The sequence below is a fragment of the Rissa tridactyla genome, chromosome 1 (genome assembly GCF_028500815.1).
Source record: "Rissa tridactyla isolate bRisTri1 chromosome 1, bRisTri1.patW.cur.20221130, whole genome shotgun sequence".
NCBI classification, from domain to species: domain Eukaryota; kingdom Metazoa; phylum Chordata; class Aves; order Charadriiformes; family Laridae; genus Rissa; species Rissa tridactyla.
The window spans coordinates 133,093,529-133,209,358 of record NC_071466.1 but is presented as its reverse complement, the minus strand read 5'-3'; the positions used below and the strand labels follow the sequence as shown (position 1 = coordinate 133,209,358).

Here is a 115,830-nt window from a genome sequence, read left to right as displayed (position 1 = left end):
TGGGCAGTTACACCATCATCAGTCAGGTCCTTCATCTAACTAGGAGGTATTTACCAGTTTAACCATAGGATGTAATTGAGGTAGCAAACTCTGGGGTGGTGGGTTGGTGGTGTGGTGTATGAGAACCATTGGGGTTAGCATATGTGGCTTTGTTACTACAGTAGTTACCGGAGTATCAATATACGAGGCTGGGTGGGGGTAGACATGAATAGTCAGATACCTCTAGAGCATATTCCAGTTGGAGAAGCATCTTCCTGTAAAATCGTCTGTGCGCATGTTAGGGCTTTCACTTGCAGAAGTGTTTACTCCAAAAAAAAAAAAATTACACCTCTCACCAAATAACTACTGTGGTAACGCTCTGTCTGTGGGTGAGGATGCTTCTGGAACGCCTCTCCATGAACCTCTGCCTCAGCTTTCTAAAGAAAGCAAAAATAGAGAGATGGCAAACTTTGAGATTCAGAGCTCAGGAACTAGTTTTTGCTGTATTGGAAGAGTTTCTACTGCCATGAGACCACCCAGGTACACAAAACTGCCTCTCCCCTTTGTTTTCCAACTTCACAGTGGTGGTTAGTGAAGTTAAACATACTTTTTTACACTTTACTAAGGTTTACCATTTAGATTTTAGGCAAGTGTCTCCTCTTTTCCCTATCTTTTGTATCAGCAGTGACAACAAGCCCAGGGGGAGCTTGTCTTTCCATTTCAGTGGTCTATTATTTTAACATCTCCCTAGCCTTGGCATGGAGGATAAGGTGGGATTCCCAGCTGGTCTCTTAAACAAATTGGCAATGTCTAAGAATACCTGTTTCTTAACACCAGCTCCATTCAGCCTGGTAGCTCCAAGCAGGTTGCATTTGGGAGATTCTGGTTTAGTACTATGACAGGGTATAGCGAGCAGATTGGTGTTTTTTTAATGCAACAAACACATCCTCCGTAATTAAGAGCGTAAGGCAATTTAGACAAGAATTTTGAAGTACTTTAAAAACAAAGTGAGGCAATAATGTTCAGCTAACTGAAGCCAGCTGCTTCACAGGGGAACTGAAGAGAATAAGAAATGTGTTTTGAATAATTAAAAATATGTCATAAATAAATGACTATAGGAACAGGACTGGAAAACACTGCATCTTCAGAACACAGTGGATCTCTGAATTAACCAAATAGTGTAACAGCAAGATGGTTGATAGTTCAAACAGCTGCAGTTCATTTTTGTTGCAGTCCCTCAGTCTTCATCACAGGCTGCTGGAAGACTTAATCCTGGTATATTCATATCGATAAAGGTACAGTGCCTTGAAAAATCTTTGGGAGGAAAGAGAAGAAACATGTCTGGTCAATTCTCCTCAGGGGGCCAGGATCTAGCTGCAAGCAGTCTTAAGCCACAACCATCACTATACAGTCTGTGGGGGAAAAAAACTAACAATGTAGGTCAGTGGGCAGGAGAAATGCAAATGAAATGTTAGCATTTGCCCAACAAACCCAGTGCCTCCTAAACAGTATAGGATACTGATAACACTGACCTCTTGAAACAGCAATCCTGAACACTAGAATCGTGAAGCTCAAAGATAATTTTGTCTCGGTTCCTTCACCCTCTTGACCTAGCACAATTCCGTACCATGTCATGTGCAACCATGAGCAAAGGATCACCAGGGGAAGGGCTCCTGCGCTCTGCAGAAACAGGATCTCTAACCTAGGAACGACTCGTATATTGTCAAGAAAGTGGGTCTGGCAAGATGGGGAAAAGGCAGCATGCTCACATGTTTAACTTCCACGTCATGGCTTGTTTGGTTTCTTAGGTATGTTAAGTTTGTACCACAATCATTTTACAGCAAAGACAGTCTCTGTTTATAACATAGCAGCAGCTGCTCGTCGCTGGGGAACTGTATGATGACTAGGAAGATTCAGTGCTGTAACAAACAGCCCGGATTACCCAGCCAGGCTGCTGAAAATTATCTGAAGCCAAGAGAGCCCTCCGTAGCCTCCAAAACACGAAACCTGGTTCTTCTGGCGCGGGGATGAAGCAGCAGCAGGTATTTACCCTCCCGCAGCTCAGGGGAGTCAGACCAAGGCAGCCCCGGGCCTGCTCCCCCCGTCTCCCTGCGGAGGGGCCCGGGTTGATCCCGCAGAGTACCCTCCCTCCCTCAGCCCCGGCGGGTACTGGGGCTGCCGGGGCCCTGAGGCGGCGGGCGGGCGGCAGATACCCGGCCGGGCGAAGATGAGGCCTCCCTAGTCCCAAAATGGCGGCAGGAGCGGAGCGGAAGCGCCAGGGAAGGCGGGCGGAAGCGGGTTCCGCAGCCCGTCAGCGCTGCTTCCGGGTAGGGGAGGGTGGGAGGGGGGGTGCCGGCGTCTGGCTGCCGCCGGAAGCGCCCGTGTGTGCGGGGCCCAAGATGGCGGCGGGGATGTACCTGGAGCACTACCTGGACAGTAAGGGCCGACGGGGGCGGGGCCGAGGGCCGCGGCTGGCGGCCCCCCTGGCGGGGGCACGGAGGGAGCGCGGCTCGGGGCGGGGCCCCGCGGGGGGTCGAGCTCTGCCCTGAGGGCTGACCGGTCGCCGGGGCGCCCGCGGCCTGCTCGGAGCCTCTCGGCTGTCCCCGGCCCGGGCGTAAGGGCCCCGTCCGCCGCGGAGAGGACCCGGCTTGGAAACGGCGGCTCCGGCGGACGGCCCCGAGCGTCGGTACGGGCTGCCCCTTCGCCTCCGGGAACTGTCTGTGGGCGCCGCGCCGGCACCGGCGGCAGGCACCGGGTTTGTCCCCGGTGGAAGGAGCCCGGCGTCGCTCCGGCCGCCTTTCGGGAGCGGCGGCTTGGCTGTGGGTGGCTTTGCTGGGTTGAACTGCAAGGGCTGGTGAAGCGAAGGCGAGGATAAGTTTTGTATCTGTAGGGAGGTAGTTTCCACGGCTTCCTTCGCTGTAGGAGCGCGGTCCCGTTTCTCTGCTCGCAGAAGCGCTCCGTAAGTACTAACGGAGTTGGTGGCGTTATCGGAGTCCTCGTGCCATACCGTCCTGCTTTAAGGTGCTTATAACGTTGTCAAACTCTGCCCTTTTTGGGGGATAAGACTTCCAATGCGTGTTTTCTCCCCCTCTGTTCTTAAAATAGTTAAGTAGGCTAATTGGAGGAATTGTTTTTGAAGTAACCTTTGATGAAAGCTCTTTCCACGTTTTTTTTCTGATCTGGTGTCAATACTAAAAACAGGGGGGTGTGGTGGTGGGGTAGTATGTTTAAAGCGCAGTTGTACTAATAACGTGTCTGTTTACTTCACTATACCTGGCCAAGATAAACCTCTTGCTCTTTGCATGTGCTTGGAAACATTGGAGCTTGGTTCTTCAGAAGTTTTGCTACACTAAGTTTCCTCCAGCAGCACGGAGCTAATAATACGTTGATATGGAGACAAAGGGTCTCATTCCTTATGTCTGCAGTGCTTCTCTCGTCATTAGGAAACCTAATTAAATTAAGAACGTTCAAGAACCGTAATACATTTCAGTGAAAGCTGAAAAGAAACTGGAAGTGGACAGGAAAGGATCTAGGAGCTCTGAGGAAGGAGAATGCAAAAGCCAGGGAGAAGAGTTGGATGAGGGGGCAGATTGTTAGAGAGGAGCAAGGAATGCTGAGCGAAGATGTATGTTCTTCTGCTTTTCTCATTCCATTATGGAAGACTGCAGTTGGCTGAGGCTTCTCAGCAAAGATGTCCAGGAGTTGGGAGGACACGGGCTACGTAAGAGATGGACAACGAGTAAGCCCCTAGGGAGGATGCAGGGGTTTCCTGCTGGGAGTAAGAGCTGCAGTGTGAAGATAAAGGAGTGAAAGACTGGGATTTGCAGATGGTAGGCAGAGATCGGAAAGAGGCAGCACTGAGTGTGGAGAGGTATGTATGGTAGATACCAAATCATAGAGAAAGCAAGCTGTGGGTGAGCTTAGGGGCTAGACAGTGCTCCCACCAAAGCCAGACACTTCTGGCTCCCACTGTCAGCTGAAATCGATGAACCCCCTGGAAACTCCTGTATTCACCGCTAGTACAGGCGTGCAGAGAAAATTACAAACTCTTACTTTCTCTCTCAGCTGAGATCTGTGGTGCTGCAATTGAATTAGAGATTCTCATCCTGTTGAAGGTGGATGTTACTGTGGTGGTGTAGCCTGTCATTTTTAAGGTGTCTTGCTAAAAAACAAAACAAAAACCAGTAATCTGCACAATGTAAAAGTACAAAAAAAAAAATCTGGCTACAGAGATGCTAGGAAGAACAAAGCAATCTTCGCTGTGATAGTTTAGCCATTTTTGCATGCTCCCAGCGCTCTTAAGGCCTTTTTCAATTTTGTCTGGTGTCCTTTATAGTATATGCAACATTTTTTCCCTTTGCTAGCTAATTGCAAGACAGTTGCTGTTGCTTAATCTAGAGTTCCTTTCAGAAAAGCGCACCACATGAATTGTAATACTTCCAGTCAAAAAGCATCTGTCTCAGTCTTCAGTAAGTTAGTTTGCTGATAGGATTTCCTGTCATGGTTTTGTGACTTTTGTCTGTAGTTAATTGTCACAGTTCCAATATTTAGTCAGTGCACTTATAACACCTTTTATCTGACATGTTGAAGTGTCCCCTTATTAAAAGCTTTTTCTCTATGTAGGTTGTAAATGACTAAATCTCAACCTTCTTTCTGGTAACTTAGGGGAAAAAAAAAAGAAAAGAAAATAGCCTGTGATAATATATTTTTCAGTTTTCTAATTTGTCATCTTGTTCTTCTCCAAGCCTGGTCTAATCTTTTGATATCCTACTTGAACTTCTGACTCTCTGCATTCGGTCCTTTAGTAACGGGTCTTCTTCATAGTACTAACTAAAGAAGGCAGGTTATTGTTCTTCTGTTGGGTATGCCCTTATGCCTGTTTGCCATTGCCTTTCAGCTGGGAGCTCGTATTCAGGTAACTATCTGCCGTGATATTGAAATGATACAGTCTTCCTGTTTCTTAGAAATATGGTCCAGCATCCTTTATCCATCACTTATATTGCCTGTTCCTAAATGTACTACCCTCTGTAAGACTTGATGGAAAGTATCTGTTTGCAGTCGGGCTGTCTCTTGCTGTCCCAGTGGTCCGTTCCTTCCGTTCTCGTTCTTCCAGTCTGTATCTCACTTCCAACTGACAAACTTTTCTTCCGTTGGGTCAAGAACTGCTTTGTGTGGGATTTGCATGAGGGGTGCAGCCACTGCTGATAGTTCTCTATAATGCATTCTAAAGCCTTACGTAGCCATTTGAAGTACTTTTAATATATCTTATGTTTGGGGTTTTTTTCATATTATAACTTGTTATGCCAGATACTTTCTGATACTGAATCGAGTACTTGATGCAAATTGTAGTTTAATCACTACAAAAAATTTAGATTAATTGATGAAATGTATGTTCTTACCAAAAAAGGTCCCGTCAGGCGAGTTTGTTTTAACACTTAACCTGTATTTTCACTCTCATTTAGTTTTTTGAAATTATCTCAGATCAGCTATTCTACTTCTTTTCATGCCTGCCTGCCAGCACTCAGTTTTTCCCCTCCTCCTTCTTTCTCTTTTTATTATTTTTTTTACATTATTTCAGTATTTTAAAATCATTTGGTTCAGTTAATGTTCCAAAACTTCCTGAAAATTGATACAAATAAATAGTCCAGAACCTTTGGTCAGCTCTCATAGAAATGTCTAATATTTACCTTTGCTTCTTGGAATGGAATTCTTTCAGTATTATAGTGCTAATGCAGACACAGTTTTCAGTTGATTTTTTTTTTCTCCTCCAACAGAGATTCTCTTTCATATGGTTTACTGGCTGGATCTGCTCAGGGAATGAATGAGGAGTGTGTGATGAAAGAGGGCAGTTGTTTGTAGGACCTCTTCAAATCCTTGAAGAAAGGAAGGTGTATAATGAATTAAGTGAAGATTGTAGGAAGAAAAAAGGTGGCCTTATGTTTGAGGCAATTGAATACCACTCTGGCAAAGTGAGTTTGATGTTTGTGTTTGTTTTGGGGGTCATGCTTTTCACAGGTTCTCCTTGCATAGATTGTGCTTCCCTCAAATTATGAGTGACAATTTGTAGCCAGAGAAAAGCAGATGTGCAGAATGCGCGTAGCTGCAGCTGAAGTCTGTTTTGAACAGATAATTCCAAAGAGTCAGGCCAAGTAGCATGTTTAGACATTTCAAGAGGTGCGTTTGTAATTAGCTGGCCTTCTTGGCTTTAATCTCTTTGCCTCAGTAAATCTCTTGTCCTTCATTTTATTGGTAAGGGAAGTGGGCTACTCCACAGCAGCATTGTGGCAAAGCATTCACATGTCACAATAATGAACGCCTTGAAAAAGCAATTTTCAGGTTGAGGTTTGGGTCGTGTGTGTGTGACTCAGAGAGTATGAATTTTATTTTATTCTCTTTGTATGTGTGCAAAGAGAATAAAAACGTTGAATCACTGCTCAGTCACTGGGAATGAGAAACACCTTGTATGAAAATCTCATGTGGTTAGGTAATTAGAAACTATACATTAAAATGCACAAGCGGTCTGACAAAGCTGTGCATACAGCCTCCTTTGTTTCAACTTACGAATTTTTAGTCCTGTACTTTGGACATCTAAAGTTCTTTTCCAGAAGATTTTTGTGGAATAGCCAAGTTAACAACAGTTCTCTTAAGAAACTGCCAGACGCCTTTTACTAGGTCTGGTATTTCAGTAGCTTTCAAGAACTTGCTGTAATTTGAGACTGGGTTTAGACCTAGGAAAAGACATGCCCTTGTCTTTGCTCTAAGTTGTTAATTGCAAAGCGTATCTGTCTGAAATGTGTTAAAACTCCTAGCAGGTGTTTTTGCAGCACAAAAATACGCACGTTCCTTCTCTGCTGAACATCCTGACAGAGGAACTCCTTATCTTGTTAACTCTGATCACCCTCCTTCCTTCATCCCACTGAAGCTGCCCCTTCGATGACTATGCTGAGCCAAGGGATTCAGGGAAGGGGAAGAAGAAGAAGAATGGTTCTTCTTCCGTTTCTCTTCCCAAGTGTTTTATTTTGAGCACGGTTCTTTCTCAGTTCTCTTCAATTTATTCAAATATTATCCTCCTTCTGGTCTCTAAGCCATTTTGTGCCTGCTTCTGAGGGGAGAAAGCAAGAAGCTGAAGTGCTTTCCCTCACACCAAGAAAGCAGTGCAACTTTAGTAGGGGAGAAACCATGGGTGCAACAGAGTTAGAGATGTAGAAAGGAATGGAGGAAGAATTAGACGGAAGAAAAAAATCGTGTTTTGTGATGAGAGGATTGAATTTGCATGAAGATGCATTAGAGGAGTTAATGCTTGCTCAAACTTGAGTTACTGTGCTTGGCTCAGTATTTGCTCTTGTACTGGGTTAGAAATACTGTAGAAGAAGTGAAGGCTTTGAGGGGGAGAAAGAAAGGGTGACTAATACAGATTTTCCAGAAGATGAGATGCAAATGCTGAGTTTTCTTCATGTTTGCAATTTTCGAGAGGATCACAAAGCTTCTTTATACTAGACATCCCTGAAGTACATTTAGAAAACAGTCCCAAATAGTTTTCTGTAAGTCTCTATTTGTATGAGAATGTGCCATGAGTTTAGGGATTATCTTCGTAGTAGAGGGAACTGCTGTACAACGAGATGTATTTTCTACCCTCAGTGCTTCCCTGTTTACTAAGTAGGTGTACTTGGTGACAACACACAAGTTTTATCTTCTATGGCAACGGAACCAAGGCACATACCTCTCCTCAGCTCTCTGGTGCCGGAATTTATTACGAGGTGATCTCTGTGCTCACCTACCTATTCTCTGCTGCTGAGGATGTGTCTGCCCAGTTGCTCAAGTAGCAGAGGTGAATGGAAGGGTCGTGTTTGTGGACATGCTTTCTGAAGCGAGCAAAGGCACCTTCTCTGATGGTTCCGGCCATCACTGTCCACCACGTATATTCCTGCCTAGGCTGATGAGGCTGTTGCTTTATTTGCCTTACTGAATGGGGAGCACATGTTGTTCCAGTTGGGAAGTGTGTGCCACACTGGAAGGAAGTTTAAATTTCCTTATGGTTGAACTGGTCTGCTGCTGAATAAATGTCAGTATAAAACATTGGTAAGGAATAGTAACAAAACAATAAAAAATGTTTCCATCTTCTCCCACCACAAACCTTTGAGGAACTAGATTTGGCCACCATTTGGTCTAAATTGGATGTAAATGCTTAGGAGAGTCAGCAGCAGTGGGCTAGTAATCTTGGTGAGCTCAAGAGGTAGAAAGATGTTGCTGGCCTGTCTACTCAGATGGCTGCTTGGTATTCATTCCATTGTCCTGGAGGCCACCAGTCAGGACGTGTTCCAGGAGCAGACACTAGGAAATATCTGCCTCAGCGAAGAGGATGATGGAGACAGCAGACTTAGATGAGGAGTCCTCAGCTGGTAAGTTAACACGGTACTGTGTAGTCATTTTCTTTGGGGTTTTCCCCTCTTTTTATATTGATTAGGGAGGCACCAAGTTTCCTTTGCTCCTTCTATTTGCATGTGTCAATAGACACATAGAGTTACACGGGTTCAGGGCTTGTCAATACTAGAAAACTTATGCCAGCATAAGCACAGAGCAACAGAAGCAGCATACAGCCTTTTGAAAGTCATCGTCTTTCTCCTACAGCTGACATGGGAATGTCCTTTCATTCCTTGATAACATTAGCTAACCCAGTAAAATAGGATTATTCTTTCAGAATAGCTCCATTTGTCTGGATAGCTTCATCAAATGAGGGTATAATGTGTATTGTCATCTTAATGCTCTTAGAGGGCATGGGTGTGATGTCAGAACTTGCTGTAGGCTAGTCATTGATTCCTTCCCGGTCCTGGCTGCGTTCCAGATTCCCCAGTAGTTCTTTTATCTCTCACTTTACCTTTCATCATTACTCTTATCCCCTCCCCAGTGTAGCATGTAGCCATACCTTCCCGTTCTTGTCTCTGAAGTTTCTCACATCATACTTCAGATATGCAAATCTCTTAATAAATTGTTTCTATATTCAGCATCGGTTTAGTGTAATGAAAGATGCCTTTCACCTTACTGAGACTCTGGATTAGCATCTGTGATGCAGCACACATGATCTGTGGAAAATTACAAAAGATCACATGCAGGGAAGAGGATTTGGTGATTCATAGGCATCATTTGTTTCTGTGTGAAAGCTACTGGCACGGCCCACACTAAGCTAATACATTTATTATTGTTAATGACCAGTTTATTTAGAATTGATTTTGGGTTTGACTGGTATTTTCAACAGACCTGACACAAGATGCCTTTACAAGACAAAGGATGCTGCATTTTCTCTGCATTACTTCACTTGCCCAACAGCGAATCTGATGTGACCATTTTGGCAAAAGGCCCTGTGATCTCTTTGGTGGTGGTCCCTGTCCTTGGAGATCCATGACAGGCTGGGAATGCCTGGAGTGGTGCAAATTTCATTTGACGTGTCAGTCTTCCAAGTCCTCCAAGCTTCTGAAATCAAGGTTGATCTTTAACATAGCAATAAAGATCCTCTTTTCTGAAACTTAACAACATTGCCTACTATCTTGGCTGTGGATGCTGTAGTAGTGAACTAACGTAATAAGAAAAAGACAAAAAGAGCCCTCCCTCCCCCAGAAAAGGGTCCACTCTTTGGGGGGGAGTATTAGGTTTCTGTGGCTTTTACGTTGACTGTTGTTGCTGACTGATGCCTGTTTCTTTGGACAGTGCCTGAAGTAGACGCGCCTGCGTGGACTAGTCTGCAGTGCACTGGCCCAGAGCTCGGGTTATATGACATGGCTGCAGAATTCCTGGGTGTCCGTGGGCAAGTCAGTCTACTGCGCACCCCAGTACCCAGTTTGTGAAAAATGTAGGTAGTACTATCCCTTACAGAGGTGTTGTGAGGATAACGTTACAGTTTAGGCTGCATATATTGCAATGGGACTGAGCCATATATGAACAGAGAGAAAGGTATATATTATGGTCATGCTCCAATTTCAATAAATGATGTAGTAAGATTAACAATTCGCTTAGAACACAGGACAGTAGAAACAGCGCTTTGAAAGGGTTATACCCTCTAAAAGGAGGGATGCAGGGATATACAAGACATCCTTCCCCCTAATGAGGAAGCAAGGAAGCTCCTGAAGATTGCTGTAAGTCAGTTGTCCTGCAGTATCCTTCAAATGCTACAAAATTATGAGAATCACAGAGTACCGAAAAGTCCTATGTGCTTCCCCCGCAAGATCCCAATCAGTTTCCTGTCTCAGGGGGCAAAGAATTTACCCTCTCATTGTGGCAATCCCTGGCACAAGCAGGACGGGTTTAATTACCTTCAGCAATGTGGTGTTTGAAGTGTTTGCTGAAATCTGTACTATTCAATAAAACAACTGTGGTTGTGTTTCGAGATGTATTTTCACATTTTTTAATAAATTTAAGCATGCATCTGAATGTGGTAGGTGAACAGATGGGAAAGACACCATGTATTTGTATAGTGCTTGGTGCAGTGGGTCTCTCTTTCGGAATTTGGACACTGTGACAGTACAAACCCATTGTTTGGCACAGTTAAAAGACGTGCTATGGGAGAATGAAGCATAGTGAAAGTTAGTGGGTTGTGTAGGCTTGCTCTCTGTGTGTGTATGTCAGAGTTAACATCGGAGTTAAGTAGCTGAATATCAGTTGCCTACGCTTGATACGCCACGTGTTTCTAAAAAGACATAAATAAAATAATTGGAAGGGAAGGAGGGTGGTGGTGGATTCTGACTTGGAGAGTGGGAGTGCATGGTTCTTAAGGGACAAGACTGCATGGTTATGGAAGTCTGCAGAAGAATGAATGGGGGAAGGAATGGCAAGGAAAGAGGAGAATAAAACAGATGAAAGAATGAGGGTAATGAATGGATAAGAAGTGAGGAAAGGAAAGACAAAGGTAGGTAGAGCGACTTTTAACTTGTGATAAGAAATGAAAACAAGGTAAGAAGAGGAAGGGGTGGGAAAAATTCAATGGGCAGCCGGTGCTGATGCTGTACAGGGTAATCGTACTGCAACAGGAACGAGTGGGGCACAGTGAGGCTGCGCGTGGCTCTGTGCGGATCTGTGCAGGTATGGACGTAATTGTGCTAATGCCAGCCCATGCTTCGGGCCAAGCTGCTGTCCTTGCTAGCACTGTCTTTGCTGTACATCTTCCCCATCCTCCTCTTCCTCTCTTGCTGCTATGCCATTTGTGTTGAAAGATGCTTTTCTTTATTTTTCTGTCAGATTGTTGCCTATCTGGCAACACCACCACTGCCCTTCACTGCCCCCTTCTCTAGTGATCAAGGATGCCTGTAGGCTGTGTTTTCTTTACTATGATCCATCTCAGAATCAGAATCATTTGGGTAGTATTTAGTCGTGTATTTAGTCATGACAAGTTTAGGCGCAGCAAGGAAGAGCAAACAAATTGTAAAGGAAAAAGGAGAAATTCAGGAGGAAACAAAATTACATACATAACATGAATGTTTTTAGATAGTCTGAGGGAAAGTGTGTTGTGTTAGTAGGAATGAGGAAATGGAAACTTAAATGTTAGGCTTGTTTTTATGGAACTGTTAGGGTGATGTTGATAGCCAGCGCAGCACAGACCAAGCAATTTCAGTGAGTGTTCTGATCACTGTGATAGTCTGTGATGAAGAGCATCGGGGTTTTTTTAAGGGTACGCAGGAGCTTTTGAGTTAAGCTGCAGACAGTAGAAGACTTCCCCATAGTTAGGTTAAACTACATACCGTACAAACAGTTTGTTGCTCAGTTAAAATTTGCGTAGCTGCAGCTTCATCTTGTTATGCTTTTTGTTCTTGCCAAACTCTTGCTGGATGATAATTTGTAGTGGCGTACGCAGCTTCTTTCCACTTTTGATTGCAAAGATAAAGCATCTTAATAACAGTTCTGATTATAAAGTCACTGTACTGTCAATTGTTTCCTTTTCTCCCCATTTATTGTCGAAGCAATTGCGGAACAGTGGTCCAATAATAGATTTGCAGAGTGAAAGATTTTGCTGGGGTTTTACGAAGTCATTTTGCCAGTTTTAGCAGGGAAGGAATTCAAATGGCAGGGGTTTGTCTCCCCAGACCTTGTGGAAACCTGCCCAGCTAATGAGCCTCTGGAAGATCATTGCTCGTGGGTACTTGACTGGTAAGTGATCCATCAATTGGGTCTGTGCTGAGCGTCTGCTAGGCCAGAGACAGAGCTGGATGATGTCTCTCTCGACACTGCATGGAGGCAGGAAACGAGGCAGGGGAGGCACTGTCCTGGCCGTGGGGCTGGCAGTGAGGGGAGGAGGCGCTGGGAAGCAGCGTCTCCGAAGGATGGATGGCAGGGGCTGAAAAGATGAGGCCAGGCACGTAGAGGCAAAGGGAAGACAGAGGCTTTCCAGACAAGGGTGTGCGCTGGCGTTAGTGGTGGTGGTAGATTTCTACAGTAACGGCTGTAAAAACTAGAGCACGGTCCCTGTCAGGTTCTGTAGGAGAAGCAAACTCTTTCCTGAGTTTCTCCTGCTGCGAGAACATCACTGTGAAACGTGGCCGCAACCTCGTGTGGGGTTGTTCTGCCTGGAGAATAGCATCCTACTGTTTTTTGTACTAGCTCAGGTGGTCGCTCTATCTAAAGGTTTCTAGCCCTGCTGAGAAAAAACTGACTGTATCCAGTGGAACTTGTGCCTTTACCGACTTTCCTTTTTGGAAGGGAAAAAGAAAATACATTATTCTTTTTGTTAAAACTACAAAGTCAAGAATGTAGAAGTCATGATCTTCCAGGATTAATAAACTCGGTGTAAATTTGACACATTGTGTGCAGTGCAAGAACAGATACTCTTTTCCTCTAGAGGATACCTGTCTTGTCTTCTGCAGGGGATGCTTTGGAGAGAAATGAAAAGTAGCGTGCTGCAGCGTGACCCATGTTTCATTTGCTGTACAAATTGAAAGGTTTGGAGTTGACGAGGCTGGCGATGGCAGGAAGGAAAAAAGGCATGGTCTTGAGATTTACAAGCCGGATTCCGTCCCTGACATAAGTTCCCTTTGTCAGCAATGATAATTTTCAGCATTGTGTCCCCGTTGTCTTCTGATATGCTTTTTTGAGCCATAGGGATGTAATCTGGTAGTCAGCTGCTTGAACCTTGTGTGAAGTCTGTCATGCCGGACAAACATGGAAGTATCAAATTTAGGAACGTGGAGACAGCCTTAATTTTTCTGCCTACTAATTTTTTGAGAATTTAATTTTGCACTTTTAACTGTGCTTGAATGCAAGGGGGCAATGTGTATGTGCTGTGTGATTACGTATCTGAGTACCTAAGGACAGGAGCATTTCTCGGATATTTAAAATAGAAATGGCAACAGAAATTTATTGAAGCAGTAGCTTGATTACTTATAAACATTCTTTATGTAACTTTCATATTCTGTTTGTGTGAAAAAATAAGTTCAAGAAACAACTTCTGAGCACAGTGAGGCCCACGGTTCTTATAGGAATTAATTTCATGGTCCGTGTGTAGTACTTGTTAAAACCTGCCCCTTGCATACAGACCTTCCCTGCCGGCTGATTGCTTTTCAGGGAAATGTCTCTGCTGTAGGAACATGTGGCAGTGAAAATAGAGACTGCTGCCGGGATTAATGTATTAGGCAATTCTGATGATTTTTGATTCCACTTACACTATCTCTGTGTTGGAGAGCGGGTTCCGGAAGGAGGCATGCTTATGTTGTGTTTCTGAAGAGCTTTTCCCCACACCTTTTTTTTTTTTTTTTAAAAAAAAAAAAAAAAAAACCTGCAAGAGAGATTTATCTTTTTTTATTAGGTATAAAGGTGACAACAATCAAGCTTGGACGTCAGGTTAATACAGTGGCACTAGATCTCAGTTTGATTAGACAGGCATGGAAAAATGAGTTATTTTTTTTTACCAGCTTTGTCAGTTGAGCATCTGGTGATGCCTTAGGGGGTGAGTAGCATAGTGCATTGAAAATTAATTGACTATCAACTTCACATTGCTCATTCAGAGCCCTACATACATTTATTATTCACAATGTATAGCATCATTTCAGGTGTAGGACAGACTACACTGAGATTATGGTGCAGAAGGCAGAAGAAGGAACGCGTGGCAGGGGGTTAGGACTGCTGTTCACTGCTCCCCGTCTTGTCTCAAACTTGCTCTTTGGCTCTGCACAAAGTGTCTCCGGTCCCCAATATGTAAAATTGATGCAGTCATTTTTTAGTGCATTAGTGAGATCAACTTTAATTTTGACATCCTTGTGTAGAAATAACTAAATGGCGTTATTTACCAGCTGTTGTACTATTTTTTTCAAATGTAGTTCTTGGATGGATGCATTGTATTATAACAACTGACTTCACTACAAATGTTGGTGTTCTGCTTTCGTGACGTAGGCCTTTCTTGCGTGGCAGCGGTTTCCTGTTAATTAGTGTGTATTATAGAACTATGCTCCTGCATTAAATATATGATATTTCTATAGTCTGTCTCCTTTGGAGTTGACAACAAATGGAAGGATGCCGATGTGCACCAGGAAAGGGCATTGGGAGTCGCTGGAGTGGTGTATGTGTTGTTACCAGTTAGCTTTGTTCCTGCCTTGGCATTGTGGACAGGAACCTGACTTCTCCATGTATCCTCCTTTCCCTGCAGGTATTGAGAACCTCCCATTTGAATTGCAAAGAAACTTCCAGCTTATGCGAGATCTGGATCAGAGAACGGAAGGTAAGAATATTAGGGATGGTTTCATTGACAAGACAGGAAGTATGCAGCTTGACCAGCTTTTCTTTCCTTTGCCTTTATCACGGGGATCTCGGGGCAGGGAAGTAAGCCTACGGATGCTCTGATCCTTCAGTCTTTCTTAATGGAGGGCACTGTAGTGTGTGTGTATGTGTGTATTTATGTATTTAATGGTAAACTTGTTTCAGACCTCAAGTCAGAGATTGATAAGTTGGCCACGGAGTATATCAGCAATGCACGGACTTTGTCTTCGGAGGAAAAACTGGGTCTTCTCAAGCAAATCCAGGAGGCCTATGGGAAATGCAAGGAGTTTGGGGACGACAAAGTTCAGCTGGCTATGCAGACCTACGAGATGGTATGAAGGGAAGTGTCTAGTGCTTATCACATGAAAGGCTGTACTAAAGCCCCCAAGCCTGGAAGGCCCTGGTCTCTCTTTTTGGGTCCTAACCACTCTTGCTTCTCAGCTCTTAGTGCAAGCCCTGTGCCCTCTTCTCTTTGCTCTCTTGGGCTCTCTTCTTTGGTAACTCCTGTTCACTGTCATCTTTGCAGGTTGATAAGCACATCCGGCGGCTGGACACAGACCTCGCTCGCTTTGAGGCAGACCTGAAGGAGAAGCAGATAGAGTCGAGTGACTATGACAGTTCTTCCAGCAAGGGCAAGAAGAGTGAGTACCACCACTGGGCTGCAGATTGATACAGGAGGCAGCCAAGTGACTATGGAAGTGGTGGGGATGAAGGCAGGCACTGGAGTGGTACAGATCAAAGACTGTTACGCTGGAATCTGAAGGACAGGTAAAAAGATGGTGACCTGGGCTCTTCTTGTGTGAGCATATTCAAGGCCGCTAGATAAAATTAAGATGGGGGTGCATGGCCTAAAGCCAACATACACTCCAAAGTATTTTAGTGCTGGAGAGCTTGTTACTGTCAGGTGTCTGTTTTGATGAGGTGGCAGATGCAACACCTTTTTCTCTTCTTACCAGAGGGCCGAGCCCAAAAAGAAAAGAAAGCTGCCCGTGCTCGCTCTAAAGGGAAGAACTCTGATGAGGAAGCGCCAAAAACTGCCCAAAAGAAACTGAAGCTTGTCCGCACGTAAGTGTTTAAAAGACTTGTGGGAATAAGGAGCAGCACTAAAAATCAGACCAAGGGAGGCCTAGACAGACTTCCCTGTGAAGGATCTGATAACTCAACCAGACCTGATGGTGTGTCCCCTGTCCCTCCTTGGGAAGCAGGAGGAAGGAGGCCTTTTAATTTTTTCAGGAGAGTCTAGCATGATGGGGAAAGCAAGTCACTTCAGTAAAGGTTGGTGTATGTGATTAAAAAAAAAAAAGGAAGTGGCTGTGTCTGGCAAACAAGGGCATTGTCTTGGGAGACATGAAGGGACTCTAAGCCAGTTATTTTGTTGACCTACTTTACTCCTGTCCTACAGTAGCACAGAGTATGGGATGCCTTCAGTCACCTTTGGAAATGTGCACCCTTCGGATGTATTGGATATGCCCGTGGACCCCAATGAGCCTACTTACTGCCTCTGCCACCAGGTCTCCTATGGGGAGATGATTGGCTGTGACAACCCAGATGTAAGAGCCTGTGCTTGATGGAAGTAGGGGAGAAGGGAGTGGGGAGAGCCTTGCACAGAAAGTCTTGTCCTGCTTGGGTGGGGCCTGATACAGCAAGCAGTGATGAGAAGAGGGCTTATCTCAGGTAGTTTGTAAGGGTAGAGGGGTGGCTTGCTAGGACCTGTTAAGTGCTTCTTTCTTCGGGGTTTTCCTTAAAATCACAAGTTGTTTTCTTGCCCCCGCAGTTAGCAAGGGAGGAGGGGAGTTCTCCTTGCTAGCAATGTATAGGTTGGGTGTGAGTCTTCGTTCCCTGGTCGCTGCTAGGGATTTGGGAATTTGCAATCGACTGTTGGGAAGCTTCAGTAGCCCAGAAGCAATGATTTCAAAGGAAAACTGCTCTTTAACTGACTGCTCTCCATCCCAACAGTGTTCCATTGAATGGTTTCATTTTGCCTGTGTGGGTCTGACAACAAAACCAAGAGGAAAATGGTGAGTGAACAAGCAACCTGGAGGGCCCATTAGTCTTTGGAAAAGGGGTGTCCTGGGTAGCAGAAGCACTGTATATGCACACTTAGAAGACCTCTTGAAAAGGAAAATTGGAATTAAGGCTTTGTCTGGAACCTTGGAAAAGGTCCTTTGGGCTGTATGTTCAAGGTTCATATCATGCCATAAATGCTGGCTTTTTACTTCCCTTTCTGCCAGGTTCTGCCCTCGCTGTTCCCAGGAGAGGAAGAAGAAGTAAAATCCCGTGAGCCCTCAGTACTGCTGCAGGAGCTCTCCTCCCCCTGCCAGGGCCTCGTCCCAGCTCCCCCAGCCCCTGGGGCCTTGGCTGGGGGGCAGTCTTGCCCTGTTTGTGGTTTGGGCCATCCCTGGAATGGTGTGTACCCTCACGGCGGTTTCTGTGTGTTCTGTATCCCTGGTTGCTTCCGAATCCCTAAGAGAGGCCCTCTCTGTGTACTATTCCAAACAGGTCTCTGAACCTCAAAGGGCATGAATGAGGGCACCAGGGTAGCCACCAGATTCCCAGGGATTCAGGTAGCCCCTGATTTTCCTTGGCTTTCCTTCAGCCTCCTCAGAGCTCATTGCCTACTCTCTGCTTAGAGAACAAGGCTATGGGATGGGGGAAGGAAAGGAGGTAAGTCTTTGGCATTTTAGGTCTTTGATTTTCCTGGATCTTTTTCAGGAGAGAGGGAGTAACCAGGCCACTTCTTAATCTAGTGGGCTGGTTGAGAGACTGAAAACCTAATGTACTCCCTATCTTTAACCATTCCACTACTGGCATTGAGCAGCCTCCTTTGTTGGGGAGAGGAGGAGGGAGTGTTTAGAGCTAGCACTGTCCCTCTTATTCCTGGGGTAAACCTGCTGGTCTGGGAAGCGCATTGTGTGAAGGAGGAAGAATTTCTGACCATATGGGGAGAAATGGCTTGATCTAGCCCGTCTTCCGGCTCCAAAATTCTGCCTTCCTTTTGTGCAGTGGTGCTTCTCCATTATGTTGATGATGGGAAGTTTGGGGATTCAGTTCCCACTTGTATAATATGGAATTAAATAAAGCTCATTGAAACAAATACTCTGTTTGCCTTGCTGTCACCTCCAAAGTAAAGTGCAGCAATTGGTCTCTTTAGTTATTCTTTCTCTCTCAGCTCTGCTTTTATTCTAAATGAAGAATGTGGTACAGCTTTTTCGTGTAACAATCCTGAACAGTGTTAATAAGTGACATTCTGACTAAGTCAGGCTTGAAAAAAGTACCTAATATACTTGCAAAAGGTTACTAAGATTTCTAGTCAGTCATGCCCTCACAAGACAGTGGAGATTTATTCACCTTTTTTTTTTTTTTTTTTTTTTGGATCATTTACTTCATCAGTTGTCTTCTCTTAAATGAGGAGCGGTGGAGGTTATAGAAGGCCAGCCTTCACTGTGGCTGTTGGGCAGCGCAGCTGAGAAAATAAGCCGTCAGGACAAACCATGGGCATCCAAGAATGTGGGTAGGTTTTACAGATAACTGATAACTTGCTCCCTGGTGGGTCACTTTCACCTTGGATCACCTTGTTGCCAGAAACTCCATCTGCTGTTGCTAAGATAATGTTAGGCTCCAAAACAAGGACTGAAGACACATTTCTCTTTGTAGTGTCTGCAGGTGCCTGTGAGGAGATGGTACATACTGAAGCTGCCCTTTATCTGTTCCATTGGCACGGCCTGGAGATGGATGAGCTTGAGTCTCTTCCTGCTTGTTCTCTGCTATTCAGGAGGGTTTAAGCTTATCACCTGAAAGATTAAATGTTTTCCTCACAGAGATAACTTGCGTGAGGATCAATGGAGCATTTTTGTTCTTGTAGTCATGAAGCCAAAGCTCTTCTAGGGGTTCATCATTAAAACCATTCAGAGGACTGTGTAGGTGGAGAGCGATGCTACTCTCGCCTTGTAATTGTACGGGACTTTGTCAAAGCCGTCAGCTCAGAAGCTGACGTTAAGTCTTCTGTGAGTTAGCATTGAGTCAGTCTTTGCTTTTGCTTCGAGAAAGGGTGCTCGGGTTCCTATTTGTCACAGGAAAAAAACAGAGGTAAGTTATTATCCAGACTATGGCTCACACGGTTTGTGGTGCCACTGCCACAGTCTGGATCTCAGTCCCCATATTGTCTTCAACCATTTTCCTGGGGCTTCCCGCTTTAAACAGAGAGGAAGGAAATCCTGGAAGGTGTCGCTTCTGTGTGTGCTACAGTCTTTGTAACAGGAGCTGTGCCGTCATCCAGTGGGTGAGAAGGCTGTCGCAGGAGAACAAATTTCTTCAGCTGGGGTTTATCCAGATACCAGCTGGGTGCTCCACTGGCAGAACAAAGGGAGGATGTGCTCTGAACTTGAAAACGGGCTTTGGGCAAAGTGCAAGGGTGACAAAGGATGCCAGCACTCCTCTGAGTCGTTTGGTTTTGATGGGATGGGGCATAGCAGCAAGCTTTCTAGGAACTGTGGGCCAGAGAGGTGGTTGAAGTGGTGGCCCTGTAATGGAGCCGCTGCTGCTGAAGGTTAATGAGTAGTTTATAAATGCAGGTGGTGTAATGTGAAAGCGGTGTGAGTGGGCAGGGGTGTGCTGCACACCAAACCGGGAAAGAAGGGGGCCCCTTGCCTAAGTGCTGCTTACCGCCCAGGAACAATTCTCTTCAGGGCAGCTCTGGTTTAGGAAACACAAGTGTCAGGTCTTCTGCAGTCGATGTACGATGCCGAGAGGGGGAGGTAGACCAGAATTGGGCCCTTTTCAGGCCAAAGGGTTACCATTGTGCTTCTTGGGACACAGAATTGAAACATCCTTATGACTTTTAATGCAAAACACATGAGAAACACCTAGGCCGGGTTCCAATTCAGTGCCAGAAAACGGGAGGGAGTGCCAGGCGGGAATTCCACTTACCCACCCTGGTCCTGTCATTGCCCACTGCTTCTGTCAGCCAGCAGCGTGGAGCGTTCGGGGGCTGTCGGTGGCAGCTAAGGGAATGCTTTGAAGAAGACTTAGAGGAAGAGGGAATTTATACGAAAATATGGATGAAAACCGAGAATTTTTAAGTGGCTTACAAGCATAAATGCAAATGAAAGGACATTAAAAACTAACCTTGGAAGAGAGGGAATAAGGGCAGTAACTGTGCAATATTTAATCCCCAAAGGAGGGAAATAATCAAATCAATAGAAGCTGGAAATTACAAAGTACAAAAATGAAGCCAGTGGGAACAAAGCCTGTAAGCGACAAGGCTAGAAACATAAGCAGCTTTTTTTAGAATGCCTTTTGTTTTTGATATAATTGAACATGGCACATGTCCATTACCAACTGCAGATAGCAGAATTGTTTGTAATGAGAGGAGGGGGAAGTGTTCTGTAAATATTTATTCTGTGTTGGTGCTGGTGTCATATGGGGATGATGTACTTCCTAGGCAAACAGTAAGGAGGGTTTTAAATAGCATCTATTGGGGCGACGGCTTTTTTGATCAGCAGTCTTCAGTAAATGGCGTTTGTCGGCCTGCGAAAGCCGCCCGAAGGCATCTGTGGTCTGTCAGGCTCTGGACTGCCAGGGAAAGCCTACGAGGCTGGAAAAGAGCCAGCTCTGCGCTGCTCCTTAACAATGTCAAGAAGGCTGCCAGAGCAGTCCAGATGTGAAATACCGAAACAGCAGAGAAGTAAATTGCTTCCCTTTAAAACAAGCAAGAAATCCAGGTCAACAAAATAAAACCAGTTTGACTGGAAGTAGCAAAAAAAAAAAGGTCAGTCAAAAATTACTTGATTTTTTTAAAGTGTTTTTTTTTTTTAAAGATCACCTCCATCCCTGTAGTGGTAATAGGATCCAAAAAGTTTACTTCACGTAGAATTGAAGTGCTTAAAAAGGGGATACACTAAGTTAAAGTCATCGTGAACTCCTTTAAAGAACTGCCTAGCTTGCAGATTTCCTGGAACAGCTGTCGGTGCACCATAAACACTTTCTAAAATGGAGCTGGAGAAATTGCCCTTTCAGAGGGATTGGAAATAACCAAGTTGATGAGTAAAGTCAAAAGTCTGAGTTTCAGGAAGCTGGAGCAGTAAGTACAGCACGACAAGAGGGAAGACTTTTGCCAGCCTCTTTAGGCCCATTTATTAATAATAATTGGTCATGCACCCAAGCGACTGGTTTATCTTGTCCAGCTGTGATTGCCCCAACTGTGGGCATCATTATCTTTTTCAGTGGTGCCCAGCGACAGGACAAGAGGTAACGGGCACAGACTGGAAAACAGGAAATTCCATCTTAACATGAGGAAAAACTTCATTACTTGGAGGGTGGCAGAGCCCTGGAACAGGCTGCCCATGGAGGTGGTGGAGTCTGCATCTCTGGAGACATTCAAAACCCGCCTGGACGCGTTCCTGTGCAACCTGCTCTGGGTGACCCTGCTCTGACAAGGGGGGTTGGACTAGATGGTCTCCAGAGGTCCCTTCCAACCCCTGCCATTCTATGATTCCTAGGCAGCTGGGCAAGCCTGGGTGATGAGGTTGTTCAGCAAAGCATTCCCCTTTCCAGGGAGCTCAGCAAGCTCCATCCCCTGGGCTCTGCCACTGCCGTGTCCTCTGCGTGATGTGCACAGAAACCGTACCAGCCATGACCATCGCTTTCCAGTGGGACCACGTTCTTCATCTGTTGCAAACATAGCAAGAAATTAAACTAGCCCCATAGCTCAGCAACATTCAGCCTTTCATTGAGCGCACTTGAGGTATCATTTCCCCAGCTATACGCTCCGAGCTGTGCGGTGGGCAGTCTCTTACTCTCTGTCCGAAAAGTTGTGTAAGGCTTCTGGGCTTAAGCAGAGTATTTAAGGCTCAATTGTAGAGTGTGTTTCGGTGGTATTTGCTTAGGTTATTGGGGATGAATTCTTATGAGACAATTACTGCATATAAACATATATATATATATCTTAGAAACACTGATTGGTGGGTACCCCTGGAGGTCATCTGGTCCAGCTTCCCTTTCAAAGCAGGGCTGATGTCGGTCCTAAATCAGGTCAGATATATGCTGGGTAGCAAGAAGCTCTGCAGGAGGAAAAACTAGGATAAGAAGCAGCAATGTGGCTCCTGGTGAAAGGTTTTCCTATATATATTTATATTTATATATATAAAGCGCCTATCACCATATTGATAAACATTCTTTGGAGCCACTCTGTTGGTGAAGATCTTAAGGCTCGATGCAAATGCTGGCCAGATCAGTCCAGAGATCTCAAGTTGTCAGCAGAGAAGAAAAACATTCCCAAGAGATCACTTGCTTATACTGGCTGAAAATAAGACCAAGTCCTCCTGGGATGTTTCTCACTGCAGACAATGCAGATACACATTGTCGGGAAGTGGTAGTTACAGGTGACAGCAGGATTCCTCCCCTCCGACACCTACAGAGGGATGGGTGACACCTCCTCCAAGTCCCAGAAAGGAGGGATATGAAGAGTATCTAGTCGTTCACTTGGCTAAGTGAAGCTTCAGCCAAAGCACAGCAGGACCTTGAGGTGGTGGAGCCCAGGCCGCGATGCAACCACGGTGAACAGCCTTGTGCAAGCTGGCAACGGGAGCGCTGATGTTTCATTTCTCCTCGGGCAGGGCAAGGCACACTGGTGGTTTACCAAGCGCTCGTTGGTAGCTCGTTTAACGTCGTGTGATTACCCAAACTTCTGAACGAGCTTAGAGTGAGGGCCCCACAGGAAGCAGACTTGGCTGCTTTGACAGTTTCTGAGCTGTTTTCCTTTGTATAATCAACCACGGCTCTACTTTTTCCCTGCCACGTGAATCAGGAGGATAAACTGTGGAGACATTTAGAAGGTGAGTGGCAACATGAGCGTGATGAGAGTGCGATCCCTGACTGCTCTCAAGCAGCAGCAGTAGGCAAGGAAGACTGCGGCATTAAAAGAGTTAAAGACTAATCGGAGGAAGCAAAATGTCCTATCTTTCTTTCCAAAGGCAACAGAAAGAAGTTTCTCCGTTACCTAGTAGTTACAGTATCAGAAGAAACATAGCTGTTTTTATCAAATAAAATGCATTTCATTTATAAAAATAGTCAAACACCTTGATTAATTTATGCTAATTTATGTTTATTCTTCTGAATACATAAAAGAAATTCAAGTCTCAGTTTAAAAAAAGACATTTTTGCCCAAGGCTTAAGAACAGGCAAACCTACACTCCTAAAGCCTGGTGTGAAAAATCGCTCAGCAAGTTGCCCGCTTCGGTCTGGTTTTGCAGAGGTACAATTTAATGCCAGTGGTTTGGGTCACTGCTATCGAAGGAACAGCTCATTCAAAGCTGAAAACCAGGCTGGAATTCTTTTTTTTATACATCAACAGCGAGCAAGAAGAAGAAGTGTGAGACCGTGAGATTTCCTCGTTCCGAAAGCCTGAAGGATCCAGTCATTGGAAGAACTCATTTAGTTACCACAGAAAGATCTAGGTGGGAAGAGACCCCTCCGGAGCTCTGTATTCCAAGCCCCTGATCGCACTAGGGCTACCTTTGTGGTTAGATCAGGGTGTTCTTGCACTAAACCAGGCTGCCTAAAAAGACGAGAGCAGTTCCTTCACGCATGCTCTTATGAATCCACTCCATTTTTGGAGGTTGCATTATTAATTCAAGAATCCATTTTTAAATGCTGCTTTTGCAATCAATTAAATATTCCATTTTCTAAATGACAAGTAAAAAAACCCGCTTCATTCACGATTTCCTAACAAAATAAAATGTAAATTAAGTATCTGAATTAATGCATGTTATAACTGTACAGTGCTTGTATAAATGTGAATAGATTAACATATCCACCAAGTTAAAATGAGTGCCAATTTTAATGTAAAGTCTATATTTACCAGCATATTCGCGTAGCTCTCAGCCAGTGACAGTAAACCTACCGGAATAAAGTTCAGCTGCAGAATGAAGATTATTTAACCTGTCATTAAAGTAAGCCGTTCATATCATTTTGGTTTAAGTCGGCACACTCTCTAATGTTTTTGTCTGTGGAGATGGAGATCTCAGCCCTGCTCTGAGTGGGCTGGTACCCACACCCCTTCACACAGGGCCGTCGCTAACAGGATGAAGGTGTTGGGCTCTTGGAGTAGTTTCTTCCTTCTTTGTGGAAGACCTAGAGCTGAAACGGAAGAGGACCTTTACTTGGCTGCTGTGCAATGGCTCTGATGCCTTCTTGGCTGGGCTGTCCACTATTCCGTTAGTACCAGATGGCAGCTGATCTTAGCAGCCCAGGAATGCTCCTGAGATGCACTTCCGCAGCAGTGGAGGACATCTAAGTGCACGTCCTGTAGGCGCTGGGTGTCACGTCCCACTCTCAAGAAAGAGGGGGGGTAAGTGACTTCAGATTCATAAATTCCCAGCAGCACGGACTAAGGGGAGATAAATCTCATGGTCCATATAGAAACATTTATTAGCTTCCCAAAATGGTTAGTGTAAGTCTTAACAAGTCCACGATAATTGGTTAGGTATATAACAAGTGATGGCAAATGGTGAGGTATGCATTGTGTTGCTTAACAACAGGTATAGGACAACTTATGGCAAGCGGTACTTAAGGTCATTACTTAACTCTAGGAGAAGAGAGAAACCAACAGATAGAGAAAGGAAAAGAGAAAAAGACAGAGATAAAGAGATCACCTGGTTCCAGCATCTTTTTCAGGGAATCTTCCCAGGCATAATCTCCTTCTTTCTTGGAAAAATCTTCCCAGGCACGGTCTTCTTTCTTGGGAAGAATCTTCCCAGGCACAATCTTCTTCTATTGTTTCTTCTTTGTTCCCCCTAGGGGCACTTATTTTCCCCTTTTAAGTTTGCTGAATTAGCATGGTCCACCCCCTTGCCGACGACATCCCTGTCTCAGGTTTCTCCCTCCCCGGTGATGTGTAGCATGATTTGGGTGGAGAGAGGAGTGCCACAGTCATACATGTTTAGCATGATCTCTATAGTCTTCATTAGCATATGCAGGGTGTGCACTTTCATATGCATTTCACGGATAATGAAGCAAAGGTCACTTGTCAGACACAATGGCCTCGAGAACTGAGAACTAGCAAGCTCCCCACACGAGTGGCAGAACTATCCTGTCTTCACAAGACAGTTCTCCCACACTTTCAGGTGCCAGAAGCCTTATCGGTTCTTTGAAGGCCAGGCCTGCATTATTTATTTCCTTGCGAGTGTTTGAGGCATTCCATTGAAGGCTTGGAAGGCCTTCTGCCCCTCCTCAGGGCATTTACAGTCCGTCTCTTATGCTGGGGTAGGGGCTGCTGTCTCAGTCAGCGGCTTCATTGTCCCACATGTCAGACTAACACTGCTCCCATCTTCCACCTCTCCTTGAGCATCCCCCACCGGGATGTTTGATTTGTGGGCAGGCGGCTCAGCTCTGAAGCTGGTTTTACTCATGGCTTTATGGTCAGCGGTGGGGCCTGTGCTGTGCAGACAGACGGGGCCACCTGTCTGGGGGAGACCAGACGTGCAACGGGCAGGGGTTGTCGGTGGCCAGGGCTGTTTTAGCAGGGAGGCTCCTCCTTACTGTCTGACGACTCATGTGAAAGGAGAAAATGTGCTCTTCCTTGATGCTGCGCCCTGGCATGAGACCCATCAGTGTCCCCAACTGAGCTGCAGCCAGCGCGCAGCAAGGGCACCTCTGCAAGCCCGGAGTTCCTGGGAGCTGGCAAATGATTCCTGGTTGCTGAGACCGGAGCAAAACCATATGCAGTGAGAACTGGGATCTGGCAAAAGAGTGAGCCCGGTGGGCGAGGAGAGAGAGAGAGGAACGCAAGGAGAGCTGGAGCCATTGCTGTTGGACGTTGTCATCCCTGGAATGGAGAAGGTAGAACTGTGATGGGCTTTGGATGACCTTCTCTACCCATTCACGGGGTTGCTCTTCTCTTAGGTGTGTGTTTTCATAAAAGAAGGCACCACAGTTTTCCCTTTCCTTTGGTGCTCTGGAAGGCATACATAACCTGGTGTGTCTCAGGGACTCTCTTGGCCCCTTCCTTAGTCTGCCCTAACAGCTACATAAGCAGAACTGCTCACAGGCCCCTCCATAAGCAAAGAGCCTAGCATTTATCTTCTAGAAACATACTGATATACAAATGTATTGCAGTTAACAGCACCATTATGGCTGTAGCAGTACTCTGATTTTTTTCACTCCAGCTAACATGAGAAAACAGATTCGGGTATTTTTACCAAGATTTCCTTTCTGAAATCACTTTTTTTCCCCCATAACAGGTGGTTTCTGAAGCATTTTCCTGTCATCTCTGCTTACATTTCAAATTATTTAAGGCATGTGCTTTCTAGGGATCCTGCTTGACAAGGCACTAAGTCAGGAATTCACACCTGATCTTTGTAGCCTTCATCTTCGTGAGTTTCTTCTCAGCTTCAGCAAGGCTTTTGACACAGTCTCCTATAACATCCTCATAGGTAAGCTTAGGAAGTGTGGGTTAGGCGAGTGGACAGGGAGGTGGCTTGAGAACTGTCTGAACGGCAGAGCTCAGTGTGTTGTGATCAGCGGCGCAGAGTCTATTTGGAGGCCTGTAGCTAGCGGTGTTCCTCAGGGGGCCAGTCTTGTTCAACACATTCATCAGTGACCTGGATGAGGGGACAGAGTGCACCCTCAGCAAGTTTGCTGGTGTCACAAAACTGGGAAAAGTGGCTGATAACACCAGAAGGCTGTGCCACCATTCAGTGAGACCTGGACAGGATGGAGAGTAGGGCAGAGAGAAACCTAATGAAGTTCAACAAGCGCAAGTGCAGGGTCCTGCACCTGGGGAGGAATAACCCCATGCACCAGTACAGGTTGGGGGCTGACCTGCTGGAAAGCAGGTCTGCGGAGAAGGACCGGCGAGTCCTGTGGACACCAAGTTGGCCATGAGCCAGCAATGTGCCCTTGTGGCCAAGAAGGCCAATGGTCTCCTGGGATGCATTAAAAAGAGTGTGGCCAGCAGGTCAAGGGAGGTCATCCTCCCCCTCTACTCTGCCCTTGGTGAGGCCACATCTGGAGTACTGTGTCCAGTTCTGGGCTTCCCAGTTCAAGAAAGACAAGGAACTATTGGAGAGAGTCCAGTGGAGGGCTACAAAGATGATCAAGGAACTGGAGCACCTCTCTTATAAGGAAAGGCTGAGACAGCTGGGTCTGTTTAGGCCGGAGAAGAGAAGACTGAGAGGGGACCTCATGAATGCTTATAAATATCTAAAGGGCGGATGTCAAGAGGATGGGGCCAGACTCTTTTCAGTGGTGCCCGGCAACAGGACAAGGGGCAACAGGCACAAACTGGAACACAGGAAATTCTGTCTCAACATGAGGAAAAACTTCTTTACTTTGAGGGTGGCAGAGCCCTGGAACAGGCTGCCCAGAGAGGTGGTGGAGTCTCCGTCTCTGGAGATATTCAAAACCTGCCTGGATGCATTCCTGTCCAGCCTGCTCCAGGTGAACCTGCTTTGTCAGGGGGGTTGGACTAGATGGTCTCCAAAGGTCCCTTCCAAGCCCTACCATTCTGTGATTCTCTGATTCTGTGAAGCGGCAATATAACCCTTGCAGCAGAGGAAGAAGGGTCTGTGAGCCATGGTCCTGGGGTTTTCAAGGGGTTTTCAGACATTTCTGCTGGTGGTGGAGTTTGTGGTGGAACATGCAGATAGGAAAATGCTGAGAAAAAGATGAGTTATTGAAAACAACAGCAAGAGTGACTTGGAAGAGGAGCTTGTCCGCTGAAGGGTGGTCCCTCACAAACCAGACAGGCCCTTCCAAAGCTCAGAATCGACAAGGCGATCGGCTAGCAAGATGGAAAATGCAGCTCCTTTCCTTGTAACAGCAGCGAGTTGTGATCCTGCTGCTACGCATCCCAGCTGCTGGGATCAGGCAGGCTGTAGGCCTGGGGGTTACAGCTGCGGATATCGGCCCGCCGAGCTCCAGCTCATGCAGCAGCACCGTCTGCCGGAAACGCCATTTTGTGGTGGCTCTGAAAACAAGGCTGCAAATCTGCCTCAGTGCACGAATTACACAGCTTGTGCTGCATCATCGGTGGTACAGCCTTACAAGTGCCAAGTTAGCCCTCAGAAATCAGAAAATACCATAATTAACATCACCCCTGTGCTGCGCGTTGCTGACCACTGCAATTGCTTGATGCTACAGTGGGGAGCAGACTCCACGTTGATGTGTCCTGTCAGAACTACCGTTCCTCCTGTCCTCACCCCTCTCCCAAAGATGACTTCTTTTTTTGCAGAACCTTACAGCAGGAGAGCCCCATAGCCACACGGCACAAACCTAACCGAACAGCACAGCAGTTTCTTCTGCACTCGCAGTCTCCCAGCCCTGCCGGGTACACGCCACAGAGTAGCTGGCTCCTCCACATGCTTGTGGTCCTTCCCTGAAGGAATTTGACAACCTGAACCAAATCCAGGGTATGCCACAGTGCATGAGAAGTGCTAAGTAGCCAAGCTGTCCTCACATCACTAACCGCCTTCTTTTCAAATACACAGTAGCATAAAGCATCAACCAAGGATGACTTCTTTGGCAGCTCCTTCATCTTCTGCCTCGTGCTTGAGTTCTCAGTGTACATCCAGGGTCTCTGATCCGTTCGTTCTTGTTTCCTGTTTCCATACACCATAAATCTCTTGCTGGCACATGTAGACACAGGCCATGCAGCCGGCACCTGCCACACATTAATAACGCTGTGTGACACGCCATGTCCATGTGCTTTCCTAGGTCATGCCTTTCCATCAGCCTCTGAGGTCAGCACTGAGTTCCCCTGGGAAGCCGCTCAAGTCAGGACAACAGAAATCAGCCTGGGCTCTCATGTTATGGGGGAGCAGAGGGGATTAAGAGAGCTGGGGAGCTGAAGGCCCTGGAGGTGTCTAAAATCAGCTAATAAGCAACGTGTTTCAAGCCTAAGCGATGGCAGACTAGGAATTGGCCACAATTTGCAAGCCCCAGCAGCGCTGCCTATTTTAATGTGAGTGGCTAGACCTAGCTGGAAAAACGTCCCCTGCTCACCATGTGGCTAAGAAGCTGCAGAAACACCCTAAAATTCATCGCTGCTGTTAAATGGTCAGGCTTCAGGCTTCTCGGAAGCGTTACCTTCCAACAAAGCACCTTAGAGCAGACTACAGCTTGTCTCCTGCGAGGACCTGCAGAGCTACGTGCTGTTGCCAGATGCCTTTTTAACATCCCACACGGCTGCAGGGATTCGAGCTTTCACCTTGATGGGTGAAATTCCAGCTTTCGCCTTGATGGCCACGCAGGCGACAGTGTCAGCCCTGCCACCGCAGCGCACTCTGCAGCCGTGGCATGCAGCGGCGCTGCTGGAATACCCTCCGGGATTTGCTGGAGAAGCTGCTTCTTCGGCAGTCGAAGACTTTGCCCGCTTTTGCCTGCGGCTCCGCAAGGGTGTCCTGTCGCAGGCGGGCCGAGGCCGTGGGGTGTTGGGGCAGGCACGTGGAGCCGCTGTGCCTGCCTGCGTTTTGCTTACGGCTGCGGTTCTTGGAGCGAAGCTGCTGCGCCAAGGGTTTTCTTTCCAACCGCCCCCCCACAGCTGCTTCCCCGTGATGGTTATGGTGAGGAAAGTGCCCAGCCGCGGGAAGCGCTGTGTCGGCTGCTTCTCCACACGTGGGTGCACATGTGGGATGCTGTGTCTGTGCCCCGAGCTTCGGTCTCCACAGTAAGAGCCGGGCACGGGCATGGGCCACGGGGGGTGTGGGTCTCCCTCAACATCAGCCCTGGGGACTTCTGTGCTGGCGGTCCTAAGCCTCTTTTGCTATCACCGTTCCCCCTGCTCGGGGCAGAGGAAGACCTGCAGGTGCTCCTGTGGCTCGCTGGGTGTTCAAAAGGTGGCACGGCTGCCCAGGAGAGATCAAGCCATCTTCCCACCATGTCCTGAAGCAAGGTGGTGCTGGGATGCTCAGGAGGGAGGCACGGGGTGTGTGTCTCAATCCTCCACAAGTGGAGCAGATTTTTGTCCCCTTTCTCCTGCAGAAGAGTAGAAAACACTTTGAGGGGCAAGGTACCCCCAAGGTACCGCTTTTGGGGTACCCTCAGCCCGGGGGTAGCCTGGCCAGGCCTCAAATGCTGTCGCAGGTTGTTGCCAGCCCACCACTGTGTCCCCGAGCAGAGGGGGAAGCTCCCAGCTTGTCTCCCGCTCCTCCCGCATGCCTTGTCCCCATTTCCCTGGCTTCTTCCTTCCTCCTGGGGTGCCCGTCACCCCTCATACCCCCGCAGGCACGAGCCCCCGTGTCCCCGGCACCCAACTGTGATGCCATCCGCTTCTCATTCCGCCACCGCCAGGGCTGCTGTGCTGGGGACTGGGGCAGACATGGCGAGGTTGCCCTGCCTGATGGGTGAGTGACACCTGTCCCCAACACCCTCCCAGGGCCACCGCAGAGGTTGCTGAGCACGGGGCGGGGGCTGGGGGGAAGAGGAGGCAGGAGAGGAGGGAAAGGAGGGGATGGAGGGATGTCACCATGGAGGCGTACAGAGACCCCAGGTGTGGCGGAGGGGGCGGCTTGCAGGGGTGGGCAGCGGGCCCTACCAGGCAGGTGAGGCTGGCATTTTGTGGGGAAACAAACAAACAAACAAACAAACATAAAAAAAAAAAAACCAAACAAAAACCTAAGCAATCCCTCCCCCAAACCAAAACAACTGCCACCCAACCCAGAAAAAAACCCCAGCTTCTAAATTTTTGTTTCTTCCTTATTTTTCTTTTTTTCTTTTTTCTTTTTTCTTTTTTCTTTTTTCTTTTTTCTTTTTTCTTCTTTTCTTTTCTTTTCTTTCTTTTCTTTTCTTTTCTTTTTTCTTTTCTTTTCTTTTTTCTTTTCTTTTCTTTTTTCTTTTCTTTTCTTTTCTTTTCTTTTCTTTTCTTTTCTTTTCTTTTCTTTTCTTTTCTTTTCTTTTTTCTTTTCTTTTCTTTTCTTTTCTTTTCTTTTCTTTTCTTTTCTTTTCTTTTCTTTTCTTTTCTTTTTTCTTTTCTTTTCTTTTCTCTTTTCCTTTTTTATTTTTTATTTATTCTTTTTTATTTATTCTTTTTTATTTTCTTCTTCTTTTCCTGTTTTCTCTTTTCCCTTTTTTCCCACTCTTTTTCTCTTTTTTTCTACCCCCCCCCCTTTTTTTTTTTTCCTGCTTTTTTATTCTTTTTCCCCCTTTTTCCCTGGCATTCCTGATTCCCCCGGGGCCCTGCATGCCCAGGTGATGGAGGGAGACCTCTTCCCAGCACCCTGCTCAGCACCAGCAGACAGGAGTGGGCCGCCCCACCAGCTGCTCTTTCATTTCCACCCACCGCTTGCCTCTGCCTTCTCCACCAGGGCTGCTGACCTTGCTGATGTCCTCCGTTGCTCCGGTGGTGCCCCCCACTCCGGGCAGCCCCCTGTCAGACAGAGAATACCGCTTCTTCTTTGCCAGCCTGCATCCCCCCTGGAAGGCGGACATGGCCTGTCAGGTGCGTCAGGCAAGTGGCTGCCTCAGCCCCAACATCCTGCAGCTGGACCAGGAGGAGAACCACGGCCATGTCCCCGAAGGTAGGGGCATCACCCTACCTCCAAAGGACAGAGGCGGGCATCACTCCAGCTGGAGCAGTGCTGGCTGCTTCTCTGCCCCAAAATGCCCCAGGATGGCGGGAATGGTGGTGGGATGGGTCATTTTGGGGTCTCTAGCCCAAAGTTTGGCTTGGAGTAGGGCACTGCCAGCACTAGAGCGCCGTGTCTTTGTGCAAGGGAGTTTGGTTTTGTGGACTCTCTGGGCACCTCTTCCAGTGCTGCACTGCTTTCCTGGACAAAATAGCTTCTCCTAATCATAGAATCATAGAATGGTTTGGGTTGGAAGGGACCTTAAAGATCATCTAGTTCCAATCCCCTGCCATGGGCAGCAACACCTTTCATTAGACCAGGCTGCTCAAAGCCCCATCCAGCCTGGCCTTAAACACTTCCAGGGATGGGGCATCCACAGCTTCTCTGGGCAACCTGTTCCAGTGCCTCACCACCATCATAGTGAAAAATTTCTTCCTGATATGTAACCTAAATCTACCCTCTTCCAGTTTGAAGCCATCACCCCTCGTCCTATCGCTACAGGCCCTTCTAAAAAATCCATCTCCAGCTGTCTTGTAGAGCCCCTTTAAGCACTGGAAGGCTGCTATAAGGTCTCCCTGGAGCCTTCTCTTCTCCAGGCTGAACAAGCCCAACACTCTCAGCCTGTCCTCATAGCAGAGGTGCTCCAGCCCTCGGATCATTCTTTGTGGCCCTCTTCTGGACCCGCTCTTACAAGTCCATGTCCTTCTTGTGCTGAGGACTCCAAAGCTGGACACAGTACTCCAGGTGGGATCTCACCAGAGCAGAGCAGAGGAGGAGAATCACCTCCCTCAGCCTGCTGGTCGTGCTTTTGATGCAGCCCAGGATACGGTTGACCTTATGGGCTGCAAGCACACATGTCTGGCTCATGTTGATGGCTAGTCCAAGCAGGAATTTGTAGGGTTTTTTCCCTCTTGTGTTGTCTGGCACCACCAAGAAGAGTTTAACAAGTCTTCTTGTTCTTTTCCTTCAGGTCCGTGTGGGCTGCTGTTAACTCACCTCCCCATCTCCTCTTCACCCAAGCTGAAGAAACGCAGCTGCCCCAGGCTCTCTTCAGGGGTCACAGGCTGAAAGCCATGGCCATTTTGATGGCCCTTCGCTGATCTCTTCAGTTTCTCCACATCTCTGTTGGTGGGGTGGCAGAGGAAAAAAAACCAGCCACAGTTTTCTGAAGCTCACTGAAGCTCATCGTCTCTTCCTAACAGTTCATTTTACAACCTCATCAGCTCCTTCCAGCTTGATGTAGGGTTTAACGCAGCAGCTTGGCTCATGGGCTCTCATGGGCCTTTAAGAAAGCTTGAGCTGATAAGCTGCTTTTTTAAGTGTTTAACATTTCAGGAGCCAAGAAACATCCCAGTTCAGAAAGCGCCATAGCAACAGCACCCTTTAAATCTCTGCAATCATACTTTCCCTGCACCCCTGCACCAGAGAATTTAAGTGGCGTAATTATATCTGTGCAGCTGAAAAACTTGGGACTACTTCTGTTGTATTTTTCTTCAGAGGAAAAAAAATAGGAACAATTTTCTCATAAAAAAATATGTCTTTATATTTAGCTATGAACGTCAATGAACTGAATGATCAGCCAAGTGTGCTTATTTGGACTGCAGCTTGAGGGCAACTATTTCTTGCTTGTTTCTGCAGCTGTGTCAGGGGAACGGGTCCTACCCCACATCACCAGACCCAGGGATGGGTCCTGGGCTTCTCCCTCGCTTGTGGGCACCTGCAGTCCACGATGCCGTGGCACTAGGTGCATCCAGGAGCTATCCCTTGTTCCTCTCCTGGTGATGCCCAGCACCCTGGCACTGCTCTTTGGCATATCCAGCCAGGGTCCCACTGCTGCTGCCTCCGGAGGCTCAGCTGCCAAGAGCAGGAGCATCTGGGACTGCTAGGAGATGGGACAAGTTTGCAGGCTGCCCTCTTTGCCTTCTTCTCCTCCATCCCTCCGCCCAACAGACCCATCTGGCAGACTTTATTCCCCTCCATGTTCCCTTTCTTCCAGTTTTGGAGCTATTTGGGCACATGTTGTGGCCAGGCTGAGAGACCGGTTGGACGTGTTGGAGCATGTGCCTTCACATGTTTTGTCTTTACTGTCCTTGGAGCTAAATTGCAGTCCTGTCTACATCCAAATAGTCATGAGTATTAATTGTGCCTCTTCAAGTGTGGTGCTACGGAAAGCAGTTACCTTGTGTTTTAAACAAGGGAAGCCTACACATAACCTTTCAGCCCTCTTTGTTGTGGAAGATGAAAGTCAGGAGAATGTTTCCTGATGAGTATATGCAAATATCTTGGCTGTCTCCATCTTTTAGTGACGACGCAGTTGTTAATTAATTGCCCTCCCCAGGCTGGGAGCTCCTGCAGGTGGAATTGGCCACAAAGCCCAAGGGGGTGGATTCCTGACACCCAGCAGAAGCTGTAGCTGTTTGCAGCAAACACATGGGCAGAAGGAGCAGAGGAAAGGAGCAAAAGATCATATTGATTAAACTAAGCAGCTGGTGCTGGGAAGGGCTCCCCTTGGCAGGAAGGTCAGAGGATTCAAAGAAAGATATTTCCATAGGGCAGATGAGCTGAGAGAAAAGAGGAGATGGGAATCAGTGCTACAGGAGGGAAGCTGCTCATCAGGCCATGCCGTCAGCATTCAGCATGCTGCGGAAGAGCTGAGACACATTGAAAATCAAGAGACCAGCAAAGAGATCCGCTGGGAAACTTTATCTGTGTCAAGTTTGGTTTTTTTTCAACTTCCGAGATGTTGGAACAAAAATGTACATTTCTTCTCCCCCCACCCCAAAATGGAAAGTTTCTGTGTCATCCAAGGCATGGTTTGTGACAGGACCCAAGCCTGGCCTGGTATGCACCACTGGTGATGCAGTCCTGGCCCAGGAGAGCCAGGCTAAGGCTGGGGTTAGCAAACGTTTGGGTTTCCTCCCTTGCCCAATGGCACCAATGCTCCTTTGCAAGCAGTGACTGTGTGGTGGAGTAAAACGCTGTTGCTCCGAGTCCATTGCACTGGCCAAGCCTGTGTCCCTCCCGTCCTGGAAGGATTTCATAGACCATCACCAAAGGACAGGGTGGGGGGTCTGGTGTGTTCCCTACAAGGTGGGGCATTCTTCTGGGCTGGGATCCTGGTGGATATCTGAAATTCTACTTTTGCCGGTGAATCCGTATGCTCAACACAAGAGAAGGAGCGTATACAGTATAAAAGATGGTGTACAAGCAACTAAGAGGAGACCAGTGGAATCCCACCGCTAACCTCCTCTGTCTCAGCCAGCGCTTGACCCATTCAGTGTGTCCAAAGGGCTGGCTGTGCCAGCTGAGCCATGCACCCCCAGCGCAGAGGGAGCACAAGATTACGCCCCCCCCCTCAGATCTCCCAGGGTTTTTGGCTCTCCTGCATGGTCTCATCTACCCTGTGATCACTGCACGAAGAGCTGCAGCTTTTAAACCAGTATCAGGGAAGAGTGGCTGGAAAGCTGCCCGGCAGAAAAGGACCTGGGGGTGATGGTGGATGGCCAGGTTAACATGAGCCAACAGTGTGCCCAGGTGGCCAAGAAGGCCAACAGCATTCTGGCTTGTATCAGGAATAGCGTGGCCAGCAGGAGTAGGGAAGTGATCGTGCCTCTGTACTCGGCACTGGTGAGGCCTCGCCTCGAGTGCTGTGTTCAGTTCTGGGCCCCTCTGTACAAGAGGGACATTGAAGTGCTGGAGTGTGTCCAGAGGAGAGCTACCAGGCTGGTGAGGGGTCTGGAGACCAGGTCATATGAGGAGAGGCTGAGGGAGCTGGGCATGTTTAGCTTGAAGAAGAGGAGGCTGAGGGGAGGCCTCATTGCCCTCTACAACTACCTGAAAGGAGGTTGGAGAGAGGTGGGGGTTGGCCTCTTCTCCCAGGTGAATAATGACAGGACCAGAGGAAATGGTCTGAAGCTGCGGCAGGGGAGGCTTAGGTTAGATATTAGGAAGAATTACTTTACTGAAAGAGTGGTCAGGCACTGGAACAGCCTGCCCAGGGAGGTGGTTGAGTCACCATCCCTAGAGGTATTTAAGAAACGTGTAGATTTGGCACTTCAGGGTATGCTCTAGTGGCAGAGGTTGTAGGGGTTTGTGGGGTTTTTTTGTGTGTGTGTATGGTTGGACTCGATGATCTCAAAGGTCCTTTCCAACCATGAAGATTCTATGATTCTATGATCGTTGTCATTGCTGGTCAAGACTATGGTGCATGTGTGTAGAGGCACAGGCTTTGCCAGCAGCATCTCGGCCCTATGGACTTTCCTCCATCCCCTGCACGGCTGGAATCACTGTCAAACTATGTTGCCCTGAAGAGTTTGTCTACTCTGGTGTTCCCAGGCCCAATCTGGCCATCTTTTTAACCCACCACATCATTACTTGCCTTTTTTTTTTTTTTTTTAAAACCCTTCAAAAGCTAATAACAGAGTCCTTATCAGATCCTGGAAACAGGAGGTTTGGGTCTCTGCAAAGGGGAAGATAACTGTGTGAAAAAAGGGCAGAAGGAAGAACTGAAACCCTGGGTGGTTTGGAGGGAAAGCGCGTGTGACACCTGGGATCGGGAGCTGTAACAGCACAGGGCTGTCATCTCCACCTGGGGGCAGACAGCTTTGACTTTCCCTTCAACTACAAGCTGCTCTGAAAACCGACATCCGAGAGGTCCCCGTCTCTTGTTGTGCCCAGGCCAAGGGGGCAGATGCCTAAACCCGTGGCCTGTCCCCATCCCACGTCTCCCTCTCACCCCTCTCCAGGGCCGGTCTGCTCTGACTTCCCGGAGGCGCCCTGGTTTCAGACCTTCTGCCAGTTCGCCCAGTACCGCTGCTTCAAACGCCAGTTCTACGCCAAGGTGGGGAGCGGGATTCGGGATAGGGGCGGGAATATCTCTTGGGAGATGGAAGGGGTGAGGAGGAAGGGAAGATAACGCAGTGGGACGTGTGTTTCTCCCTCTCTCCTCCATCCAGAGAATCCCATGTCTGAGGTTGTCTCCTCCAAAACACCTTCTCCTCCTGAAGGAGCGACTGCACACTGTGGGGCCCTGGGAAAGGAGCGAAAGCTTCCCTACAGAAGAAGGTATGGTCTCCTGTAGCTACTCCTGCCCCCCAGCAGCTCTCCGGCTGGCCTCAAAAAGGTGCCCTGAGCCCCCCATCCTTCTCTCTCCCCAGCTCCAGGGCAGGCTTCTCTCTCTGCCCTGCTGCATGACAGCGTGGACTCTTTCCTCAAGTACTCCTACGCACTGTCGAGTCAGAAACTGCTTCCGAGGAAGCTCCCCCTGGCCAAGCCAGGGATCCTGAGACCCCCGCAGCACAGGGGACTGCCTGTGCCCCCACCGACTGTGCCGGTCCCGGATCGTCCTGCCCCCTCACCTCCCACTCTGGGATCCCCTGCCCAGGCAGAGAAATCCTGGGAGCAACGCCTGCAGAACAGCATCTGGCAGCTGATCCACTTGGCCCTCTCCTTGGAGAGATCCCTGGACACCAAGAGCTCTTCTCCGGACTCCGGCACCAAGTCAAAGCCAGGGAACACATCAGGCAGTGCCGAGGAGGGGGTGCAGGAAAAAGACCCCCGTGGCAGGTGAGGGGAAGGCTCATCTCCTGACCCATGCAGGGCTGTCCTCATCACACCAGCTGATAGCCCTATGGCATTCATGCCCCTGCCCTGAGCAGCTGGTGAGTGCAGGCAGGTTTTTTGGGGCCAGCTGTCCCATACAGAGCAGGAGCGTACCCAGGGAGCCCATCAGACACCCCCTGCTCCAGCACAGACTGAGCAGGGAGAGGGTGACCCAGCACCGCTAGCTCCTGACAACATTACTGTCGCCACATCCTGAGCAAAGTGCTTTTAGGCTGGATCTTAGCTGCAGGCAGGACCTTCTCCCGTGCATATGTGTCCCCACACTGTGGCCATCTGCAGAATGCAATCACCTCTGAACTCATGCTTCTCCCAACTCACCTCTCCCGAGAGTCCAGATGACCTGCAGAAATAGCTTCCTTGCGAACACGGGCCCTTGGGATGCTGGAGTAAATGTGCTTTTCTCTGTGCTCCTCAACTCTCTGCATGAAATGTGAAGCACAGAATCACAGAATCAAGAGTGGTAGGGATTGGAAGGCACCTTTGGAGATCTTCTAGTCCAACCCCCCTGGCAAGGCAGGTTCACCTGGAGCAGGCTGGACAGGAACGCGTCCAGGCGGGTTTTGAATATCTCCAGAGACGGAGACTCCACCACCTCTCTGGGCAGCCTGTTCCAGGGCTCTGCCACCCTCAAAGTAAAGAAGTTTTTCCTCATGTTGAGACAGAATTTCCTGTGTTCCAGTTTGTGCCCGTTGCCCCTTGTCCTGTCAGCGGGCACCACTGAGAAGAGACTGGCCCCATCCTCCTGACACTCCCCCTTTAGATTTGATGAGGTCCCCTCTCAGTCTTCTCTTCTCCAGCCTAAACAGATCCAGGTCTCAGCCTTTCCTTATAAGAGAGGTGCTCCATTCCCTCGATCACCTGTTAGCCCTCTGCTGGACTCTCTCCAGCAGTTCCCTGTCCTTCTTGAACCGGGAAGCCCAGAACTGGACACAGTGCTCCTGATGTGGCCTCACCAAGGCAGAGTAGAGGGGGAGGGTGACCTCCCTTGACCTGCTGGCCACACTCTGTTTATTGCACTCTGGGATACCATTGGCCTTCTTGGCCACAAGGGCACGTTGCTGGCTCCTGCTCAACTTGTTGTCCACCAGCAGTCCCAGGTCCCTCTCTGCGGAGCTGCTTTCCAGCAGATGTTTCTTAAAACAGTCTGACCTGAGGAGTTCCCTGAGGAGTGCTCCATCCTCACCCAGGCAGAGCAAAAGTAGCCCCAGGCTAGGAAACGGAGCCAGGAGCACAGAGCCTTGCCCCTGGCTGTGCAGAACCACTGCTTCTGCTCGAGCAAATGCACCTCTCTGCACTCTGGATCTGTGCATTGGTCTTCCTGGGGGCTTTCTGGTTCCCCATTCTGGCTTTGAAGTCATTTTACGTGCCCTTCTTAGTTCCTCTGGCCCGGGGATGCAGTGGGAACTTGTCGAGCATCTTGAGCTCTTCTCAGCTGATCTGCCAGGATCCATTTGCCTCTGCGCTCACGCAGCTGGGACTGGTGAGCCCAGACAGAAAAGACCTGCAAAAGGATCGTATGTTTTCACTCAAATTAACTTTCTGATCCTTTGTGGCTGAGGACCGCTTGCTTTGACTGAGATGCAAAGATTATTTTGCTTGCCAAGAGCAAAAAAAAAAAAAAAAAGCTAGCTAGCTAGATGTGGTTTTCATGGAGAAGTAATTTCGGTTTCTCTCTGTTGCTGGCTAGTGATGTTCCTGTAAGCACACAGGTTTTGTGCACGGTTGCACATCTGTGGTTTCTATTAAAGACGCTGCGTACTACTACAGTTGAGCCAGAGATCCCACTTCTGCATGTAAAAAATGAATTGCATCGTGTTGTTAAAGCTGTAAGTGTTCTCTTGCAAGGCTGTAACTTATGTCATCCTCCTTCCTAATATTGTAGGAGGCTTTTACTGCCCAGCAAATTTTTCCTGGTGTTATGTACTCTAAGGCAAAATGATGTTTCGCTGAGGATATGTTCGTTTTCCCTGCCTCTGAAGTTGAGCCTTGCTCTGATTTAGTTATGTTGGGATTATCGAGGGACTGCTGCGATTGCAGATGACACTCACTATTCTGCTGCAGAGTTTCTCAAAGACGCTAATGCTGACTGTGTGCCTGTAACCTGGCAGCCGAGCCCCATCAATCATGCTAAGCAAAGCTTAAACCCCAGCGAGGATAAAAAAAGCGAGATGGGCCGCGCCTGTCGGCTTTGCTGCTCTCCACATCCCACCTCCTCTCAAAGGGACTTCAAAGCATGACCTAAAAAAGGGGCAAAAATGCTTTGAGGCATTTCCGTTCCAGCAAGAGGAGCAGCGCCAGGTGGGACCGGTCGGTGCGCACAGGTGCCATTCAGTGTCTGGTTTAACCCAAGTTGCGCATGGTTGTGACGGAACCCAGGTCTGCGTGTGTTCCCTGGGGTCTTATGTCCAGCGGGACATCCCTCCCTTCTTGCTCACCCATGCTTGTGGCAGCTGGTCTGGTAGTTCTACCACCTTTCATGGTAGCTGGTGAAGGTAGCTGTGACCTGAGAGACACATGGCGATAGTAGCAAAATAACAAGGAGAAGAATTGGCAGCACGCTTTTGCGGCCTTTCTGCTAGCAGTGAATCATCATAGGGCAAAAAAAGCGTCTCTTATTGCATTTGTCTTAAATTTCTAGTCTTTATTGTGCTTTCTGCCCCTTTGATTAAAGAGCTATGTATTTCCCAGTTTTCCTCTCCTCAAAGTTACCTACATGCCATGATTCAGTCTTGCAGCGAGCTGAAGAGAGCTCCGCAGCTCTCTTGTTATGAAGCCTGCACAACTCATTTTCTGTGGCGATTTTCAGTGTCCCTTTAAAAATCCACACACCCCAGCTCTGCCTGCACCATTCAGCGGTGGGTTCCAGCGGTTGGGTATTCAGAAGGAGGTCAACCTCCCTTTCCTTTCCCAGCTCTTCTGTTTGCACACAAGAATTGCGTTTGCCTTTTTTCCCAGGGCTTCCCACTCTTGCGTTGTTTGTCCGCTATGACCCCTCCATCCTTTTAAGCATCACGGCTGTCCCGGATACAGACGCCATCCTGTTGGTATTCGCATGTGGATGCTCGTGGTTCGCGTGAGCCCAGCTTCCCCAGCAAGGCTGAGCCCTCCTGCTCCTGCTTTACCCCTCCAGGTAGTCCTTGGTGTGCTTACATGCTTCACCCCCAGTGGCTTTAATTTTAAGACCAGACCCTTCGTTAAAAATACCGTCAGTAGAAAAAAAAAACCACTCACTTTGAATCATCATCACCCGTTAGCATTTACTTCTCTTTTACCACGTTAGCATTTACTTCTCTTTTACCACGGGTGGTGCAGGGTGGGAACCATCCCCCTGACACTTCTCAGCTGCTTTGAGGAACTAGTGGCCTCTTGGGAATGAGATGTAGAGGTATCTTTTGGCCATTCAGTAAGGCCAGGATGCAATTTAGTGTCTACGTATTGCTACTGTGCATGGCTAGCTGTGAAAGGGGAGTCGTGACAAGGCAGGTTGTCTTCTCACCACCAGGCCAGAAGACTTTCAAGTGCTCTGAGGCTTTTGGGAAACTCAGAGCAGGGGGCTCTCAGTGTCCCAGGGGTGCAGAGGTAAAAGGCTGCAATATCATGCGGGTCACCAGGAGAGATGTATTTACAAAACACAAATTTTCCCATGCTTTGTGCCCGCTGGCTCTTGGGCAGCTGTTACGTTCTGGTTCTCCCAAAGGCTCCGGCGTTGGGTTATCTGCTAGGTTTGATCTGTCAGGTACGGATCAGCCTTCTTGGCATGCAGGACAAGACCTCTTTTTCTTTCTGAAGCTGTTAAGAATAGCTTTTTTCCTTAGTGGTTTTACTTTCCTACAGCAACCCCCCTAAATCAGAAGTTACAAAGTGCTGGAAAGCTGCTGTTTGCTCCTTATCTTCCTTTCTGCTTGCCTCAGGTATTCACCCCACCTCTCACAGCCAGCCAATATCGGGGAGGTTCAGCTGCTGAAAGTTAATGGCCCAAATCCTTGCCATTACGTGGAGAGAGAGGTGGATGTTGTTAACCAGCCCTCTTCAGAGATACCGCTGAAGTAGGCTCTGTATGTGTCACTCCACGTCTTGAGATGCTAAAGCAAGATAGGCTTTTACCTGAAGTTTTCTCTTTTTGCCTTTGGGCTACTGCTGATCTTGGCCCACAGACTCTTCTCAATTATATTTTTTTACATTCCCTTTGAAACATTGCCCGCCGGTACCTCTGGGGCTTTTTCCAGGGCAGCAGTTACAGGACATTAACGTGCAGAGGTACAAAGCCGGGGAGGGATTTGCATTAGGAAATCGCTTTTAGACAGACCTATCAGTTTCCCTGACGCATGGGGAAACTTCTGCACATCCACACATGGCTCGGCAGCGCATCAGCAAGCGCAGGGGACCAGCAGCAGTGCTGTGCTGGCTCTGTACCAGTGGCCCTTAGTGACGCTGTGATGGGACACAAAGCCCCAGTGCTGCCGTGAGGCAGCAGCTGTGGGAGAGTGGTTGGATGGGCCACACAGCGGTGCCAGGTCACTGGGAATCACTGGGAGAGGAACCAGGGAGACCATCGGTGGATTGCAGGTGCCCACAAGAGGGGGAGAAGCCCAGGACCCATCCCTGGGTCTGGTGGTGCAGGATGGGACCCATTCTCCTGACACTTCTGAGCTGCTTTCAGTAGCCAGCTGTCACCTGGGGATGTATCTCGCTCACCCGGAGGTGGTAAACCAAATAATTAACTTGCAACCGTGAGGCCCAAAAGCCTCGTGGCAGAGATGGAGAACAGAGATAGAGGAGGAAATAGATGTGGCAGAGAGCACAACAGAATTTCTTGGTAATCTCAGGCTGGTGGCACAACCCAGTTTCCTGGGTGGGTGAGCGGAAGCTATGTAAGGGACGCGAGGCTTTCTGACCCGCATGGGCCAATCGTATCGAATACGGTCCATAAATCTAAAGTTTGCCGTGCAGCAGAGGCTGCTACCCACATCTGACTTTGCATGTGTTGTGAACAAGTAGGTCATCAACACTCAGCAGATGTTTTAGCACTACTTATGAGCTACTTATGGAAGCGCTCTTTTTAGAAAAGGCTAGAGCCGAGTTCCCTTTTGCTGCCCCTTTTGCCTGTAGTCCTCTATTTGCATCTTGTTTGGGCTGCACTTGTTGGACCAGTACATGTGTTGGAGAAAGCAAAGGCTGTTAAACCCATTTATTAGCAGTTGCTTTCTAAGCTTCAGGTTGTTATTTATTTGCTATTTTTTAAAGAAGTACAGCAAGCTGGACAGTTTTCTTCTTATTTCTACCTCAGTGATGAAAACACCAGAGCTATTCATATAATTTTTAATGATCGTTAATGTGCCTCTCACTTTACTGGCTTGATCCTTCTGGTGCGATGAAGAAGCAACCAAATCACAATGTGCCACTGGAATAACAAACAAGTAGTGGAACAATAGCCAATAATGACATATTTGTGGATAAATTCTTTCAGATAAGTTTGGAGAATAATATCAGGGTCATTAATTGAAATTCGTGAGTCCTATCAAGATGGCCCATCCAGTTTATCAAATCTTGAAGGCGAAGATCCAACTGTGCCTAAGCAGTTAAGCATCTGAGTGGTGGCAGGGACTCCCTTCGGCTGTCACAGATTTATCAGCAAAATGGACCAAACACTTGTTCTCTTGGGCTACAACTGCTTAGGAGAGAAATTGTCAGTGTTAGGTGATCCCCACACAAAGAGCAATCCTGTACGGAAGATAAATGTGAGGTGTGCCTTGGGGGCTGTCACTGGTTTTTCTCTCAGTGATGTCCAGCTCCCAGTCACAGAAAAATGCTGAGAGGGTTGAATTGAACAACCTTAGACAAGGTTTTCAAGTGGGATGAGCACAGATTTTCTGCTCTAAATTTAAAATTTCCTGTTCTTCTTGGTATCCTAAATGGTCTGAATTTTTACAGAGGAAAAAACAAACAAACAAACAAACAAACCAGAAATAAAAAGGATCATGTGGAGCCATGAGATGGAGGAGTGGACATAAAGGGTCTTATGGGCTCTTGAAGTGGTCTCTGCAGGATAGGTGGGCTTTGGGGCTTTGTTTCTCTTTTTTACTGGCACATTTTAATTCATTCCAGCTTTGCCTGAGTTGGCATCTGTCACTGCTGACCTCAGTTTGCATTCTTTTGCCCTCTCTGAACTCAGATCTTCCCTTCACAAACCTCTGACCAGGTTGGTCACACTGTGGTGCATCGCAGTAAGAGATGCACAGGCTTGCAATAAGTGGATTTCCAGGTTTTCAGCTGTCCTCGGTTTTTCAGTGGATGTGGTTGATGTGCTGTGGGTTGGCACCACAGAATTTGTTCACGTGTCTGTGTCTACAGAATACCATTTGCAGCCCGTCCCCAGCGCAGTACAGGATGATGTGTTGAAGGAACATCTTTGCTTGCCTCGATGCAGGCTAGAGCAGCGTCTGCTGCACTGTGATAAAACAAGTTTGACTGTAAAAAAAAAACTGAAAAAAACCCTAGCACTCATTAAATTTTCTGTGACTAAGATTTTCCAGGTTAGAATCATAGAATCACAGAATGGTTAGAGTTGGAAGGGACCTTAAAGATCATCTAGTTCCAAACCCCCTGCCATGGGCAGGGACACCTCCCACTAGACCAGGCTGCTCAAAGCCCCATCCAGCCTGGCCTTGAACACTTCCAGGGATGGGGCATCCACAGCTTCTCTGGGCAACCTCTTCCAGTGTCTCACCACCCTCACAGTGAAGAATTGCTTCTTGATATCTAATCTAAATCTTCCAGTTTGAAGCCATTACCCCTTCTGAGATGCCTTCAGAGATGCTGACATGCTCATTTGCTGCTGGTTAATGTGAACCATTTGGGTAAAGGATCACTTGTTTCTGACCCACTGCAAGTGCAGGGCATGTGCTGCGAGATCCTTCATCCACAGTGTGTGGCAGGGCCCAGGGATCTGTTAAGGAGGTGCACAAAACTTCTTCCTATTCGTAGCCCTAACGCTCACCCACGTTCTGCTATGTGAGTGCACACCCAAACCCAGTGCGAATGCCAAGCATCCGCATGTACCTGCACATACGGTGTATGCCTCTCACATGTCCATGGATCTGTGAACACCAGCCACTCCTTACAGCTTGATTTCTTTACACGCCATACAATTGCAAGAGTTTAACGGCAGGGAGGTTGATCTCTTTGAGCCTTCAGGCCTGGCAATTGCTCTGATCACTCACCCTGGCCTTCCTGCTCAGCACAGGACGTGGAGCCATGCCTAGTGAGCCCTGAAGGAAAAACAGTATCGTGTGGCTGAGCCACAGACCCTTCTCCTAAGAGAAGTTTGAGATGTCTTTTTGAAGTCTCCAAGCTGTGGAGAAACCACCCCATCAACTGCTCCCGTGCTAAATACCCTTCGCATCAGGAACATGCAGCTAATTTCTGGTTTGAATGGATCTCACCCCAAATTCCAACCACCAAAAGTCATTAGTCTTCCATCTGCTGATGAAGAGAGCCTTCCAACTGATCTCCACCTTGGTAAAAGTACAGACCAAGTGAGTGGCTGCCCACTACTGCCTTTGCTCAGCTAAGTAAAGGTTCTTCAGTTTCTTGCTCCAGGTGAAAGTTTTCCAGGCCTTAGAAAATCTCATCTTCATGACCTTCCTCCAGGTTCGCCACCTCCTTTTTAATTTTTTTTAAGGCTAATCTGAAGGTCTCCAAGAAGTTTCAGCTATTCTTAGGAAAACTCCATACAGGTTAGCCCCTGCATGGATTTTAAGAGCACTTTAACATAAGCAATTACTGCTCTTGTCTTTTCTTACTTTCTGCCAGATCAAAGTTTATTTATCATTGATTTTGTTTCTAGATGCAGAAGACAAATACTTAAGGAGCATTTTTACCTCTTCTGCATCATTGCTAATAATTCATACCATCCTGCCTAATAACAATTCTGTACCTTGTGTACAATTTCTTCTGTTCCTAAGAGATGTAAAATATTTTTATTGCCCTTGTCCCACTATCATTAAATTTTCTATCTTTAGCTTCCTGTGTCAGTTTGGATGAACAGTTAATTCATTGTGACCATTTTTTCCCCCTTTCTGTCAAATACATTGGCTCAAGCAGGAGGGAGTTATAAGTTATAGACTCCAGACCCAAATGGGGCTGCCCCATGGTCAAGACTCAGCAGGCCCCTAACAAACACCTCCTTGCTATGCACTCAGGTGGACAAAACTCAGCATCAGCAGCTGCTGCAGAAGCCCCTGGGAAAGTTCCTCAGTCTGTGCTCCTCAACCAGCCCTCTCACATGCTCCCGAATGCACACACACGCACCCCAGTCCATAGCCTCCGTGTTACACAGGCACGTACAGGTTCTGCAGACACTCATGTTCCTCCATGCGGTTTGGCCAAGAGTCCGAGTTTTCTTGGGGAAAGCTTTTTTGCTATGCTTTGGGGTTGTTTTCCCCCCCTTTCATTTTTTAACTAAAGGTCTGTGTCTTCAGCTTGTGACAAGAGACGAGACTTGACTTTCTCCACCCCTTCCTCCGTCAGCCTTTTAGCCCTGAAGAATGGCGAGGCAGTGACTATCCTGTGCTATGCAGTGCTGGAGGGAAACTGTCTCTCATCAGTGGTCACCCAGGCCTGGAAGGAAATGGAAGACAGAGTCCTTGGGTTCGGAGATTCGGTAAAGATGCTGATGTCCGCCTTTGAGCCCTACTGTGTGCGGGGCTCCCTGCAGTGCTGACCACAATGCTCTGGCAGCCGGAGCTCATCAGCACTGTCCTTTCAGGTGCCACCTCCTGGGAGAAGCTGACCTGGGTGACCAGGGAGGCAAGCTCCAAGCCAGGGGTATGGGTGCTCCTCAGTTTCCTTTTCCCCCCCTGACCTCCCCGCTGCATCCACCCTTAGGTGTGTGACAGCCTCGGGCGGCGTCACATGGACCTCTGCCCTAACTGCGCCTTCTGCTCGCTGAAGAGGGAGCAGTGTCGGCACATCAAAAACCTGAAGCGTGTCCACTGCGAGACAGGCAGCTTCACCCCCTACATCAACCCTCAGATCTCAGCCCAGTACCAGGCTGCGGGCAACAAGGTATACCGAGCGCGCTGCATCTCCGGCCGCCCTCTGAGGAGGAGCGTGAGGAGGTGGTGGGGAAGGGGAGGAAGGGAGGAAGAAGCACAGCTTTCCTTAACCCATCCCTTTCCAGACCAGCTCCCCAGAGACCTCGGAGTACTATGGCATGGATTTTTTTAGAGGGCTGAGGGTGGAGTATTGGTGCAGCCGGATAGCCACCCATGGCTGTGAGGACCCTCGTGTGGCCCTCTGGCTGAAGGCAGAGTACACCGCCTTCCAAGATGGAGATGCCCCGAGCCAGGTGGGTGCCCGGTGGGTGCTCCCATCCCTCCTCCTCTTCTTTCTCCAGCCTTCATTCCCATCTCCCCAGATCTGCGACACGGGAGGAGTACAGCACCCCAGCTACTGTGCCTTCAAGAGCCACCAGTGTCTGCTGCAGACCCTCTACAACCAGAAGGTGAGAAGCAGCCTGCGCTGCCCATTACACAGCCTTCTCCTCCATGGCTGGTCCCTCCACAACCAGCCCCAAGTTCCTGCAGGGCTCACTGGCCCACTGCTTGTCTTGCTTCTCTGACAGATTGAATCAAACTCAGCCTTAGCACATTATTGAGACGTTGCCTTCGCAGCCAGTAGGACACACTTGGGTGTGCTTCGGTGGGTGACAAATGGTGACCCGAGCACAGCTGGCATGTGATTGAGGCAGTGGGACTTGCACGGATGCTGTAAGAGAAGGCAGTGGAGACAGCTACTAATGTAGTGACAGAGAAGCCGTGGAGAGCCTCCTACCCGTTGGGGTATCCCTGTATATCCCTGCAGGGAGGGTCTCCACCATCTACTGGGTGCTGCCTAGGCAGTAACAAAAAACAGAAACACCAGAGCAGGACAGAGGACTAGCCCTTATCTTAGGAAACAGGCAGTTCGGCTATTATCCTTTCCCTCCCGCTTCCCAGCTGGTTCTACCTTCTTCCCTCTGGTGCCCCCATCATCCCAGCCTCCAGATGCCACCCATCATGGAGGTCCTTTTTCCCTGGGGGAGGGATGGGCAACGGTATCAGTCCTATGAACTCAGGCTCTCTTTGCAGGTGTCTCGCTACGGCTGCCACAGAAACGAGACGTACCGGGTGCTGAGTGAGAAGGAGGGAGAGGAAGAGGTGCAGCTGTGGCACCAGAGGTTCCTCAGCCTCACCAGGGGGTGATGCAAGGTAGTACAGGTATGCAGGGAAGCGCAGGGCTCTGGAGCAGGCTCTCGGAGGCTGTGGTGGGACAGAGAGCCTGGATAGACTTGGACAGCTCTTCCAAGAGCCCTTGCTGGCCCACTAGCTCATCATGGCCACACGTTCCCCTCCGAGCACTTGCCCTGCACCATCGGCAGTGACACACGAGGAGGGGAACTTCATTCAACAGCACTTCACTGTGGTGCCTGCTGGAACTCCCCCCGAAAACATTTTCTCCAACCAAAGGAGCAGCTGAACATCGGAGAAGGTATCAGACCTGGGAACCTGGATTTAGAGCCACTGGTCCAAGTGACCGTGTCTGAAATCCCCAGCCATCTCTTGCCTCCCTGCCCCTGCTGGCCTATACCAGTCTCTCCCAAGGATGAGTGTTATTTCAAAAAGAGCTTCTTTGACCCACAAACCTAATATGCTTGGCTCCCTCTGATGCTGCCACTCTACTACACCCCTCAGTGACCCCTCTCACGTCTGAGGTGGGTCCACTTTCCCCCCTGGTGTTTCTCGCTCGCTGCAGCCCATGTGTCCCCTGAGCACAAGGACTCTCCCATGGCCTTGTCCCCTCCCAGCCCAGGGGAGGGAGCAGAGCCAGGCACTCCCCAGGTCCCAAACGCGTGTGTGAGGAAGGAGCTGACGTACGCGCTTTGCTTTCCACTGCAGCTGGTTTATTTCTAAAGTTTAAGGGTTTATTGGGCCTATGTCCTCCAACCCTCTGTCCAGAAAAATAATTCAAACCACAAAAAGCCCAGTGAGGCTGGCGAGACGACACTGTGTGGGGAGCACCCAGGAGCTGATGGCACCCCCGGAGCAAGGGGCTGCTCTCCAGCAAGACAGCAAAACCCCACATCTCCTCCACTCCCTCTCCAGCTGTGTGTGTCTCCCCTACACTTTCCCCTTCTTCCCTGTGGCTCTCCTGAGGCTGTCCTCTCCCTGGCCACCTTGCATTCCCCCCGGCAGCCTCCCACCACCCTGGCTCGCTCCCCCTCAGCGGCAGCTGTGCACCTCCACCAGGTGCCGGCACTGCTTGCACTTGACGGAGCAACACCAGCGGAACTTGCAGCTGCATCGCTCCACCACCTCCGCCTGGGCCGTCTGGAAGCCCCTGCCGCAGCACAGGAGCTCGCAGCCGTCCATGGCTGGGGATGTCCGGTTGCACTGGCGGCCGGAGGTGCCGAATACCCCACGCCGGGGGTCCCGCTCGCAGAAGTCTGGGCTGGCCAACAGGTAGACCAGGTCATGAGCCGTGTAGGGCTTGAAGCGAGAGCTCTTGGGCACCAGGAGCTTGCGGGAACCGACCCGCTTGGGGTGAACCTCCGTCGCCCCCTCAAACTTTTCCTTGAGGACGTTGCCCACCTTGCGGAAGGGAGGCATGACCTTCCAGCACGTGCGCACCTCACAGGAGCCCGACACACCGTGGCACTTGCACTCCACCTTCATGTGGGCCAGGAGAGCCTGGAGAGCAGGAGACAGCTGCCAGCCAGACCAGGGACACTCTGCCCTATGCTTCCCATGCCTACGGGGCCCCCATCAGCCACCATTCCCCCATGTACCTCCCATGGGGCTGGAGGGCAGGAACACCCAAAGGGAAGGAAGGGAAAGGGAAAGGGAAAGGGAAAGGGAAAGGGAAAGGGAGCAAAAAAGTCTTTTTAAGACAGGCCAATACAAAACAGAAGGGGATCCGCTCTGTGGGAAACAGGTTGACTTGGGTGTCTAAGAGAAATCCCTGAGGCAGGGGAAAAAATGGGGACCTCCTCTGGCCCATGGGGCTGTGGGGAGGGGAATAGATCTGCCCAGAGCCAGAGGATGTTCTAGGGACCAGGTCTGACAGCGGCCCCTGCAGAAGATGGTGTCTTTGCCCAGGAGGGGCTGGAGGAGCAGGGAAACCCTTCAGAGCAGAATGGAGAAATTAATTTCCTTTGCAGAGAAGGCCAAGGAAGGTAAATCACGGCTGGGGTCTGTGAGGAAAAGGACTCTGCGCAGAAATGGGTAGGGGAGACCGAGACCTCACTCCGTCCAGGCGAGGAGCCAGCTCGGTGGCAGTGCTGGCCTGAGGAAAGGCAGCAGGACGCAGAACCCCTCTGGGAGCTCATGGCTGCCCTGTACTGCTCCTCTGGGTAAGGGAGCTGGACCGAGCTCCACCTAGCCAGGGAGAAGCTCCTGAAGCCGGGCTTGCTTCCCAGCCCTTGTTCCTGCCCTTACCTTCCTCCCAGCCTCATTGTTGTGCAGGTTCATCAGCACCCGGCTGGAGGAGATGCCGCGGCTCCTCTCAGGGTTGTCTACGAAGGCTTGAGAAAAGGCAATCCCGTAAGACAAGTTATCAGAGCAGCCCGACCATTGGAAACCTGCAGAGGGAAAGCATCCTTGAGACGAAGATGGAGAAGCCCTGGGAGGAGCTCCCAGAGAGCTGAGGGCTGTGGAGAAGGGAGATGTCTCCTCCCCTGGTGAAGTTCTCCTCACCCATGGATCTTCTCCTCTGCCACCCCCTCCCTGCCACCGCCCTCCTCCTTCACCTTCGGGGCTGACTCCTCGGATCTTGCGGTCGCAGCCACACTTCTCCAGCTCCCCGCGGCTGCAGGCACGAGTCACGGCAAAGGCAATGCCGGCAGCAGAGATAGCATGGATGAAAGCAGACTCCCGCGTGCCTGCAGCGGGGCGAGAAATGGCACCAGTCGACAGAGCGGGGACGCACTGATGGGACACGGCAGGGGGAAAAGAGTCTGTGACACTGCATGCAAGAAGGATGTATTCAGGCGGAGACTGCTCAGGAGAAATCTCTGTTAGGATGCTGCAGTTCCCAAGGCCTGGAGCCAGCAAAGGAGATGGCTCTGCAGGGTGCTCCTGGCTCAGCGCCCTTGCCTTTGGCACCCCCAGTTCCTGGGCTGGGTGTCCCATTGCGGGAGAGAAGTCAGCAGCTCCCAAGGGATGTGAAAGGGGAGCCATGGTGGGGGAGTGTCAGGGGCTGAGCCTCCCACACAGAGAGGTTTGTCAGGGAGGACCCTGCTGCCTTGTCTCTAGGAGCCAGAGAGACCCTGGTCATAGCTCCCTGTATGGCTCCTTCCGTGCAAACACATGCAAAATCTCTTCCGTGTTGTTCTGGGGGCATAGGCAGATCCTTTTTCCCTGGCCTGCAATGAAAAGGGACTGCAGCTTCAGAGAAAAAGGCTTGATTTGAGCTGCTACTCCAAAGGGCTGGGCTGGTGGCAGGGTGGGGGAGAAGATCTATCAGTCTGCAGAGCTGGTACCCAAAATGCTGGTATCCAGAGGGCACCAAAAAGCCAAGCCTGGCCAAATTAGGAAGAAGTCTGGCCAGAATATTAACATTTGTAGCAGCACATGCATTTGGTTCGGTTTGCTGTGTGTTGACAGCTTGGTTAGCATGCGGAGGAAGGCACTGGCCACTCTGCAGCTTGTCCCAGTGTGACACTTGCACACTGGCCCAGAAAAGGCTGATGTGTCAAGGGGACCCCATGGGTGTACTGAAGGGACCGCACGCCGGCTCTGCCTGCGCTGCCTCCCCCTTGCTGACCTTGGATGGCGACCTTGCCGAAGACCTGCAGCCCCTGCAGGGTGGAGCAGTTCCACCGGCGAGAGTGAAACTGGTGCTGGCACTCCTCCACAGCCAGCTCCGCGCCTCGCTTCACCGCCTCCATGGCTTCCACCTGCCGCCGGCAAACGCGCACCTGCTCTTCCACCAGCCCCATCAGGCCCTCGCAGGCCCTGGGGTCCCGGAGGACTGCCCGCAGAGAAGGCTGCTTGGCCAGGTACCTGCAGGGCGAGGGAGAGATTCAGTCGCACATGGGCTAGAGTCAGGGCCACATCTGTGCGGAACTAGCCCTCTACAGCCTTATTTTAGAGCAGAAACGGGGCATGGAAGGGGATGCGCCTCCTCTTGTCTGTGCCAAATTGGACATTCCTGCTCCCTGTCCTGGTCTGCGCCTCTCAGCTTCATCATCCTTCTCCCTTCATGCTCCCAGACGTGCCCCTCCTGATGTGCTGCCTTTGGGTTGCCCAGATTCCTTCTTCCACCCTTTTCACAGAATCACACAGAATCACAGAATGGTTTGGGTTGGAAGGGACCTTAAAGATCACCCAGTTCCAACCCCCCTGCCATGGGCAGGGACACCTCCCACTAGACCAGGCTGCTCAAAGCCCCATCCAGCCTGGCCTTGAACACCTCCAGGGATGGGGCATCCACAGCTTCCCTGGGCAACCTGTTCCAGTGCCTCACCACCCTCACAGTAAAGAATTTCTTCCTAATATCCAATCTAAATCTACCCTCCTTCAGTTTGAGGCCATTACCCCATGTCCTATCATCACACTCCCTGACAAAGAGTCCCTCCCCATCCTTCCTGTAGGCTCCCTTTAGGTACTGGAAGGCTGCTATAAGGTCTCCCTGGACCCTTCTCCAGGCTGAACAACCCCAGCTCTCTCAGCCTGTCCACATAGGAGAGGTGCTCCAGCCCTCTCATCTGTTCTCACAGATCTGCCCGCTTTCTTGGGAGATATCGCCTCCCCAGGTGTCTTTCCAACCCAGATTGTACAAACACAAACCATACTTACAGCCAGGTCACGGCAAGGGCATGCTGCACGGGGATCAGCACCACATACAGCCACATCATCTCCATCCTCTTCCTGGCAAAACTCCACCTTCAGCCACGGTGCAGCAGGCGCCTGAATTCCCTCCTGCGACCTCCCACTGCCTCTGCCTGACAGTCGCTCTCACAGCAGCTCTGGCCCAACGCTGCAAAGCACAGGTAGCCCCTGCCCTGGGCAACGACCATGGGCTGCCCTGGTGTGGCTGCCAGCATCGGAGACCCAGTGGCCCGCAGGAAACTGCCAGGTTGGCCCTGCGAGGGTGTCCACGCGGGTGCTGTTCCCTACCTACAGCTCGGGTGGCATCGTGGAAGAGCTCTGAACCAAGGCTCTGGGGTGGGCATCCGTCGGAGGGAGCTCACATGGCTGGGGACAGTATCAGTGTCGGACCCCCAGTCTCTGCCGTCCTGTCAGCAGATGATCTGGTTGTCTTCCTCCACAGTCAAGCTGCTTCATCGGCAGGAAGCAGCCTGAGACCCAGTCAGCAGCAGACAGAGCCTTCCACGCAAGAAAAACCTGGCAGCGCCAAGCAGCTGTTGCTAGACCCACCAGCTTGTCATCGCTTTGTCACCAAGCCCTTTGGGGAGCTGGAGAGTTTCCCTGCAGTGGCAGCTCATGGGAGCAGAGAGGAGAAAACCTGCTGCCTCCCTCATCCCCAGCCGCCGTCCTTGAGGACCCTCCCTCATCTGCCTCCTCCAGGCTGGAGATTCTTCTGTTCTACCCTGCAGCCCACATAGCTACGGCAAACAGACACAGCCCGGCTGCTCCCTGGCTCTCTTAACTCTTTCCCTGGCACGTCTCCCTTCACCCCCCCTCCATTTTCTTCCCCACGGCAAGAGGGACAGTCTTTGCCCTTCTCCATAATGGGGTGGCTGCTCCTCTTTTCAGCGGGTAGCCCTTTCCTAAGAGCCCTGGGAGTCCAGGAAAATGTGAGTTGTGTGACCGGGGAGCTAAAACTTTTCTCCTGGGAGAAAAGCCTGCTGTTCCCCCCGCAGGCCTGGAACCGCCCCACCTCCCTGGAAGATGAAACTCCTCATGTGTCCCGGAGGTTTCTGCTTTTCCTGTCTGAATCATTCAGAAAGTGAAACACCGCTGGCTCTGGCCCTGCTTTGGTTCTTCCACCATGGCCCCACATGTGGGTTAACCCCTTTGCTGAGCTCTTCCACGTTTCCCTGCACAAAGAGGTCTGAAGAGTCCTGGGGTTTATGAGTCAACCTTTCAAACCCGAGCAGCCTCTCTCCTCGCCTTCCCAGCTCCCTGTGTCCCTCCTTCTGTTGGGTCCTTGCTCCTGCTTTCTGGAGTCAGCACGGCAGGGTGGCAGGCATGTTGGGATCTGCAGCATCAGGGTGTAGCCTCCAACACCCGCCCCAGTGATCTGGTCTTACCTGCTGCCGACTCAGACTGCGGTGAGGAAATGCCAGGGGTTGCGCTGCTCTTCCCCAGGAGCTGAGCCTCCAAGGGACAGCGAGGGGCAAAGGTGTGAGCCCTCTTGGTTGGGGTCGGGGGGCGGGGGACAACGGCGTTCACGGACTGATGCACCGAGACCCGGTGAGGTGAGTGAGCCTGGCGGGGTGAGGGATGCTGTGGGGCAGGGCGGGCTCGCGGGCTGGGCTAAGTGCCACCGTGTCCTCCTCTCCCGGCACACGCGGCAAAGCCAGGACTGCCAGGCTCAGCCAGGTGTGTGCACATGTGTGCGGGGGGCGAGAGCCTCGGAGTTGGGCGGGGGGGGGGAGAAGTTCCCCTAGAGGGTGTCAGAGACTCCTTTTGCAAAGGGAGAAGGAACCCCCCTGCCCCAGTATATCTGCAGGCTTGTATCGGTACCAGAGTCTTGACAGGAACTGAAGAGACACAAAAAGCTGTGAGAACAAAGATCCCGGCAACTAGGAAGTGAGAAAAGGGGTCTGGTTAAAAAAGAGAGGCACTAAAAAGGCACAGGGTGAGATCAGTGGTTCGGGTGCTATTGTAGCCTCCAAGGATTTATGAGCAGCGGGAACATATATCCCTTGGCGTGTCACCCCCTGAATGAGGAGGCAGTGATGGCAGAACAAGGCAGGCAGGCAGTGAGAAAGTCAAACACCAGCAGCAACAGCCAGAAGGAGGAGGAGCTGGGCAGGGGCTGCAGGGAAAGAGGGAGCCCACAGGCATGGCACCTTCTTCTTGGGGCAGTTGCTGCTGGGGAAGGACGGCGGTAGGATTCGGAGCGTCCCTGTGACCTGTGTCTTCTTCCAGATGTGCTGGGACTGGCAAAACAAATTAGGACTTGAAGCAACAGAGTGACAGATCCCTTCCCAGCTGCACTTGGCGGTGCTAGGTCACGGATGTCCTGCCAAATCAGCCCTTGCACTTTCTTAGCGCCGTGCCTCCTGTAGCCTTAAACAACAGGGACTGACATCTGTGGCAAACACGCCTTTGCCTGCCACAAGCACTGACACCTCTTCAGGGCTCGGTTCTTTTTGGGTCCCTGACACGTCCCAGCAGTGCACAGGGGGGCCCCCGGGGAAGGAGCTCATCCCCAGAGCGCCCAAGCCCATGGGATTGACTGGACCATGAGCCTCTTGTGCTCAAATCAAGTTTGCTCTCACTTCCCGTATTTCACTTCTACCTCTTGTTTGGCAGTATTTTGGGGAGGGGGTTGCTTTAATTTTCCTCTTTCAGTCCTGGGGGTGGCTGAGTTAGCATGGGAGGAAAGACGAGCGAGTATTTGGCACTATGACCCAGGGCAGGTCTCCTCAATTGCAAGGACACCTGGGTGTTTCTTCTTTCACGATTGCGTTTGCTTTCATAAGATGTGTTTTAACTTATCAGCTTTGGATAGCAAAGTTCACGGTTTGTGGCCAGCCAGAAGTGCGTCAGGAAGTGAGAAAGGAGGAGGGATGAACTGCAGCATGACAGACATAGAACCAGCCATGGCACGGCAGGAGACAGCTCTGATTTTGATGTGCAATTAGCCAAAGACCCCAGCTGGCTCTGTTTTGATTCAAGGTGCTCGCAGTTTTGGTGCCCGGGATTGAGACCTCTTCAGCGACAGTGACCGCCAGCCAGCAAGCCTGCGCGTGCCCTTGGCTCTTCACCAGCAGAGAGGTAAGTGAGACGGAAACTTCTGGAGAGCTGGATGTTCTGGGCACTCTGGGCGCTGGTCCCCACCAGCTGCTGCGCATTTGCTGCCGGATCTGACCACAGGGCACTGGGGGAACCTTCTACATATCTTCAATTCACTAGTGAACCTAGAGGTGTAAGGCAAATCTCAGGATTTATTCAAATGGAGGCTTTCTGTGGGATCCTGTGATACTAAAACCACCGGCAGCCTGCAGAGCTCACTTGCCAAGGTGCCCACAATGGAAGTCCTCTTCCACGGTGCCCTCAGGAGATGAAGATGGGGGTGACACCTCTAGGGAGTAGGCAGTAGCAGTGTGATCAGACCTTGTGAGTTAAATACAGATCTCTCGGCTTTTTTGTCACGTATCTCATTAAAACCAAGTCATCCTAAGTCTTGAATGTCTTCACAGTTCTAATTATCACAATAATCTAATTTCTTAGTTAGAAAAAAGGTGAAAAGTGGGACTTAAATATCACCTACAGCAGGTAAAAAGCATCCACATTTATGAAAAAATATATTTTCCATTTCTAAAGCAAAGCTGGGTGGTTTTTTTGAGGTTTGGTGCGCTCTTCATCACTTCCTCTTGGTTTCAGATTTGCTAAGCGAGCATGTGCGGTTTGTGTTTTCAGCTGCACTGCTCGGCACCCCAGTGCTGCGTTCTCCACCGGCATATATGGGGCTGTCCCAAAGCGCTCCAAGGCTTAAATGACAAGTCATTCTTGGAAACACTGACCCTGCGGCATGCTCGGCAAGATTTTTCTAGCTCTCTTTTTCCACCTCATTTCTCAGCCCGATGCATAACCCTGTCTTCTACCACGCTGTGCTCCTTCGTCACTTTTGCAGTGCTAGGAAGGCAGCGGCTATTGGTGAGATAGTGTCAGGAGAGAAGTTGCCCAGGACCAGGCAGCGAGATGCCAGGCATTCATCTCATCTCAGGGCACGCCTGCCTCTTCCAGCCCCTATAGGCAAGCACAGCTAGGGTTCCCCACCTCCCAAAAGAAAAAAAAACTCAAAATCCCCATGGGTTTTGCATGTTCCTGCAGGGACTCCTTGTCTAGCAGCTGTTTTGCTGCCCCTGGCAGGAGGTGCCCGTCCCTGGGGCCAACCTCTGGCTCGTCTCAGTCCTGCACCCCACACCAGCCAGGGCAGCACTTGGGGGAGGCACGTGGCTGTCGTCCCAGTGAGGTGGTCACAGGAGGCGTGTGTGGGAGCTGAGGATGGTGCATTTTTTCAACTGCTTCTTTGGGGTTATCTGCCTATTCTCCAGCATCACGTTCTCCTCTCCCCTCACACAGCAACAGCAGTCAATGTTGCCCCCATCTCACACCTAATACCAGCACCTCTTCCCCCCTCACCGGTGTTTTCCCTTCCTTCTAGTTTCTGCAGCTCCTCCTCCCCTGCAGCCCTCGCTCATTGCGTGTGTGTGTGTACATGTATGCGCATGTGCACATGTGTCACATCTATGTCACCCCCCTGTCCCCCCTCCCAGGGCAAGAATACTGGCAACAAATTCATTTTCCACCTGAAAACAGAAAGAAGTATCTGCCAAGGTAGCATCTGTAGTTTGAATTGCTCTTTTCTGTCCCTGCTGGGGAAAAGGCTGTGGTCTGGGCAGATGGCCTTCAGGGGCTCATATTGATCTTCACTGAGGGGTAAAAAGATGCTTCCTCCCCTTCCTGGGACACTTAATGTCAGTCACCAAACAGAAGGGTCCTTCAAGCTTTCAAGGCAGCATCTCATCATGAGGGAGGACGATACAGCTGTAGGTACCGTTGCCTCCTTACACAGCTGATGACATGAGATCCCCTCAGCAGCTTTCGTGTCGAGCGATGAGTACTTGAGGTTCTTTTAGAGGCAGCCACAAAGAACATGGCCTATGGCTCTCAGACATTAACCAACAAAGATAATACAACCACTTTCAGCTCTTCTGTCTCCCTGCTACCAGCTTGCTCTACCCGTAGCTTTCCTCTTCAGTGAGGAACAGTCAAAACAGTGCCTTCAGAGCTCTGCAGGGAAGCGCTCTGTTCCCACAGCTTCCAGAGACCATGCACGTACGCATCTCATTTCAGGTCTCTGAGGTCTTGATTATAGTATCTGTTATGTCAAATTTGAGACTATCAGCTTAGCTTCAATAACACCACCATTAGCAGCTTCTGTGTTTCCATCCACCCACCAAAAAAAAAAAAAAAAGCCCTCAAAACCTGCAATCTATTTTGATCTATTTTGCACTCTTGGTGATCTTTGCTGCCAGTTTAGAACTCTGCTGTTTGGCATCCCAAAGGCTGAAGGGCTAGTATGTAAGGAAAGACCACTCAGAAAAAAGGAAAAGGTGATGGTGGGTAAAAAAATAAGCAGATTTCTTGCACCGGTGTGCATGGCAGGAAAGCCTGGGAGATTTCCATGGCAGAAACTCTCTTTACAGGGAAATTCATGAAAGGACTGTTTCTGATCAAAACGGTGGTAGGAACAGTTATGGAGCAGCAACAAGAACTAAGCAGTGTCTGAAACCACACGGCTCCTACCCCAGAGGTCCGAAAATAACTGAAGGGCGAGAGACCTGACTAACTGTGATGTCGAAACATTTGCTTAAAACTGCTTTTAAAGGCTCACTAACCAGACACAATTTGAGAGAAGGCTCTTGGGGGATATCAGACCAGGGAGCCTGATGTCAGTGCTGAACAAATTAGTAGAAGCTATAATAAAGGAAAAAATCAATTGGCATGCAGTCACATCTCATTACTGGGGAAGAGTCATCATGGCTTTTACAAAGGGATGCTGTGCCTCACAGTCCTTCTTTGAAGGAGTCAACGAGCATGTGAACGGTGATCCATGTGGATTTCCAAAAGGTTTTCAAAAGGGCTCTCAGCAGTGGCGCTTAATGAAATTTAGAGGAAAGGTTCCTACATGGATAAAAAGTGCCTAAAAGATAGGACAGAGAATGAGGGTAGATGGTTGGTTTTCCTAGTGGAGTTCTAATACACCAGTGCTGGGGCTTGGGCTGTTTGACTTATTCATGAGGGATGAATAATGAAATAACAAATCTGTCGGAGGCATAAAACTATTCAAGTTAGAAAAGACAGCGGTCGGCTGCAAAGAACTGCAGAGATTGAGAGAAGTGTGAGTGACTGGCCTTAAAATAACAGCTGAAATTTCATCTAGCTAAGTGACGAGAAAAACCAATCTGAACTGACCGTTACCCCTTGCAAAGGAGACCTGCACCTACTCAGCTCTGTACATCCACATCATCAACATCATTGTGTATGTTTTGAGCGCCCCACCACAGGGCTCACAAAGGCTGTAGCAGAAGTGGAAATGTCCTGAGAAGGACAGCAAGGACAGAACAGCTCCTCTGCGAGGAACAACTCTGAAAGACAATGACCCTTTAGCCTCAAAAAATAAAAAAGGTTACTGAGGGGGAATATGGTAGACCTTTATAAAGTCATCAGTGATAAGGTGAAGGTGAACAGGGATGTTTTTTCCACTGTCTCTTCCAGCACTAAAACTAAGAGCTGAATCTAGCCGGTGGTGATTCAAAAATGAGTACAAGGAAGTGGTTCTTCACCTGAGATGCGACTGAGCTCTGGAACTCATTGGCATTCCTGGCACTGGATGTTGTAGATGGTAAATTTTACATGGACTCAAAAAGCAACTGGAAAAAATCATGAAAGAAAAGTTCCTCGAGGACTACTGAATACAAATAGGTCACCTCTGGCTCAGGAAACTCCTGGGCTACAATATGCTGGAAGCACGAAGAGAATTTGAGGGAGTATAACTACCTGATTGCACTGTTCCTACATTATCCCGTCACCATCCACGATTTGAGATAGAACAGACCACTGATCTCACATGGTATGGACTGTGCTTACATATTATTCTCTAGAGGCGTTTATTGAATACCTCTTGATAAAAATAGCTTGTCTGTGGAGACAAGTCACCTTCACCTGACTGGTGACTGGTCTAGATACACCTTCACCTGACCTGGCTGCTCTAGGTACACATGTGAGAGCAGGTCATAATGTCTCACAGAGTCTCAGTCTCATTCACTTTGTCTCAGTCAAGATGAAGGTCTCACCAGTCTGTTCAGCCCGCAGTCATTGCAGGGTTTTGGTGCTAGCAAAAGCTGGCATATGGTCCTTGAGATTTTTTGAGGCATTTAATAATTTTACTTGAAACCAACAACATTCTTGCACATTTGTCTTGTCTTGTTGGATTATCTTATACTTTAAACTTATGCAAGTATTCACACAAAGTTTTCATCCACCAAGAAGGGTGAAAGCCACTCAGATAGAGCTTGTGAAAACAGTAGAAGTTCCTCTAAGAAACTTGTCTTGGTGGTAGACCTGCCCAACAACACATAAGGATGGGCAAACTGAATCATAAAATCATAGAATCACAGAATGGGTTGGATTGGAACAGACCTTAAAGATCACCCAGTTCCAACCCCCCTGCCATGGGCAGGGACACCTCCCACTAGACCAGGCTGCTCAAAGCCCCATCCAGCCTGGCCTTGAAAACTTCCAGGGATGGGGCATCCACAGCTTATCTGGGCAACCTCTTCCAGTGCCTCACCACCCTCACAGTAAAGAATTTCTTCCTGATATCTAATCTAAATCTCCCCTCTTTCAGTTTGAAACCATTACCCCTCATCCTATCACTACACTCCTGATAAACAGTCCCTCCCCATCTTTCCTTTAGGCCCCTTTTAGGTACTGGAAGGCTGCTATAAGGTCTCCCTGGAGCCTTCTCTTCTCCAGGCTGAACAAGCGCAACACTCAGCCTGTCTTCATAGGAGAGGTACTTCAGCCCTCGGATCATCTTCATGGCCTCTGGACTCACTCCAACAGGTCCATGTCCTTCTTGTGATGAGGACTCCAGAGCTGGATGCAGTACCCCAGGTGGGGTCTCACAAGAGCGGAGTAGAGGGGGAGAATCACCTCCCTTGACCTGCTGGCCATGCTGCTTTTGATGCAGCCCAGGATGTGGTTAGCTTTCTGGGCTGCAAGTGCACGTTTCTGTGTCAGGTCGAGCTTCTCATCAAGCAACATCACCAAGTCCTTCTCCTCAGGACTGCTCTCCATTCTCCGCCTAGCCTGTATCTGTGTTTGGGATTGCCCTGATCCAGTTGCAGGACCTTGCATTTGGCCTCATTGAACTTCATGAGATTCACACAGGCCCACCTGTCAAGCCTGCCCAGGTCCCTCTGGATGGCATCCCTTCCCTCCAGCATGTCAAGTGCGCCACACAGTTTGGTGTCATCAGCAATCTTGCTGAGGGTGCACTTAATCCCAGTGTCCATGTCACTGACAAAGATGTTAGTGCCAGTCCCAATGCCGACCCCTGAGGAACACAACTCATCACTGGTCTCCATTTGGATATTGAGCCATTGATCACAACTCTTTCAGTGCAACCATCCATCCAATTCCTTATCCACCGAGTGGTCCATCCATCAAATCTTTGTCTCTCAAATTTAGAGACAAGGATGTCGTGCAGGACAGCGACAAATGCTTTGCACGAGTCCAGGGTGATGATGTCAGTTGCTCTTCCCTTATCCACCAATGCTGTAATACCATCATAGAAGGCATTACAAATGTGTCAGACACAATTTTCCCTTAGTAAAGCCCTGTTGGCTGTCACCAATCACCTGCTTATTTTCCATGTGCCTTAGCATAGTTTCCAGGAGGATCTCCTTCATGATGATCTTGCCAGGCACAAAGGTGAGACTAACCAGCCTGTAGTTCCCTGGGTCTTCCTTTTTCCTTTTCTAAAATGGGGGTTATGTTTCCCCTTTTCCGGACAGTGGGAGCTTCACTGGACTAATTGATATCTGTCTTGCCCTCTTGTATTAGACCTCCACTTTCATCGTTTAACATATTGTTGCCAGAACGAATCTTTTCCTACCTATGAAGTCAGCACACGCTTCTTCTGTCTCTAATAGATCCTCCCTCCAGATCTATACATTGCCCCACAATGCCATCCAGAAGGTCTGACGTGCTTGTCACGCCTGTCAAGTTGTTGGGTGGCTTCCTCTTACAGTAATATCAGCCTTATGTAAATATTTCCTCTAGACAGAGAATTTTACTTTCCTTTTGAGGTAAATCACGCTCTACACGGGCTCTGTGAGAAAGTCCCTATCAAAACCTTGCAAACGGCTATGGGGAATTCTGTCATGTTCACCAACCCCTGCTCCACTGTGACAGCTTTGAGAGTGGATGTCTAGTTTTAGGAGCATAGAATTAAGGCTTTCTCTAGCCCAGCCACCTACTCAAAGCAGGATCAAATGAGGTTACCCTGGACTATGTGGAGTCTGGTCTTGAAAAGCTCCAAGGATGGAAACTCCCCAACTTCTCTGTGATACCTTTTGCAATGCCTGACCGTCCTCACAGTGAAAACATTTTTCCCTATATTCAGTATGAATCTCTGTTTCTTCAGTCGATGCCCATTGCCTCTTGTCCCTCTGCCATGCCCCACTGAGAATAGCTAACTCTGTCCTCTTCCAGTAACCACCTTGTAGGTATGGGGAGGCTGCAATTATGTCTCCTGGAGCCTTCTCTTCTCCATCTGAACAAGCCCAGTTCCCTCAGCATCTCCAGCCCCCAGACCTTTTTGTGGCCTTCCGCTGGACTCACTCCAGCTGATCAATGTTTGGCAAGGTAGCATTAGTATCTAGAATTGTTAGCAGTCTCCCACCACTTCGGAGTAACAGGTGTGTTTGTCCACATGTATCCCATGGCCCTTCCCGCTTTACTGTGTGCTCCCTTACCTGGCTGTGCTGCTCTGTGTTTGTGGGACATGGGCTGCTTCATGCTTTCTGGTGTTGTAAGCAGGAAAATGATCTGAGGACACCCAATCCAAAGGAACTGTATGAATGTAAGCAACGTAAGGAACTCCACCTAGCTAGGCCTCAGGTCTGTGTGGGTTGTTTCACCTAAGAAAAGGAGCCAGGGTGGAGTCAAGTCTAACTGTAGTATAATTATTTTTATCTGCAATGGATGTACAAAGTCCTGTTTCTCTGATATAAAACAATACTATGCAGTTTTTATTTTAAGTTCCTTTGAGTCAGCGTTTTCCCCTCAAAATGCTTGCCGTCTTCTTTTTCTGTCTCCCTCTCTCTCTCTCTCTGGTGCTGCCTTGACTACTTTCCCTGTGTGCTCTTGTGCTCTCCCTTTCTTGCATACATGTGCTCTCAGCAGTGATCAAAGCAACGTGCATATTCTGGGGTTGAGAGATAAATAATTCTGTACATCAATTATCTTCTCTGTGCTCTGGCTTCTTCTGCCATCTAATTACTCTCTTTTTGACTATCCATTTTTCTTAGTCTTTTGGTTTCTTTGTGAGTTCGTGCAGCAGAAGCCATCATGGTGGGATTTTGACCTTTCAAGAGATTTCCCCCTCTAACTTAAACTCTCCTGTCTTGGTCTTCCACTCTGACCAGGAATCGTGCTGACATTGAACAACTGGCAATGACCCTCCATCACATCAGCATCCCCATAAGAACTGGAAGGAATTGCTGAACTAGAGGCAGAAGCTGGCTCTAGGTGACTTCGTTACCATCCCAGACAGATGACCAGTGACCAGCAATCCAAAGCAGCACCCGTCAAGAGAGAGGTGTGCCCATCTATCTCCCAGATGCAGATGAGGGGAATGACCTGCCTGTGGCATTCCTAGAGGGGAATGACTTCTCCCAGTGTTTTTCTTTGTGCCTCCTAAGCCCACCAGCAGGCTCAGCCATCACAGCGAGACTCTTCCCTCATCCCTGCTGGGCATGTCAGCTTCTAACGCGTCTCAGACATGCAAGGATTACAACTTCATCCACCACCTCCTCCTGCCTGGCTACATCCTGATATTCGTTACAGGTCTGCTGCTGAACGTGATGGCCCTATGGATATTCATCCGCTACCTGCGCCTGAAGTCTGTGGTGATGATCTACATGTTCAACCTGGCCGTGAGCGACCTCACCTTCACGCTCCCACTGCCGCTGCGACTCTACTACTACTCCAACCACCACTGGCCCTTTGGTAACACCCTGTGCCAGGTCTCTGGCTCTGTCTTCCAGATCAACATGTATGGTAGCTGCCTCTTCCTCCTGTGCATCAATCTGGACCGCTACGTTGCCATTGTCCACCCACTTCGCTGGCGGCATCTGCGGCGCCCCAAGGTGGCTAAGCTCCTTTGCCTGTTCGTCTGGGTTGTGATCTTCATGGGCTCCATCCCCACAGCCATAGTCCACAAGCAAAACCACTGTAATGTACTGAACCGGACCGTTTATCTGTGCTTTGAAAGCTTCAGTGACAACATGTGGCAGAAGAACCTCTTCCCCCTAGTTGTCCTGGCTGAAATCTTGGGGTTTCTCCTGCCCCTCAGCGCTGTAACATACTGCTCGATTCGGATCTTTCAGGAGCTCTGCAAGGACGGCCAGACGAAGACCCTGCGACAGCAGAAGACAGTCCGTCTCCTCTTGGTCAATCTGGTCATCTTCATCATCTGCTTTGTGCCCTATAACACTACCCTGGCAGTTTATGGGATGATAAAGGCCCGGGTGATTAAAGTTCAGGAAGAAACACGGACCTCTGTGCGCCAAGTGCTAATTATGACAATGCTGTTGGCCAGCATGAACTGCATGCTGGACCCCTTGATCTACTACTTTAGTACTGAGGGTTTCCGTAACACCTTTAAGAAACTGCGGCGGGGACAAGCCTGGGACTCAGATATAGGGACGCTTAAGAATCAGGTTGTGGACAATAAGTCAATCCGAGACCGCGCTGTCTCAAAAGTAAAGAAGTTCCCAGCTGAAAACTTTATCCATCCCAGTGAATCTTTGCCATCACTTCCTACTGCAGTATTTTTGAATGGCCCTATTGAGGACTCGGAAATATAACCACAGAAAGGTTATACCATTGCTGAGTCACCCGTTCAATAATGACAGCAAGACTGTGGGAAACAGCACAGGGTAACTTAGCAAACTCTTTGAGGGAGCCCAGCAGACTGTATGTGGGTGATGGTGATGATACAAAGCTGAAGGATGAAAGGTTGTTTTGAATAAACAGAGATGTCTCGGTGACATGGTCCCACCTGACTCTTTTGGTACAGGAAACACAGTGGGGAACGAGGACTCGAAACAAACCTGGTGCGTCTAGGTCTGGTCAGCACAGATTCCTGTAGCAAGTCCATGCTGCCTGAGCACCTCCTTGGCTGCACAGTAGCACGGAGCAGTTGTGGGTATAATCAGAACACAGATACGGTACTCACTGCTGACAGAGTGAATTCAGTAGTAATGACCGAGGGAAACTTTGTTGTTTTTTCAACTAGATGCTTCAATGTGAGTCTTAAGTCCAGCTTGGGGCACCTAAATAAGTGTCTTAATTTTCCAGAAAGGTTAAAGCATTTAGCAACCCTTGCTGGGGTCAAGGAGAGCAGCTGAGTGTTTAGTACTCTTGCAGAAGATAGGTTCCAAATTGCACAGTAAGTCATAGACCTTAGCGAAACAATCTTTGGGAGGTATGTCAAATGTGCTTGTGCAGCTGTACGCACACACATATGCAGCCCAAGGGCTATACATTTACCTAACACAAAATGGCTTGGGAAACACTAGCATACTTAAAAATACACCCGACATTTATAATGGCCCCAGAAAAAAAGAGAGGATACCAATACTGTTGTCATTTCTGAAGCTCACGTTGACATCAGCGCTTTGCACTTTCCCGACGCTCGGCTGTCGGGTGATTGATTTCAGGTCTGAGTGATTTTCAGTCTTAAAAAGAAATGATGTCACAGAATGAGGCTGCGGTGAAGTATATTTGCTTGCACTGTTTGTACATGCTTTTTCAGCCTGCGCTGTATGCGAAAGCCCTATAAATCTCCCCAGAAGCGAGAGATCCAGCTGTACACAGGCAGTGCCAGAAATCCCAGTTATTCACTCCTGCATCCAAGGGTTGCCTTTCCACTTGCACTGGGAAACAGCCTCTCTGTGGCTTCCAGCAGGACTCGGGCTATCCCAGAGTGGGCCCGTTAGGGTACATTTGAATTTCTGGGGAAAATTTTAAAGGGATAGTGAGGGAAAGTGACAAGAAATGCTGTTCAGAGTAAAGTCCTGGTTCCTAGACTTCTAAATTTGCAATGAATCTTATTTGAAGTCCCTACCTCATGACTGCTCTGGGAATAAATGTGTTGTAATGCATCATGGCTTTGTGTTACAATGCAGTTTAGGAGACAAGAGGTTTAAATCCATCTTTCCAGTCTCACTTGAAGACTTGCCCTTCTACTACCAGTGTCTGTAGAAGCAGGCCAAGATGATGAGCCCTTCCACCGAGAGATGCTTGTGTCACAGGCTGCCCAGCTCCATCTCCTTTCTCAGCCCGTGCATCAGCCTGGCCAGTGCATCAGCCCGTGCATCCAGCAGGCCAGCCTGGAAATAGGTCTGCAGATGAAGGACATTTAACGGTGTCTGAGAGACGCAGTGAGAGAGGTGGAGGAGGGCTTGCAGGGCAGTAGGCATTTCTGTTTTGAAAATTCAGGACTGCTATGTGAATGTGAATCATTTCTGACATAGCGTAGTGCAGCTGGAGAGGAGAGTGAGCTGTGTGCGTACCTTCTGCTAGGATCTGATGTTACTCTTTTGTTCTGGGATTTACGGGGTAATGGAGCGATATTAACAGCAACTGCACTGCTGTCCATTTCCACATCTTCCTCCACCTTCCTCTTTCCTGTATCCCTTTCCTTGTCCCTGTTCCTCTGGTCCTTTCTCCCTTCCTCAGATCTAATACGTCATGCACTCAAGCATCAACACAATGTCTTCACCGCTAAATCTTCTTCCCTGCCCAGAGAAGTTGATTTATTCTTTTCTTTTAACTTGGCTAGAGCGCTGCCATAGATTCACAGAAAGATTTGGGTGGGAAGGGACCTCTGGAGGTCTCTACCCCAACTCCTTGCTCACAGTGGGTTGTTGGGGGCAGCGAGGGCTGGCTGGTCCCCAAAGAAAGGGCAGCTGAGAGCCAAGTGTGGTAAGAAGGCAGGCAGAGGGAAGGGGCTTCCCTACCAAGGGGAGCACCCAAGCAAGGTGAGCAAGGCAGGTACAGTTAGTAGCCGGGTTCATCTAAGAATCCAGATCATCAGACAAGCCTGTAGTGACGAGGCACGTCCAAGGTCCAACTAAGAAGTCAAGTCAGCATCGGGATCAGGTCTGGAGGCAGTAACCAGGGTGAGACACAGTCTAGCAATTGCCAGACAAGTCCGTCATGACAAGGCACGTCTCGGGTCAAGCCAGGAAGCCTATCAATGGGTCTAGATCAATACAGTGCATGGTCAGGCACAGGCAAGACTGCTCAGGCAGGAGCCAAGGGCAAGAGCACCAGCCTAAAAGCAGCTCCCTGGCTAAGGCTCCAGCAGAGACTTCTGGAAACTCTCCCCAAAGCCACCAGAGGGAAGGGACAGCCCTCAGCCACACTGTCTCTGACCTGGCCCCAACCTCATGCAGCCAAAACCCCAGGAGCAGAGAGGGTGCACTCGGGACCTTGAGCTAGTTCAGGTTGCTCAGGGCCTTGTCCAGGTGTCTTCTGAGCACGTCCAAGGATGGAGAGTCCTCAGCCTCTTGGGTCACCCATGTCAGTGCTGAAATTTGCCCTGGGGAGAAGCATTTCCTAATGCTCAGCAGGAATCGTGGCCAGCAGGTCGGGGGAGGTGATTCTCCCCCTCTACTCCACTCTCATGAGACCCCACCTGGAGTACTGCATCCAATTCTGGAGCCCCTACTACAAGATGCAGACGTGCTGGAATGTGTCCAGAGAAGGGCCACGAGGATGATCAGAGGGCTGGAACACCTCTCCTATGAGGACAGACTGAGAGAGTTGGGGTTGTTCAGTCTGGAGAAGAGAAGGCTCCAAGGAGACCTTATAGTGGCCTTCCAGTACCTGAAGGGGGCCCACAAGAAAGCTGGAGAGGGACTTTTTAGGATGTTGGGTAATGGTAGGACTAGAGGGAATGGATTAAAACTAGAGATGAGTCGATTCAGACTGGACGTTAGGAAGAAGTTCTTCACCATGAGGGTGATGAGACACTGGAAGAGGTTGCCCAGAGAAGCTGTGGATGCCCCATACCTGGAAGTGTTCAAGGCCAGGCTGGATGGGGCTCTGAGCAACCTCGTCTAGTGGGAGGTGTCCCTGCCCATGGCAGGGGGGCTGGAACAAGATGATCTTTAAGGTCCCTTTCAACCCTAACGATTCGATGATTCTATGATTCTATGAATCTCCCTTGTTGCAAGTCACAGCTGTTGCCTCTTGTGCGTTCTCAGGGCCACTGTGAGCAGATTCTGGCTCCATCTTCTCTAGGCAAGTTTGCCAAGTATGAATGAAATGTTGGGTGGCAGATGCCACTCCTTTGGAAGAGGCTGCTCCGCTGCCAAAGGTACAGTATCCCCCCCAAAACGCAACACACAATTTCTCAAAAAGAACATGAGAAAGCATCATCTTTTCTTATGGTATCATTCCCGGGGGGGAAAAAAAGAAAAAAGCAGAACTATTTTCACCTGGAACATTTTATAAATATTCAACCTCCAGCAGAGGAAATTTTAGCTCAAATATTTTGACAAAATTATAAATAGCTGAAAAGCCAATCTCTTAATGGATCTCATCAACCAGTATAACAATAAAGGGAGCTGCTGGTCATGCTACACCCAGCAGAAAAGTTCCTGACTTCGGGTTTCTCAAAGCTTTCCTTAATTGTTATATGTAGCCAATGGTGTGCCCAGTCTGGGCTGCTGGGTTTTGCCCTTTGGGTTTTAAATCATTTTCAGCTTGCATCAGTTTTGTGTCATTTTTGAGGATTCTAGTGAAATTTAATCGCTTTGGATTCTGGAGAGGATTTTGGTTATTTTTTCATGTCTGCCAGAGAGAATCAGCGTTAGCTAGGTCTTCTGCTTCTGCATTTTTGCCTTTGTTAGCCTTATTTTTTTTATTCCGTCACGTGGTGATAAAGAAGAGAACACGTATGTACTGTCTCTCAGTGAAATGAATCACTCACGCTATCTTGCTTTATAGCTTCTATTTAATGAGGATGTATAAAAAAGCCAAACAAACAAATCCAAAAGTCCCAGGGTATGGCGGTGTCCAACGATACCAATTGCTACCAAACGGAACCCCTTTAAAGCATGTGTTTAAAACAACAGGAACAAACTACATGGAGCAATGGTATTCAAGAAAGGGAAGATAAATGGGAATATAAACTCAGCAAAGCCTTTTCAACCTGTATAATTGACCCTCTATGTCCTACTGCGATAATTCTTGAATTAGTATTCTTGCTCAGTATGTCAGGGGTAAAAGATGCCATTCATTGCTCCCCTGCACTTTGTGTCACGCACAGATGTGACCATTAAACAAATGTCTTCTTATGAAGTAAGACTGAACAAGTGAAAGGTCAGAGAGATGGCAAAGTAGCACAGAAAGCTTATTCTATGTGGATAGGACGGCATATCTGCAAAAACGCATAAATACTTTGGGATTTCAAGTCTTTTGACTTCCAGAACAGACATGCCAGTCACTTCTGGAAATGGTTCCTCATTTGGATGATACAGAAGCATATTGTTATGACTATTAATCGTGAATTGAAAAGTATTTTATACTTTCTAGAAATCCACTGACACTCTGGGTTCTGTAAGTGAGCTTGAAAAGATGTTTCACAAGTCCCAGAACAAGCCAGACTTGATCTTTGAATTGCTTTTATTACTGCTTGTGTTCCTTCCACCACCTACTGGCCGTATGCCTCCCACCACTTCATGTCTCCCTCCCAGGAAACATGTATTTTGTATTACAAACACCCTGAGCAACTTAAGCTGTTCCTGCTTTGAGTCTGAGAGGCTATTGCTCCCCCCCAACCACCCTCCCCCGGCTCCGCTCCCCTCCCAGTCACTGGGAGTTGAAACAGATGTCCTCCAGAGGTCCTCCCAACCTAAATAATTGTATGATTCCCTGACCTTGTGTTTTAGATGCTGAGCTGGTATCTCAAGCATTTTTCAGCTTCTTCATTATCATTCCCTCTCAGAGCTGCTCTCGCTCAGATCACCCTTTGCGTGCCCTGCCTGCCTTCCAGCTGCAGACGGAGTCCTTGAGCCTGTGGCTGAGTGTGGTTAGTCTAAGCCTCACGTTTCATGAGTTTATTTTGAAGCTTTTCTTTCACACTCTTGCATCCTGCAGTGCTAACAGAATCTCAGCAGAGGCCAGGCTGCCGCCGCACATCCTGCTGACCCAAATCGTCGGCAGGTTTCCTTGCCGTTTTCCACATTTCCACGCATGGACCATTTTTTGTTTGTCTTGCGTAGCACCTTGCACAGTGAGATGGTGGTCTCTAAGGGCTCCCAAACAAAATGCGAAGAAATAGCATAATATCAGTGAAGAACCTGCTATGCTGCTCATTTTGTTTGAGGATATTTGGGAGTCTGGGTGTGCTAAAACCAGACATAGCTATGACTGCTTTAACCTGTTTCACTTAGATAGTAAGAGTGGCAAGGCCGCGGTGATCTAGTCTTCCATGGGAGCGGTAAAACATCCCTGCCCTCGCAAAGGCTGCCCCCCGAAGTGCAGGCAGTCACGAAGTGCAGGCAGTCACTCTCCGCTTCGGTCCCTGAAACACAAGGGAACAAGAAAGTACTTTTCTCCGGGAGAGCAAGGGGTGAAGGGAAAAGATCAAACTTTGCACCACAAAGGGACGATGAAAGAGATTTTTCTGACTCTGGGTGAAAAAAAAAAGGGGGGAGGGGGGGGAGGGGGAGAAAACCAGTACAGACATCACTGGGCTGTAATGCAAACTGTCACTGCGTCAGGAATGGACTCGAATGACGGGTCCAAACCCTCAGCATGGTGCGACACCTGGAACAGCCTCTTCCAGCCTCAGAGAGATACCTGCAGGGTCTCAACCTCTTATTCTTTGCCTTCCTAGGAGCCCAGGAGCGCCTGTGTGGGAAAAACACACCGAACCAGACGTAGCCAGGGCTAGCTGAAACGATGGGGGGGGGGGGGAGGGAAGGGTGTGCTTTCACCAAAATGAATGTTTTGCGACGGAAAAGGTCGTCGTGATGAACATTACCCTTTGCTTTCTGACTCGGGTCGGTTGATGCTTTTCAATCTGAAACAACAAAAGAATTTCCAAACCAGCACAGAGATTGCACCTACCCGTCCCTCGGCGACCACACACGAGAGACACGGAGCGTTTGCTAAACACAAAGCGGCAAGCGGCCCTCCCCCGCGGTGACAGCCTGCAGCTCCCCCCCCCTCCCCCCGGGAGGGCGGCTCTGCACCGGGCGGAGGCGGCTGCCGCCCCCCGCCGCCCCGCTCCCCGCCCCGCCGCCCGGCCCCGCTCGCCTTCTCCGCGGCCAACAGCGGCACCCGCCGGCGGCGGCGGCGGCTGCTGCGCGGAGCCGAACCGGCGGGTACCCCCCCGGCGGGGGGGGCTCTCGGCACACGGCCGCCGCGGGACCCCGACGCAAGGGAAGGACCCGGCGGTGGGGGGCGCTCAGCTCCCTGCAGCACCGACCCCCTCCCCGGATGCCCCGGGGACGGTGCCGCAACCGCCGCACCGGGGCAAAGCAGCGTGGCCGGGCCGAGGGCACTCACCGGTTGTCCCCAAGAGGACGCGGCCCTCGGACTTGGGGCTCGACTTGGGGCTGCCGGGGGGGGGCTACCGGGGTGGCCGCTCCCCTCTCAGCCCGGCGCCCACCACGGCAGCGACTCGTAGGGCGCTGGAACTGGCTTTACGGGACCGGGGAAGCGGGTACCCGGCCCCCCCGGGCGAGCTGGGGCCAGGGCGGGAGGAGGGGGACCGGTGTCCGCCGGGCGTTGGTGGCCAGCGCTGCCAGCCGGGGGGCTCGTTGCCAGGAGCGCAGCCACCGAGGCTGATTGCCCTGCCTTGTCCTGCGGCAGGGCACGGCTCTGTTTCTTCTGTCCTCCTCTCCAGCCCGCTCAGCCTTTGGGAAAAAGCCATTAAAAAAAAAAAAAAATTAAATGGTAATAAAGGGAAGAAGCTGTAAAACAGGATGAATTAAAGGTGCAAGCGCTACTTCCCCGGAGGAGAAGGGGAGTTAATTTTGTTGTCAGGACAGCAACAGCCCAGTGCGAGGTGAAGAACAGGGAAGCAACAACAGTAAAAGCCTTTGACAGTAACCTCGCCCATCGCACCGGTCAGCGTCTTCCGTGAGGGTTTTACCTGGTCAGAGGCCAGCAAATGCTGAACGCGTGCATTTAGGGAGCGCTGAAATGAACGCAAACGCACCCCAAAAAAAGGTTTCGAAGGCCTGCACTTTGGGTTCGGAAATGCCAGACTTAGTTTTCTCCTTGTGGGCTCCTTGTGCATAGGTGTCACGGTTGTCCTTGGTTACGCAATGACAGATTGTTTTCTCCACGAAGTCCCTTCTTTGTTCCCTGCGTAGGAAGAACACCGCTCACAAAAAGAGTAAAAAAAAAAAAAAAAAAAAAAGTAGCTGTTTGCTATTTTTCTTTTTTTTTTTTTTCCACACATGCAGTCTACAAATCCATCAGCTATTTACTGCACATATCTGAATGAACTGCGTTCTGCAAACAGCGCTACTGATCTTCTCATGGTTTTCTGGAGTATTTATCATTACCGCATCCAATGGCTTCATAAATTTGAATTAACTTCTTTCACAAGAGGCCCATAAGCCGATATGGTATTATTACTATTCTATAGGCAGGAAACTTAGCAGCTAAAATGTGTGTTCTGAATTACTTTGGATGTCACTTTTCGGAGTGCTATGTAGTACATGTACATTCTTTGTGTCACTCCTACTGATTTCAGTCACACATACAAGACCCAGGCAACTCTGCGAATCAAACTTCAAAGCCTCAAGCCGCGAGCCTTTGCAAGAAGGGGTAAAGGACTGGTGGCTTTTATGGGACAATTTGGTGTGTGTGCTGATGCCCGGCGTCACCTGGGGGCTCTGGGGCAGAGGCAGGGGCTGCAAAGGTGGTGGCAAGGGGTCCGCAACAGAGGAGATGAGTTTTCAGATGCTCCTGTATCAGTGTGCGACAACTAGATAATGAGCAAGGGGAATTAGACATTCTCATTGATGAGCATGCATTTGATATAATTAGCATTACAAAAAAAAAAAAAAAAAACCCCGGCGGGATGATTTGCATGATTGCAGCCTATTCAGAGGGGACAGGGAGGTTAAAAATGGAAAAAAAAAAAAGCGTTGGGGAAACATGCAGCTTAGGTGCAGTTTAGGGATAGCAGTCGCTGTTGTGCAGCCACTGAAAGCATTGCAGCGTGCCGGGCAGGCTGTGGAGCCGAGGCGGGGTGAGGGGGGGACGCTATTAGAGACCTGAATCTGGGTGCTGTGAGAGACCCAAATGTGGGAGATGTATGGGAGACATGTGGGAGACTCCTGCAGCCGTAGGAACGATGCCTCGTTAGCGCTTGCTGAAATTATTGGAGACGAGCAGGGAAAGGATAGGTGCTGCCACAAGCTGGCTTGGTTTTGGGGTGCGTTGCGATGGCTAGCGAAGCATTAGTGGTTGGCCTGGGAATCAGAGGTTGTCTTTGTGACCCGGTTGCCTTGCTCGCCCCACCTCGAGCGTAACCTGAACCACCAACACGCCCGCTCAGTGCTCCAAAAGGGACCTGCCTCCAGAGGAGGGAAGTGATATGGGGACTTAGTCGGGAAGAAACACAGTGACAGGAAGATACCAATGAGATCTGGCAGTTGGTTGCACAAAGTTTATTACCTCGACAAAGAGCCCACGGCTATAATCGACGGGAAAATGCCATCTTAGTTCAGAGGTAATATGAATGAGAAATTTAGAAAGTAAAAGGGGAAGACAGACAAAAAGGTGACATGGGTCATTCTGTCATTCTGCACTTTGTACCTCCTAATGGCAAGGGAAAGAAAAGCTACTGGGCGAGACACTGTGACTTACCGGACAAGGAAGAATTAAATATAGGAGAAGCAATAGGAAAATTCTCTGTCTACTTAATTTAGAAATCGTATTTATTGACTTTAGATGTTTCAGAACAACTGCCAGTAGCAATATATCGTCAATCTGATAAGTGGATCATTGCCACAGGCAGGGTGACATCGATGCTTCAAAGGGAAATGGTCAGGCTCATCACCTGAGCTATTTTTGAAGCCTGGGACGGCCCTGTCATACACACAATTCTCCATTTTGCTTTCTTCAAACCTGACCCTGTTCCCTCCATGCTGTCCTTCTTCATGTCGTTCTCTAGACATGCTGTCTGAAAGTACCAAGAAAAACTATTATTTTCCAAAAATGTGAGGCACTTTGCCCCAAAAACATCATTCAACTGGGAGAGCAGCTTCCCAGGGGCACCAAAACAGGGGATCAAGCTGGTTGTGCCTGCCTTTTTCACCACTTCTGTGTCCGTCCTTGGGTTGACTTCTGTAAGCCTCTATAGGGGGTAGCCTTCCCCCATTTAAAAAATAAAAAATTTTTTTAAAAAATAAGTGTTTCCTACTGGTTTGGGTTTAGCATGGAGATGGTGTTAGTGCTCCTGAGAAATAACCTCCTCAGCGCTGACGGTTTGATCCGGTAACGCTTTTCCTGCCTTTTGGGCTGAGCGGGATGGTGGGTGGGAATCTGAGTCTGACAGACAGCTCTTCCCTGTGCAGCGTTTCCGTTAGCAGCCGAGCGCCGTGGAGGGTAGCTGTCCTGCTTTATGTTTCAGATTGCCAGGGTTGCCTGTGAGACATCAGACACTGCACTGCAACAGAGCTTGAAAGGAACAGGAAAAGCTCTGGGACCTACTGGAGAAGATGCTTATGGTCCTCACCAGAGGAACATTTTGAGACACTGACAGCACAGTGATCCCACCAAGAACGCAGGATCTTCATAGTGCTGTCTCTGTGCGTGGATGCCAGGGAAAATGTCCAGAACAGCCTTTTGTCTCAGCTCTTTGGACTCATGCCACAGTGATGGATGCATTTGGAATCTGAGATGGGGCTTCGCTTGTGTCTGAACCTGCAGCCACTTGGAGCTTACAGCTGCCCGATCTCTTGTAGCTCATGAGTGCCAGTTGATACTTCATGTCCTGCACCAAACCTGTATCAAATCCTTCTCAATTTCCTTCCCCAAATAGCTTAGGGAGTAATTCCCAGGCTATAATTTTGAAGAGAGAGCTGGTCAAGAAAACTCAGCATCTCTTTCTAACCTTTTGTTGCTTCCACAGCTTTTCAGTGGGGGGGTGCAGGGAAGAAAGACCAAAAATAGCCTGAGCATCCATAAAAGTGGGCAAATTACAGAAAGAGAGATTCCACTTGGCTCTCCGTGCAGCTGCTGCAGGGTAAACTGGAAACTTTGTTGGTAAAGTGCAATGTCCTTGTTTTAGCTGGCTGGTGGAGTTTATTCGGCTATTGAGGAAAGAATTGTTTTAAAGAAGACGGTACCACAAAGACTTGAAGACCAACTTTAACATCCGACATTGTTCCTATGTGCAGCTTAGGGCAGGTTTCTTAATTCCATCCTTGTTTCTACTTCAAGTCTAGGTGACTGCACTTGTCAGCAAACACACCAGGGGTTGTTGTAGCGAGAGAAACATGTCTGGGAATGGCACACCTTGTAGGGCTCGGCCACTGTCAGCCTGCCCCACTTTATCCTCCATGGCATCACAGTTTTTGAAGAGGGTGGGTAAAGGAGAATCACAGCCTTCAACACAGTTTGGGTGGACTCCATCCAGCTCCGGCATCCCAGTCACTGGCCCCATCAGCAATTTTGGTGAAACCCCTTTCAGCAGTAAGCCAGTGTGGGGGGCAGGTATGGTAATTGTAAGGGGAAGTGGGCAGAGCAGGTAGGAATTAGGAAGAGGTACAGCACAGACCTCGGAAGTCCCTTAAGGTTTTTTGCATGAAGAGCTTTCTATCTGTTCTGCTAACTCCACCCCCCCAACCCCCAAAATGTAGGATTTGTTAATTAAAGGCTTTAAAAGAGATGTGTCTTCATTCATTTGGTTCAGTCTCTCTGACATTACCAAGGAGTCTGGAAAGGGAGCGGATGAAGATGTGGAGACCAGGATGCTCATAAAATGGTCTCAGGATGTCATTTACCAGCTAGTGAAAGAGGCAGATCTTTTCTAGGAGTAACTCCTTTGCATTCATTCAGGTGGAGAATGGCAACTCAGAAGCTGTTGTAGAATCCCCTCCATCTTATTCTTTCTTCCTTTTCCTTCTCACCTTTAGCACTTCACAGTAGCAGTGCTGCCAGCCTCAGCACTCCTGAATCATGACTCAGGAACAATGAGATGCAGGAACCTGAGGGTTTGCTTGTGCCCCTAGAACAGGACAGACACTGGTGCTTGCCTGGCCCGCTCCTTGCCCACCCTTCCTCCTCAAATCTCTTTACCTGGTTAACTGAGTGATCTTCCTGCCCTCTGGCTCCTTAATGAGCCTGGCACCGCTTGTTCTTTCCTGTCTCCAGGTCCAGTGTTGTTACACCCTTCCCACCACCTTTAGTTCCCCTTTTCTCCTCATTTCACTGGCTCCTTACTCCTGCTTTCTCCACAGCTCCCCAGACTCGCTTGCTTGTTCAACTTGTCCTAGTCTTCCCTCTCTCTAGGCCCTGCTTCCACTACAGCTATCAGTCTTTTTACACTTTTAACACCATGTACTCTGATTTTCAATCTAGTCGCATTGTTCGGCCAGCCAATGTTCTTTTCTCCCTTTTCCACCCCTTCCTTTTCCAATAACTCCTTCTGTATTAACCCCCATACCACTTCTAGTATCATCAGGCTCCTTGCCCTCATCTGTTCTCCGTGCTTCCCTTCCCCGAGGGACTCGCTGTCCTCCTTGAATTCACCTGCTCCTCCTTCGCCCTGTCTGGCCCAGAGCAGTCAGCAGCGACTGGGTGCTTGCTCTGGCAGCTCAAGGTGGGGCAGTGGTGGCAGAAGAGGGGTGGCTTTCCCCCGTGACCCTACAACATGCTTAGCCCACCTTTGTGAGACAGCGAGTGGTCAGTGACGGCGGATCTTTGAAGAACTGCCCGGTGAAAAGTCTAAAGTGTCCCTACCAGAGCCTGTATAAACTGGCTTATCATTGAAGCAAAATTCCGTGTGGATTTTTCTGGGGCTAGTGAGTAGTGTAGCTCTGGTGCGAGGACAGCACTCCTTCGTAGGCTTCAGCTTCCTCCTCCGAAGCAGTTGGCCTGGAGTTGTTCATAGTAAAGGGCTGTTCTTTTTAACATACACTTTAATGGTCTAAACCAAGATGGTTTTCCCTGCTTTTTTTTTTTTTGCCCCTGAGTAGATTAAATGTTCAGGCTGAAGCCATATTTTAAAAGAAAAAAAAAAATATATAAAAGAATCAGATGTAGGCAGGCAGCCAGAATGGAAAATTTCCGCTTCAATCATAAAAGTTATAAGCAACTGAACGGTTTACAGCGGGAATGCCCAGACAGTCTAATTCTAGCTCTGCTGGTAACTTTCGCCTTGCAAAATTCTGGAGTTTGAACTTGCCACTTTGGGATCAGTCACATCGCTGTCCCTAAGAACTTCAGAAGAAAGCAGGAATAGGGCCCTTGCTTTGCCATAGGTCGTGCCTTCTCAGAAGCTTTGTCTGGATTGCGAGGCAGATGGAGAAATGAGGCCTGATGGCTGGAAACAGCTACTTCACACACAAAGCCTGCAATATTTCTTTGGAAAGAGAGAAGGGCAAACCTGAAACCTGGAGTTTTTCATAATATGGTTGTTCTGTTAGCAGCGTCACCAGTGTAAATCAATCCACTTTAAAACAGTCTCGTTACACCTCTAAAAATGGCTAATGTGGCCATGTTCGAGCCTCACCTAAGATGGAACATTTTGAAGTGGCGTAATTAAATTTGGTGAGTTCTTAAACGATGAGGCACCTGTTCACTTAGTGCAATCAAACTGAGAGCCTGCGGGCTGGCGTGGCTCGTTGCCCGGGACGCTAATGCCCCTCCTGTGCCCGCTTGCAGCACGCAGGCGCTGAGCGGCACCTATTGCCCCTGCAGAAATATGTCTCCTGCTCCCTGGGGCAGCAGCCCGGCTGTAGCAGGTCCCCTCTCTCTCCGTGAAAGGTGGAAGAGGGGGAAGGCTGCACGGCACAGGACCTGCTGTGGGGGCTGAGGAGTATGGGAAGAGAGGAAGGAGGGCGCACAGAGGAGAGGAGGAAAACGGCTGCTGGCAGGGCAGGCAGGCCCTGAAAAGTGGGATGCCCTGGTGGGATCCAAGCACGGCCGCTGGGGTCGGACCAGGTTCCTTAGCTCAGACCTCCTCCTGCAGGTGTCGTGCCGTGAAATGCCGGACTTCAAGCTGGAGCAGGCACCGAGCATGCACACCTTCTGCTCTGTCGCCAGAGCCGAGAGAGGAGCAGTAGGTCAGTAGTGGACACCCAGGGGACAGGAGCACCCAAACTCAGATGGATTTCTGATAAGTGAGCATGTGCCTGAACCACAGATCTATCCAATTAAAGCCAGGCTTGGAGCAGTTTAAGTTCCTCCTCTCCATTAGGTGTTCCGGATTTTTTACTACACAGATGTAACGTTGATCTAAACACATCACACGCAGATGGTGTAGTACGGACCATACGTTGCAAACTAAAGCTCCGTATTAGCTCAGCCTGATATGACCTCGCCTGGCCCTTCAGTTACTCTCTGTGTAAAAGAAGCTATCTTCCCGAGGATGCAGCATGGAGACCTACTTAGTGGGTGCCCAAGCGCACGGAAATGTGAAAAACAGGGAGCGGGAATGATTGTCAAAAGGGCTCAGTGCTTCCAGACTCCAAGTCCGGAGCTCCTTCTCCAAGACTGTGGAGTGCTGCGTGCGTTCTCCTGCTTGCTTTTTTCTAACCGATGCCAGAAGATCATCCGCGAACAAAATGTATGACAGGCAGAAGAAAAAAACGCGTGGCACTTTGCAGGCTGCATCCTCCGCTGCCTCTCGCTCCCCTGCAGACGCTTTCCCTGTTACCAGATCTGCCACAGGGGGACTCCCTGTAAAACACGGAGTTTGCAAAGGGGGCTCCTGTGTCCGCTGTCGGAAAGCCACCAGACAAAGGGACCACACCTCGACAGTGCTGCCAGTGAGGGCGGCTGGGGCTGCCGGTGGGAGCGCGGCCGTGGGCGTGCTGCCGGCAGATCCCTTCTCCCGGTTCACCGGGATGAGGCACAATGGAGAGCCCTCTTTCCCCCTGCAGCAGCGGGTTTCTCGCTGGGAAGACGGAATCCTTCCCGCCTTTCCCCGCCACGATGTCCAAACTTGCTGATGCTGCTCCGAAACCTCATCCCCATGCGCGTTCTTGCGGGGATCTGACAGAACGGACACAGGCATCTTCGCTGTGTCCCACCCAACTTAGTATCAAGGAAACACCTCGCTACCTTGCCATCGCCAAGTACTGTTTCCCAGCCCGCCTAGGTACTTTTAATCCACAAAGTCTGTCATTTTGGAGCCTCCACTCAGGGTGTGGGAAAATGCAGGTTTTTTGGTTCTTTTCTGCATACAAACCTTTCAGATGTTGTTACTGCAGCTTTTGGGGTTTATACCTTCTAGCCCTCCCTTAGATATTGGGAAACTTTTGCTGGCTTTAACAAGAAGTAAATGTTGCAGGCGCTGAGCCGTACATGTAAGGATGGGTAGCGAATACGTCCAGTAAAACCACCGAGCAGCTCTAACCCACCACCCCTAATAAACATTAAATACAACAGGGGCACAAAGGCAGTGATGGGGCTGAAAGCAAAACCCGAAGACAACAGTAAAAACTGCGTCCAGAAGTAAAACACGCTCATCTGAGCGGAGGGCAACAAGAGGAGTTATCTTCCACAGCAGACGCGCGATACCGCAGAAGCGAGCGGATAGCAAAGCTTTCTGCGAGCCGACTGAAAGGCGGCACATGGTGGCCACGGGCAAGGAGCAGGAGGCCTCGCGGACGGCGGCATGGCACCTGGCAAACTAGGTCAGGGCTCGGCCGTCAGGAAGGCCATGCCATCACGGCCCGGGCCCCATGGCAGCGGGGGCTCCATCCATACTGGGCTGCCCCGCTGCTGAGTGGCACGATGTGGTGCTTCCTCCATCTCTGTGCTTTTCTGCTGACTCTGGGGTGGCCATCAAGCAGAGCCTGGGCCGGGGTGGCTGAGGGCTGGGTGGGTGCGTTGGTAGGGAGGGCACCGCGGCGAGGGGCCCGGCACAGGTTGGGGGCACCCCGGGCGAGGCTCTGGGCTACCCGCCTGCCATGCGAGGGTGAAGCCAGCCCAGAGCCGGGCGACGGGGCCGTGGCGAAGCGGCCGGGTGGCTGTGGCGAGAGGAGGCGGCGGGGGGGGGAGCCGGCGGGGAGCCCAGCCGGGCGAGCGGGCGGGCGGGCGCGCGGGCGAACGGCGACCGCCGGCGGCGAGCGGGGCCGGCGGGGTCCGGCCCACGGGGTCAGGCCTCAGCCGCGGCTATTATGGGATGGCGAGGCCCGGGGAAGGGGGGGGGAAGGGAGGGCGAGCGGCGAGTATTATGGGATGGCGAGGCCTTCTGCGGCGGGGGAGGGCGAGCCGCGACTATTATGGGATGGCGAGGCCTCCCGCGACCGGAGGGGGGCAGGTGGGTGGCAGGGGAGTATTATGGGATGCCCGGCCCTCCCTCCCCCCGCCCGCCGCTGGGGGAGTATTATGGGATGAGGATGCCCCCGTCAGGCGGGGGGGGGGCGGCTATTATGGGATGGCAGGGCCCCGCCGCAGCCGGCGTGAGGGGGGCGAGGGGAGTATTATGGGATGGCACCATTTCCCCAGCGCGTGTGACCGGGCGACTTATTATGGGATGCCGCTGTACCTACGGCGGGAAATATTATGGGATGCAGCGCGGGGGGGTGGGGGGGATGTGGGGTGTGCTATTATGGGATGCCGGTGCAGCCCGGGGCGGGGGGGAGCTGCAGGCCTGTCCCGGTGGGAAAACACCATCATCCCCCCCCGCACACCTCCGCCGCTCGCCCGCCGCCTCCTGCCGGTGCCCCGGTGCCGCCCGCCCCGGGGCCCCCTCGCCCCGTCTCCTCCCTCCCCCCCAGCCTCTCGGCAGTCATAACCAATAAAGCCGCCAGGGTATTATGGGATGTCTGCTCCACGGTGTGGGGAGTGGGGTGGTTGCTATGGAGCGTTTCCCGTGGGTGGCTATTATGGGATGGAGTCGCCTTTGTGAACTATTATGGGATGCGGCCGGCGCGGCGGGGCGGGGTGGGGGCTGGCCGGGAGCCCTGCGGCCCGTCGCCCCTCGGGGCTGAGGGACGGGAATGGAGGGGGATGGGGGGGCTACACATCAGACACAGGCGGTGGGGGCCACGGCTGCCGACTTGGCGTGGGTCTGGTAGGAAGCCTCGGCCGGGTCCCCGGGGGTGGTGAGGCTGCCGTGGGGCGCTGCCGCCTCCAGCAGTCTGCGGGCTTCTGCTTGCTCTCCGGGCGAAATTGTGTTGCCTTCCTAGTTGAGGAATGGGATTTTTTCTTCCCCACGCAGCCCTTCAAACCGGAGCTCCAGAGCGTCCCAGTGACTTGTGATAAGAATGGCCCTTAAACATTGGTCCCAAATGTACCTTTTTTTAAGAAAGAACTTGCTGCGTAAGTCCCTAGGAGCTGGCAACTTCAAGAAACGTGGCACAAAGCAAGACCCATCCCCGAGAAGTTCATCTCGGAGCCGGACCTGGTGTGTGATGGTTGGTTTCTGCACCGAGGACGCAGCCCCAGAGTCACCTGGCTGGTGTTATTGCCTGCTACGGGACATGGGAAAACCTCCTCCCGGCTCTGGTGGCTCTGGCAGGTTTGCAAACCGCTGGCTGGTTTTGAGCTGAAGGGGACCTAGTTGGTATCGCATTGAGATCTGAGTCTCCGGTGTCCATCTCCTCTCAGGCAAAGCCGAGTCTGTCGGCCCTGCTCCGCTTCCCCCACCGAATGGGGTGTACAACCTCCAGGCTAATTTGCAATGTTCCCTGTAGCGCAGTTGTTGCTGGGTGCAGTGCTGGAAACTCCTCTCCCACATCCAGCTGGAGGTAGGAGATGAAGGAGAATTCCATCCCAGCCTGATTTTTTTCAGTGTTTCTGAGCTCAAGAGGAGACGGGGCCCAGTCTTGGCGATTTTTTGCCAGCACGCACCAGCTTTAATACAGGGCGCAAAAGTAGCTGTCACAGAATTGCAATTCAGGCAGCTCAAACCAATAGGTCGCTACTGCAGTCCCTTTGAGACCACTTTCTTCTTCTCTGACCAAATACAGCTGTTTGTTTCATGAAGAAGGGAGGGAGCAGGGCAGCTCTATCTAAGGCTCTTTAGAGAGATGGGAACCTAAAAACGATAATAAGCATCCTTAACTTTTGGGTATTGCTTCCAGCTTTCATTATTCATTATATACAAAATTCTAGGTTAAAAGACTGGTAATGTTGCAAAGTCAAATTTTTACAATTGCAAGATAACAATTTGTTTCTTACATCTTACTAAGTGCCTCCATCTTCAGGAAAAATAAAAGGTGAAGATAAACATGGAAAATTCGAATCTGAATGTCTGATGGCTGGCAAAGTTCTGAGTAACTGAAAACAGACTTGTGATGGAAAATATCAAGTAACCTTAGCTATAGGTGTCAGTACCAAGTATGTCTGTGATGTTTTCTTTAAAGCAAGCAAACTAGCAAACCATAGAGAGATAGAGATCGGCAGTTCAGATTTACAGGGGGGCTGAGCAGTCCCCAATCTCTTCTATCTCTCCCCCCCCCCCCGCCGCCTCACTTCTCTGCCACTGGCCCTGCCTCATGCACCCTGCACGTCTGGCTGACGTGGTGTGGCTCCGGCTGCATTCACCCTGCCCCCTCCTTCTCCTGGCAAAACAGGAGCAGAGGCTCATGCCGAGTGGAGTCTGAACTGTCGCTCTCCTAACGGGAAGTAGATGCAGAGTCATGCTGGCATATGGGCAGTCCTCACCTAGGTGGCTGTTAGAGAGACTGGATCCTCCATCGACACTAGCATGTTGTTCTCAAAAAGAGAAGCACACATCGTCTGTTCAGTGGATCTTGATCTTATTCTGGTTTTATACTCCCAAATGCTCTTTCTGCCTCTTCTTCCAGTGGCATTTGTTTGCAGCAGGAGCAGCTTCTTGGACATGACAGGAGGGGCTCTTGTCTGTTCTCCACAAGACAAGGAGACTATGTCTTGTGTCATTTTCTTCCGTGTCTGACATCAAAGCAAAGATACTTTCCATTATGCTAAACAAATAAGCTCATGCTTCCCGGTGAAAAAACAAACAAACAAACAAAATAGAATGGGGTTGGGGGGCACAATGAAGAAAGCAACAGTGAAAATGGATCATTTAGATATCCTTAGCTAGCTGTGGAGACTTTGCAGAGATCTGGAAGTGGAGAAGACTATCTCGGGCAGAAGAAAGAGCTTTGTAGTGTTGCGGAAGACTTGCAGAGTTCAGGACAATTGCTTTTGCTGGTGTTGTGGATGCAGGATTCTCACAAGGTAGTTTAAAATAGGGGTGGTGGTGAAGAGGCACAGACTCTGGGACAATAACCGAACCTTGAGTGAAAGTTTAGACCACTTTCTTGCTAATTTCAAAGTAAAAGTTACTTATCTGGGAGTTTGATACCCTTCCCCTCTCAAAATGGTTTAGGGTAAAATTCTCTGCCTTACCAAAGAAAAATAAAAGGCAAGACTTCCCAGAAATCGCGAGATCTTCAAAGTTACTTGGCAGAAGCTGTAAGACCTCAGCTCAGAGCCATGGCAAGCATCAGTATGACCGGGACAACCTACAGGGCTGCTGAATAGAAAACACAAGGGGTAAGTCTGTTCACATGAGCTACAAACGGTCAAAACGAGGTTAAAGGAAGAGGTGAAATGCATCTGCAGCCCTTGAGGAACAGCATCACATTCATGGATACATCGGGTGATACCAGTTTTACACAGATACTGAAAGATATTTTTCATGTTACTAGTTGTATGTAACCTGACAAAAGAGATATTACAGTCAGGCTAGAGCAACCCTCAGTCAGAGGAACAGCAAAAACGGAGAAGAAAACATAAGTATGTCTATATCCCAGAATCCAAACGAAGCAATACAGTGGCAGCATCACAACACCCAGCATCTAAACTCATTAACACCTCTGCTTTGTTATTGGACACCAAAGGAGGTAGCAAAAAATAACCTGAGAGACCATAAACTGACCTCTTAAGATCACATTGTCTGCAGCACCAGCATCACGCTTATAGTCTGTTATCTGTGTCCTACATACGAACGGCTCACGCTGGCCTGGGAAGTCTCCCTTCTTTCCAAAATGCTGACCCTTCCCCTCCCAGCCCCCATCCCTGCCTCTCACACCAGGCAGCACCGAAATAACCCTGGACGGAGGTTTCTGGCCGGAGTGAAAACACCAAATCAGCACCAGGGTGAAACAATGTAACACTTTGCTCTTCTTGTTACCTTGGAGAAACATGCCTCTGTTGAAAGTGAAACCGAGAAAGGGCCGTGGGGCCGATAAAAGCCTGGGCAGGGGTGGCTGCCCGGGGGGTGGAGGAAAGCAGGGCAGGACACTCTCCTGGGTCCCCAGTCTGGGACCTGAACCACGGGTGACTCAGACCATGCGGGAAACTACAGAAATCATCGAAATAGAGGCCATACGAGGATGTAGCTGTGGGGTTATAGAGGTGGCTTCACCCAGTTGTCCTTGGAAGCAGAGCTGGGTGGGTGTGTGCGGAGGCTCCTCTGGTTAGTTTGGATTCCCCTAACAGGGGCGGCAGCCCCAAAGCGAGGGGGTGTTGCAGGTGTTTTCCCTGATGGAAGCGCGCTGTGGGGTCGCTCGGGGCATTGACACCCACTGATCAGCAGGTAGGGAAGATTACATTACATAGATAGCGCGGTAATTGTTTCCAAGCCAAGTGCTACAGACTCAGGAGGTTCAGTTAAACCAGGTAAGCAATCAAGCCACAGCAAGGCAGGGCAACTTCCAGGCTTAAAAGAGCCAAACAGCTGGAAATCTATCTCACGGTGTTATCATCGAAGGAAAACATTTAGAAGTCTCATTTTTTTGAATCCATTTCACCTACTTGGCCCTCACAAAGACCAAAACCACCCTAACCACAATCGCTTATAGCCTGCATGGATATTTTTTTTAGGGTGAAAATTAAGGCTTCCACTGGCCGAGAAACTTCAAGTTACAAGGATAAAGGAGCTGGAGGTGAGGTGGGGGAACCTTGGGGGCATTCAGGATAAAAACATGCTCAGGTGTCATACAGAGAAAGCGGTGGCCCGTTAGGAAGCTTGGAAGTGACCAAAGCTCTGGAGTACATGTTGCCTAACCGGTAGCCAACAGCCCTCTCCAGATCATCACCCTGCCCAGCAAGAGCTTCAGGGTGCTCCTGTAGAGACACCCCCAGCCACTGACTCCCTTTGCGGGTCCTTCGCTGGCATCGTACCTCTCACCATGCTGCTGAACCATCGAAAAAGGAGGTACAGGCAGTGTCCGGCAGTTGCTGGTTGGGATGGGGGGCTCTGGAGGGGAGTTTGGTGTGGCCACCCCTCTGGCTCCTCTCAGAGGGGATTACGGCTGTCAGCGCGCAGAAGAGGGAACGAGAAGCCCTGTGGGGGATCCGCATGAGTGTGGCAGTGGCGTTACCCACTGTACGCTTCTGTAGCGCCGGGTATTCCGTTACGCTCGATCCGTGCGGAGGATGGATAGCATCTGTGGAATAGCGGCCTGGCTCTTCCCTACCGCTTCTTCCTCCGCGGGGCGGAGATAAAGGGCAGTGTCAGCATCATTTTGGCGAAGGTACATGGGCAGGGACGGCGTGCATGTGCGGGCCGCGGCTGGCCAGAGGGTCAGGGGGATTTCTTACAGGTGCAAGAGGGTGAATAATGCAACACCGGTTTGGGATGTAGGGTCTGGTCTTGGCTGGCAAGGCGGGCAGGACGTGCCGTGGGAGGGGCGGCTCGCGTGGTGGAGTGGCCCCACGTGGAGGAGGAGATGGCAGAGCTTGATGGTATCTCAGCAGAGCAGTGCTGGAGCGACGAGGTGGATCGGGGTCTGCGCGCACAGTTAGGGGAGAGTTTACCGATATTCCGAGACGCTCCGGCATGCGGCAGAGGCGATGGGATGGTGTCATGGAATATTCGCCTGCCCTGACGTATTTTTGGCGTGGTTTGGCGGAACAAAGCAAAGATCGTGTTACGGGATCTGCAACGACCTGTTGCAGTCCGTAACGGTGAATCCTCCACTCGTGTTCGGGGTGTTTGACGGTGGCAGGACGAAAGGTACACGTGCTCTGCCAGGCGCGGGACAGCGTCGGCCTGCATTTGAGGAGGAACGAGCACAGTCTGCGTGTTTAGCGGGAGACATGGGCAAGGACTGTGCCTCTTCGTTGACATTAATGGGTGTTACAAAGATGCTGAACGGGGGATAGGCGGGGTGTTACGGGGTGTGATTTTGTTCAATGGGAAATTAATGATGCGGTTGCACGTGCATAACTGGGGTGTATTTATACTTGTGGACTGTTGACGTCCGTGCAGAGCGATGACAAGTTTCCTGGCGGAGGGCCGCAGCAAGGAGCGGGGCGAGAGGGAGGGACAGAACACACGGAGATGCTGTTACACCCCTGGGGTGCCCATCGCTCTGTGGGTACCAGCAGTCGGGAGAGGCCCTTGCGTGGCAGGCGGCGAGGCAGTGTGAGTCACTGTGGCCTCCCCACGCACAGGCTGGTGGTGGCGGTGACCACACTGTGGGGTGCCATGGGCTGGGGATGGATGGCCGGCCTCGGAAGGGCCCGGGAGCGTGCGGGGTGGGGTATGGCGGGCCCCAGCCCGCTGCCTGCATCAAGGCGAAAACGTGCCACCGAGGCCACACATCCCTCTCAGGGCGTGGGACCAGGGAAGGGGAGCGAGCGGGGTGCTCAGCCCCAAGATCGGGGCCTGGTGGCGGGGTCCCGGCGCCTCCTGCCCGGGGGAGGGAGGTGCCCTCCGCGGGCTGCCTGGGGCCTGTGTCAGCGGGCGGCGCGCAGGGGCCAGGCGATGCCAGAGCGCTGCGGGCTGCGTGGCTGGCCCCGTGCCCCGGGACCTTGACGGCGGTGGCGCAGAGGGCCGGGGTCCGGGCCGGGCCCCGGGGCGGCGGGCAGGTGGGGCGGGCGGGGCCGGGCCGGGCCGGGGGGCGGTGGCAGCTCGTCGGAGCCCCGCGGGCTGCGGGGCGGGCGGCCGCGAGTATTATGGGATGCCTGGCTGGACGGTGGCTCCTGGCGACTATTATGGGATGCCTGCCTGGGCGGGGGGGGGGGGGGAGTGACTATTATGGGATGTGCGCCCGGGGTGTGACTATTATGGGATGTTGGGGGGGTTTACTACAGTGTGCCCCCCCCCCCCCCCCCCCGCAGGAGGGACGTGCTTATTATGGGATGGCAGGCCGGGGGGCGCCCTTGCCCCGGCGCGGGGTCCCGGGCGGGGGGGGGGAGTATTATGGGATGCCGGAGCGAAGGGGTGCGAGCCTGGGGAGTATTATGGGATGTTTCTCTGAGGGGGGGGAGCATATTATGGGATGTTCCCGGCGGGAGGGGTTATTATTATGGGATGCCGGGCCGGGCAGTGAGTGGGAAGTTCTGAGGGGAGGGCGAGTATTATGGGATGTCTCGGAGTGGGGGGGTGGTTGCCGAGGAGACGGAGGCGGAGCCTGTTGCCAGGGTCCCGGGGCATATTATGGGATGGAAGCGGGAGCGGGGCGGGGCCTGGCCGGGTTTTTTCCCCTTTAAGAGGCGGTGCCGGGGCCGGAGCCATTTTCCCTTCAGCAGCAGCAGCAGTCGGTGGCGGCGGTGAGAGAGGAACCGGGGTCTGGAGCCGGGTGAGGAGCCGGGAGGGGACGAGGGCGGGCAGGGCCTTCCGTCGCCTCTTGGGGCGTCCCTACCGCCGGGCGCCCCTCTCCGCCGGGCGCCCCATCGGCCCCCGGCAGCCGCTCCCCTTCCCTCTGGGGCTGCGCCGTCCCTCTGCCCCGGGCGGCACCAGGACGTTTCCCCCGCCTTCCCCCTCACCCGCCCCGGAGAGCGGCCGCCCTGCCGGTCCCCGCAGCCCCGGCCTGCGCCTACCGCCCGGCCCCCGCCCCGGCGGCCGTCCCTGGGGAGAGGCGGCCCCTCGCCGCATGCGAGCCGGACTGCCCCGGCTCCGCCCCGCGCCCCCGCCCGGGCGAGCGTGCCCCGCCGAGACGCTCCCCCCCCAACCCCCCTCCCCCTCTTCTCCTCACACCCCCCGCCCCCCTCCCGCCGCCCCCGCCCTTCGGCGCGCAGCCCCGCTCCGGGCGGGGGCGCGGGTGCGGCGGGCAGCGGAGCGGGGCTGTCGGCGCCGCCGAGCCTGCTCTGCCTTTTGTGTGGGGCCGGCGGCGGAGCCGGAGGAGGGCGACGCTGGCCTGCTTCTCCGGCAGCGGCGGTGTCAGCCCGGGGGCCGGCCCGCCAAGTTTGGGCGGGCGAGTTCGGGGACTACCGGTGCCGCCGCTGTCCGCCGTACCGGGCACCGTACCGCGGCTCGCTGACAGCGTCCCGGCTGGTCCGCGGTCTCTTCTGGAAGCCCTGCTGCCTTGCCTCCTTCTCCCAGCCCGAGGTAGAAATAGCCGAGGGCACCTGGCTGCAGAGGACGGGAGAATTTTCCTATAGGACAGCTGTTTTGGCTTCCTCGCCAGGGATGAGTTGCTGACTCAGTTTAATATCTAGTGTCTTCAGAGCCTGCTTCATCACAACTCTTAAGCTGATACTTGCTGCCAGTTTTTCTATTATCCGTAGGCTCCAAATCCAGTAAAGTTGCTGTCTAAGCTTTCTCTCAGATCCTCTTGGTAGCACTATTGCTTGGGAAGACGGAGTGCAGGTCTGCTGTAACTTTCTCTTTTTTCTTTCCAATGAAGTAAGTACTGGCTTGGCTGGCAAGAAGACCGACACCTTGTGTAAGCCCAGGCCTCCCCCAGTTTGGAGGACATGGCATCGGGCATTGGATCTCCGTCACCGTGCTCAGGGGGTAGCGATGATGATGAGATGGAGATCCTGTTGAACAATGCTATCCCCCAGCATCCAGGTACGGAAAGCCTGCAGGGCATGTGTGTGAAATGGGCGTAATGCTGGTCTCAAGCTGAATGTGTGAAATACATGCTGTGCTCGGGAACTACTTTTTTTTTTACTACGAGTCATGCGTATGTTTTTGATTTTGATACCTGAGTCCTAGGATTACTTCAAAGCGTGAGGCTCATGGCTTTGTGTCAGGTGAAGCTGATTTTCTTCCAAGCCATTGCAGGTTGTTGGGGACTGTACTTTGAGGAGGTGTAAGGCATGGAGGCAGAGCATCCGATTCTGACAGGGTACCAAAATGCCTGCGAGTTTCATATTTTGTGAATGGGGAGGAGGAAGGGGGGTAGTGTGTGAAAAGGCAGGGTACCTGGCTTTCTTTCATCTGGGAACTCAGACCAGTTGACGTCCGCAGCAAACTGCCCTGGGCTGTTGTGTGACCCACTTTCCTTAATCACCACACCCAATTACTGAGGTTTCTTTTGGTTCTCGCTCTGTGCTGCTTGCTCACCTTTGCTTTCCTTGTAGTCTTTGTACCTTACCTTTTCCCTTGTGTTTGCATCCTCATCGTCTTGATGCGACTTGAGTTAGAGTGCTGGGTGCTCTTCTATTTTGGGTTTTTTGTTGCGGCTGCTGTTGTTGATGACTTGCTCTGTGGACCTACATCTGGATTCTCTGCTTCCTTGTGAAAAGGAATAATGCATATCCTGATGTGCTGGACTGTAAGACAAGTCTGAGTTTTTCTACTAACTCATGCTGTAGTCTTGTAGTATCATATAGGAGGAATGTTGCAACTAGAAAGGGAAAATGGTCCTGTGGGCTTTATGGTTGGTTTTTTTTTTGGTGTTTTTTCTTAAGCCTTGACTCTGGGGTTTTCTGGCACCTCTGAAATCTTAGGCAGAAGGGAACTGTCAGTAAGCCTCGTAAGGAAAATCTTGGTGAAGGAAAAGCTGTTAAAATCCCTGCAAACTGTAGAGATTTAGGTAATATGTTGGAAAGGATGGGACACTAGAGGCTCTAAATGAGAACTTGGGGGATAAGAAGAGGTGGGTTTCCCTGGAGGACCTGGTATTGCAGGATTGTGGGAGCAAAGATACATCCATCGATTGGGAATATGGCAGTGGCCAACCACGGGACCCCAGGTTCTGAGAGATCAACCTCTGCTGTTTCACCCCTGGCTGCCGTAGCTCCTCTGACCTGTGGCTTCCTCCATCCTGCCCAGCTCCTGTGGTCAGGAGGCCATTTTCCCTTGGAGGGAGAAGGAGTGACTCCGGCTGTGTGCGGTGGGCGGGGCGGCAGGGGAGGGCGGGTGGCCAGGCTGCTCCCGCAGCTTGCCACAAAGGGAAGGGCTGCCTGGCCACCCCTACTGCTTGGGCGGGGGGCAGGCAGGGAAGCAGGGACACAGATGGGAGCCTGTGATGGTGGGGAGCTGGCGTTCATTCCTCTGCCTGGGCATAGAGCTTGCTAGCTGTTGGCTCAGAGGGGAAGGGGTTGGTGGGAGGTTGTGTCAAATGGAGTTGCTGAGTAACAACTTTCCTATGGAGGAGGACAAGTGGTGGCTTACTGGCCTGTATTTTGTATGTGGCTGTATGATGCTCCGTACTGCTGAAGAGACTGGGTAGTTGTGGGTTTCTGTCCTGGAGAGCCATGGACCCTAGTCAGTATCCTAGTCATGTTCTCCAATATATTCACTGTTTTGTCTCCTTGAGATGTGGCCATTTATTCTGTGTGCTTTCCACTTCTCATTTGGTTATGGCAGATCTCTGGTCCCCGAGATCTGAGTGCAACTCTGCTTGGAGGAGGAATACTGTGGAAATAGGTGGTGTTGGGGGGAGAGTGAAAACCATATGCAGTGGTGACTTATGATATGATTACCTAGTATCTGTTGTGAACAGTAACAGAGTAAGCAGTTATAAACACTTCTATGTTTGTAAGTATGTAGCAAGAAATAGACAAGTTGAGTGATCTCTGTGAGAAGTGGGCTACTGCTGTGGTGTGCAGATGGGGTTTGAATGAGACATGTCACCTGTTCCCCCTCCAGAGCCTGAAGAAGAGCCAGAGGAAGAGCTTCTATCAGAGGCTGACACACCCAAAATCAAGAAGAAGAAGAAGCCCAAGAAACTAAAGGAACCCAAAGTGCCCAAGCTCAGCAAGCGTCAGAAGAAGGAGGTAAGGAAAAGGATGCCTAAAGTCACACTCTAGAACATGGGTACATGGGGTGAGGGTGCCTACTGTTGTTGTTGGCCTATGGCAGCAATCCTTTGTATGAACCCTCTAGAGCTTGGGGAGAGCGTGGTGTTCAGTGCTTATCCCAGGGTATTTTCTCACAGCTGCCTGATCTTCTCTCTCCCTCCCTCCCCAGCTTGGGGACAGCTCTGGTGAGGGGAATGAGTTTGTGGAAGAAGAGGAGGAGGTTCTGCGCTCTGACAGTGAGGGCAGCGACTACACTCCTGGGAAGAAGAAAAAGAAGAAATTAGGGCCCAAGAAGGAAAAGAAAAACAAAGCCAAGCGCAAGGAGGAGGAGGAAGAAGAGGAAGAAGATGATGACTCAAAGGTGAGAGGCTACCCTGCTGACTGACTGCTTGCTTGCTCCTCATTCCCATGTATCAGATTTTGGGGATCATTGTGCTCTCCATTTGTGATGGCACATGGACTTGGGCCTGTTCGGTCTCCTCTTCCTTCACTAGAACTGTTTCACTTAACCATTTTTCCACCTTGCACTCCTTCCCCTCTTCGGCCTTAAACACGCCTAGAATGTGTATTGAATCCAAAGACTTTTCCCATCTCCACTGATGTTCTATTGAGGCTGTGTCCTATGGCAGTGATAAGTGGACAGGGGGAGAAAATATTCCCCAGTACTGACCTATTGGGTCATCTGTAGGTGTGTGGAAGTTCTACTCTTTCCCAGGGCAGAAACAGAGCTTTTTCTTAGAGTTGCTGCAATTTTCTTTGCATAGGAGCCGAAGTCATCTGCTCAGCTCCTGGAAGATTGGGGCATGGAGGATATTGATCATATCTTCACAGAGGAGGATTACCGCACTCTCACCAACTACAAAGCATTCAGCCAGTTTGTCAGGTGAACTGCAAGCTTGCACTTGAAAGGACTCTGGAGAACAAAAAAAAAGAGATGGGACAAGGACTAGGTTCTTTGGTTTTGGAACCTCAAGGCACATTAGAGGCACTAGTGTCCTACTAGAGCAAAAAATGAAGCAACAGTAAAATAATTGATCCGCATCTTCTTTTGTTTTCAGTGATCGAGATGATGAAAATCCTCACTCCCAGTCCTCTTTCTTCCCTAGTATACTAAATTCCATTTCACTTTCCAAGCCTCTGAGCATTTGCATCCTCCACACAGAGTGAAGGATGGGAGTGGAAAGATTCATTGGCTGTTGAGATCAAAGATTAGAAAGGAATGTGGCTTGAGATAGAGGTGCTGATGGGGGTGGCAGGCGGGGAGGAATAATGATCTAGATTTCAGGGTGGTTTGGTAACTCTTTCTTCCTTAACTGTACGCAGGCCACTTATTGCAGCCAAGAACCCTAAAATAGCAGTGTCGAAGATGATGATGGTGCTGGGAGCCAAATGGAGGGAGTTTAGCACAAACAACCCCTTCAAGGGAAGTTCAGGTGCATCTGTGGCAGCTGCTGCAGCTGCAGCTGTTGCAGTAGTGGAGAGTATGGTGACAAATGTGGATGCTGTCCTGCCACAGCCCCCTGTAGATGTGCCACTCAGGAAAGCCAAGACAAAGGAGGGCAAAGGTGAGAAGAAGAATCTGGCAGGATGGTAGAGGGTTAGTGGTGTCAAAGCGATAGTCCTTCTGACCTGTAGGCTCCTCTGTTCCCAGGACCCAATGCCCGGCGGAAGCCAAAGGCCAGTCCTCGTATTCCTGATATCAAGAAACCTAAAACAAAGAAGGTGGCGCCTTTGAAAATCAAACTGGGAGGATTTGGTTCCAAGCGTAAAAGATCATCAGTAAGTGATGCGCATTCCTTGACCTTCTGAGGAGGAGGTGATGATGTGCTAGAAACGCTGGGATGCATGTCTGATTGCTGCCCCCAGCATGCGTGCCTGACTAGCATAGCTTTTTTTCTTACCTACCTCAGAGTGAAGATGATGATCTGGATGTCGAGTCAGACTTCGATGATGCTAGCATCAACAGCTACTCTGTTTCAGACGGATCTACAAGCCGTAGTAGCCGCAGTCGCAAAAAACTCAAAGCTGGGAAAAAGAAAAAGAAAGGTATTGATGCTTGCTGTCAGTTGGAGACAGAAGCGCAGCTAAGTGTGTAGAAAGACTAGAGAAATGTTTGTGCAGAATTTGGATATTTAACAGCATACTCAAGGGAGGAGAATTTTTTGTGAAGGAAGAACCTGTTATTATTTTTAATAAGGAAAAGATTTTTCAGGAGTTCTTTCTCACCTTGATAAGGGAATAATTGAGTTTTCCTGGCCTCAACTACACCTTTAATTTCATGGGTGGAAGGAGGCGCAAAGGGGTCTTGTTTTACTCCTGTTCCAACTCTTGCTCCCTGCCATGTTTACTCACATAGATACAGCAAGAGTTCTGGATTCTGGATCTTTATATTACTATGTAGGCTGTTGGGAGAGTACCCTCCCTTGCTGTAGGAAGCCTGTACCTGTGGCTTGTACTGCTGTAACTCCTCACCATCCTCTGCAGGTGAGGAGGACTCCACAGTGGCTGTGGATGGCTATGAGACTGATCACCAGGACTACTGTGAGGTGTGCCAGCAGGGAGGAGAAATTATACTGTGTGATACCTGCCCTCGTGCCTACCACATGGTTTGCCTGGACCCAGACATGGAGAAAGCTCCAGAGGGCAAATGGAGCTGCCCACACTGTGTGAGTACTGGATTCCCCCAAACTGTGCAAGAGCCCATGGAGGGGGGACGTCAAGTGACATGGGGCTGCTCTTCTGCGGTAATAAAATAATCATAAATGTGTGACTTTGGTTTTCTGATTTCCCTCTCCTATAGGAAAAGGAGGGCATTCAGTGGGAAGCAAAGGAGGATAACTCTGAAGGTGAGGAAATCCTGGAGGATGTTGTGGGGGATGCTGAGGAAGAGGATGACCACCACATGGAGTTCTGCAGAGTCTGCAAGGATGGAGGAGAGCTGCTGTGCTGTGATGCCTGTCCTTCATCCTATCACATCCACTGTCTGAATCCCCCATTGCCAGAGATTCCCAACGGAGAGTGGCTGTGTCCTCGCTGCACTGTGAGTTTCTACTAGTACCATTCTCCTATTGCTACAATAGAGGATCAATCTAATTTGTTTGGATCATCATATTTTCCCAGAAATGCTTAGTCCTCCAAAGACTCTTATGTCCTCTCACGCTTTTGTAATAAAACATCAAGGACTGGCTTTCTGTGGCTGGATTGCGCCCTGTTGATGGGCTGCTTTCTCCAGACAGCAGGAAGGACAGGGTTATAGCCATTGAGACTTGTGAAGTTTGCCCATGTGCCGAGTAGTTGGGCAGTTTTGGGTCCAGGATACCAAGGCTCAATTCTCTTGGATTCTGTATGTATGTAGAAGCAGGAGAATGAGTACAAGCAAGCCCAGTACTTCAAAAAAAAAAAAAAAAAATATTTTAAGCTGGTGCTGAGCCAAACAGATTTTTTGCCCTGCAAGCTTGGTAATGCTAAGCCCTTTCTTAGTAGATGGTTGGGAGAAATGTCACGCTTGTGCAGGAAGTTCTTGAAGTATTATAAATGGTGTTAGGCGCTTTCATTAGGCGGTAAGGACTTCTAAGATGATGAACAAAAAAGCTGCTTCAGGATGTATCCCTATGCTGGGCTGACAGTTGTACAGCAAAATATTTTCTGTACACGCTTTGTTGGAGTTGCGGTTGGATAGACTACTGGGCTTATCAAGCCTAGCAATTCCTGTATTTCAAGTAGAATTTCTGAATTGGTGTGGCCCCGGGGAGACACCTAAATTGAGATACTGAATTCAGTTTGTGGTTTGCCAGTCCTAGAGAAAAAAAAAAAAAGACAGGCTGGAGAAAACCTCAAAAGAAATGCTGGAGATAAGATGATGAAAACTTCCAAGTTCAAAAAGCAAATTCCGTCTCTGTAGTAAAGCTATAACTAAGGAAGAGGACTGTCACTCTGTACGTTTCTACTCCTCAGTGCTTGTGTGTTAGAGTACATACCCTCTGATGTAACAAGCTCTGTTTAACTTTTCAGTGCCCAGCTTTGAAAGGAAAGGTGCAGAAGATCTTGATCTGGAAATGGGGTCAGCCCCCAGTTGGCCCCCCACCACCACGTCCACCTGATGCAGACCCTAATGCTCCTCCCCCTAAGCCTCTGGAGGGTCGGCCTGAAAGGCAGTTCTTTGTCAAATGGCAGGGCATGTCCTACTGGCACTGCTCTTGGGTGTCAGAGTTGCAGGTGAGTGGGGGATTCTAACCATGTCATGTCATGGATAGTTGGGGGGGAGGTAGTTTTGATCACTAGGGGGGAAAACGCCTACTAACTGCTTCTGTCCCGATCCAGCTGGAGCTGCACTGCCAGGTCATGTTTCGTAACTATCAACGCAAAAATGATATGGATGAGCCACCCTCAGGGGACTTTGGAGGGGAAGAGGAGAAAAGCCGAAAAAGGAAAAATAAGGACCCCAAATATGCTGAGATGGAGGAGCGCTTCTATCGATATGGGATCAAGCCTGAGTGGATGATGATCCACAGGATCCTTAATCATAGGTAGGGGAAGTAGCAAAGAGGATTTTCAACCTTAAAGGTCTTAAGCAGGGCTAAGGGAGAGTGGATGAGCTAAACTGCAGTGTGAGTGGGGGAAATGGTGGGAGTTCTTTTGTTGGTGTCAAACACTTTTCTGTTGTTTCATTAAGGGATCCTTTCCTTCTCTTCCATTTGAGTGGATTGGGTGAATACTGTCATTTCATTGTGCTTAAGACTTACTGGTTTCTTCCACAGTGTGGATAAGAAGGGTAATGTCCACTATTTGATTAAATGGAGAGACCTACCCTATGACCAGGCATCCTGGGAAAGCGAAGATGTGGATATCCAAGATTATGACCTCTACAAGCAAGCCTACTGGAATCACAGGTAAGAGAAGTATCTAGAGGTTGTATTCTTTTTCCTTTCCTTTGAGAAAATACTGGAGTGTGTCAATCCCTAGCGCTGGTTCCATTAATATATGGAGATTGCCAAGGAGCATCTTCTTGTTACTGACTCCTTATTCCTTTGGGCAGGGACCTTGTGCCTCTCCACCAGTTCATGATGGTTCCAGCCCTGTTCTCTTGAGCCTATTTGAGCTGGGTGATCACCCTTCTATTCTTTGCAATAGTTTTCCCTCTATCTGTTACAAAAGCTGTTAAACTTGCATGTTCTTGGGACTGTCTCTGCACAGGGAGCTGATGAGAGGTGAAGAGGGCAGGCCTGGTAAGAAGTTAAAGAAAGTGAAGATGCGGAAACTGGAAAGGCCCCCTGAGACTCCCACGGTGGATGTAAGTTACTGTTTATTGCTTAGGGGCCATCTGATGTAGCTGCTTATTTTGGGGAGGGAGGCAAGTAAATAGGAAACAGAGGAATGAAGAGCACATGGTTTAGAGTTCCTTCCTGGCCCAAAGAATGAATGGGTTATAGAGCATTCAGACAAAGGTGCACCTTCATTGGGTGAGACACTGGCTGGCTTTTGATGAAAGGCTTTTGCAAAAAAAAAAAAAAAGCTTTTTGGTTGATACCTTTGGTGATGTGGGAATTTTGTCTGGTGCTAGTCTAGTCATCATCTGTGAAGTCTTATCTGCACTAAGGAATATATGAGTGACCAGGAAAGGAGTCTTGGTAACTGTCTAGATAAGGTAAAGGATCTCAACTCTTCCTTCTTTCCACTGTAGCCAACAGTGAAGTATGACCGGCAACCAGAGTACCTTGATGTAACAGGGGGTACCTTGCATCCCTACCAACTGGAAGGACTGAACTGGCTGCGATTCTCTTGGGCCCAAGGCACAGATACAATCTTGGCTGATGAAATGGGTCTGGGAAAGACTGTGCAGACAGCTGTGTTCCTATATTCCTTATACAAAGAGGTGAGAGCTGGGAGATCACTACCCAGGGAGATTCTGCCTGTGTTAGTGGTTGCATTCATCTAATGCTCTTACCGACTCTATTCATAGGGCCACTCAAAGGGTCCCTTCTTGGTGAGTGCCCCACTGTCCACAATCATCAACTGGGAACGAGAATTTGAGATGTGGGCCCCAGATATGTATGTAGTGACCTATGTTGGGGACAAAGACAGCCGGGCCATCATCCGTGAGAATGAGTTCACTTTTGAGGATAATGCCATACGTGGAGGCAAAAAAGCATCCAGAATGAAGGTATGGAACTCTGCTGTAATGCAAGCCTGAATGGAAAGAGGAGATACACTAGACTGGCTTTCAGCAGCTGAGATTCAGATACTGTGATGTCCCTGGGAACTGATTATACTTGTGGTTTCTAAGGGGAAATAACTGCAAATTGATGACTAGTGGGCGTTTAGACTCCTGCTCTAGACTGTTTAAACACTCCTACTAGTCTGAACTAATTCATTACTGGAAAAAGAGTTGACAAAGGTAATACTGACCATAGGCAAGTCCCTTTGTCTCTTCTACTTAATCTGTGAAGTTGTGCATCATGTCTACAAATCTAAGTCAATGTCAGAATTGCCATTGTATGAAAAAGGCTGACATACAAAGAAAAGTATGAACTTTTTAATTTGAGGAACTGGCTGACAGTGAGGCCATGCCTAGACATCTGAGAAATTGCATTCTGTGCCCAGACAGGAAGAGTCTGGTCTAGGCGGCTAGTTTTTGTAGAACCTTAATCTTCCTAGTAAAAGCAACATGGGAGCTAAAGCTTTTACAGTGGCAGAGATAGATAGGAATCCTTTGCTTCCCTTGCAATTGAACTGTATTAAGCACTAACAGTAATTTAAAGTTCCATGATAAACTACTTCTCTTCTTAAGTCTTAGCTTTTTGATGAGCCACTCCTCTCCAAATCTCATTTCCCTAACATACCTCTTTTTGCTGTGTATTTGTTAAACTTCCCTGTTGCAGTATTCGGCAGCTGTCCAGAAGCAGCAGGTACTGAGGCGGTGGAGGAGACTTACACGTGTTGAGACAGTAATGGGGGATTGAAAGGCTAGAATGGTTTGGGTAGCATTCTGAATCTTGTGACAGGAAACTGTGGGTGTGAAAAGTTTTTGATGTGCTGTTTGACCAGGCTCATCAGAATAACTTGATGGAGAAACACTGCAACTACTTTGTCCTGGGGCATTCCCCTATCCCGTTACCATGTTTGTCCTTTTCCTTTGCAGAAGGAGGCTGCTGTGAAGTTCCATGTGCTTCTCACCTCATATGAACTGATCACAATTGATATGGCCATACTAGGCTCTATTGACTGGGCCTGTCTGATTGTGGATGAAGCTCACAGACTGAAGAACAATCAGTCGAAGGTACAGAGAAGCAGAGGTGGTTTATAGGCATGGCATATATTGCAGGGGGATATGGGCAGAGTGTTCAGAAGATTAGATACCTGCTCCTAAGAACATAAGAACTCTATCGTTTGATAGTAAATTTGATGTGTTGTTTAGTTTGATGTGTTATTTTAAAAAAAACACAACAGCTTTCATTTGGAGTCCAATTATCTTTGGCAACAACTTCACTTTTGTACATATCGCTGGTTAAAACAGCTTTCTTTCTGGGCGAACAGGCAATTGGTATACACTGGTAAACAGAAAAACCTGTGTGTCATTGTTGCTATCAAATGCGAACTGTCCTCTCTGAAAGCAGATCATATATCTGCACCACTTCTATTCTGGAAAGGTTTATCATACTGAGCATAAAACAAGCTGCGTGAGCACAATTATTCGGCTTCCAGAGTAGGCTTGCTCTCTGCATTTGTCTAGTTTTGTAGCAGAACTAGTTGGATGTTACAGAAATGGGAGAGGTGGGCAGAGATGCTCAAAAATGCCTGTGTAGATGCTGAAAGCCATATAGCTGCTTTTATATGAGGCTGCACCTTAACTAAGCTTGTTTGAATTCAGTAGACTTGACTGTACTTTCTTTAATCCAGCCCCTCCCTAAGCCCTTGTGCCTTAATTCTCTGGTATTGATTTGTCTGTCTTCAGCTGGGTTCTACTCCTCAGTATGCTAAAAACAATTGTTATTGCAAATCTGGTCTTATAGGTTCTTGGAGACTGTGTAAGACAGAATTGCCTCTTCATTTCTCTTCTCTTTTTTTTTTTTAAATGGCTTTAGCTTTTTGGATCTTGGCATGAGGCATCTTTCCGAGACATCACAGCTGTGCTTGCAGTCACTTCCAGATCTTTTTTTATTGTAGGCATTAAGACTGGATGCCATTCTATGCTTAGCATTGAAATTATTGGAAGTAGTAATGAATGCTTGCTATTAATATTCATTAATTGAAAGAGGATGTAAAGGCTCAAGGTTACACTGTGACCAATAATTACAATTGGTTATCCAGCAAGACCATTAAATCTGCCTTTTCCTAGAGCAGTTTCCTGCCCCATAAGGACAGCTTCAGGTGTTTGGCTGCAAGACAGGTCAGATGCTTCTTGACAGATTGTGGTTATCTACCAAAGTCTTGCAGATATAGTCAGTAACTCTCATTTTGGAATTAAATGTGGATGGGTTTTTTTTACTATAACTATGTAGAAAGATAAATCCCTGTGGAGGCCGCTATAAGGATCCTCCTGGTGTGATAACCAAAGCATAAGTGGCTGTGGGTTTCTCTTTGTGTGTGTGTTTTGTTTTGTTTTTTTTGTTTGCCATCTAGTACAAGCTGCTTTCATTAAGTTTGACCTTGTATCATGCTAAGTGTAAAATAAGCAAAGAAATGGCCAAGCTCATAAATAAATTACTGCTTTATTGGCAATTTGTGCTGGTGAACATGGTACGCTTATGCTTTTCAGTTCAGTACTTTAACTGCTCGCTACCTCTGTCTGGAATTACTTCATTGTTGTGAAAACCAGCACAAATTACCTTAAAGACGCATTGGCAAACCCTTACTCTTTTTCTCCTCTGCTTGTTCAGAGCTCTGGAACATTGCCAAGATTGACATGAATAGGAAGAGTGACTTCTCTATTTCCAGAATTCTCAAGGCAGAGTAGTTGTAAGGGCGTGGAACACTAATTTAGCACGAAAAAGTACATAGTATAGCAGTCTGGAAATGATTGGTGGTCTGAAAGAGCTTGTAACTTAAAAGAGCAAAGGAAACGTACCAGCACCTGATGGCTTGTACAATTTGCTGCAGTCGTGTTTTAGCTATGCAGAACAATGATGTAATGAGATCAGTCTAGTGACCCTGACTGGAATGTGAACTACTTGGAGCTCTTGTCCAAACAGCTGATGTGATCTAAATTGCACGCTAGCTTGGTGTCAACTCTTTTTCTAGGAGAAATTATTTTTTTAGGCCTGTGACTTAATAAGCCTTTTATATGTTCATGTGTTTTAGTTTGGTTTGTTAGGGTGTTTTTCCTCACCGTTTCTTCCCTGCTCTCTGCTTCCCAGTTCTTCCGCGTGCTGAACGGTTACTCCCTCCAGCACAAGCTGCTGCTTACAGGAACTCCCCTGCAGAACAACCTGGAAGAACTGTTCCACCTGCTGAACTTCCTGACGCCAGAGAGATTCCAGTATGTGTTGCAATGCAAGTCAGCATGCCTGCCTTGTCACTCTTTTTTTTTTTTTTTTTTTTTCCCCCCCCCTCTTTGTGGCTTTTGCTGAGTGTCTGTTTCTCTGCAGTAACTTGGAGGGCTTCCTAGAAGAGTTTGCAGATATTGCCAAGGAAGATCAGATCAAGAAGCTGCATGACATGCTGGGCCCACACATGCTGAGGCGTCTCAAAGCTGATGTTTTCAAGAACATGCCATCTAAGACTGAACTCATTGTCAGAGTGGAGTTGAGCCCCATGCAGAAGTAAGTGTGAGGATGAAGAGAGCACCTGCTGTTGAACTACTGTTGCTCTGTTCTGGTCTTCCAAAGAGTATGCTGAAATGGCCTCATCCTTGCTTTAGGGCTTTCCACACAGTGGATAGGAGGAAGATTTACTGCTGCCACTGTAGCAGAGGGAGGACTAATCCTGTGCTCTGATGTAAGGGATAAAGAGATAGTGAATGCCACTGGCAAAGCCTAGGTAGCTGGCTGGTAATGCCAGGAGCTCTGCAGAGTTTAGCAAGAGAGTACATTAATCGTTCTCATGATGGGTGTCTGAGTTGCTTGGTTTTCTTTCTTTTCAGGAAATACTATAAATACATTTTGACAAGAAACTTTGAGGCACTAAATGCACGGGGTGGTGGTAACCAAGTCTCCTTGCTCAATGTTGTTATGGATCTGAAGAAGTGCTGTAACCACCCCTACCTCTTTCCTGTGGCTGCTATGGTATGTCCAGTCACTTATTTTGTATAAGCAAATTCCCTGATGGCTGTTATCAGGGAGCTAGTTAGCTCTCTAGTGGGGCACCTAGGGGTTCCCCTTCCTTTCTTTCTGCTTTTTTCTGTTTTTTTGCATCCTGTCTTTATGTAGACCCAACACGCTGGAAGGCCTTTTCTTTTCCAGTATCTTTGTATGGCAGGTAGGGAGTTATGACTCATGCAAGGTGGTGAAGACAGTGAGAGTAGGGGCTAAGTCAATAAGAAAGAGGAGGGCATCTTAGGAGTCAAATTGCAAGAGAATAGGCACAGGGTAGCACTGATGTTTCATATAACTAGTGCTACACGTTGTGGTTGTGCCAAGCTAAATGATCGGACGTGAGTCAGCATCTGATGAAGACAGCTAGGGACTAAAGACCAAGTACATCCCTTCAAGCTGTTTTCTTCCTCTACTCCACCCCTTACTCCCTTTCTTTTCTCTTCTCAGGAAGCTCCAAAAATGCCAAATGGCATGTACGATGGTAGTGCTCTTATTCGAGCCTCTGGAAAGCTGCTGCTGCTCCAGAAGATGTTAAAGAACCTTAAGGAAGGAGGTCACAGGGTGCTCATATTCTCTCAGGTATATGGGGAAAAACCTTAAGGCTGGGAGGTTTTTGTTTGGTTTTTTTTTTTCTGAAAAAGGAGCCTGTTGATCTGGTATTCCCTTGTCCCTCACTCTTTGATGTTTTTCTGATATGCAGATGACTAAAATGTTGGACCTTCTAGAAGACTTTTTGGAACACGAAGGGTACAAATATGAGCGGATTGACGGAGGAATCACAGGGAACATGCGTCAGGAGGCTATTGACCGCTTCAATGGTATGGAGTCTCCTACTTTCTTTGCAAAATGAAAACTGCTGTCTTGTACTTGCTTAGTGGTCAGCATGGGATTGTTGTGGCCCAAGTCTTCTATGGCTCTCCTGGAATCTTAAATTAGTGGTGTTCCCCCCTCAGGTGATGTGAGTCAGATACAAGTCTTTGAGTAATGTACTCTCCCTTGATTACTTTTGTTCTCTCCTTTTATCTAAGCTCCTGGTGCTCAGCAGTTCTGCTTTCTGCTTTCAACTCGAGCTGGGGGTCTTGGTATCAACTTGGCCACAGCAGATACTGTGATTATCTATGATTCAGACTGGAACCCCCACAATGATATCCAGGTGAGTCGGAATGAGACCTCTCACTATGGAGTAATCCTGAGGAAAGAGGGGAAACTAAATGATCAGGAGGAGTGAAGGAATGTTTGACTTTCCCTCTAGAAATACGCAAAATTAGAGCAGTGAGGATGGGTAGAGATGGGAAGTGAAATAGTGGAGGGTTCTTCTAGGGCCCAGCCTTCGCTAATATTAAGAGCCAATATGAAGGCAACTGGGAAACTTGTGGAGGTAGGCGGGGTGTATCAGCCTACTACTTGTGTAGCTCTAGACTGTTCTGAGCACATCTCTTTTCTAGGCCTTCAGTCGTGCACACAGAATTGGACAGAACAAGAAAGTGATGATATACCGCTTTGTGACAAGGGCCTCAGTGGAGGAGCGTATCACTCAGGTGGCCAAGAAGAAAATGATGCTAACTCATCTGGTAGTGAGACCAGGGTTGGGCTCCAAGACAGGCTCCATGTCCAAACAGGAACTTGATGACATTCTCAAATTTGGCACTGAAGAGCTCTTCAAGGATGAGGCTACTGAGGGGGGTGAGTGCCTGGGAGTAGAACTGAAGGAGGTGGGGAGGTCTGGCTCCTTAATTAGAGAGTGACTGTAGGCACAGTGCTCATTATAGCTCTACAGGAAAGTCTAGGGTGACATTCCCTTTCCTAGTCCCTTGAGATCCACACAGCAACTGTGCCTGTGCTCTTCCCTCAGGGGATAACAAAGAAGGTGAGGACAGCAGTGTCATCCACTATGATGACAAAGCAATTGAGCGCCTGTTGGATCGGAACCAGGATGAAACAGAAGATACAGAACTTCAGGGCATGAATGAGTATCTCAGCTCCTTCAAGGTGGCCCAGTATGTGGTTCGTGAAGAGGAGATGGGGGTGAGTATGAGGTGGATGTCAGCTAGTATCTTCTGCTGAACAATGTAGGATCAACTGAATTGAGCTCTGATGCTTTGAAGGGCAAGCAGGCACTTATCTGCTCAGACACGTTGGGATTTGGAGTGTAGGGCTCTAAACTTGTTACCTCTCTGTGGCAGGAGGAAGAGGAGGTTGAACGTGAGATCATTAAGCAGGAGGAGTCAGTGGATCCCGATTACTGGGAGAAACTGCTGCGTCACCATTATGAACAGCAACAGGAGGATCTGGCCAGGAATCTTGGCAAGGGCAAACGTATTCGCAAGCAAGTTAACTACAATGATGGCTCGCAGGAGGATAGAGGTACAAATCCACAGGAATCTGAGGGAGAAATGGGTGTAAGTATATGTTGCTGGGAAGTAACGGAGTAGCGTCTCAGGCTCACGTGCTGTTTTTCTTTCAGACTGGCAGGATGACCAGTCAGATAATCAGTCAGACTATTCTGTTGCTTCCGAAGAAGGAGACGAAGACTTTGATGAGAGGTCTGAAGGTAAGTTATGGTGAAGCCAGAGTTCCTGGGTCACTTTTTCTGAGCGTGGGAACAGCTGGGACTCTATTTGGGTGACTTCTACACTTTGTGGTGCTGTTCTGCAAGGGAAATATTCACACAACAATATGCTGTGCATTGTCTCTTCTCCTTAGCTGCATTTCTCTCTTCAGCAGCTCGTCGGCCTAGCCGCAAAGGCCTGAGAAATGATAAGGATAAGCCTCTGCCTCCCTTACTTGCCCGTGTGGGAGGGAACATTGAGGTAAGTAGTTAACAGGGTAGGTGTTTGCATCCTAGCTGCTTCTGTATGGCTCTTGCCGTATCTTGTCGGTCTCTTCCTCCATTCTAGGTATTGGGTTTCAATGCCCGGCAGCGGAAAGCCTTTCTCAATGCGATCATGCGCTATGGAATGCCACCTCAGGATGCCTTCACCACTCAGTGGCTTGTTCGGGACCTCCGTGGCAAGTCAGAGAAAGAGTTCAAGTGAGTCTGCATTAGGCAGGAGTGGAAGACTGGCAACGTCTTTTCGCTCTGGGGAAGAATGGGAATTGGGCCTTTTCTGGCCTTTCCTTAGAGACTACATTTTCTTAATGTATTAGTTGATTCTTTGTAGGGGAAACAAAGTATAAGCTGGGAGAGGCTTATTTCTAGTTCTCTTCCTTGGACTTGACTCATCAGTTGCCAAAAGCGAAGGCTTTTAGAGGAGTAGCATGGCCAGGCAAGCACGTAATGACTACTGAGTCCTTTCTGGCCTTATGGTTGTTTCTGGCTCAGTACTGAGTCAGCTGTGTGTCCTTTATGTATGCACTAACTCTCAGGAAATCCTCCCTTGAGGGAGTCTGGAACCCGAAAACTTGTGTTACTATGGGTTAGGAGTCTCAGGGTGATTTTTCCCTTATGTGTTGGAAGGGGTCTGATCGTGCATGTCTCCAGCTAACCCAGTTAATAGTCTAATTGCTTTTCTCTTAACTGCTCCAGGGCCTATGTCTCGCTGTTCATGCGCCATTTATGTGAACCTGGAGCTGATGGTGCAGAGACCTTTGCAGATGGGGTCCCACGGGAGGGTCTTTCTCGACAGCATGTCCTTACTCGCATTGGTGTCATGTCACTTATACGCAAAAAGGTAGGTGCCTAGCAGAGCAATGTAGCGTTTGCTCTCCATACAACTTGTAGTCACTGGAGTCCTGGGCTAGTGATTTACCTCTCTTTTCACACCTATTTTTGTTGTATGTTGAGTGGTCTTCCTCCTCTGGTTGAGGACAAGCTTTGTATGACTCCTCCAATTATATGTCTTTCTCTCCCTCTCATGCAGGTGCAGGAATTTGAGCATGTAAATGGCCGTTGGAGTATGCCAGAACTGGCAGAGATAGAGGAGAACAAGAAACTTTCACAGCCAAGTTCACCTTCTCCCAAAACTCCAACTCCCTCGACACCAGGGGATACGCAGCCAAATACACCTGCCCCTGTCCCTCCACCTGGTGAGAGCTCCCTTCTTGTACAGTCCTGCGTCCTGACCTCATCCTAGCTGTTCCCCTCACCGGAGCTGTGGTGGTGGGGTCTGGGGGTGGACGCAGATCAACTTGCCTCTCGCGTTAGGAGGGCTGCCAAAGACATGTGTAAGCCCTTAAAGGCAAGAGAGGACACTACCGGTGTCTTTCCTCAGATGAGCTGACATCAGTAAGAAAAGCCCAGCATTTGTAGTGGGCAGGAAAGGGGGCTTATCTTGAGTGATGTTGGTCCCATTGTGATGGGCCTAATCTCTGGAGCAAAGGAGATGTGTGCTTGGTAACAGCGAGGGGAAGATCTTACTGATGGCTTCTCTTCTGTTTTTGTCTGCTGTGCTGCTCTGGGGTGGGGAACACACAGAAGAAGGGGTAAAAGTAGAAGAAGGAGCTGGTGCTAAGGAGCAAGGAGAGTCATCCGAACCAGAGAAAGAGCTCAGTGCGTCTGCTACTGAAACAGAGGTCCCTATGGAGGTGAGTGAGTTGCTTGTTTGCCTCATGAAATTGCAAATGTCTTCTGCCCCCTTTTCTGTGTCATTCGGCTGCTGAGATGGAGGCGAGTTCTTGGAATGATACTTAAAGATAATTCTCAGGTCCTTAGAATTGGCCTGACAGTTTTGTGCATCTCTGCTTTCCAAACTGCTATGACTGTCTTTGCTTTCCATGCACTGCTTTACCTTGCTTCTTATTGCTTTCTGTCCTCAGCAGTGTGCCCAGCCTGGGGAGACACCACCACAGGAAGCAAAATCCCCGGTGAACCCCACAGAAGCAGATGAAAAAAAAGTAGAGGAACCGGAGGTGAAGGAAAGACCAGATGAGCCAATGGAAGTAGAAAGCAAAGGTATCTCTAGGGAGGTTGTTTAATACCTTGAACAGCAATAAGCCCCCCCTCCCCTTCAAATACTGTTTTCCTAGAGCTGCATCTTCCTTTCTTCAGCACTTCATCCTAAAGAAACAGGTGTAAATACAGATAATCAGTGGGGCTATTCCAGGGCTTCGAACAGGGAGTTGGGGATCAGTATTAGGTTTCACAGGCTGAAGAACAAAACCTTGGACTTGCCATGTTCCCCTGCGTCTCATGTTCTCCTTCTCTCCTGCAGCTGATGTGGAGAAAGTGGAAGACAGAGCTCCTGTTGAGAATCCCCCTGAACCTCCTATAATCACTCTGGATGAGAAAGGTGAGTCATGATGACTCCATTCTCTTCCTTAACCTCCCTCCTGCAAGGATTCCCTGTGGGTCCAACTTGCTGTGGTGTCTGCCATGTTCTTTCTAATTTCCTGTGTGTACAGATGAGAAAAAGGATGATGATAAGAGAGATGTGGTGATGCTGCAGAATGGAGAGATGCTGAAAGAGTCAGTAGATGAACGGCACAAGAAGGCAGTGAAGCAGCGCTTCATGTTCAACATAGCAGATGGTGGCTTCACTGGTATGAGAAGTCTTTATATGCTTGAACTTGTTTGTGTGCCCCTCTTGCATTTGTGAAATAACTTGCAACTGTTCTGGTGTCTCTTGCCTTTCCAGAACTACACTCCCTGTGGCAGAATGAAGAGCGGGCTGCAACTGTCACAAAGAAGACCTATGAGATCTGGCATCGGCGTCATGACTACTGGCTCCTTGCTGGGATTATCAAGTATCCTTACCCTGACGGACCAGTTCTCTCCCCTTGTACATAAACTTATCATGGTGAAGGTGACCGTTCTGGGTCTGACGGAAGCACGTTAAGGGAGAGAGTGCTTTATCTTCTTTCACAAGAGCGAAAGTGATGGTGGGAGGAGGAGTTTCCTGCCAGCATAGTTAAGACTTAGCAGGACATAGTTCTCATTCCTTTTCCTTGGCTCCTGTTCCTCCCCTCTCTGCACCCCCTTTCCCCACCCCCTCTTGAGAACAGTATCTTCTGCCTGAGCTGTGTATTCCCTTGTTCTCACTGCCTTTGTTTGCCTGAGCTCATCCCATCTCAGTCATGGCTATGCCCGTTGGCAGGATATTCAGAATGATCCACGTTACGCCATCCTCAATGAACCCTTCAAGGGTGAGATGAACAGGGGTAACTTCCTGGAAATAAAGAATAAGTTCTTGGCAAGGAGGTTTAAGGTAAGGATTTATCTTCAGTGTGGTAAGTGCCTTTCAGACAGATGGAACTCTAGAGAAAAAAGTTTGCTGCTCTGAGTTTCTGCTAAGAAAGTGAAGGCTTCCGCCTTGCATTCGGGGGGCGGGGGGGGGATTAACAATATATCTCAGAATCATGCAGTATCTCCGTGATAGGATCTTCCTTTACGCTAGAAATAGTACTGGGGAGCTTGGTTCAGTGCTCTCTCTCCAAATGTTTATTGAACAACTGGTATGCAGGAGGCTTAAGGCTCAAGTGGCTGTTTCCATCACAGCTTCTGCTTGGTGTGCTGCAACCCACTCCATGTGCCCAAGCAGAACTTGGAAACGCTGTATGGATTGGTGAAAGGGTTTGCCTTCAGCCTGTGCCTCAACCTATTTGGGAGTGACCATAGCTTAGATCTGGGAGTGATTTAAGACAACCCAAATAAAGACTATGTAGTTCTGAGTCTTGGGGCAAAATTCAGTGTAGTCCGGCTGATCAGTTCTGCAGTAACAGGATCCAAACTGATTTCTCTAAATGTCCCTGACATGCTCAACAGTCTTTTAGACTCTTCCTATAAGTAGCATGCGATACTTCTGACTTGGGTTCAAAGAGAAAGTTCCACCCCCTTTGCTCCATAAAGAATGAAATAGCAGACAACTTGGTCTTTAAAATAAGAATCTCAGGAGGAATGAGAATCCTAGAGGATTTATGGTAGTCTTCTATTAAACTAGATGTAGCCTGGTTTTCTTGTATACCTGGCCTAGCTTAATGGAGCCCTAAAGGCTCTCTTTAGGCTTTACTCAATATAAACAGAGGCTGGTGAAGGAAGGTTCAGCTGCTCAATAGCTGATAGTGGAGAACTGCATCAGCAGAGCCTGGGGCTGCAAACAACCTGATTTTCAGGCAACTGCTGAAACTTCTCATTACTGCTCCTTCTTGCAGCTCCTGGAGCAAGCGCTGGTGATCGAGGAGCAGCTGCGGCGAGCTGCCTACCTGAACATGTCAGAAGACCCATCTCATCCGTCTATGGCTCTGAACACGCGTTTCGCAGAGGTGGAATGCCTGGCTGAGAGCCACCAGCACCTATCCAAGGAATCGATGGCCGGGAACAAACCAGCCAACGCTGTGCTGCACAAAGGTGTTAAACAAGGGCGGGGAATAGGTGTTTAGCATGGCTGTCCCCTCTTCTCTTTTCCCTGTAGGGTGCCCCTTTTTCCCCTCTGAACAGGTGTCCCTTTCTCTTCCAGTTCTGAAGCAGCTGGAGGAGCTTTTGAGTGACATGAAGGCAGATGTGACCCGTTTGCCTGCCACCATCGCCCGTATCCCCCCTGTGGCTGTGCGCCTCCAGATGTCCGAGCGCAACATCCTCAGCCGGCTGGCCAACCGCAGCAGCGAGCCCCCTCCGCCCCCCCCTCCTCAACAAGTACGTACCCTCTCTGGTCAGTACGCGGGGATACCTCGGCAGGGGGAGAGTGGGGGCTCCCTGGGGGAAGCCCGGGGTCTGTGGGCCAACTGTTGAGTCTCAGATCATCTTCTCTTGCCCCCCACAGGTGGCCCAGCAGCAGTGAGCCCCTGGCCCAGTGCCGTTGACCTTTCGGCCAAGCTGAAGTGACCCCCCCACACACACCCCTTACCCCACCCCTTCCACACTCTACCCCTCTGCCTGACATTCCTGACCGGGTGCTGTTTCCCTCCGTGGAAGCTGCTGCGCTCCTCTCGGGGAGGAGAAGGATCTCCTTCCCCTGCAGCCAGCCCGTCGGAGCGAGGAGTGTGCTTAGGAGAGAGGGGGATGTATGATGGACTCTGTACATAGTGACTGGAGGCCGCAGCGCCATGTCTGTTACACGGAGAACCTGGCTGCATTGCTCGCTGCCTCCGCCTGGAATTTCAGTTTTGTTTCTTTTTTTGTTGTTTTGTTTTTAATTTTATTTTTGAGTTTGTTTACTGAGACGAGTGTGCAGGTGAGACCAAGCAAAAGCCAGGACAGAGACAAAGCTACCTCCATCAAGATCCTTTTTAATACAAAAAAAACTGACCGGACTTGTCCACTAATAAGCAGCTTGAAGACAAAAACAAACAAACAAAAATCAAAAAAAAAACAGAGCAAAACCTTGGTAAAACTGAAAAATAAAGTTTCCTTGTATTTTAGTTTGTTGCCTCTGTTTGGCAGAAGAGGGGTGGGGGTAAGTATATTGAATTCCCCTGGTGTGTGACCGCTTCCCTCTCCACGTACTATTCCTAAGCGATGCCATTTTTCTGTAGAAAAACAGGTTTTCGGCACGTATAAAAGCAGGGGTTTGGGACCCATTTTTGCTTCCTCCTCCCACGCTAACCCCTTTCCCTGCTGCCCGCCTCGCTCTTTACCCACGCTCACCGTCTCCGAGCCCCCGGCGCCCCCCGCCCTGACCCCCGGGAGCTCTCCGCCGGGCCCCGGCCCCGCCTCCTCCTCCTCCCTGCGGCGGGCACGGCGGCCTCGGCGGCCTGACGTAGTGCCGGCCGAGCCACTCGGAGAGCAGGAGCGGCGGCCCCAGCCAATGGGCGAGGAGCGGGGGGGCGGAGCCGAGGCCGTGCGCATGCGCCGGGGCGGCACGGTGCGGCCTACACGTGCGGCGGCGGTGGGTAACGCGGAGCCATGGGGCGCAAGTTGGACCCCACCAGGAAGGAGAAGCGCGGCCCCGGGCGCAAGGCCCGCAAGCAGCGGGGGGCCGAGGTGGAGCTGGCCCGCTTCCTACCGCCAGGTAAGTCTGGCCCGGGCCCGCTCCGGCCTGGCCCGGCCCGGCCCGGCGGCGCCGGTGCGGGCTGCCCTGACCGCTGCGTGTCTCTCCTCAGAGCCGGAGACCGGCAAGAAGAAGCTCTCCAGTCACGGGAGGAAGAGGTAAGGGCGGCCCGAGCGGGGCGGGGGGGTGGCGGTGGCGGGCGGGCTGGGGCTGACCGCCGCTTCCCTTCTCCATCCAGGGCTGCGAAGAGGCGACTGGGAGCGGGCAGCGCCCCGGCGGGGAAGAGGCCGCTCGGCGGCGGAGGAGGAGGGCGGGAGCCGGCAGGTAAGTGCAGGCAGGCAGCCCCCCCTGCCCTGCAGCCCCCCCTGCCCTGCAGCCCCCCCTGCCCTGCAGCCCCCCCGAGGCGTCCCGCTACCCCCCGGCTCGGGCCTCTTTTTATGTGGCATGGGACAGGTGGAATTTTGTTATTTTAAACGAATTTTTCTTGCTTTCTGGTCGCTGCAGTGCCAGGCGGCAGCGCTGTCTGAAGGACAAACGAGTGAAAGGTCTCTCTTGCATGTGTTAAAGCCACTTCTGACTTACCCCTCCGTTCGCAGCGAGGTTATCGCAGGCAGGTTCGGTCGCTGAGGCTTCTAAGCTCGCTGCGTTACAGCCTGCGTGGCCTGGGAAGCTGTCACAGTAGGAAGAAGGAAGGACAGGCAAAGATTTGGGAAGGAGGATGCTATAATGCATCAGAGCAGATACCATAAGAATTCTGTGGCTGTGTTTTTCTTTGGTAATCGTAGTTAGATCTCTTTAAAGTTTCGCTGGGGGAGAGGTGAGAACATGCCCTTTTTTACGATTGAGAAAAAACACAGGGACCAAGCAGTCCCTTCTCTTGGACTGGCCGCTCAGGACTAGGATGAAGGCCTCTTTTGTATAACAACTAACAACTAAAAAACCAGGGCAGCCACTTTTGAGAATAATGCCTAACTTTTAACTGCTTCTTCTGCCTGCAGTTAAAGAGCAAGTATCCCCGCAGAAGGAGAAACGGGCCGTAAAGGCAGCAGGACAAACCCCTCGTGGCCGGTCTGGCTTCAGTGACGGCAATTCAAAATGGCTGGCTCCGGCCAAAGCCAAGAAAATCCCGTCTAAAGGAAACAACATGGAGTTATCCAGCGATGGTGAGGTGGAAGAGGGCAGCTGGGAGATGGAAGAGGAGGAGGATGGGAGCAGCGATGAGATGGTGGATGATTATGGTGCCTCATCATCAGAGGAAGAAGAGGTAGGAGCTTTTTGCCCTTAGTTATAGAAGAAATACTTGACTTTGTTGGCTGAAAGGACCTATCAGGCCTCTGGGGAAAAAAGGGTGACATTACTGGGGGGTGGATGGTGTGGTGGTAGAGAGCTTTCCCCTTTTTCTTCTCTTCACAAAAACAATTTCAAGTTTAACAACTGGTCCCAGCGTAACATTTAGTGCTTTTGTTTGTTGTCCTTTTTAAACAGAGCAGAAAAGCTTCACAGATGGTGGGAAGTAGGGGGTCACCCGGAGATACCGATTCATTAATCTTTTGTTTCTGTTTAGTTGCTGCCTATTGAAAAAGCTGCCCTGAAGCAGAAGTCTGACAGGTGAGATTGTGAGAGCATCACCAGTCCGCAGAGGCTTTTCTGGTTAGATGAGGAGACTTTTTTCATTCTTCTGTCCTCTCTGCCATCTAAGAAATGGTAGTTGCGAAGTGCCTGTGTGATACTGTTCTTGTGTAAAACATCTGTCCTGTTCTTTGTCCTTAGGGGAGGCCTCAGTGAAGATGACAGTGAAGAGGAGGAGGAGGAGGCAGAGGAGGCGGTAGAGGAGGCAAGCAGGCAGAAAATGGGACAGAAGGAGGAAGAGAGCACGGATCTGCAGCTCAACCTGGATATAGACGAACAATTTAAGCTGCCGACTAATGAACAGATTGAGAGAGAGGATATCCTTTTTAGCCGTGACATCCACAAGCTATTTGCGTGCAGCAGCATGGGGCCTGTATACAACTGAACAGCTTCATTCGGACTTTATCACGAGTATTGCTTAGCAAGAGTGTTTTGTGCGTGACAAGGTATTTTTAGATGAGCTGCCCTAATAGATGGTATACAACGCTGCGCTTCGGTACAGTGCAGTCAAGAAATCTGTTACGCCCTGTATGGAGCTTGCAGCCTGCCCCAGTTTCCTTTCTAGTTCTAAATGCACATGGATATCTTATCACGTAGATCATTCCTCTGTACCACCTGGCAGGTGTTTGTCTAACCCATTCCTAGAGCCTTTGATGACAGCAATTCTAGCATCTAAAGTGCTTGCTCCTGGGCTTTGGTGATTTTACTGTCCTGCCCCCCAGGATATGCCTCGTCTCATTCTCACCTGTACCCTACCCCTTAGTTGCTCTTGGGGAACTTCTAGCCTCCTTTCTGCTACAGGTAATGTTTTCGCTATTGAAAGACTTTTTTGTTTTCATCTTTTTCCTAGTTTTTTTCTGTTCATCTGAAGTAACTAAGCAAATTCTTCTAAATACCTTGTAGTTCCCGCCTTGTGAACTTTTTCATCCGCTTCCACCCTTTGAATTCCCCCTTTGCTGAGCTCCGATGAAAGCGTATTCCAACAAGGCCTTTCTGGTGCGGGTGCTGTTGTGATGCAGGAGTCCTGCACGACCGATTGTGCTTATAAAGAGCCTGCGTGCACGTTTCTTGGCTGTTTGTGATTCCTTAATGGTCTTTCCACCTGCTGAGCCACCTGACCTGCACATCATTCACCAGCGCATCAAGGGCAACATGGAGGTGCTGCAGGACTTTGCAGTGAAGCGGGAGGAAGGACACACGCGACAGGAGTACCTCGCGGTGTTGCGGCGGGACATGGCTGCCTACTATTCCTACAGTGACTTCTTGCTCATGAAGCTCATGGACATCTTCCCACTCCCTGAGGTAGGATCCTGCCCTGCCCGTATCTGTGCTGATTGATGAGGATTTGGCTGCCTCCCCGGGTCTTTGTGTTTACCTCTGTTCTCTGTCCCTTCTTTCATCCAGCTGATAAACTTCCTGGAGGCCAATGAGGTTCCCCGCCCTGTCACCATTCGCACCAACACACTCAAGACGCGGCGACGGGACCTGGCGCAGGTGAGCAGGAACCCTGTGGTTGTCTGCTGCGTTGCCCGTCACGTGGGGCAGTGTCTCAGTCCTGCGTCCTTGTCTTGCAGGCTCTAATCAACCGTGGGGTGAATCTCGACCCCTTGGGGAAGTGGTCGAAAACGGGACTTGTTATTTACGACTCCTCTGTGCCCATCGGTGAGATCACCCTTCCTGTCATAGGGCTGAGCTGACCTGTTCTTGGCTCCTTTTCTTTCACGTGTCACCTCCTTTTGTTCTGCCTTCCCTGTCCAGGTGCCACCCCTGAGTATCTGGCCGGGCACTACATGCTGCAAGGAGCCTCCAGTCTCCTCCCTGTCATGGCCCTGGCCCCGCAGGAGAACGAACGCATCCTGGATATGTGCTGTGCCCCAGGAGGCAAGACCAGCTACATAGGTACCACCCTGAATGCTTGGGCTGGCCTAAACAGAAAGGGGGAACAGAGGGGGACTGAACTCAGGGAAAGGAAGGGGGTGGCTGTTGCTCCGGGCAAAAGCATAGGAGGTTTTCATCCCCTGGCTGATGTGTTTTGCCCTCCGGCAGCTCAGCTTATGAAGAACACGGGTATGATCTTGGCCAATGACAGCAATGCCGAGCGGCTACGTAGCGTGGTAGGGAACTTGCATCGGCTGGGAGTCACCAATGCTGTAGTGAGTAACTGCGATGGACGCCAGTTCCCCAAGGTATGTTCCTGCCTGCTTTGGGGTGTCCTTACCATACTTACCTAGAGCTGCGGTGCGGTTCCTTTGGTAAAGCTGTGTTCTCCAAAGATACTTGTCACAGGAGGATGAACAAAGCTGCTGGGGAGGTGTGCCTGTTATTTGATGCGGAGACAGGAAGATGGGCAGGGAGGAATGAGGGATCTTTCCTGCTTTCCCAGTCTTCTGGTTCCCCTTCTAGTCTTGGTCTTGTTCTGAGTCCCCACCTGCGAGTGTTAATTCCAAGTGTACATCTGCCTGCAGGTGCTTGGAGGGTTCGACCGTGTCTTGCTTGATGCTCCTTGTAGTGGAACAGGTGTCATTTCCAAGGATCCTGCTGTCAAAACCAACAAGGTGAGTGCCCAGTGTGGACACAAGATGGGGACTCAATTTACGAGCCACGAGCGGAAGGACTTTGGGGCAACTTTGTTCTTGAGAGATACCTGCAATAGGGATACTGATTTTCCCCTCCTCTTTCCTATTCTGCTGTTGTATCAGAACTAGGTTTTTTTAATGTTAGTTCTGCAGAAGACTCCAGAATTTTTTGTATCACATGTGCTTTGCTCTCCTGTCACCCTTCCATGCACAATAGAGGCCTGAGGTGCTTCCCTTTTCCTCTGGCATCCTAACCTATCTTTCTCTTTCAGGATGAGAAAGACATCCTGCGCTGTGCTCACCTGCAGAAGGAGCTGATTCTTAGCGCTATAGATTCAGTCAATGCTGCCTCAGAGACAGGGGGCTACATTGTCTACTGCACTTGCTCCATCATGGTAAGTCCCTTCCACACTCTGCTGTGGTCAACTACTCAGGGGACTGCTGAGCTTTGGCTGCTAACGCTTGGTCTCTGGCAGGTGGAGGAGAATGAGTGGGTTGTGGATTACGCGCTGAAGAAACGCAACGTTCGTTTGGTGGCCACGGGCCTGGACTTTGGCAAGGAAGGCTTCACCAGGTGCGTGCCAGGTCACAAGCTGCACAGGTGACTGTTTCTTGGTGGCCAGGTTTAAGCAGAAGCGTTCTATCACTTCTCACCCCACTTCCTCCTCCAGGTTCAAGGACCGTCGCTTCCACCCCTCCCTGAAGTCTACGCGGCGTTTTTATCCCCACACGCATAATATGGATGGGTTCTTTATTGCCAAGTTCAAGAAATTCTCTAATGCCATCCCCCAGGCCCAGAAAGGTAACCTAGTACTGGAGCTCTGCTGAGCTGCCTGGGTCTCCTCTCACAGGCTGCTTCCCCTGCAGAAGCCGCGCAGGTTCTTCTTACAGCACCTTTCTCTCTCCTTTCAGATGAAGAGCCTGCTGTGGAAGCAGCAACTCCATCCACTGACCCTGGTACCATCACGGAGCCTCAACCGAAAAAGAAGAAACTTGAGGGATCAAAAGCTGACAAAGAGCAGAAGCCGCCACAGCCCGCTTCGAAGAAGAGACATTCCTTGCAGGCACAGAGGAGACCCTTGAAGGCTGGCCGGCCTTCTCCCAAAATGATGCGTTCGCAAGGCCCTGCCAGGAAGAAGCATAGGGTGAAACTGAATGGACAGTGAGCGGAACTGCTTTTCCAGGTGTTGGTCCCCTCCTTGGAGAGCAAAGGCCGGGGGCTGCTGCAGCTACGCACGTACCACCTTGTCTTTCCTGCTCTGTGCGGATAAACTGCAGCACTGAGCGCCTGGGACAGCTGTAGCCCCGTTTGCTCCTTTCCCTCTGCATCAAGGACTGATGCACCGACCCATTAAAAGTTTTATACTCTTGCTCAAGTCTTTGTCCTCTTACTCCTTACTCCTCCGCAACAGAAACCCCTTCCACACCCGTCCGACGCTCTGGCATTTCTGGTGTCTGTTCTTACTCCCTGCAGCGTGGATGGTTGTGAAGAAGCAGCGGGAGCTGAAATAGTGTCCGCCCAGATGAAGGTTGTGTTGCGTGGTGCCTGCCAGCAGAGTGCTTCCTCAGGGCAGGGCTGGAGCTCCTAGGCCAGCAGTCCTGCGCTGGTCCCTAGTTCCCTGTTGTCACTGTGCGCCAATCCAGGCCACTGTTGCGGTTGTCCCCGTTTCACCCTTGTTCTTGGCCTCCCAGGCTGCAGCAGGGAGTGCTGCTGGTCCTGGAGCTTATGCAATCGCATTCGTAATTTTTGCCTTTTTGTTCACGTAGACGTGGTTGCCTCTCCATGAGACATAACACGCACTGGTGTGGGCTGTTACTATTTAAACGGCAGCCCAGGTCCCTTTTCCTTGTCAGCGTGAGTTGATATTCTCTTCTTTGGTTCTGCTCTCTGGTGAATAAATCTTTGTTCTAGAGACAAGTCATGAATAAGCTTTCTACCAAGTGTGCTCTCCAGCTTCTGTTCCACCCCGGTGCGTGTGGAGTTGGGTGTGTGACAGACCCGAGGTGTAACTCCAGTACCTGTAATTGTCTTGCTAGCTCAGCTCACGTGAGGCTTTGCCGTGATTTGTTTTCCTCACCAAGCTTTGGGTTCGTGGGAGAACCTGATGTGCTCTTCTGGTGCTTGGTGTTAAGGACAGCTGAATGCAGTGGATTGTAGGATCTAGGGCATCCTTTCTGTCCTGGTCTGCTGCGTGTGAGGCTGCTGCTTTCCCACGTTACCCAGTTCAGCAAGTGAGCAAGGGCTGCGCGTGAGCTCCAGAAACTCCTACAGACATACTGTGCTGCGGAGATTCCTGCGCGCGTACTATAGATGCAACCAGGCGCAGACCGCTGAGCAGAAACCGGAGAAAAGTGCTGTGGTGCGTGCCCGGGAAGACTCAAAACAGCGCTTGCAAAACACGAACAGCAAAAAAGTCCTGATGCTTGTCTGACTCGGTGGCCCATCAAACCTAGAGCGTGCCACCGGATCGTGT

General features: G+C 49.8%; 6 protein-coding genes and 1 non-coding gene across 26 annotated transcripts; 6 read left to right on the top strand and 1 right to left on the bottom strand.

Annotated features, from left to right (window-relative positions):
* Positions 1–2,331: 2,331 nt before the first annotated feature.
* ING4 (inhibitor of growth family member 4) lies at positions 2,332–21,126 on the top strand. Of its 7 annotated transcripts, XR_008464492.1 has the most exons (10): positions 8,244–9,823; positions 14,600–14,671; positions 14,875–15,041; positions 15,236–15,350; positions 15,666–15,774; positions 16,112–16,259; positions 16,666–16,727; positions 16,941–17,373; positions 18,100–18,220; positions 18,364–21,126. XR_008464492.1 is itself a non-coding variant. In XM_054188712.1 (9 exons), the coding sequence occupies exons 2-9, from the start codon at positions 9,745–9,747 to the stop codon at positions 16,978–16,980; spliced, it is 792 nt and encodes a 263-aa protein (XP_054044687.1). In that variant the 5' UTR covers positions 8,256–8,378; positions 9,233–9,744; the 3' UTR covers positions 16,981–17,803. The 7 variants fall into 7 exon arrangements, 5 of the variants coding, with proteins under 5 accessions (XP_054044689.1, XP_054044691.1, XP_054044690.1 ...); XR_008464493.1 differs by lacking the exons at positions 18,100–18,220; positions 18,364–21,126 and having other exon boundaries at positions 16,941–17,115; positions 17,209–17,803; XM_054188712.1 differs by lacking the exons at positions 18,100–18,220; positions 18,364–21,126 and having other exon boundaries at positions 8,256–8,378; positions 9,233–9,823; positions 16,941–17,803.
* Positions 21,127–30,022: 8,896 nt separating this feature from the next.
* ACRBP (acrosin binding protein) lies at positions 30,023–47,470 on the top strand. Its single transcript, XM_054188704.1, has 10 exons — positions 30,023–30,047; positions 31,008–31,220; positions 36,014–36,108; positions 36,224–36,332; positions 36,425–36,833; positions 45,420–45,552; positions 45,777–45,956; positions 46,072–46,239; positions 46,309–46,395; positions 47,343–47,470. Exons 1-10 carry the CDS (start codon positions 30,023–30,025, stop codon positions 47,406–47,408), a joined length of 1,485 nt encoding a protein of 494 aa, XP_054044679.1. The 3' UTR covers positions 47,409–47,470.
* Positions 47,471–48,151: 681 nt separating this feature from the next.
* On the bottom strand, positions 48,152–51,792 carry LOC128904407 (protein Wnt-4-like). The gene is made up of 5 exons (XM_054188708.1): positions 51,728–51,792; positions 50,694–50,932; positions 49,678–49,809; positions 49,367–49,509; positions 48,152–48,619 (listed from the first exon to the last, which is right to left on the bottom strand). Exons 1-5 carry the CDS (start codon positions 51,790–51,792, stop codon positions 48,152–48,154), a joined length of 1,047 nt encoding a protein of 348 aa, XP_054044683.1.
* Positions 51,793–53,279: 1,487 nt separating this feature from the next.
* Positions 53,280–63,959, top strand: LPAR5 (lysophosphatidic acid receptor 5). Of its 2 annotated transcripts, XM_054188706.1 has the most exons (3): positions 53,280–53,313; positions 54,743–54,841; positions 62,290–63,959. In XM_054188706.1, the coding sequence occupies exon 3, from the start codon at positions 62,620–62,622 to the stop codon at positions 63,730–63,732; it is 1,113 nt and encodes a 370-aa protein (XP_054044681.1). In that variant the 5' UTR covers positions 53,280–53,313; positions 54,743–54,841; positions 62,290–62,619; the 3' UTR covers positions 63,733–63,959. The 2 variants fall into 2 exon arrangements, with proteins under 2 accessions (XP_054044681.1, XP_054044680.1); XM_054188705.1 differs by lacking the exon at positions 53,280–53,313 and having other exon boundaries at positions 54,449–54,841.
* A 22,585-nt stretch (positions 63,960–86,544) lies between these two features.
* Positions 86,545–108,582, top strand: CHD4 (chromodomain helicase DNA binding protein 4). Of its 13 annotated transcripts, none has more exons than XM_054188645.1 (40): positions 86,545–86,646; positions 87,694–87,860; positions 89,889–90,016; positions 90,210–90,401; positions 90,805–90,923; positions 91,364–91,605; positions 91,692–91,819; positions 91,951–92,086; positions 92,525–92,706; positions 92,841–93,080; positions 94,052–94,255; positions 94,361–94,566; positions 94,798–94,929; positions 95,234–95,330; positions 95,721–95,912; positions 96,000–96,200; positions 97,179–97,316; positions 99,394–99,515; positions 99,625–99,798; positions 100,119–100,260; positions 100,738–100,869; positions 100,991–101,108; positions 101,319–101,443; positions 101,736–101,973; positions 102,143–102,315; positions 102,474–102,654; positions 102,755–102,841; positions 103,015–103,100; positions 103,188–103,321; positions 103,817–103,961; positions 104,151–104,316; positions 104,705–104,814; positions 105,046–105,181; positions 105,441–105,518; positions 105,631–105,768; positions 105,864–105,972; positions 106,301–106,433; positions 107,377–107,572; positions 107,682–107,873; positions 107,961–108,582. In XM_054188645.1, exons 2-40 carry the CDS (start codon positions 87,764–87,766, stop codon positions 108,044–108,046), a joined length of 5,835 nt encoding a protein of 1,944 aa, XP_054044620.1. In that variant the 5' UTR covers positions 86,545–86,646; positions 87,694–87,763; the 3' UTR covers positions 108,047–108,582. The 13 variants fall into 13 exon arrangements, with proteins under 13 accessions (XP_054044620.1, XP_054044622.1, XP_054044618.1 ...); XM_054188647.1 differs by having other exon boundaries at positions 103,012–103,100; positions 105,049–105,181; positions 107,682–107,857; positions 107,985–108,582; XM_054188643.1 differs by having other exon boundaries at positions 103,012–103,100; positions 105,049–105,181.
* Positions 104,344–104,483, top strand: LOC128904694 (small Cajal body-specific RNA 11). The gene has a single exon (XR_008464610.1). It is a non-coding gene; the product is annotated as a small Cajal body-specific RNA 11 (non-coding RNA).
* A 296-nt stretch (positions 108,583–108,878) lies between the features above and the next one.
* On the top strand, positions 108,879–114,732 carry NOP2 (NOP2 nucleolar protein). Its single transcript, XM_054188656.1, has 16 exons — positions 108,879–109,172; positions 109,264–109,309; positions 109,390–109,475; positions 110,150–110,415; positions 110,716–110,759; positions 110,922–111,097; positions 111,883–112,082; positions 112,185–112,274; positions 112,355–112,442; positions 112,539–112,679; positions 112,827–112,966; positions 113,246–113,335; positions 113,629–113,751; positions 113,833–113,930; positions 114,028–114,158; positions 114,269–114,732. Exons 1-16 carry the CDS (start codon positions 109,067–109,069, stop codon positions 114,520–114,522), a joined length of 2,079 nt encoding a protein of 692 aa, XP_054044631.1. The 5' UTR covers positions 108,879–109,066; the 3' UTR covers positions 114,523–114,732.
* The last annotated feature ends 1,098 nt before the right edge of the window (positions 114,733–115,830 follow it).

What these genes read in the sequence shown, in the direction of transcription:
- LPAR5 (XM_054188706.1), top strand. Translation starts at nt 62,620, where the DNA reads ATGTCAGCTTCTAACGCGTCTCAGACATGCAAGGATTACAACTTCATC.
- ING4 (XM_054188712.1), top strand. Translation starts at nt 9,745, where the DNA reads ATGACATGGCTGCAGAATTCCTGGGTGTCCGTGGGCAAGTCAGTCTAC. An exon ending in AAACTGAAGCTTGTCCGCAC is followed by an intron (nt 15,775 to 16,111) that starts GTAAGTGTTTAA and finishes CCTGTCCTACAG; the next exon opens with TAGCACAGAGTATGGGATGC. An exon ending in TTGGCTGTGACAACCCAGAT is followed by an intron (nt 16,260 to 16,665) that starts GTAAGAGCCTGT and finishes CCATCCCAACAG; the next exon opens with TGTTCCATTGAATGGTTTCA.
- ACRBP (XM_054188704.1), top strand. Translation starts at nt 30,023, where the DNA reads ATGGCGAGGTTGCCCTGCCTGATGG. An exon ending in CCACGGCCATGTCCCCGAAG is followed by an intron (nt 31,221 to 36,013) that starts GTAGGGGCATCA and finishes ACCCCTCTCCAG; the next exon opens with GGCCGGTCTGCTCTGACTTC. An exon ending in ACCAGGCTGCGGGCAACAAG is followed by an intron (nt 45,957 to 46,071) that starts GTATACCGAGCG and finishes ATCCCTTTCCAG; the next exon opens with ACCAGCTCCCCAGAGACCTC.
- CHD4 (XM_054188634.1), top strand. Translation starts at nt 87,764, where the DNA reads ATGGCATCGGGCATTGGATCTCCGTCACCGTGCTCAGGGGGTAGCGAT. An exon ending in TGCTATCCCCCAGCATCCAG is followed by an intron (nt 87,861 to 89,888) that starts GTACGGAAAGCC and finishes TTCCCCCTCCAG; the next exon opens with AGCCTGAAGAAGAGCCAGAG. An exon ending in TATATTCCTTATACAAAGAG is followed by an intron (nt 95,913 to 95,999) that starts GTGAGAGCTGGG and finishes CTCTATTCATAG; the next exon opens with GGCCACTCAAAGGGTCCCTT.
- NOP2 (XM_054188656.1), top strand. Translation starts at nt 109,067, where the DNA reads ATGGGGCGCAAGTTGGACCCCACCAGGAAGGAGAAGCGCGGCCCCGGG. An exon ending in TCCAGTCACGGGAGGAAGAG is followed by an intron (nt 109,310 to 109,389) that starts GTAAGGGCGGCC and finishes TTCTCCATCCAG; the next exon opens with GGCTGCGAAGAGGCGACTGG. An exon ending in ATGGACGCCAGTTCCCCAAG is followed by an intron (nt 112,967 to 113,245) that starts GTATGTTCCTGC and finishes ATCTGCCTGCAG; the next exon opens with GTGCTTGGAGGGTTCGACCG.
- LOC128904407 (XM_054188708.1), bottom strand. Translation starts at nt 51,792, where the DNA reads ATGGAGATGATGTGGCTGTATGTGGTGCTGATCCCCGTGCAGCATGCC. An exon ending in GCCCTTGCCGTGACCTGGCT is followed by an intron (nt 50,933 to 51,727) that starts GTAAGTATGGTT and finishes CTCGCCCTGCAG; the next exon opens with GTACCTGGCCAAGCAGCCTT. An exon ending in CGGCAAGGTCGCCATCCAAG is followed by an intron (nt 49,810 to 50,693) that starts GTCAGCAAGGGG and finishes GCCCCGCTGCAG; the next exon opens with GCACGCGGGAGTCTGCTTTC.